Source organism: Aedes albopictus, chromosome 2 (assembly GCF_035046485.1).
Source record: "Aedes albopictus strain Foshan chromosome 2, AalbF5, whole genome shotgun sequence".
Lineage (NCBI taxonomy): Eukaryota > Metazoa > Arthropoda > Insecta > Diptera > Culicidae > Aedes > Aedes albopictus.
In genome coordinates, this window is record NC_085137.1 from 293810945 (window position 1) to 293955123 (window position 144179).

At 40.2% G+C, this 144179-nt stretch overlaps 3 protein-coding genes and 1 non-coding gene across 6 annotated transcripts; 3 read left to right on the forward strand and 1 right to left on the reverse strand.

Moving 5' to 3' along the window:
- The first annotated feature begins 12532 nt into the window (after positions 1–12532).
- Positions 12533–63286, forward strand: LOC109414250 (helicase domino-like). 3 transcript variants are annotated; one of them, XM_062852092.1, is made up of 20 exons: positions 12533–12735; positions 13421–13530; positions 30074–30792; positions 35475–35646; positions 35708–35855; positions 36375–36476; positions 37314–38329; positions 38390–38536; positions 38602–39434; positions 39660–39846; positions 40740–40876; positions 40942–41128; positions 41191–42450; positions 43365–44252; positions 44518–44739; positions 47903–47938; positions 56867–57901; positions 59816–61543; positions 61795–62250; positions 62617–63286. In XM_062852092.1, exons 2-20 carry the CDS (start codon positions 13432–13434, stop codon positions 62623–62625), a joined length of 9381 nt encoding a protein of 3126 aa, XP_062708076.1. In that variant the 5' UTR covers positions 12533–12735; positions 13421–13431; the 3' UTR covers positions 62626–63286. The 3 variants fall into 3 exon arrangements, with proteins under 3 accessions (XP_062708076.1, XP_062708075.1, XP_062708077.1); XM_062852091.1 differs by having other exon boundaries at positions 61795–63286; XM_062852093.1 differs by lacking the exon at positions 36375–36476 and having other exon boundaries at positions 61795–63286.
- Positions 37126–37228, forward strand: LOC115265113 (small nucleolar RNA Me28S-Am2589). The gene has a single exon (XR_003896525.1). It is a non-coding gene; the product is annotated as a small nucleolar RNA Me28S-Am2589 (small nucleolar RNA).
- An 871-nt stretch (positions 63287–64157) lies between the features above and the next one.
- Positions 64158–91148, reverse strand: LOC109423744 (protein PTHB1). The gene is made up of 8 exons (XM_029879701.2): positions 90051–91148; positions 89896–89993; positions 88912–89287; positions 88706–88839; positions 68692–69580; positions 68429–68627; positions 67069–67244; positions 64158–65186 (listed from the first exon to the last, which is right to left on the reverse strand). Exons 1-8 carry the CDS (start codon positions 90347–90349, stop codon positions 64760–64762), a joined length of 2598 nt encoding a protein of 865 aa, XP_029735561.2. The 5' UTR covers positions 90350–91148; the 3' UTR covers positions 64158–64759.
- A 1351-nt stretch (positions 91149–92499) lies between these two features.
- Positions 92500–102820, forward strand: LOC109414274 (odorant receptor 4). Its single transcript, XM_019688095.3, has 8 exons — positions 92500–92718; positions 92793–93076; positions 99809–100084; positions 100147–100325; positions 100566–100662; positions 100755–100856; positions 102428–102583; positions 102649–102820. The coding sequence occupies exons 1-8, from the start codon at positions 92664–92666 to the stop codon at positions 102703–102705; spliced, it is 1206 nt and encodes a 401-aa protein (XP_019543640.2). The 5' UTR covers positions 92500–92663; the 3' UTR covers positions 102706–102820.
- The last annotated feature ends 41359 nt before the right edge of the window (positions 102821–144179 follow it).

Here is a 144179-nt window from a genome sequence, read left to right on the forward strand (position 1 = left end):
CTAATGAAAATTCGATCGAGCCATACAAGATGTTTCAATTGGTTTCTTTTTGGACCAATATTTGACCCTGTGTACTAGTAGCTATACACTCAGAAATAAAAGTATACACGGAATTACTATTATTTATGCATTTTGTATCCGCATCTCTCTCACTCTCTTTCTGTTTTCATGCTATCCGCTGCTTCGTCTGGGTTGACAAATCACTTCGCTTCAACCCAGGCTAAACGGCAGATAGCATGAAAACAGAAAGAGAGTGAGAGAGATGCGGATACAAAATGCATAAATAATAGTAATTCCGTGTATACTTTTATTTCTGAGTGTACAAGTTTCAAAAATTTTATATGGACAAAAGTCTACGTTGGGGGGGGGGGGGATGTTAAAGGTTAAGCGAGGTGTTAAAGGTTAAACGCAAGAAAAACTTCATGTTGTCATCAGGGGGGTTGACACTTCCGTTTCTAACCGGGAAATCCGCATTTATCCTTTCCTAACCGTCGCTAACCACTGCTAACCGAGCAGCAGTTAGACGCGGTTAACCGTTATGTGTACGACAATTTTTTACTTTTTTCTACACCGTGCTTTTTAAATGGGCGCTGGGTACCCGGGACCCTGTCGGCCACATAAGTGTTAACTACGGTTAGCAACGGATAAATGCGGATATCCCGGTTAGAAAACGAAATGTCACTCCCCTTGGTTGTCATTTCAAAACTTGATACTTTTGTATCGAATTTTATATTCTACACATATTCTTCAATTCTGTTTGTACTCCTGAGCTTTCAATCTTAGAATAATTTGTGGATTATGTGACGTTCTTTAACAACATAAAACTAGAGAAAATACTGATGGGTACATGAAAAAATTTAGAGAAAGAATGGTAGATACTAATTAACAAGGTACTCCATTTTACGCTAGCTTAAAAACTTTTAAATGCAGGGGGGCAGCACAATTCGAAAAAGCCGAGAAATCCCACAAAAACTCGGCATTAGGGCTATTCCCATTACGCCGGGCCGGGACCGTGCCGGGCCTCGACCGTGCACCGGTCATCGATTTCTTTCTAACGATGTTTATGGAGTGAGCCAGGGGGCGGCACCAGTTTTGCCAAGCCGAAACATCGCAAAAGTTTTCCTCCTTCGTTGCGTTTGAGATCCGTTCCTCTTCGTGCTCACCTCTGCCCATCTTCTAAAACTACGAGTTGGTTCGGAAATATTATTTAACCTCGTCATGAACTTACCACCATCCAGCGTTGATCCGTCATCGCTTTCCAGTCTCGGTTCCAGTCAATGCCTTCCTGCATACTGCACAACCGAATGCACACCGTAAATCCGTTCGCCGTCGGATCTACCATCCTGCTGGCGCCACTGTACAAACGGCATCGTGTTTCATCACCGATTCCAGCAAATTCCATTGTGAGTGTGGTTCCCGGCGACACATCCGATTGCACCGGTAGAGACAGAATCACCTAGAATAATGTATTGCGACATTTGCACCCATTTAGACTCGCCCGAAATTCATTATCATCACAGTCGAATTTCGCACACGACTTCGCAGCGGCTGGCATACACAAGTTCGGTTGAGTTCATGACAGAGGCGTCGGATGCACGACAGGTAAACAAAAGAAGTTTGATTAGTGTGAAATTTCGCTGGGAAACGATGATTCAGTGGATTCTCAAATTATCACAGTAGTCTAAACTTTAATGAGAAACCCAATAATTTATTGATTTATTTCGAAAACGAAAGCCCACTACTTACTTTTAACACTCCTGAGATGTTAGGATTTTCGCTCCACGATGGCGTAGTGCACGTTCAGCGTGCCTGTCTGGGTCATTACTCAGGCACTTCGAGGTAGGGCAAACGACATCCAACGAAATGAACGGCATTCACTCACTTTTTTCGGGACCACCGCTTTCTTCCAAACGGAATTTGTTTATTTTTACACTGCGATCACTATTTCAACCAAACTGCATTTTCCATTTTGTATTTTTTCTGGAACAGCCGCACAGAAACAACAAAGGCGGTGAAAACAGTACACACTGAATTGACGGCAGTCAAAAGAGCAACATAAACAAAACACATACACGCTTAAAAGTGTTACAACAAAATGCAAATAAGTAACACATTTTTGAACAAAAGTAAAAACAATTGAATCTAATGTTAATCTATTGTATGCCAATAGAAAAAACTGTAACAAAAAAATCTATTGTAAATCTATTGTATTGAGTACAATTTTAAGAAGCATTCTACAATACATTTACAATAGAATTCATTGTTAACATAAGAATCTATTGATTTTCTATAGTTTTTCCAATAGATTCAATGGTTCCTTTTTATACGGGTAGCGAGGTGCCGCAGCCGCAGCAAACGCTAGCTTGGGCAGTAGAAGTGTAACCACATCGGAGAGCGGAGTGAATGAAAATCGCGGTTCGTTACTTGAGTGCGAGGTATTCGGAATTTCTGCAGCATCCGAAAGTGCACGTAGGGTCTGGGACCATTTAGGCAGGAGCACCTATTTTGGGCACTTGCTGCTATAACTCAGTCAATTTTTAACCGATTGTCTTGATTTTTGAGACAGGATCAGATACGCACAATATCTAGCCATGTACAAAAAATCAAGTCAATCGGTTTGAAATTGACTGAGTTATAGCAGCAAGTGCCCAAAATAGGTGCTCCTGCCCAAATGGTCCCAGACCCTAATCTGGAGTGAACTCGACAATTTGGCGCAGCCGGTACGTTTTTTTTCTACGGTAAGTTTCCTTAAAACTGCGGTTCCGGTTTGTTGCGAGGAGACTTAGAAGGTGAACGATCACAAATGGAAGCTTTCTTGTTACGTCAGTGATCATTGTGTGTATTTTGTTTGAGAGGATGTTTGTAAGATGTGGATTATTGGTTGTGGGGACGATTTGGAAATTCCATGGCATCGTGAGGGATGTCGAGAATTACAGAATGAAAATCGGTTTTTGGGAAAATAGAAGCTAAAAAAAGTGAAATAGCATTGAAGAAAAGATGCGGGTCCGGTTGATGACCGAAGCGCACACCGAGGAAATAAAAAAAAGATGCGAGTCCGGTTGGCGACCGGTTGGTGCACACCAAGAAAAGAAGAGGAATAAGAAAATTATGTGGAATCGTTGGGTACCACAAGAGAGAAGGAAAAAGATGCGAGTCCGGTTGATGACCGTAGCGCACACCGAGAATGTAACAAAGCAGAAAAGATGCGAGACCGGTTGAAGACCGTAGCGCCAAGAATAAAGGGAAAGATAAAGCATAGATGGGTAAGGTGGACAGGATGCACGTCTGCCCTCGTGTCTGTTTGATGACAGTAGCACGGGCTGAGAATCGAGATCAGGGAGAGGAGTAGTTTTGGTTGATAGTTGGTTGAAAAGGGAGGATATGGGACTGGTTAGTGAGCGATGCACGTGGTGCTCGGATGGGAGAAGGATGGAAATGTGTGATCGGAAATGATAGGATTTGACGATGGGGCTTTGTTTGAATGTGAGTTACACCACTACTGATTAAATGTTGGACCAATCAGCAGACTTGTTGTTTTTGAAGAGGATTTTGTTTGAAAGAATTTATATTGTACGAGGTTGTTGATTGTTTCAATCGTTCTTGCAGATGATGTTGCTGCCACAGAGAAACAGATGTAACTCTTGGAGAAAATTTTAGTTAAAAACATTGTCACGAAAATGTAACTGCCCATTTCTATTAAAGCTGTGCTTGGTCGGACAACCAATAGATGGCGGTAGTGAGCAAACGTCAAACAGGAACAAAAACGACGGGTCCGCCGCGTGTGGCCAATCGACCTGCTACCAAATATTTGAATTCACCGATAAAAATGTGATGGATGGAGTGTGAGTAGTGTGTGACGTCTGCTTCTCCGTGTTGCTGCTTTTGCAGTCATGAGTTGGAGGTTTCAGGTGTTTAGTTTTCACATTTTTAGGATAATTTCCAAAAACCATTTCCAGTTGCATCAGTTTAGTGTTGCTGCTGATGCTTCCAATCTTCGGCGGGAATGGTAGGAATGGAATCGAGCATGCGAGGTTGTATTTTGAACTGAAGAAAGTGGGTCGCGGTACGAAACGATTCTGTTTATGTTGCTGAACCTTTTTTTTGTGGGGGTGGATATCCGTTGCCATAGATGAGCGGAACAAGGGCCTTGAGAGCACGATAAATTTAGATGAGCTAGTTAACTATGCCGTGAATGGAGAAGTGTTGCTGAGGCGGGGGAGGAAGTACATTAATTCAGGACAGAGACTGGATCGGTGTCTATGGTCAAGCAGAACAGAGAGAAGAAGACTATTTCGAGAGATGGAAGTTCAGCTCAGCAGTTCAAGCGTGAGCGGAAGTGCGAAGGTATTGGTCGGTCTCAGGTCAAATGTAGCCGTTTTAGTCATACAAACACCAGAGGAACTTTAAGTACTGCATTGCTCGCAATTGAATATGCTACAAATGGGGGTAGTTGAGACACCTTGCGAGTGTTGAGTAGGACGGAACATTCTAACGTAGTATCGTCTTTCATGCAAGAGATGGATGGGTTCCTAATTCTTCGATGGAAATACTTGGCAGTGGACATGGTATCAGCCCTGCCGTCGACAAAGTAGGAGCAATCAGAAGCTTTAGGGAGCCGGGAAAAAAAGAAGTTTGAACCTTTTTAGGATTAATCAACTTCGTTGGACAGGTCATCCATGAACTTTCTTCAAAGACGGAAGCTTTGCGTCGTTTCATTAGGGGTGAGGTGTGTTTGGTTGGTACTGAGAAGAAAAAGAGTATTAACGTGTATTTGAACATATGAGCTAATTCTACACTACTATTCGTATTTGTTTGGTACACATTTCACAGTGATTGCTGATCATAAGATGGTTCAATACATTTTTCAACGGAAAACATCAGGAGGAGAAATGTGCATGCTACGACTGCTACTCAGACATCTTCTCGAGGCTATGACAGCAAGCACGTCGAATGAGATTTAAAAGACAACCAGTAATGAAGTCGTTCTCACAGAAGATGTGCAAGCTATCGAATCGTAAGTATGGCCATCACAGTTGTTTTCATATCAGGTTTTCTCGAAGGAACTGGAGACCATAGATGGGCTAACAGTGAGGAATGATATAATCATTCTTCCAACAAATCTGCAGCAAATGGCGTTAGATTTCGCACATAGGGGCCATCCTAGAGTAGTTTCAATGAAAAGAAATCTTCATGAGAATGTATGATGACCGTATATGGACCGTTCCGTGACAATTTGCAATTATGTGTATTCTTACAACACCACCCCACTTTCTGTCACCGGGAAGTCTCGGATGGAGCTGCTTACTGGAAGACCTGTGAAGGACCCGCTGCCTTCACTAAGGACTGATACATACTGGAAACGAGATGAAGAAACAAAGGACAAGGATGCAATTATGACAGATGCAAAAATAGCAAGCGAGAACGAGATAACTCGCAGCCCGATTTCTAAGGAACCGCTACCACCCAAATGCCCCAGAAGAATTGTAAAAATGTTAGCGCGTTATAACGAATGATTTGGTCATTTTCTTATGCGATGTCGGTATCAACAAAATTTCAAGCATTTTTAAATCCTCGGAGCAGGTGAGGAATGTAGAGTATATCTGGAGCTCGATTTGAATAGGTCGTATGTGCTTTTGTCGATATAAAATTCGATCAGTTTATTTTAGTCATTGTAGAAATATGGCAGATATTTTGCAAACTTTTAATGATGGAACAGAAAGCATGTTTTGTGAGGATTCTGCTGTATGTATCAACTTTGCTCAATTTCAACGGTTTTCGCTATAATAAGCGAATCCAACTGATCGAATTTTTAATCGACAAAAGCACATACGACCTATTCAAATCGAGCTCCAGATATAAACACTATGGATGCACCCCTTGATAAAAATGCCTTTAGAAGAGGTAGAACAATAAACATGAGAAAACGAGAGAGCTAGCGAGGTGCCGCAGCCGCAGCAAACGCTAGCTTGGGCAGTAGAAGTGTAACCACATCGGAGAGCGGAGTGAATGAAAATCGCGGTTCGTTACTTGAGTGCGAGGTATTCGGAATTTCTGCAGCATCCGAAAGTGCACGTAATCTGGAGTGAACTCGACAGCGTCGAGATCCGTCTTTGCCACTGCAAGTTTATCAGCTAAACACTGTGACTTATGGGCTCGCCTGCTCACCGTATCATGCAGCACGCGTGCTCACTAAGCTGGCTGAGGAAGATGGGCAGAAATATCCTCTTGGTGCGCAAGTTGTCATTAAACGCGTCTACGTCGACGACGCGTTAGCTGGAAGTGACAATTTGGAAGAAGCCAGCGAAACATGTCGCCAGCTGATGGAGTTGCTGCGTCTCGGAGGGTTTTCTTTACGGAAGTGGAGCAGCAACAACCCAGCAGTTCTGAAACACATTCCGACAGAATTATGGGAAAACGCGTCTAAAATGGAAATCTGTCGTTCAACTGTGACCGCCCTGGGACTTCTTTGGAATCCAGTGGGTGATTATTTCGACTTTAAAATACCATCGTTCCCAGAATTGACCAAAGTGACGAAACGTATTGTAGTGTCTGAAACTGCTCAGCTTTTTGACCCTCTGGGTCTGCTCGGACCGATTGTTATAAGCGCCAGAGCTTTCGTTCAACGACTATGGGCAAAAAACATTTCGTGGGACGAAGAGCTATCGGTAGAAGAGAGTGCCTGGTGGATGAACTTTCGAAGTGAGATAGCCTTACTACAGCAACTAGCTGTTCCTCGTCGAGTTCTCTCTAACTCGAATCGAAACTACGAACTGCATTGTTTTTGTGACGCGTCTGAGAGAGGTTACGGATGTTGTATCTTTGTAGTGAGTCCTAACATCGAAGGGCAAATCGTTAGCCACCTTTTGATTACGAAGTCACGAGTTGCTCCATTACGTGGATTGTCGATGCCACGACTTGAGTTGTGTGCAGCAGTGTTAGGTAGCCAGTTAGTGGACAAATTGCGTAGCGGGACAGACTTCACCGAATCCGTTACATTTTGGACAGACTCTACCGTGGTATTGTATTGGCTTCGTGCTCCACCGACGAACTGGAAAGTGTTTGTGTCCAACCGAATAGCCGAGGTACAAAGACTCACAAAGGGGTTCAAATGGAGACATGTTCCTACTGAACACAACCCTGCTGACAAAATCTCTCGTGGGATCCGTCCCTCTCAGAAAATTGACGATAAATTGTGGTGGCATGGGCCGCAATTTCTAACGCATCCAGAATCTTGTTGGCCCGATGTGTTACCCAACTCTTCACCGATACCAAGCGCAGAAATAGAGCCTGAGAAACGACAAGTTGTTGCTTTAAACAGTGTGGAGAATGACGACTTTCTTTTCGCTAGATTTTCTGACTTGGGGAAGTTGTTAAGGGTCGTTGCTTGGTGTCTGCGTTTCTACTACAACGTTAGAAGTCGAGCAGAAGAACGTGTCACCTGTAAACTGGCACCTGTCGAAATCGAAAGTGCTCTTAAGAGGGTCGTCCAAGTTGCACAAGCAACCACCTTCTCCAGCGAATATCACCAGCTAACCGTCAACAAGCTACACCCTGATCGGAACATTGCTGTCGATTCGAAGTCTCCTCTGAAAAATCTCAATGTTTTCTTGGACGACGACGGCTTGATTCGTCTCAACAGCCGGTTGAGCAACGTAGAAGGCCCGTATGACACGAAATACCCTTTAGTTCTTCCAGCAAAACACCGATTGAGCTGGTTGATAGCTCGGTCATTGCATCTGCGCACAGCACACGCAGGCCCGTCTCTTCTACTTTCAACGATGCGCCAACGCTATTGGCCAATACAAGGAAGGCAACTAGTTCGTCGAATCATGCGCAATTGTGTGACCTGTTTTCGCTGTTCACCGCCGAACATGAACCAACAAATGGCACCCCTACCTTCCGTGCGGGTAACACCTGCCCGCGTGTTCTCCAAGTCGGGGCTAGATTACTGCGGGCCATTCAGTGTCCGTCCGTTATACGGGAGGGGGGCTAGCGTCAAAATGTATATCGCCGTATTCGTGTGCCTGTCGGTGAAGGCCGTTCACGTCGAAATCGTTCCCGACCTGTCGTCCGGCGCGTGCATCAACGCGATCAAACGGTTCGTTGCTCGACGCGGTCGGTTAATCGAGCTCCGGTGCGATAACGCGACAGCTTTCGTCGGGGCTGATCGTGAGATGCGTGAACTTCGTCGTCGGTACAAGCAGCAGTTCCAGACAGATGAGTGGGACAACTACTGCCTTGACTCGGGGATCTCGTTTAAATTCATCCCGGCACGATCTCCACATTTTGGGGGGTTATGGGAGGCCGGGGTAAAGTCATTCAAACGCCACTTCCGAAGAATATTCGGGAACTCATCGTACACGATTGATGAACTGACAACGGCAGCTGCACACATTGAAAGCATCCTCAACTCTCGGCCTCTCACCCCTCTCACGGATCATCCGGACGATCTCTCCGTGCTCACGCCTGGGCATTTTCTTATCGGGGAACCGATGTTTTCGATACCTGAGCCTGATGTTTCTAATGCTCCGATATCTAGGCTTTCTCGTTTTCAGGAGATGCGTCGTGCGGTCCAAAACTTTTGGAAATGCTGGTCGAGAGATTATTTGTCTCTCTTACACCAGCGCTCAAAGTGGAGGAAGACTACCAAGAACATTGAGCCTGGAACGATCGTGTTGCTCAAGCAGGACAACTACCCACCATTCACATGGCCCCTAGGACGAGTGATGGAGACCTTCGCAGGACCTGATGGGTTAGTACGTGTCGTCCTGGTTCGAACTTGTCGAGGACTCTACAAAAGGGCGATAACTGAGGTCAGTCCATTGCCGATCGATGAGGAAGACGCGACCGGCAATATCCAGGTCGCTGAGGGCAACCAGTGCATCATCAATGAAGGTTGAACCATACCGGTTCAACGCGGCCCGGGATGTCTCGAGAAGCTGCAATTTCGTCGGACGCCTAACTGTTTATTTGAATCACCAAATTTAAATTACTATGATAGATTTTCGAACATTGTTCCCCTAATTAATTTTCGCAACGCAATGAACATTGCGTTCTTCAACTTCCCCTCTATTTTGTACCACTAACACTAGTATATAAGTTCCGCAATTGAAAATGTATCTACTAACCATCAGTATGAATACAGCAGTCAAACCGATCACACCGTTTTTTCTAAACTCGTCCGAAATCCGAAAAGAGGACCAGCCCGCCGCGTGAATCTACCTCCGAAGTAAGTCCGGTCACGTGTCCGGTCCGCCAGTCCGCCGTCGTAGTTCTGTGAACTTCTGGTGCACCGTCGTTAATAAAGTTCGCGAGTTTGGTGCGAACAGAGTACTTTTTGGAAAGAAATTTAATTATCTTCCAGATGCGCGTAGATCCGGTAGGTACTTACGAACAATTTCTGTGATTAATTTGAGGAGCTCTTGCTAAATATGCCTCCGGCGGGCGATCTTCCGGATTTTTTGTTTAGCTGGCCAATCCGGTATCTGTCGGCGCGGGCATCAAGAATGATGATAATGGAAGCCATTGCAAATGTAAAATAGCAACTTCTAGAGCAAAAAAATAGTAAATTTTGACGACAAAAAATTGACCTTTTCATGAAAACAAACGCTTTTTTCCTTATCTCACCAAGCGCCTCTACAATAAGGGGTAATTGGGTTCTTTAGGGGTATCCGAATTATTCCATAACCGGATTCTCCGCCCAAAAATTAGTCGAAATCTAAAATTTCATAATTTTTGGAGCCTGGAAACTATTTTTAAAATGCATTTAAAGTTTGTATGAGGAAAATTTTTTGTTCGGTCGAACTGTCACTTTAACGATTGAATTGTCATTCTATCCACGAAAATTAAAACTGTTGTGTTGATTTAACCATCAAAACAAAGGCACAGAGAAACAGACGTAACACTTAGAACAAATGTTCGGTCAAAACTACATTCACATGTTCATCTACACTCCCCTGTATAATGATGCATGCATTAGTTATAGTAAATATAAATAGATAATAAAGAAGATTGCAGTACATCTTGTGCCTCCGCCATGGCAGGACGGCGGTGTGAACGATCGTGTTTTATTTCAATTAAATCACAACGTCTAGGGTCCGTAAAGCCCGTTGCGCGATCATAATTTGGTGCCGTGACCAAACGCGTGATACCCGTGTCGCGGGCAACATTTTTCAACCGTTGGAAGTGTGACGAATTTGCGTAATTAAAACTCCCACAATACCAAAGATGTTACGTATTGCACCAGCTCTGAGGACTCCTTTTCATTCCCGGCTACGGTGGTGTGGCCCCTCGGTAGCCACCTAGCAGAATCGTGAACGTTCCTGGCTCACCGTGAACTTGGACAGTTCTGGCCAGGAATCATATTCAAGTGGCGAATGCATTTACCGGATCCCATGCAGCTATCGTGTCATCGACGCTATCATTTTTGGACGATATGGAGGAACAAAGCGCCCATAAAACAATAGATGTCTCCTAGCAGCAGCGGTTGCCGTGACCAGGATCAAATTATGATCGCGCAACGGGCTTTACGGACCCTAGACGTTGTGATTTAATTGAAATAAAACACGATCGTTCACACCGCCGTCCTGCCATGGCGGAGGCACAAGATGTACTGCAATCTTCTTTATTATCTATTTATATTTACTATAACTAATGCATGCATCATTATATTGTCTATCCGGTTGGAATCAAGACCGACATTCAATCAAAAATTTCCATTTTCTTGGTCCACATGTGTCGCAACTGTTTCGCATCTAGTGCGCTGTGTTGCTGACAACAACGGGAAGGATGCGCACTACTTTTGACATGATCAAAAAACGTCGCGAGTTGGGTCGCGTCGCGACTTGATTGTGCGAAGTCCGGTTTGGTGGCGGCCCGACAATACAGGGGAGTGTAGATGAACATGTGAATGTAGTTTTGACCGAACAACAAATTATATTAAAATTCATCGTCACGAAATCGTAATCGCCCAATGCTAATCATGCCGTGCTTGGTCAAGCCACCACTAGATGGCGGTAGTGAGCAAACGTCAAACAGAATCAAAAACGATGCCAGCGCTGCGACTGGTCAATTGACCAACTACCGCATATTTGAATCAACTGTTAAAAAGGTAATCGATGGGAAGCGAGTAGAGTGTGACGTCTGTTTCTCTGTGACAAAGGTGTTGGAATCCAATAAAATCACGTTATACTCAAGGTTATACTCAGAAAAATGAGCTCTTTCGATTAGGCTATAGAGAATAGCAATATTTTATTCACTAAACAACCCAATTCCTCGTGTCATATGACATATGTGTCATATGTCATGTCATATATATATCTAGATTGAGTTTAAATAAGGGCGAAAGTAACATGAGAGAGTTCTCTTCGTCGGCTCTCTCTTCTGCAAATTAAAGTGACAAGATGCAAATTCAATCGAACTTTTTTACACTTAGACGCTAGATTGCATCGCAACCTAGCGATTTATGACCAAAAAATGCAACCATACTTGTATCTTGTCACTTTAATTTGAAGAAGAGAGAGTCGATGAAGAGAACTCTCCCATGTTACTTTCTTTTATATATATATATATATATATATATATATATATATATATATATATATATTATGTTTCCAGTTCAAAACCGAATTAGCGACATTTTTTCTTTTACTTCCGCTGCTTTTGCCTTGCGTTAAACACAATGTCGGAAGTGGGGCGCTGTATTGTACACCTGGTACTCTATACAGCGCCCCACTTCCGACATAGTGTTTAACGCAAGGCAAAAGCAGCGGAAGTAAAAGAAAAAATGTCGCTAATTCGGTTTTGAACTGGAAACATAATATATATATATATATCATGTCATGTGTCATATATATTACCATTCTTCAATCAGCAGGGTTTCAACTGCTCTGTGGAGCAATAAAACTTGAAAGAACCGCCTATAAAATAAAGAAGGGTGTGATTCGGGGATATGGGTCATTCGGGGAAAAGTACCATTCGAATCAACGTTCGGGGAAACGACATTCGGGGAACCGACATTCGGGAAAAAGTAGCACACCCAAACGCTGTGTCCAAAATACGTTGGTTCCCCTAATCATCAAAATTTGAGCATCAAAATTTAATGCTCAATTTTAGAATTAAATGCTAAATCACAGACAAACAGACGTAACACTTGCGAAATTTCCATCGACCACGCTTTTTACGATCATTTTAAATTCTTATAGTTGTGGATTTCACGATCAGAGGCGCGCGCATCGTTTTTCTATGCGTTTGACGTTTCACACTAGCGCCTTCTGTTGACGATATGGCACAACACAGTGATTCGTGCAACTTTTCCACCAGGTGATGGTAGTGTGAACTGGGCGATGAATTTCCATGAATATCGTTCAAGCTGTTACGTCTGTTTGTCTGTGTTTTAATGCTTTCGTAGTCGTGAATGTTTGTCCAAAACCGTCATTTCAAATTTGTCGAATCACCCCTTTTTGCCAAGTTTACCAGCCAAAGCGGAAACCGGTTGGCTACCCTGATCTCAAAGCGGGTCCCGTTCACGGCTTTATTAGCAAATTTATCATTCTCTTTTCCGGCAGTCACGAAGTAGGAAGCATTCTTGTCGTTCGCGTCGAAAATCGGTGAATTAGTGACGAAAATCGTGCAAATTTCCCCGGATTATCGTTCCAGCCCGGGTGCAATCGGATCGCGCGTGTGGAATGAACGTTTTACATCCCGAGCCAGCGTCAAATTCGCTAGATAGCTGAGGTAAATTGTGAATTTTCTCCCGGTCCGTGCAGGGCGAGTCCCCAGCTCGAGGTTGCTTGTGTTGGGATTTTCAAGATGGCGGCGGCTGCTCGACACGGTGGGCCTGGCTGTGTGAAATTGTGAAAAGAAACATTTTTCGGATTGTTGATAGTTTTGAACAGTTTTAAATTATTTTTGACGGTGAAAGCACGGAGAATTATGACTCAAACTTTTGTTGATCATTTATGTGCGCAAAGTTAACTAGTGCAGTGTAATGTTGACTTTCAATGCTGTAAATGCGATTAACATATATGTAAATATACGTTAATTAGTAATTCAAACCAGTTTTTGAATGTACGGAATGTTCTGTTTATACTACCAAATTGTGTTATTTCTCGTTTAACAGCTTGGGATAAAAATTTCGCGGTAGTTTTTTTTTGTTTACCTTTGAATAACCTCTTCCAGTTGCTATGGAAGCATTGAACCAGCCATCGCCCGCCAAGCAGCCACCAGATGCTAGCTTTTCAATGATGATAACACTACTAAAAACAAAATGAATATTCCGCACCTCTATTTTTGAGGTGTAGAGTATCTTCGGATTACAATCGAGGCATTTGTCTGATCAATGTTTATTACAGTAGTAGATAATAAATTGGAATTTGGCTTTTGTAACTAATCATAATGTTTTTATCATATTCTATTGCAGATGATTAAAAAATGAATGAAGGTGATTCAGCGGGAGGGCAAAGAGGTCGAAACCTAGCCCTTCCTGCTGGGACAGACCGCATAATATCAAGCATCAGTAGTGCAGGCCATGTAAGTAGTATCAGAGTTTGTTAAGGGAGCATCCATTTAGTACGTCACGGCAAAATCGGGAATTTTCGACCCCCCCTCCCCCCTTCGTACGGGTTTTTCCTATACTTAATACATTGCTTGTCACATTTTCACAAACCCCCCCTCCCCCCTAGGACCGTGAGGTACTTAATGGATGGCCCCTAAATGCAAAAATATAAACTTTCAGTACGGTACGAGCACCGGGGTTGGCTATTCGAAGGGAAATATTTTTTTTTATAAAAATAACCAAGTCTGGAGCTCGATTTGAAAAGGTCGTATGTGCTTTTGTCGATTTAAAATTCGATCAGTTGGGTTCGCTTATTATAACAAAAACCGTTGAAATTGAACAAAGTTGATACATACAGCAGAATCATTGCAAAACAGGCTTTCCGTTCCATCATTAAAAGTCCCCAAAATTTCTTCCATATTGCTACAATAACTTAACCCTTTCCTTCCCACGACTTTGAACGACTATATTTATGCCAGAAAAGCGTTTCCGAAAAAAGTGGTAGAACAAAAGTTATTGCAAATTGGTTAAATTTTTCGAAATCAATGAAAAAAATTTTGGTTGTAAATCAATAGGTTTTTGATTGTTTATCAATAGTTCAACTATTGAAACAAGTAGGTAGTAGTTGGGTTAACCTTATGAGGTTATAACCATATTCTAAAAATTATTACATCATATTCATCTAATTCCGTTTGTCCGGAGTTCGTCGAAAATCGATGGTGCTCTAGAGCAACCATGGGAAGTAGAGGGTTAAATAAACTGATCGAATTTTATATAGACAAATGTACATACGACCTATTCAAATCGAGCTCCAGAAGTATCCTATGAAAACTACCAATGTGCCAAATGAAAGGATTCAATCTATATCCGCTCGTAGTTATTACTCCGTGATTGGGCGGAGCAATCGAAATTGCACGAAGAACCAATGAAGGGGAATTGGGAGTAGCACAGGTAGCACATCATTCTCATTGTACACAGTTCGTACACACCATCCGGTACTGCACACGCCGCTGCAGCTGCGCGCTGGGCTCGCAGTCGGCAACATAGCTGTCACTGGCTGATGATGGAGATGCTCATCAATGAATGCTTTTAATGTGGTTGTCGTATTGTTTGGACAGGACATAGTTTATATCAGTTCGTTCCGCATAGTTCGTTTTGTACCTTTTTGCTTTTAACGTGTCGCAATAAATTAGCTCTTTTAATTGTGATGTGTGCGTTTCGTTTTCTCTGATTTAGGGACGACCATCGGGGAGTTCCGCGGTGCAAAACTGTTCAAATTGTATCAGCTTCTGATCCCATGGTGATGCATTCATCAAAATAAGATATGTCCAAGTACAATATAATAAAACGGATCTAATTAACCCTCGAGCGATCGCGCTGTTGTATTTTGTACAACACGTTGAAAAAATCTCGCTTTTTGTACTCAGGATTAGCGTGGTCCTGACGGTGTTAGCCAACCGTGCGAGTTACGGAAGGTTAATTAACCCTAAAAGGGATACCTTCATGGCCTCAGCTTCGTCACCTCGTTGAGTGTGTTCCATCAAAGACGAGCTCTGACAGGCGCCTGGGGTCCAATGGACCCCAGGTATCCCTTTTAGGGTTAATACTGCTTATACTAGAGGTAGCGGTATCAAGGTTAAGGACGATGTACAATGGTCTGATGACACGTCGTATTAGTAATAATGCCCTTTGGAACCAATCATAAGCCACGTAGACCAAAATGAGGTATCAGATCTACCTCCGCTCTCACTCTAAAAGGTTCAGTGGTTTTTGAATAACTTACGTTACCTTTTCCTAGTCTGCCGTGAATCGCATATCAGTCCCATCTTTGCTGGATTTCCTATGCAAATGGGACAGATATGCGATTCACGGAAGTATCCACACTTTAAACTACCATTTTTAATTTGCGATAATTGCATTCCTTTTGTGGAATTTGCTTTTTGTTCGAATCTTATATGTATATTATTAGTTGTAAAAGAAATTTCTAATATAAATCCCTGGCCAAGTTCGCAGGGGTTGACGGTATTAAAGTGAAGGAGTTTCATTTTGATTATTGTAATGTAGTGTTCTTTAGTGAAACATATCACCTTTTTAACACTTTAATGCGCCTCCAACGGTTCATCACGAACCGGCTGCTGCAGATGGAGTATAGCTGATCATATGCATCAGACATGCTCGATAAACACGGAGGAACCGCCGGGACTCAGTAGAGTCTATTCCCAACTTCAGTTCAGTTCGTCAATCACAGTGGACGCATTTTTTATTGCTCCTACCCGCGCGCGGTTTCAATTTGTTATTTAATTATTATTTTTTTTTTCGCGTTCGTCATGTGCTGCGAAATTTGTGCATCCGATATTTGTGCCGACTCAGTACTGTGGACTTGTGCTGGGTGCCCGCGTAAGTTCCACGCCGCATGCGTTGGAGTCTCTACACTGCGAAGTACATTGCGAAGGAAGGACAGGAAAGTGGAAGACTCTACTTCATATATTCTACCATGCTGCTCATCTTGTCAGGAGCTTATCACCGCAAAATTGGAAGTTACGCAACTATACGATCAGCAAAAACTCTTAACAGAACAACTGCACCAAAATACGGAAATTGTTCATAAGCTAAACCTACATCAAAAAAAGCACATCGTCGATGAAGCTTTTGAAGGTTTGGAGATTTTGATGACTGCTATCAAAAATGAGCTTGCCGCCATAAACAAAACCAGCAGCTTAGCTGGAAGTGTCTCGGCAATAAAAAACCACATCACCACAGTTGTTGATGTCGCTGCCAAAAAAACGAACGAGTCCATAACAAATTCATTACAATCTGCAACGACGGGTATATCTACCGAGTTGCGTAGCATCAATAACGACTTATGCCAAATTAACCAAAGGCAGCTGGATATGGCGGCTTCAAGCGCCATGTCATCAAACCCCAATTTGTTCGTTGATGTTGTTGACGAATTAAAGACTTGGTCAGCACAAATTATTAATTCAAAGAACACTGAGTATTCACCGGCATCACTGGAATCATATTCCAGTTTAGAAGCAGAATTAAGTAACGTTTTATCCTCGAAGAAAACGGATTCATCAAAAATTACGCCCAAAACAAATGATGGGTGGCGTTATTTGGGTACCAGAAAAGTATGGAAAGCCGATTGGTCCCAATATGATGCAAAATTGTTAAGACGTGAGGAACAGGAAAAAAATGCCGAAAAAGCAAGAAAACGTAAAAAGCTTAATAAAAATAAGTTATCAACTCAGTCAAACAGAACCCGGAATAGTAACGCTGAAAAACGTCACAGTAATAAAAACTCGATTAATATCAACAACAACCGCAACAATAGTTCCAACAGGAACACTTTTTGTCGACCGGAGATGCAGTCGTCCAGCAGTCGAGGCTTCAACAACCAGCAATGCAAACGAGTCACGTGGGGCGCTAATGCCGGTCGCAACAGTCTTTCTCCAGATGGGAAGCTACTTGCTGCTGGTAAAGAGTTATTTTCGGGCCTATCATCAGCTTCGTATCGTCCGTCCATTCAGTTCCATAGAGGAGAAGTGCTGAATCCACTCACCACCAATGGCCGTTCAGTGCCCACGAGTCCGGCTACAGCATCGACGTCACGCATGGATGGATCATGTTGCTGTCAGTGTTTTTGCCGAAATTGACGCATTCCTTAGATGAAGGTAACGCTATTAATTCTACATGTAGTAAATGTATCTTTAATAATTTAAACTATGACGACGGCGGAATGCACATAGACAGCAGTGACAATAATATTAATACAAACTTTGAGTTTCAGGGGGAACAGAACGATAGTTTAAATCTCTCATATTCCTCAAATGTTAATCACCCAAAATCAAACTCCAGAACTGAGGTTTTGGTCTACTGCCAAAACTTTAATCGTATGAAGAGTGCAACAAAGATTAATAAAATTCACAAACAAATTTTGAGTTGCTCTTTTTCAATCATTTTGGGCACGGAAACTAGTTGGGATGAATCAGTCAGAAATGAGGAAATCTTTGGAAGCATTTACAATGTTTTTAGAGATGTCCGTGATTATCGCATTTCAGAGAAAAAATCAGGTGGTGGAGTTTTAATTGCAGTCTCTGCAAATTACAATGCTGAAATCATCCCAACCACAAAATACAAAGAGTTTGAGCATGTGTGGGTTAAAGTCTACATTGCTGGCGAAACGCATATTTTTGTTTCCGTTTATTTTCCTCCGGATAATGCTAGGACATCAACATATGAAAAGTTTTTCAATACTGCAGAAAATATTATCAGTAGCTTACCCCCGGAAGTAAAAGTACATATTTATGGCGATTTTAATCAGCGTGACATTGACTTTATTGCAGATATTGACAATGAGAGCATTTTGCTCCCAATTGTTGGTGAAAACGAAACGCTTCAGTTCATTTGTGATAAATCAGCAAGCCTTGGGCTTAATCATATTAATCATGTGAGAAATCAGCAAGATTGTTTTTTAGATTTATTAATGACAAATATTGATGGAGATTTTTGTGTGGCAGAATCACTGACCCCATTATGGAAAAATGAAGTTTTTCACACAGCTCTTGAGTTTTCTATATTCGTATATGCCAACAACAGACCTGATGATTGTGAATTTGAAGAAGTTTTTGACTATCGTTCTGCTAACTATGAAAGTTTGAGGAAAAAACTTAGTGATATTGATTGGCAAACACTATTGAGAAATGAAGACAATATCGATTTTGCAGTTGACATATTCTACGAGAAAATGTTTGAGATAATACAGACTGAAGTACCATTAAAAAAGAAAAGACGTCATGGCAACTCAAAACATCCTGTATGGTTCAATAAAGAAATAAAAAATTTAAGAAATCGTAAGCAGAAAGCTCACAAAATTTATAAGAAAAATAGCAACAATGAAAATTTATCAAACTATTTAAATATTTGCGATCAATTAAATCTGGCCATTAGTTTTGCGTTCGAAGAATACAATACAAAAACGGAGCTCGAAATAAAGTCATGCCCAAAAAATTTTTATCATCTCGTGAATAGCAAACTAAAATCAGACAACTTTCCTTCGGAAATGCAACTTGACGAAAAAACAGGTGACAACGCAGAAAAAATCTGCAAACTTTTTGCAACTTTTTTCCAAGAAGTTTATACCACTTTTTCGGAAGAAGATCGAGAGCGTGAATACTTTTCATTCATTCCAGAATATTCAAGAGACATTCGCGTTGATCAAGTTAAAGTACATGAAGTTACAGACGCTCTCAACAATTTAGATGCCTCTAAAGGACCTGGACCTGACGGGATCCCACCTTTATTTTTGAAGTCTTTGTCAATGGAATTGACGGCGCCATTATTTTGGCTTTTCAACACTTCACTTAAAACAGGTAATTTTCCATCAACATGGAAAAAGTCTTTCTTAATACCCATATTCAAAAGCGGCAAGAAATCTGACGTGCGTAACTACCGAGGTATCGCTATTATTTCATGCATTCCCAAATTGTTCGAAGCATTAATTAATGGAAATTTATTTCAGCAAATCAAAAACAGGATAACTCATAATCAACATGGCTTCTTCAAAGGGCGTTCTACCAGTACAAATCTGGTAGAATTCATTAACTACTCATTGAATGCCATGGATAATGGGAACTACGTAGAGGCTATCTATACAGATTTCAGTAAAGCTTTTGACCGTATCGATATACCCATGCTACTCTTTAAATTGGAAAAAATAGGGTTCGAACCAGGTCTTCTTAAATGGGTTGAATCATACCTCACGAATCGTCAACAAATAGTTAAATTCAAAAGTGCTAAATCAAGTCCAATACATCTAACTTCAGGAGTTCCTCAAGGATCTCATTTAGGCCCACTTTTGTTTATCTTGTATGTCAATGATGTTTCTTTTATACTTAGTAAGACTAATATTCTCATATATGCTGACGACATGAAACTGTGCTTCGAAATAAGAAACAATGAAGATTTTAGGTTATTCCAAAATGAAATAAATGTATTTTACACATGGTGTCAGAAAAGCCTATTGAAACTTAATGTAAAAAAATGTAACTCCATTTCCATTAGCAGGAAGTTAAACACGCCAAACACAACAGTTTTGTTGGGAGGTCAACCAGTACAAAAATGTGAAAGAATAAGAGACCTTGGTGTACTAGTAGATTCTAAAGTGACATTTATAGATCATTATAATACAATCATTAACAAGGCCAATAAGATGCTTGGGTTCATAAAACGTTTTAGTTACAATTTCCACGACCCATACACAATAAAAACATTATATATTTCCTATGTTCGTTCAATACTAGAATATTGTTGTATAGTATGGTCGCCATTTTCAGATAATCACGTCAGCCGAATAGAATCTGTTCAAAAACAGTTTTTATTATTCGCTCTTCGCAAACTAGGTTGGAGATGTGGGCAGCCTCTGCCACCTTATGAAGCACGGTGCAAGCTGTTGGATATCCAAACATTAAAAGAACGTCGAAAATTCGCCATGATTTCATTTATAAATGACGTCGTATCCAACCGAGTTGATTCACAGGAAATTTTATCAAAATTGAATTTTTATGCACCTACTCGTCAATTACGGAATCGCAGCATTTTTTCTACTAATCACTATCGTACTAATTATGCCATGTTTGGACCTATAAATCAAATGATGAGGTTATATAATGAACAATGTGAGTCCATTGACTTCGGTATGTCGAAAGCTAAGCTTAAGAGACAATTGAATGTAATTCGTTACTAAAAAAATAATATTAGGTTAAGAAAACATAGTTGTAACAAATGGTCTACATATGATTGACGACGAATAAATAAATCAAGACCAACAATTGAAAAGGCCACATCAACATTTTGTAAACAAACATGTTTCTATCGACTTGAGGCCTTTTGAACTCGACCCACACACTTCACCACCACTAACAGAAAGCGCAAACATCAAGCTTTCTGTTAATGGTGGTGAGGTGTGTGGGTGGAGGTCAAAAGGCCTCAAGTCGACAGAAACGTGTTTGTTTACGCAATGTTGATGCGGCCTTTTCAATTGTTGGTCTTGAAATAAATCAATAGTTTCAAGTCGGTTGGATTTGAGAAGGTTTTGATGATCGTTACAAATAATAATAAAATTATTATAGGATTTGTGACAGGTTTTGGAACCTTTTACAACCAGCTGACTTCAAAATGTTGTTTGGGCTCTATTTCCCACGTTTCTCGGTTGATTTTGATTAGTAATTTATTAATGTCATAGTCGCTTTTTAGAAGTTTTACAATGTTAGGTACTTGGTTATATTTTCTTTAAATAGAGCAATTAGAATCAACCGAAAAATTAAGAGTGGGAAGGAGATTTGCAGCACTTTATTGTGCTGATAGATTCGAAGCTAACGTGCGAACACTTAAACGCATTGTTGACATCAATGCGTTTGACGTGACATTTTGGACAAAAACTGACTGCTCTTTATTAACTGAACAACGTTACTTTTGTATGACTAGGTTGACATTTCTAGGCCACGCATGAGAAAATGACATGGTTTATCGAGGTAGGACCGACAGGACAATTGAACGAATTTGAATATGTTTCATAGTATTTGTAGGGAGATGAATACATAATAGCTGACAAGCAATTTTTGTTTTATTACAATCAACTGACCAACTTGGCGTATTTTTGTTTATCTCTTAGATGGTGTTATGACACCAACAGAAAAATATCAGAAGTTCAGTTACCAATTTAAAGACACAAGAGATGAACACAGCGAAGTAGAAAACGATTACCGAAATCAAGAAAACAATTTGACACAGAATCGACTATAATTTAACATACGGGTTCGACTCATTCGATGAATCTATCTGAAAGTATCTAGACGCTAAGATTGGAAAAAAAAACTTAAAGTTGGGACTAGACTAAAATAGTGGCCGATAGGAAACAATGCGCTAGACAGCATTATTATTTATTTTTTTAATTTTAATATTCACTTGTAGGCTTTTCGCCAGTTGACAGTATAGTATTTAGCTGTGTACTAAGTTACGGATTAGTTGGTGTATAGATGACAGGGTTCTCACGGGAAGTGCTTCAAGCGAGGCTTACATAACAACTGACCATAAAGAAACCTTTTTTCCTTGACTTTCTACGCAATGAACATCTGACCGAACACACGTGTTTTTTGTTAATCTCCTAGGCATTATTAAGACATGACGTATGTGCATGACGGAACAACTAGCAGGACACAGTTCCAGACGTCTCTTTTTAATAACGACATTCAGCATATTTCCAATGAAACTACACTTCAATAAAGCAAAGACTAAAGCTGCTATGATAGAGCAGATCAGAATGACTTAATTGACTATTACCTTGGAGATCTACTTCGAATAACTGACAAATTGACAAGAACCTAACTAAATACATGGACCATACAACAAAAAACCAATTGACAAAAAAAAAAAAAGGGGAAACTTTTATTAAAACTATTTTTGTTCAACGCAGGCCAAAACAGTGTCGACTTGGGCCACGATATGCCTACGTACTTCTGTGTGTTGAAACAAAAATAGAGGCTCCTAGAAGCAAATGTAGGGAAAGGGTGCGGTGTAGAACATAAGCACAGTGTTGCTACCGCCGTAATCACTTTGAAAAAAAAATAAAATAAAAGAAATTTCTAATATAAATGAAAATGAAATAAACACTTTACATTTGTAATATCTTTCGCTTCTTCATGCCATTCGTTACTTTCGGTAGCTCGTAGTAGTTTCGTTATTTTTTCACTCATATGAGATATGTACGTTTTTAGCATGAAAGTTGGCTATTTTCTATTACGTGCCCAAACATATTTCATTTTCATTTTCATTTTTCATTTTATTTATTCAAATAAGTAACTTAAGACCTAACGTCTTTTTTATGTTACAATGATTTTGTGTAGAATAAGTGCAACTATTAACATTCGACCTTACAGAATCATAGCTTAGTTAAGTTGTCTTGTATGATAAGGATCTGTTTGGACGAGATCTCCACCATCCGTATTGCCGGCTCTAAACTCTAGCCCTACATCATCTGCCTAGCATATCTGACCCATTGTTTCTAGTCAATAACACAACGTAGTCATGTCCAGTTGAGTGTACACTCCGTTAGTGAATAAAATGTGAAACGTACAAAATAGTTTAACTACATGGAAGAAATGTTGCCTGCCGAACTTATCCTACCACTTGCACGAACATAATGGTGCCGTGACCTGCTGTGCGACAAATCTACCATGGATAGTGAAATAATAAAACAACCTCTGCATTACCCGTCGACGACATCACATCAGTTACGAACAATGGCTAATCGCTCTACAGAGTCGTCATCGGATCGCCTTTGCGCAGACTATTCTCTCGCTTTACCTACCAGTCAGTAAATGGGATCACTTCGTTGTCCAGGAATGAGCTCGTTTCGATTGAAGGTGAATGTATGCAGTGCTTCTTACAGCGATTTTTTTCCGGGGTAATCCAAAGTGCCCTGGCGGGACTGCATGTCCCCCGTATCCTTCAATCTGTGCCGTGTTTGGAATGCAAGATAGCCATGTTGCTTGAAGTCTCGTCAGTAAAGTGGCCCCATGCGGAAATCTCTGACGACGAAAATCAACCCATCGGAAGCTTGCATTGGACCGAACACACCAGGATCAACGTCGAAGTGCATCAATTTTCGGTTGTTGAAGTGAATACTTCAAGGCGGGGAGTATGTTTGGACGAGATCTCCACCATCCGTATTGCCGGCTCTAAACTCTAGCCCTACATCATCTGCCTAGCATATCTGACCCATTGTTTCTAGTCAATAACACAACGTAGTCATGTCCAGTTGAGTGTACACTCCGTTAGTGAATAAAATGTGAAACGTACAAAATAGTTTAACTACATGGAAGAAATGTTGCCTGCCGAACTTATCCTACCACTTTATGTTTGGACGAGATCTCCACCATCCGTATTGCCGGCTCTAAACTCTAGCCCTACATCATCTGCCTAGCATATCTGACCCATTGTTTCTAGTCAATAACACAACGTAGTCATGTCCAGTTGAGTGTACACTCCGTTAGTGAATAAAATGTGAAACGTACAAAATAGTTTAACTACATGGAAGAAATGTTGCCTGCCGAACTTATCCTACCACTTGCACGAACATAATGGTGCCGTGACCTGCTGTGCGACAAATCTACCATGGATAGTGAAATAATAAAACAACCTCTGCATTACCCGTCGACGACATCACATCAGTTACGAACAATGGCTAATCGCTCTACAGAGTCGTCATCGGATCGCCTTTGCGCAGACTATTCTCTCGCTTTACCTACCAGTCAGTAAATGGGATCACTTCGTTGTCCAGGAATGAGCTCGTTTCGATTGAAGGTGAATGTATGCAGTGCTTCTTACAGCGATTTTTTTCCGGGGTAATCCAAAGTGCCCTGGCGGGACTGCATGTCCCCCGTATCCTTCAATCTGTGCCGTGTTTGGAATGCAAGATAGCCATGTTGCTTGAAGTCTCGTCAGTAAAGTGGCCCCATGCGGAAATCTCTGACGACGAAAATCAACCCATCGGAAGCTTGCATTGGACCGAACACACCAGGATCAACGTCGAAGTGCATCAATTTTCGGTTGTTGAAGTGAATACTTCAAGGCGGGGAGTATGTTTGGACGAGATCTCCACCATCCGTATTGCCGGCTCTAAACTCTAGCCCTACATCATCTGCCTAGCATATCTGACCCATTGTTTCTAGTCAATAACACAACGTAGTCATGTCCAGTTGAGTGTACACTCCGTTAGTGAATAAAATGTGAAACGTACAAAATAGTTTAACTACATGGAAGAAATGTTGCCTGCCGAACTTATCCTACCACTTGCACGAACAGGATCTTTTAACTAAAGTGCTCAAAACATTTCCGTCTAAATCCCATCCCTGATGATTCAACAGTTAGTTCATTTGGTAACGAGTTCCAATACGCAACACCTCTTACAAAAAAGGAATTTCCATACTTAGACGATAGGTGCCGAGGCAAGATAAATTTAATACATCTCCCACTTCTACTAAAAGTCAATTTACTGTGTAAATAACCAGGTTCTTTATGTGCTATAATGCTATGAATTATTAGACATGCTCGAAGTTGGTAAAAGTGACACTATACCAGTAGAATGGAACTCGGTGTTTCACATTTATGCCTACACTGAAATAATTCCAAGAGCCTATTTTATCAGACACTGCACATACATTGTACCCGTAGCCTAACACGTTCACATCAAATGAATCGTTATACGTATCATATTATAAACAGTTCCGATTGAAAAGCCTTCTAATAAAACTCAATGACACTTGCGCATATCGGAGTTATATGCACATAACACGATCGATACATTAGCTGTGCATATAACTTTGGCCGGGTGGAAAAGCAACATTGGAAGATAAAGTTGAATACGTTTTGCAGAATTTCGCTATTCGACTAAGTGAGCTACGTGGTCGTGTGGTTAGCGACGTCGGTCATTTAGGCGTTGTGAGTTCGATTCCCGCTTCAGCCTAAGGAGACTTTTTTTTCAAAATGTGAAGGATATTATCGGAGTTGCATATACATTGGCGCACCCAGTCGACATAATAGAAGCAAAATGCAAGGCATATAACAATATAATGGCGATTTGAGAGTCATACCACATGCGTCGCATATAACTATCACTTCCCATTTTCAACCCAAGATTAGATTGATATGATATTCCAATAGTGCAGTAATATAGGATTGGCACATAACGATGATCGCGTGAGTTGGCTCAGTGATACATAAATGTAATAGTAACAAGCCTCTCACCAAATTCATGGCTCACGGAAAACCTGTGTTTTGCTAACTAGCCGCATAGCTCCCATGGGAGGTCGTCTCATGCGCTGCGCGTATTGGTTTGAGCTAAGAAGAAAAACAACTTCTTGGTAACAAAGAATCGCAAAAACTTTCCGTATTCACAGTTGAAGTGCATAAGAATAGGATTCCTTTTAAAAATTCCTCAAGAATTAATCTTCTCGAGATTTTTTCAGACATTTCATTTGATAATATTGAAGCGCCCTGTACCGTCCAGGGGCTCAACTAAACACTACACGGAATGTGATATCTTTTAATTCATAACAGTCCGACGATATATTTTTAATAAACTATATTGAAGTATCACAAACCATCACTTAACTTATATTACAACGATTCACCTTTTCTTATATCACCTTTCTGTATTTCTACACCGAAGTTGAAAAAAAACTGAACCGAACTGGACTTTTACTCGTACGTTGAAAAACTGAACTTTTACAACTACTGTCTTTTCTGAACCAAGATTGAACACTCTAGCGTTGAAACTGACCCACTGTCTCACAGACTGCTTGAACTCAACAACTCCGTTCTTCAACAACCCTAACGTCGAACTCTCCTCGATTACTCTGTTCTTCAACAACTGCCCCGACTGAAGCCAAAGCCTCCGTATTTATAGCCTAAATTTCCTAGCAATACCCGAACCAGCTTGGGCGTGTCTAAAATTCCTACGATCATTCTCGTCTTGCCGAAGATGTCATGATAATTCCTAACAATGCCCGAACCAACTTGGGCGTATCCAAAACCCTACCAAATGAAAATACTAATAAGTCCAAAACCTAGACCTCTACCTATCCTACTTGTCCTCATCGTGATTAAAATCCTTCTCTTCTTGAAAACATCACGACTCTTCTATCTTGGGCGTATCCCAAGCCCTACCAAGAATATTAATACCAACGAAAAACTTAAATCTCCTAACCACGCCTGACTTGGGCGTGTTCGCACAAAACCTACTGAGAATCTTTACACCAAGGCCTACATCTTCTAGCCCCGCCTCACTTGAGCGTATACAAGGCTTGGGTGTGTGAAAGAATTGAACCAACCATCGACGTCATTATCATTCTCCCCATCATCATCATCGTCACCATCATCATCCTCATCGTCTTTGGAATTTGGCACCAAATTCTCCAAAACAAAGCACCTGCTTTGTTATTGAAGTGTACCTTACTTGGGCACAGTGAACCCTAGCCGGCCCCCGGCCGCGGATGTTGGTTGAAATTATACCCCCACATTCTTTTCTTTCAGTTTACTCGAAGTCAAAACAAATCGAGTGCAAAACAAGTCCGGCGCCGTATGCCGCCAATACGGTGTCTCAATTTCAGAACATTCCAGCTAAGGTTCACCTGAGTTCAGAACCTTACCCGGCCAATTCGGCGCCTTGATTTCGAGACAAAAATAAACAATCTTTGTTCCAGCGCGATCAATATGATGTCGCGGTTCTATATCATTCTTTCGGGTTTATTACCCATCGTTGTCCCAAGCGTAATTGAAATTGCATCACACCGACCGGACCTAACGCGGTGCAACACGATCGCACCTCGCCACCACCGGACGATGATGGGTTATAAAAACTAGGTCAGTAACGAATGGTGCGATTTTCGTTGCTTCCAATATGCCGCGCGTGAGGTAGGTAGACCCTACGATGAAAATTGAATCTAAAATCCCCCGGGCAGCTGTTGGGAATGTGGGGTGAAAATGCATTTTTGTTTCAGTTGAATTGACTTTGAATATCGGAAGGCGTGGGAATATTTAGGTCTTTGCAATATGACAGATCGGTGAAGTACTAGATTTGTAGTAAGGAGCTGAATTTTAGTATGGTGAGAAGGTCAATTCAGTAACAAATTTTGAGAACGACGTATAATCAATGCTACACCATTGATTATACGTCGTTTTCAAAATTTGTTAATGAATTCTCCGTTTCTGTAATGAAATGGAAAGTAAAAATTCAATGCAGGATTTTTGAACAACGCTCCAGAAGAAATTCTTGAAGGATATCCTGGATAAATCCTGGAAGGAAGCTAGCCGAAGCTCTTAATAGAATTTCGGAACGAATTTGTGGATCAATTTCACAAGGAACTCCTGCACGAATAAACAAAACAACTCTTGAACTATTCCTAAGAAAACTCCATCCTGGAGAAGTTCCTGGACGAATAGGAGGCAATCAGTGAAGTACTAGATTGAAAGTAGTGAGCTGGATTTTTGTATGGTGAGATGATCGATTCTCCATTTCTGCAATGAAATGGTGCAAACAGCGTTGGTTATATGATTTCTTGCCTAATTTGATGCTGTTTGAGCAAAAGTTTGGGTAACTGTGTTGTTGAAGTTGCAAGAAAAAATAATACAACAACAAAGATACCCAAACTTTTGCTCAACCAGCATCAAATTAGGCAAGAAATTATATAACCCACGCTGTTTGCACCATTTCATTGCAGAAACGGAGAATCGATCATCTCACCATACAAAAACCCAGCTCACTACTTTCAATCTAGTACTTCACTGATTGCCTCCTATTGCTTGATTTTTTGTCGGTCTTGCAGCAGTCTTTCGTGAATCCCAGAGATATTTTTGAGGAATTCCATGAAGGTGGAGAAGGTGGGGGGTTTTCATCAAACCCACTCGCATAACATTTTCATCTTTGCTGAGTTTCCTATTCATATGGAACAGTGGGGCAGTTAAGGTCCGCCTTAGTGCTCATGTCAAGGCTTATGTATTATGGTGACTTGGTGTTCTAGCTTTTTTCCAGAAAGCAAGAGCCTTAGCCATACCCCTTGGCATTCTACGTATCCACGGTGTCGACGACCGTTCATTGCTGGCAGATTAGGTCGGCCCACATTTGAATGACTAGAAATAAGTTGTCGAAATTCCTGGGGCACATCCTAGAATGGGGCACGTGCGGTGTAATACTAGATTTGTAGTAATGAGCTGAATTTTAGTATGGTGAGAAGATCAATAGCACATATCTGTGAAGTATTAGATTTGTAGTAATGAGCTGAATTTTTGTATAGTGAGAAGGTCAATAGGGTACGTTCGATGTAGTACTAGATTTGTAGTTGTTTACGGTGTGATGGAAACCGAGTTCAACTCTGCCGGAGAGGGTTGCAGGATAGTTGCGGCAAGAGAGGGATTCTCATGAAGATGAATTCAACCTATCATTCATATACCATGTCATTGATCCTTTGTTATAAGTATTCTTCCATTCCCAATAAAAGTTAGTTAGAGCAGACATTTTGGTTTGCAAGAGTTTTTATTTGATTTCGGTCGCGAATATTCGGAAAATCCCGGTTTCGCGGTACAAAACTTCGCGTTAGTTCTCGTTCGTCGTACTTTGTCCACTTCCGGATCAATTCCGGTCGAATACAGTAGCAATGAGCTGAATTTTAGTACCTATGGTGAGAAGGTCAGTTCTCTGTTTCTGCTATGAAATGGTACAAAAAGCGTGGGTATTATGATTCCTTGCCTAATTTGATGCTGTTTGAGCAAAACTTTGGATAACTATTTGGTTTATGTTGCAAGAAATTGAGAAAAAAACGACACTGTTGCCTAAAGTTTTGCTCAAGCAGCATCAAATTAGGCAAGGAATCATAATACCAGTGGCGTCGCGTAATCTCAATTTTCACCTGTGCACCAAGTATAAATTCTTGAAATTTTTGAACAAATTAGCTTGTAATAATTAGAAAATGACGAGAATAACTGCTTTCACTCATTTGTATTTCGATTTCGATCATAAATCCCCTGCAATTGCAAGTCTTAGGGTCGGTGCACAGGTAAAAAGTGAGGTTACGCGACGCCACTGCATAATACCCACGCATACTAAAAGTCAGCCCATTACTACAAATCTAGTACTTCACCGATCTGTCCTATCAGCGCAAATTGGAAAAAATAGTGTACGTTACATGGAAGCAAAAATTTACGTTACATTACATATCGAAGCACAAAAAACGAAATGACTTTTTTGTAAAACTCATGTTTTTAATTATTGTTTTTTTTGTGAATTCCACCGTAAACATTATTTGGGGTTAATTTCACGTCGAGTTCATCAACATTAGCATAAAAAATATTAATTTTTTTTCTGCTTCGATATAACATACAAAGGAAAAATTTATTTGTACGTTACTAAAGACACTATATGCAAAGACACGAAATGTTCCAATTGGAATTCCAAATTTGCTGTCAATGTCATTCCAATCGAGCAGGAGACCTGTCAAACGCACCTTAAAAGCATTGCTCGACAGCATCATCGTCATGATGCGACAATCATCATCAACAGCAACAATCATCAGATTTCGTGTCTTTAGCATACAGTGTCTTTAGTACGTTACATATATCGAAAAGTACCTGTACAGCTATTCAATGCAGAAGAACTATATTCTACAGTCATATAAGGGGCCGTACACAAATTACGTCTCTCTTGTAGAGGGAGGGGGGCTTTAGCAGAACGTGACAACCCATACAAATAATTTTGATGTCCCTTACAAAAAGTGTGACATGGGGGCGAGGGGGGGTTGAAAAAGGTCGATTTTTGCGTGACATATTTTGTGTATCATCCCTAACATTAGGTACGGCTATGGTAGCAAGATCTATCTAATGCCGTAATACACTAAACCAAGATGTTCTACGCACGTTTCGGAAATTTTAGCTATACATAATTGTTCCTTTTTTCTGTCATTGCAGTTGCCCGTAGGGCCTGTGGTTGCCGCATCACCAATGTCCCGTTCGCCTGCCGACGAAAAACAGCATAACTTTCAGCAGATCCAACAGCAAATGCAGAGCACTTCTTCTCCAGCGGCAGGACATTTGAGCAAACCACTTCATCATCATCAACAGCAACAACAGCAGCAGCAGCAATTTCCAAACAATACCATCAGTTTGATCCCGGCTGGCACAGTCGTCGTCGGAGCAGCTGGTGGGGCTGTGACCTACAAACAGCAACAATTCGTAGTGACATCAACAAACAGTGCGAATAATAACATTTTACTTGGTGGTGTGAGCAATATAGGCAATGAATCAAATAATACTGTCGTTATCGGTGCACAACAACCATTGGTCGGTAGTGGAGTGAGAACGCAGCAAATTATCGGTAGTGGAAATAACAATAATTCAAGTGCAAGTGGAATAATAATTGCCAATCAAATCGCAAACTCTTCTAACAGTGGGAATACGTCGTACATTCATCAGGCATCGGGTGTTTTAGTGACAGGTGTAGCAAGTGCGGGCCTAACAGTAGGCGGCCCCATCGGGTCCTCGGTTCCCGTTTCGCCTACGGCCCGGAAGCGTCTAAAGCTAGAACAAAGTCCTGTTGTCGTTACCGCTGAAGTGGAACATGACATTTCCGCTCTCAAGAAATTGATTCTGGAGCACAAGTATATGAGATTAAAGAGCATTAAGGAAAAGTAAGTAAACTAAATCTAAGAATTTACCCTTGAAATGGTGAACGATTAACTGTGAGAAAAATAAAACTGATCCTATGCAATTTGTTGGACAGTATGATTTAGTAACACCTAGTACTTTGCATAAATACGGAAGGTTAATAATCATACACTCCCATATTTATCCTGTTTGAAAACAAGCTATAGGCAAATCTGACGGAAGCTAACGATTCCTCCGCATCTGGTGGCAGAAAAACGTGACTCCGCCAAAAAGTGCCATGGCGCATCATAGGCAAAGTGCACTTTTTTCCATTTTTCGTATCGAATTCCGCATCGTAGAGAAACAAACGAGCATTTTTGGAAAGAATTTAATTCTCTTTGAGATAGTTTAATATTTTATTTAATCAATTACGCGAACCTGTTACATTAAATGTTTAGGAGAGGTCAGATGCGCTTAGGGCCGATTTCTTCACCTCGGCTTAACCGGTAAGCCAGGCTTACCCATACAGTTAAACCTGGCTTAACGCTTAAGCCAGGGTGAAGAAATCGCCCCTAGATTCGCTAGGTACTTACGAACAATTTATGTGATTAATTTGATGAGCTCTTGCTATGCGGCGGGAGATCTTCCGGATTTTTTTGTCAGCTGGCCAATCCGGTATCTGTCGGCATGGGCATCAAGAATGATGATAATGGAAGCTATTGCAAATGGAAAATATGCTGCGCCATGGCAAATTTTGGCGGAGTCACTTTTTTATAGGGTTCTCATTCCTGCCACCAGAGAAAAGAGTGATCGTTAGCTCCCGCCAAATTCGCCTATAGGGAAGTGATTTCCATACGCAACGATACGTGAACTTCCGAATGTTGTGCCGTGGCGAAAACGAGAGAACTATGGTACTATCTTACCTTACCTAATCTAAATCATGTTACATCAATGCGCTCAACCGGCTCAACTGAATGAGAAATGTTAGTATGTTAACTTTGCCGTCATTTGTTTAATCACATCGATTTTCCCGTAATCAACGTCAACGATCTTTACCAGCTGCTTTGTTGGTTTTGAGCTACTGAATGGCATTTTTAACTTCCCTTAGGGTCTGTCCATAAACTACGTAACAAATTTCGAAAATTTTATGTGGATAAAAGTCGATTGTATAACATTTCGCGGTAAACCACTTCGCGGTAACCTATTTCGCGGTGTGCCATTTCGCGGTATGACATTTCGCGGATAATACCATTTCGCGGTATGCCGTTTCGCGGTCTATACCGCTTCGCGGTGGACCACTTTGCGGTCTGCACCGTTTCGCGGTTTGTACCAATTCGAAAAGAATTGCTCATGGAACTAAGAAGAGTGAACTATTAGATCATTGTGTGTAAGGGGTTGTTTATAAACCACGAAAACCAAATTTTGAACAACTCAGATCCCCCTTCTCTCTCTTGTAATCTTTTGACCATACAAAATTTCGAAAATTGTATGGAGCGTGGACTTTGACCAGACCTCCCTCTTCCAAAATGTCTAAGTGGTTTATGAGCGACCCGAATTTGTTTGTGCATGTGCATGTATGCGATAGAACGGAAACATTAACCAACAGGCAAACATCAGTTTCAACATCGGCTTAACACCTAAAATATAAAGTGGATATTTATTTGAGTGCTGCTTTATTTCTGTGGAAAAATCAGCACACTTATCAAAGTGTGTACTGATAGCTTAAGGCTCGAAGTGCTGAATGCATTACTTAAGGTTGCAATAACAAAAGGCTGAAGATAGAAAATGATGAACATTCTAGAATGCATACGTCGTTGAAAATATTCTCATAAGAGAGTTTTCATAGTTTTTAGCATAGTCTATTCTTTTGAGACATACTATCACGACTATGTGTCACCTGTGAACCACTGTATATTGCGTAGAAAAATCGAATGATATTATGCTTATGAGCGTAGCACAGACAAACAGACGTAACACTCTGATAATTCACATCGTACACCGATTTAACAGTCTTTTTCAAAATTTGATAGTTGGCCAACTGCCCAACCGTGGCGCTCGCATCGTTTTTGTTCGAGTTTGACGTTTGTTCACTACCGCCACCTAGTTGGTGGTCGGCCAAACATAGGCCTTTTAGCATTGGGTGAATATGTTTCCGTGACTATGATTTGAATCGAAAAATGTTCGAAGTGTTACGTCTGTTTGTCTGTGAGCGTAGCAAGAGCGGTTTTGTAAGCGACTGCTTTTGTATTAACGACACCAATTGAAAACTAGCCGTATCACTATTTCAATTTTCAACTACAGGCTTTTGATATTTTCGAGATTCAGCCTTATGTATCCAAACATTTGTGATTTCAGCCTCTCGTGTTTCGGCCTTTCTCGAACTAACTCGAAAGAACAGTTCATGAAAATAAGAAGGGTGAACTATTAGAAGATTGTGTGTGAGTTTGTAAAGAACAGTTAGTACATTTGTGCGTGCGTCTATGCCTGTGCTGGCCCATATAGCCGAAGTCACTAACGCGCGGGTATTCAACAAGACCATACTACTGAGGGTACTGGGTTCGATTCCCGGTCGGCCCAAGATCTTTTCGTAATGCAAATTATCTTGTCTTGTCTCAGTCTAAACCAGAAATGTTTAAAAGAAGGGAAAATATTCGATGAAAAAGTTAGCAGCTTAACAATAAACTTAAAAGAACGACATATTAATAAAAGAAGGTAACATATCCTATGATGATATTACTAGTTGAATGCCAACAACTATCCTTGTGTAACTAGAAAGAACAGCCTATGTTTAAAAGAAGGGCAATTATTAGATGAAAACGTTGGCAGGTTGATGCCGAAAATTATTTTAAAAGATAACTCGAAAGAACAGCCTATGTAAAAAGAAGGAGGAATTTACTATTTGTGAACATTTGCTTCAATGCAAAAATTGCGACCCGCCTATGTAGGGCCGGGACCATTTGGGCTCAGTCAATTTGAAACCAATTGACTTGATTTCGAAAATTCAAGTCAATTGGTTCAACATTGACTGAATTATAGCAGCAAGTGCCCAAAAAAGGCCCTCCTACCCAAATGGTCCCAAACCCTATTATACAACAAATGATTTAGCATTTTTTCCAATCAAGGAATATTCTTTGAATATCAATGCAACCAAATTTGTATTATTTAAATACAACAATCTACCATTTTATGTACAACACATACGGTAGATTAAAAAAAAATAGTATGGCACTATTTTCCGGGAAACGTCTTTTTGGTAAATAGGTTTCCGGGAATTGATTTTCCGGGAAATGGCGTACAACCGCGTAAGTATACATATATGTATGAGCGTCTTTTTATGTATGTAGTACTAGAAAGAACAGTTCATGGAACTAGCAAAACAATGAATTATTTAACCCTCTACTTCCCATGGTTGCTCTAGAGCACCATCGATTTTCGACGAACTCGAGACAAACGAAATCAGATGAATATGATGCAACAGTTTTTGGAATATGATTGTAATCCCATTAGACAAACCCAACTCCCAACTACTTGTTTCAATAGTTGAACTATTGATAAACAATCAAAATACTATTGATTTACAACTAAAATTTTTTTCGTTGATTTCGAAAAATTAGACCAATTTGCAATAACTTTTGTTCAAGCACTTTTTTCGGAAACGCTTTCTTGACATAGAAATAGTCGTTCAAAGTCATGGGAAGGAAAGGGTTAATAATTGTATGTATGCAGGTGTGCGCGTTGGCGTGCGTGCGTATCTTGAAAGACTTGCTCACAATGTGTGAATGTGCTTAAGAGATAAACTAAAATTAGGAACCGATTAATACCGCGAAACGGTGTACCGCCAAATGGTAAACCGCGAAATGGTAAACCGCGAAATGGTAAACCGCGAAATGGTAAACCGCGAAAATGTATAGACCGCGAAACAGAAAACCGCGAAATGGTTCAAACCGCGAAATGGTCCACCGCGAATTGGTTGACCGCGAAATGGTTTACCGCGAAATGTCGGACAACCGTAGTCAGCACGCTAAGGCCACTCAGCACTAAATTGCATAAATTCCAGACTACACCAAAAATGTGTAACACTTACACAATCACAAAATCAGCTCCTGCGTCCGCAAAATCGTGTAATTCGCAAAATATTTTGTATGGCAATCTAGCTAGGTTTACTAGTGACCTTGGTAAACAAAAAAAAAAAATATCGAAATTTTACATCTAGAAGAGTGTACGAGCTGTTTTTTAGAATGTGTAACTGTTACACATTTTTTTGTGTGGTCTGGAAATTATGCACTTATGAGTAGGCCTTACACATTTTAGGTACTGAGCGGTTTTAGCGTGAGAGCCGATGTTAGCGTCAAGATTGGTCTTTGCGAATGAGTTCTTGCCTTTGGTGACTCTAATACCTACCCACAATTATAATCTGCTTACGTAATTCTTCCATAACGCAATTTAGATCAGTTTCATAATGAAACAAGTTGAATGAAATAGAATTCATGAAACTAAATTTTATAAAGTTAATAGTCAAATAAATCTACACTATTTTTTTTGCTTCAGTGATGACTCAATTACAAACGTCTGAAAATTGATCAATTCCATTCTGGAAGAGGTTGATTTTTTCCAGATGACAATCGAGGCATTTGTCTGATCGAAGCTCCATAAAAGATTATTCAAGTGTTTGTCTCATTTTTACCAACAGCATACTTATCACTTTATCAATCTCGTTCTCATACAGGTACTCTGAACATGTAGCGGAACTGTTTTTTCTTCAGTCCGGTGGTACTATGATGGATTATCCTGCATGGAAAAAGAAGCCACATACGCCAGCGTTTTTGAACTTTATGAGAACGTACAAGCTAGAACCGTTATCATCCAATCTGGAAGAAGCAGGAGAAATACTTAAACAGGTTGGTGGCGAAACTGGCGCTGTCGGTTCAATTGAAATTTGACATGGATTTGTATTTTCAGCAATCATCAAATCGATCGCTGTCAGCAGCAGCAAGCAGCTCATCAACTTTACCGCAAGGAGCAGAAATTAAAATTCCCGGCGTAGGAGCGACCCCCGTAGCCGTGTCGACGCAACTACCGGCCGCAGTGGCTCAACTGAGTCAGCAGGGTAATTTTATTCCGTTTGATCACTATTCCTGTTTACTGAAGGCTTTCAAGATTTGTTTTTTCAACTCTTGATTTGATTTTTCTACCCATAATCCATTATCTATCACCCATAACACATTCATTTGATTATTTGGTTTGCAAACGACCACCATTATTAACATTGTATGTCTTTAGTTAATACCTTCACCTCTCTTCATATGTTTATCCTGTAAATGCATACTAATATCATCATCACCAAGCCTTGTGTACGCAATCGAGCTAGGCATCAGTGCTCAAAAGTGTCAAAGTAGGATTTTCAATTGGACTTCAATTTACAAGATAAACATTGAATTAGAAAACAGAGTTCGCTTTTTTGTACATCTCAACCGGTTCCCACAAAAAATGCTGGGATTGGCTGAGAATCAGTACCATCGCCGTCGAATCTAAACTATCTGGCCACGTACCTACCTTTGTTCTTTCCGCAACTTTATTCTTTTTCTCTTGGCTTTCGTCTCTTTTTCTCCCTCTTGTGTACTTGTAGGTCACATACCCGGAAGGCCTCAGGGAGGTCGCCACGGGATGGTCTTTGGTCAGATTAGCGTACCACCTGTGGTAGGAAACCCCTCTGTACCTCTGGTGCCAGGTTCGCACCGTTCCACTCTCTTAACATTACAAGAAAATACCAAACTAGCCAAAACATAATGTTTAGCTTTCATTGTTTCCTTTCTGAGTTTCTCTACCAACTTACCTACTTGTTCGTACTAGTTTCTTGAGAAGCGCGTATTGGTTTGAGTTTCAATTGCTTTCCATAATGAATGTTTAAAGCGAATTTCATTTTTCCATTTTGGTTTTGTGCCATGTTTTTTTTTGACACATTTCTTTTTTATTTGGAAATGTCCATCAACAAATTCAGCATTTCTGTATCGAGTACCAAAAAACGTCAAATTTTTTGTGAAAAAAAAAACATTCTAGATCATTGCATTCCGACGATATTGAGAGATTCCTAGATTCGAATATAAATCGTATGAAACGAGCGGTGAATGGAGCATAAGCGATGAATGGCGGTAATAAGATTAGCGCAAGAATTTATAAGATTGTACTGGGGAATTTGGCTCATCAAGAATCGAGTATTTTCAAACGAGATAAAAGTAGGTACCCAGTGAGGTTTTCGGAAGATTTGTCAATTTGGTACTCCAGTATACGAAATCTTGAAGCATGTCAAAGTAGCATAAATCACATCAATCCAAATATCATGATGCTTTTAGTTTGCTTAATTCTGTGTAGAGTAGTATCTCAATATGATGACTTAAATACTGATTGTTTCCGTTTGTCTCGTTTTGGGACAATAGAAGCTTATTTATAAGATGACTATCGAGGCATTTGTCTGATTATTTATTTATAAAATCAGTGTTTCACCGCGTTTGCTAATACTGTATGACTAATTCCACAATTTTACTCATCTTTCGTTACATCTGTGAAGGCGGCACCCCCATCATTCCGGATCCAATCGGAATCGGAGCGACGCCGACCATCGAGAAGCGGAAGCAAGTTCCAACGGTCCCTATCCCATCGACGGGTTCATCGACTCTGGGAATTTCTGCATACGCTTCTGCATCGACCAGTGGAACGGTGCAAGTAGCAAGCGGTGGATCGACAACCGGGAGTGGAAACAGTGGGAACTCTAATGCACAGCATAATGGAACTTCCTCGAATGCCACAACCGGAGGCAACGGTCAGGAACAGTACACTAACAAAGCCAAGCAAGAGGTGTACGTAATGCAGCGAATACAGGAGCTTCAAAAAGAGGGGCTATGGAGCGAAAGGCGGCTTCCAAAACTCCAGGAACCCCAGCGGCCCAAAGCCCATTGGGATTACCTGTTGGAGGAAATGGTTTGGCTGGCGGCCGACTTCGCTCAGGAGAGGAAATGGAAAAAGGCTGCGGCAAAGAAATGCGCTCGCATGGTTCAGAAGCATTTCCTCGACAAAGCCATGGCAGCTCAACGAGCCGAGAAAGCCCAAGAGCAACAGCTAAAACGGATAGCCGCTTTTGTTGCGAAGGAGATTAAAATCTTCTGGGGCAATGTGGAGAAACTGGTCGAATACAAACAGCAAACTAAACTGGATGAAAAGCGAAAGAAGGCTCTCGATCAGCAACTCAGTTTCATTGTAGATCAGACTGAAAAATACTCCCAACAGCTAGTGGAAGGCATGAACAAACCCAAAGCAGTTCAAGATGCGAACACCAGTAAGGCCAACAGCTTGAACTCAAGTCGTGTACCTTCGCCTCAGCCGAAACACGCGTCCGATGATGAATTTCGTCCGGATAGTGAGATCTCGGATGACGACGAGGAAACGATTGCTAAGGCGGAAGCGGAAGCAACCGGAACGAACGAAGAAGTGGCAGCACTGCAAAAAGAATCGGAAATGGATCTCGATGACTTTCTAAAGAACTTGCCAAAGGATTATTTGGAAAACCGGGATAAAATTGTATTGTCTGTAAGTATTATCGACCGTATTTGTTCGTGATGAATGTAATGACTGTTTATGTTTATATAGGAGCCGGATGATAGTGAAAAAGAAGGCGAGGAGAATGACAAAGATTTTTCCGCTGCTGAGAACAGCACTGATGATGAGGACACCATTATGGAGCAAGAGAAAAAGGAAAAGAATCAGGATCACAAGAAAGAAATTGATGAACTGAATGTAATGTCAATTTGTTGCGGCGTGTTGTTTCTGAGCGATGTTAATTTATATTTAATCCTCTTTAGGCGGAAAACGAAATGAGCATAGAGGAGTTAATGGCAAAGTACAATCGGCCACCGCCGCCAGGACGGGCAGCTGAAAAAATGGATGTTGATTCGGACGATGAGAAAAGTGACTCAGAAGCGGAATCGGATTCATCCGAGGAAGAAGATGATGAGGTCCCATCGTCCGATGAAGATATGAACGGCGAAGATGATGATAAAGATGAAGAGGACGTTGGTCTGAAGAACTTGTTAGACGATGAAATGGCCGGTAAAAGTCAAAGTGAAAAGGATGAAATTCTGAATGATGCTGCAGCAATCGCCGAAAGTATTCAGCCAAAAGGAAATACCCTCTCTTCCACCAGTGTCGTAACGCCAATTCCTTTCCTGCTGAAGCACACTCTTCGAGAGTATCAGCACATCGGTTTGGACTGGTTGGTGACGATGCATGATCGTAAGCTCAATGGAATTTTGGCAGATGAAATGGGTCTAGGTAAAACCATTCAGACCATTTCGCTGTTGGCCCACTTGGCATGCGTTAAAGGAAATTGGGGACCTCACTTAATCATCGTGCCCTCTTCAGTTATGCTGAACTGGGAAATGGAATTCAAAAAATGGTGCCCAGGGTTCAAAATACTGACCTATTACGGCTCCCAGAAGGAACGCAAGCTGAAAAGAACGGGCTGGACCAAAGTGAATGCGTTTCACGTGTGCATAACATCGTACAAACTGGTAATTCAGGACCATCAGAGTTTCAGACGGAAAAAGTGGAAATATCTCATCCTGGACGAGGCACAAAACATCAAAAATTTCAAATCACAACGGTGGCAGCTGCTGTTAAACTTTCAAACGGAACAGTGAGTATGACACGATTAGGAAACGTTTTAGTTTACCAATCATAATTTTAATGATGATACCATTACTAAAACTTCTGATCGGTTTCGAAAATCTGTTTTAGAGGTTCGAAACTGTTCGTCAGATGACAATCGAGGCATTTGTCTGATATCTTGTGTTACATGCCTTGCTAACGATTCTGTGCTAACTTGAAAAGATACCTAATCCAATTTACGTATCTTCCACAGACGGCTGCTTCTGACAGGAACACCTCTCCAGAACAATCTGATGGAGCTCTGGTCGCTGATGCACTTCCTGATGCCGCATGTGTTCCAATCCCATCGGGAGTTCAAGGAATGGTTCTCGAATCCGATGACGGGGATGATTGAAGGCAACTCGGAGTACAACGAAAACATAATCAAACGCCTTCATAAGGTCTGTAACCTGTACGTAATGTAGTATTATGATTATTATTTCCACGTTTCCGGGTATGGGCATTGTTTTTTTTTTGTGGATTTCATATCATTATTGAAGGTTTTCATTTTTATATCAATCATATTCGTTTCAGGCAAAATGCCAATTCAAGACCAACAATTAGCATAACGCCGGTTCGCATGATGCCCATTAGGCGTAATGGTCATTATAACCAGAATAATTATTATGCTCCCATTCAAATTTGCTATGTTTCATGTTATGCTAAACGACCATTACACCAAATGGTATGATGATATTTGGCATACTGTCGTTTTGTGACAGTCGTTTGGCATAACGGTCTAAATTGAAACAAAAGTATGGGAAAGAATATGGCCGATCGTCCTAAACAATATACCAAATGCCAACTACCTACGTCAAATGACCGTTATGCCAAATAACACGCTCACGTAAAATGGGAAAACACGTTAAGGCCATGGGTTTTTATTTTTGTTCCTTTTTATGTAGTGTCGTGATGAGAGTGGGATATTTGACTTAAGGCCGTTTGGCATAAAGCCATTTGTCATAACAGCCATTTAGCATAACGGACTGCAAACTTCTTATTACGCTATTTGTACATTACGCCAACTATCATTTATGCCAAGTGGCTTCATGCCAAATAAAATGGGCCATGATGAGCTTAACTTTAATTACCTTGGTGAATTGTCTGTCTTAATTGACGTTTTCTGTTCGAAACAAACGGCTTAAAAGGTAATTTCAGTTCGGTCTCATCACGACATGTGTTAGTCGTTTAATATTATTTGTTTTAATATTTCATCATTGGATAAATAATCATAATTTAGACGAATCGAAAAAAAAATCATGAATAATTTATCCAATTTTTGCTTTGGTTTTAGGTTTTACGCCCATTCTTGCTGCGCCGGTTGAAATCGGAAGTGGAAAAACAAATGCCAAAGAAATACGAACACGTTGTTATGTGCAGGTTGTCCAAGAGGCAGCGGTTTCTGTACGACGACTTTATGAGTCGAGCAAAGTATGCAGCTTAATGTCCATGTCGGCTCACTTCGTTGTGTATGACGAATATTTTCTTCTTTTCAGAACAAGAGAAACGCTTGCTTCGGGCAATTTGTTGAGCGTAATCAATGTGCTGATGCAGCTCCGAAAAGTATGCAATCACCCCAACATGTTCGAGGAACGTCCCACGATTTCGCCATTCCGAATGGAAGGAATCAACTTCCGGACAGCTTCCCTGGTGTACAACATGTTGAATTACGATCCCTTCACGGTATGGTGTTTTAGTAGTGAAAGTTGTCGAGTTCTTATAACATTACATTTGTATATTTATAGCAAATTGATTTGTCTTCCCTAAACCTCGTGTTGGTGAAGTTGGAATTGGTATTGTCCGCATATGTGGCGTACCGTTCGCAACGGTTATGCATGCCGAAGCGATTGATTGAGGAGATAGATTCCACTCCTGAGCTCCCACCACGATGTCCAACAGGCAAACTACGGTTGCACGTGCGGGTGCCAAACTTGCGTGTTCAGGAAACGATCAGCAACAGTACTGGAGTCCGAGTTGGAACCAGTCCAGCCATGAAGACTGAAGGAACGCGCTATGTTCCGCTTGTAAATTCTTCGCTAGTAGATAGGAAACCATTGATCGAAGAGATCAGTTCGCAACCAGCCACAACCGCAGGAGCGATTCCTCTCGACGATCCTCAATCGTCGAATGTAAATCTACGTAAACGATGTGATATGATTAGTGGTATCAGCAGTAGTGTTAGTAATATAAGTACTCCTAGTAATAGATTCAGTGCTGGGCACGTAGCGCAAATTGTGCAAACTTCCGCTGGAAGGCAGTTAATTTTAACGCCAAGCAGTAGCACCTCATCTACGCTTATGACACCGAGTGGACAACGTCTAACAGTGGTCAATAGAATAAGTACTCCCCCATCTACAGCGAATGTTCCCAGTAGCATAACTCAACCTCCGGCAACAAATGCCCAAAACGTTCCTTCAACTGCTGCGAGCCCTATTTCATCGTCACTTGCTACTTCGATAGTTCAACAGCTAAAGCATCATTCCTATTCATGTGCTGCCACTAATTTGACCCCTGAAGAGCTGGAACAGAAAATCCGTACCGAGTTCTACTTGGCTAGCGTAGAAGAGTCACGAAAAGAACGAAGAAGCCAGATCCTGGAGCTTCTGGGACGAATGAACCTAAAACGATGCGATACCTGTCCAATATATGGCAGTGATCTGCGTGAATCTGTTGAGAAGGTATTCAGTGAAGGTTTCTGTGACGTTGACGAGGTTCCAATGATCTCGGTCGGACCCCACTACTGCCAACAGGCGTGGCAAAATGCCAATTGGAGTCTAGGCAAGGCCATCAAATCCATCGAGCAGCGAACGGAAGAATTCCGATCGGTGCTGAATAATTTTGTCATTTATGTACCTGCTGTATGTGCTCCGGCACCTAGTATTCATGTATCACATCCCCATCCTTCTCGAATGAACGAGGAACAGGACACAGATGAGGCAATCCGGGACGGGCTGAGACCAGCTTTAAGGATAGTGCACCCGATTGTATCGGCGATGAGTACCCAGGTAGGTGACCTGAAGTTCTTGTTTTTTTTTTTGCATAAGCTTTTGTTACGTCAAGTTCTGATTTCCGTTTTTTCCAATTGATTTCGATGAACAAAAACTACGAATCGCGATTTGCCATTCACGTCGTATAAAATTTAATGCATTTTCGGAGGTTTCAACAAACGCTAGTTGCAATTGGTGAGCTATAAAATTCTAAACAATGATAATCGGTACCCACATTCTGAACTGTTAAGAGAATCTCACAATAAAAACTAAAATAAATGAAAGTTCTTGCTTGTAGGGAAACTGCCCCACGTTACTATCGCGTTGGTTTGTTGTCTAGCTGAATGTATGAAATAAATTAAATCTCATAATAATTTGTAGTCCATGAACTAGACATATTTTTGTTAGTGGACGACGTGTTCCTAATAATGGATACCATAAGATGTCGTGGTCCTAATTCTGATCACACAGTGTATCTTACTATGAACAAACACATTCTGTACATTCACAATCGATCCAAAAACAATATGTTCTGTAATTCGCCATTCAGTATATTGCTTCATAAGAGATTTTTCTTTTAATTTCTCGACTGAATATGGAGCTTGCCCGGTATACAAAATCAATTCAATTGGAAAATAACTGTCATTTGGAGCCGGAACCGTCATAAAACTAGGCTCTTAAAATCGATTGTTTCAAAGCGCATCTTTGTTACGATTTTTGCAATAGAGCCAGAGTAAACTGTTCAAGCATTGACCATCCAGCGGACTCTTGCGTTCATCGCAACTGGCCTCTAGAACCTTGCTACAATCTAATAATGCATCATATCAGTGGCTATTTCCACAATCACTGTCCGAAATTAGCTTTTGTCGTGGTGCAACAAATTTCTCTGAACTTTTGGGTAATGAATTTAACGTCTTGATTCTTTTTTACAGTTCCCGGATCCACGTCTCATTCAGTACGACTGTGGAAAGTTACAAACGTTGGACCGACTTTTGAAACAGCTCAAGTCCGGTGCCCATAGGGTGTTGATATTCACACAAATGACCCGCATGCTGGATGTGCTGGAAGCATTCCTCAACTACCATGGTCACATCTACTTACGGCTGGATGGAACTACCAAAGTTGAGCAGCGACAACTGCTGATGGAGCGGTTTAACGGAGACAAGCGAGTGTTCGTTTTCATTCTGTCCACGCGATCCGGTGGCGTTGGCATCAATCTTACTGGTGCGGACACTGTGATATTCTATGATTCCGACTGGAATCCGACCATGGATGCCCAGGCACAGGATCGATGCCATCGGATAGGCCAGACCAGAGACGTCCACATATACAGGCTAGTTAGTGAAAAAACCATCGAAGAGAATATTCTCAAGAAAGCCAACCAAAAGCGGATGCTCGGAGACCTTGCTATCGAGGGTGGCAATTTCACAACGGCATATTTCAAGAGTTCGACCATTCAAGACCTCTTTACTGTTGATACCGTGGAGGAAGATGCATCTATGCGGCTCGCCGAAGTCATAGATCGAGATCGAGAGCGAAAAGAGAGACTTCAGCAGAGTATGACCGCTGGGACAAGTGTTGCACCGAGCACCAGCAGTGGCACGCCTGAGGAATCAGCTAAATCTGCGATTAATGTCTTCGAATCAGCTCTGGCAGCTGCCGAGGACGACCAAGATGTACAGGCTGCCAAGTTTGCCAAGGCTGAAGCATCGGCGGATTTGGAAGAATTTGATGAAAATATTCCGATCGATCAAGAACCCAAAGAGAAGGAACCCGAAATGAGCAAGGCCGAAAAGGAGGTGCAGAATCTCATCAAGCAGGTTTGTATTTTTTAAGATCTATTTGTTCTTCACAAACTTACCCCAGATGATATACATATTTTGTTTGTGCTGAATTGCTTCGTCACAAACAATGTCAACGGTATTTGGGAATATTATTTTGACGATCCAGACCGCTTTTTGTTTGCCATTGGTATATCTAAAAGCTATCAAAGTTCTCGGACATACTTTATTAAACATCAATGTAACACTATTTTACGCAGCATGCTAATTGATACTAATCACTGTTTTATCCTTTGCTTCGCAGCTAAGTCCCATCGAGCGTTACGCTATGCGGTTTGTCGAAGACACGGAAGGTACCTGGACAGCGATACAATTGAAAGCCGTTGAAGCGGAGATCGAACAACAGAAACGTGATTGGGAGGCAAATCGTCTAGCCCAGTTGAAACGCGAAGAGGAGGCCGCACGACAATTGGAGGCAGAGGAGAACGATCTTCTTACGTTCTCCCGGGAGGATGCAAGCAATCAGGTTAATAAAACTAGCTCTAATCGTAGTTCTAGTGGTGGTAAAGTAAATAATAACAACGTTACCAGTAAAGAAGGGAAAAAGCTAATCCATAGAAGGGTCGCGATTGTCAAAAATGCCCACAAGGGAATTCTCGGTAAGCGCAAGGGATCAGTATCTGGGGAGGAAGGTAATAAGGACATAAGTAGGGCTAGAAGCAGAGCAGCTATGGCTGCGTTGGCCAGCAGGAAAGCTAAAAAGATGAAGCTTGTGCGAAAGAGTGAGTCATCACCGGCGAACACTACAACAATCAGAACCAGAAGAGATAGTGTAAGAAACATCAACACGAGGCCGATCAACCCACGTAGAAAGCGATTGAAGAGAAGTCCATCGAAGAGAACGACACGCACAAGTGAAAGTAAAGAAGATAAGGAAGGTGGTAGCAACGCAACGGATAAAAGTGAAGAAGTCAAAGAAGTAAGACCAACCGAAGAGTTCGACAGTGAATGCAGTTTAGACGTTATGATAGACTCGAATGATGCACCAGACTCGGATTCAAATCAAATGAATAACTATTATTCATCCCAGGACGACGAATCCGGTAGTCAAAGCCAAGATGATGGCAACAACCATAAGGCCATGGAAGAGTCAAAGCAGACTGATTCTGGAGCAATTGACGGCGTCAATAGTACACCCCGAACGAGATCTCGCGGTTCTGTTAAGATAAATCTGTGGACATTAGACGACAGTCCAATACCCGCCGTCAAAAGGCATAAGACCGGAGACAGTTTTAACAAAGGCAAAAAGAATACCTCTGGTGAACAGCGGGATAATAAGAGTGACGTTCAATCGCATGACGAATCGTCGGTTGTGGAAGATGAGTCTACTAGCATGGTCAACGACACTTCGATTGCCCATGAAAGTTCGCTTGCTTCAGAATTATCAACTACGAATCCGGTTAATAACGAAGCCTTGGTTGTTGATCCCGAAGTGTTGGAAACAGTAAAAGAGCTTAAAATTTTAGTTACTGATGTAAAACAAATGAAACGTGCCAAGGTGTTGGACGGTTTTGCCAGTCCTCAGAGGACGCCGTCGCCAAAATCAAGAAAGCTTAAAAAATTCCCGCCGAAATCGGCCAACAATCGCACCCTAGACAGCTGGGTGTCCAAAACGCCTAAATCTGCCATGAATAACAGTGAACATTCAGATTCGAACACGAACGATAAATCATCAACACCACTGCATCATAGCGGTCGGACAACTCGAGCATCCGTAAAAGTAGATGGTGCCGCAGCACATGAAAATGGAGAAACGTGAGCAGAATCTCTTAGCCAGGGTTGTTACAAGTGTAAATACAAATAGTCTTCGTTTGGTTCTATGAAAAGATTGTACTATGCTACTTTCAACAAAGGGAAGGCTATCATCTATTTATTTGCAATTTATTGCTATATCTCATCACTCAGTTTATTTAATTGTTCATAGGCAAGTTTTAAAAGGAGTAGCTAGATCATTTCTTTTACCTTCATTGTACATAAATAGTTAGTTTCGCCGAATAATCAATTCATGGATGAGCAAGTCAGCTACATCTACTTAGGTATATTTATTGTCATATGTCCACAGTACCCAAAATTTTGTGAGTCTATTTCTGTTTTTGAGTTAACGTTTAAGTTTAATACATTTTTATCGATTGTTTTTTCTTTGAATCAACACTACAGAGTTCTTGCTCTGTTCTATAGATCAAATGAAAGCCCTTTTTGGAAGTTCGAACTCCTAGGTATTACTCTGATCAAAAGACTACCAGACGTGTTATTTTCGTCTGTCGAAAGATAGTGAACAAATTTTTGAAACTGGCCGGATTCAAAATATAGATTTTTGTTCAAATTTGTTTGGCATTTTCTCTTTAGTTCCTTTTACACAGCATTCTATGACTATAGGCATAATTCAGAGAAACTAATTATGGATATTTAAAAAACAACGTTAATCACGTACAGGAACCAAATAAGAAGTACATTTAAAAACATTCACTGTTCAATATCGATCAAAATCTAAGAGATCATTCTAGCCTTCTCAACCATCTCTGTGCTAAACTTTATCCAACTAAACTGAATTCTAGGATAGTAGGCAAAAAAGCAACAGAAAACTATGAAAAATTGATAGAATAAACAATTCCTTGCTGGACACTATGAAAACATAATTAAGTGGACTTTTGATTTGAACTGTCAGTCTGTCTTTCGACGAGCATGGCCTCAATTTATCCGTTAGAGTATCTCAATTGGCACAATACTTATCAACATCCAAACTATGTTATTTAACTTTCAAACATTAGTTTCTTTTGTTCAACACCATCTCAAGTAATCAATAAACCGAATATTGTGATGATTTGGGACTGCGAAGCTCTAAATTCCGCAAAAGGCCGACTTAATGCTGTTAACTGGTTTGGTGATTACTTGGCATGTGTCAAAAGATCTTTACGACAGTTGAACGTTGTGTCATATGGGATACTCTATTGTCCTTGGCATATTGGGGAGGTAAGGTCTGTATGTCGGTGTTTTGGTGTCATACAAAGAAAAGCTGAAGAAAAAAAATCACGATATCCAAATCTAACACTGAGAAAAAAGTATTATATTTTCTTTAGAGAAAAAGAGAAAAGACGGAGAGCGCTGTTTTTCGTAGAATGCTAATTTGTACCGACTATGAAAACTGAAATGCAGTGGACCAGTGCTCGGTCTGGCAATGGCAGTTGTTATATGAACTACACTTCTCAAGACGCCTTTTAAAAAAGCAACGACTTTTCTTGTTGGCACCAAAATATTGAGGTAAGCGATAGGCAATCAACCGATCTCGTGCGATACACAGCCTTGCCATTCCGAATTGCCTCGGGAAAAAAATGAATGAATTGAAGCTGCTGCCGGACGGAGCCAAAGTCAGACAGTTTTTCGAGGGTCGCAAATTAGCAGAGCCACAAAACAGCAAGGCGATAATTTATTTTGTTAATTTTTCTGTTCTCTGATGCCCATTCTGAAATGATGTTTTTTTTTGTTGGCGATGAATATAAGCTTCATAAAGAATAGGCATCAGATAGTCAAAAAGGCAATTAATGATAGCTATGGAATATTTTTGATAAAAATTAACAAAATATAGTTATCAAAGCTCTTTTCTCTTATTCTCTTTTTTTCTCTACTTGTAGATTTGGATATCGGATAACACAATGGAAAAAATGCCGGTAAGTAGAAACATGATTTTTATTTCAAATTTAACAGTCAATCCCCCTTCTAGTTATGATGGTCTGAATGCAAGTTGTCAATTGTAGCCTCAATCCAGCATGGGAAACACTCATTCAATTATTGCGTTTCCCTCACTCATTACCACGCACAATTAAAAGCGAGTATTTCTCTTAGTCAAACGAATTATTTCGACATAGGGTGGGGCGGGGCAAGATGGGTCAGTGCCATTTTCGGGCGCATTACTCATGTTTTGATTATGTTAATAATTTTGTTAGATGACCAGCATGAATATACAAAAGTTTGGGGCATTGATTGAAAAATTATTCACTCTCATTGGAAATACAAAATAAAATGTTTTTTTGCCATTTTTCTTATGCGATACATTCCATATATTCTCCATATAAACGGCCGCGGGGCAAGATGGGTCACCTTCAATTTTGAACGTATTTTTGGAGCATTGAAAAGTTATTTATTTTTTATTACAAGACTATCTCATAAATGACTTCAATTAAGCGGAATAAACGCTCAAAATTATAACATAAAATTATGATAATTTCTGGAGCAACATTTGAAAAGGGCATACAAGCATTGGTAAACAATGACTTCACACGTCGCTCCTGAGCCACCCTCAGCTTATTCACAAAAACTAAGACCATTATCAGATAGAGCAAACATCGATCTTTCGTATAACGGTGTTCATTTTCGTGGGCGGGCTGCTGTTATGCCCTACGAAGCGTTTTAGAAAAAAGACACAAGACCTCTTGGGCCCTTTTCAAATGTTGCTCCAGCTTTTTAGTAAAAACATCGATTTTCAAGTCGCCTGAGGACCACTCAAATCGTAAAGTTTTTTATATTCCAAATAAATTTATAAAATGTTTACTAGTAGCTCTTGTTTACTCAGTATTGATATGGAGCATATTTGAATGCGGAACAAATCTTATATTTTGACGTTTTTCGTTGAGAAAATGTTAATTACTCAAAAGGTGACCCATCTTGCCCCGCACTTTTTTCACGGCACAAAATCGATCACTTTTTAAAACTGCTTGTTTAACATCATATTTTGTATTTAATGAACTTTTTATCGACTTTTAGCATAGCTAACTAGTGTATTAAAGAGTAGCGGACGAATGCAAACCAATCCGATTTGTATTTAGGGGCTGTTCATAAACCACGTAGACCAAAATTTGGCCATCTCAGACCCCCCCCCCCTCGTAGACTTTTGTTCATACAAAAATTTTGGAATTTGTATGGAGCGTAGACTTTGGCCAGACCCCCCCTCCCCCTCAAAAAGTCTACGTGGTTTATGAACGGCCCCTTACGAAGTTATGGTGATCCATCCTTATGCGACCCATCTTGCCCCGCCCGACCCTACATTTACACCCGATTCTCGATTTGCACGGCCGTGAAACAAAAAAAAAACTCATACACATTTTTTTTCAAATTCTTATTTTTTTCATTATTTGTTGAGAAAGCATGTTAGTTATTTTGCACGGTTTTTTCGAATTTTCCCGTGTAAAAAAAAGTATCGGATGTACAGTAAGGACCCGATTTTGTCAGCCCCTGGTAGCATTTTGGGCTGACAAAATCGGGTACCTGACAAAATCGGGACATTTTTTAAAATTATTTTTTTTATTCATGAAAAGCTGTTCTGAGCACGTCAGAGACGGAGATAGGTGTGGAGGGTCTGCTTTGGGTTCATTCAAGTATTCTTCTTCTTCTTTATGGCCCGACGTCCCCACTGGGACTTGGTCTGCCTCGCTTCAACTTAGTGTTCTTCGAGCACTTCCACAGTTATTAATTGAAGGGCTATTAGCATTCAAGTATTACGTAACGCCAATGAGGGGGGGGGGTGTCCAGCACTGTGTTACGCTTCATACAAAATTTTAAAATTTCTCTTTCAAAAATAGTTACGCGGTGGAGGGATAGCGGATAGGGTCTAAAATCGCCAAATTTTGCGTTACGTAATATTTGAACGAACTTTTTGTGATAAAAAAATCGAAAGGGTGTTAAAAGCACAGAAAAAATGGTATTTGGCAAAGTTAACATTCAGTGCTTGTTTACAGCAGAACTATTAAATCTTTAATTTCTTTTCCTTCTTGTCATAACATCCCTACTGGAACACAGCCTTCTCCTAGCTTATAGCAATTGTGGTCTATAGAAGACAGTTGACATTGGTTAGAGCAGTTTAAATCATAACATCTAACTTTAGCTGTCAACGAATGAAAATGAACCAACATCTGATTGACAAGTATGAACATTCAAACTGTTTGAAATGGCTACGTTTTCGCTGCCTTTCCACTTTAATTTCCAAAGATTAGGCTCTTTGAAATCTTTGAAGAAATGATCGGGGAAGTTTATAGAGAAACTACCCGAGGATATACGGAACGTATAACCCTCAAGACATTCCGGAAGGGATCCCGTCAGTAGTTTCTGAAAAAACCTTTACAGGAGCTCCGGATAAATCCCTTAAGTAATTTCTTAAAGAATCCTTACAGCAATCTCCGTAGATATCTCTAGAGGTATTTCGTTAGCATTTTCTGAAAAATCATTGCAATCTTTGAAGAAATCTCCTTGAGAAATCCATGGAGGAATTCCTGCAAAAAAGTACTGGGGAAATATCAGGAGCAGTTTAAGGAGAAAACATAGCAAAAATGAATTGTTAAAGTCTAGCATGAATTCCAAAAGAATTTAAAACAAAATTTTCTAAAGCAATTTCAGAAGCAATACCAAGGGATTTTCGTAAAGAAATACCAAGAGGTAACCCAGCAAAAATCTCAAGCGGGACCTCCGAGAAATCCATAGAGGATACCCAATTGGGAAATTTAATAGAGGAATCATAGTGAAAACTCTAGAGGAATTCTTGTAAGAGTAATAACTGAAAGTATTAATAGAGGAACATTTTACCAAATTCATAGATGGATTCCTGTAGGAAAATTTTACCTGTTGACTTTATATGTATAAATAAACAAATAAATAAATATAAATAAATAAATAAGAGGAATTCTTGGAAAATACCTAGGAAATTCGCTAGATTTATTCATCACTAGGTTGGCTCCAGGGGCACGTTCTCTTCCATTTGGAAAATTTGTGCCTTCCGTAGATTTATTCATGGACTAATGCACGCAGTAATTCATATAGGAATTATTTCAGAAGTATCTACAGAATACTCTGAATACAATACATCACTAGTGAAGAATTTCTGAAGGAATCTCAACAGGAGTTCGTCAACCTGGGGGTATCATAGGAAGAATGCATGAACAATTCTTAGGGAAATATCTGAAAAGGTTCTTATAGACATTTCCAGAAAATTTCTTGGAGGAACTCCAGCAGAAGTTCCTGGACTATCAAAACAGATATGTATGGAGAAATGCCAGCAGGATGTCTTGAAAGAATCGCTAGGAAAATCCCTGGATAAATCCACGTAGCAAATGTAGGAGGAATTCTTGGAGAAACGCTTAGATACATAGCTGTAGGAAGAGTTCATATAGAAAATTTTTGAAAAAAATTTCTGTAAGAATATCAGCAAAACTTTTGGAGAAATCCTAGCAGGAGCTCCAGAACAAGTCTCAAGAAAAGCTTCAGGAGCAATCACAGGAGGAATGCCTGAAAAAAATCTTAAAGAGACACACCTTAATGAATCGTTGAAAAATTCCCGGAAGAATTCCTTTAAAAACTTCCGGTTCCGGCGGAATTCTTGGAGAAATACCAGCAAAAATTGTTACAAGAAACCACGCAAAAGTTCTTGAAGGAATCGCAGCAAGAACTTTTTGGGGAATCCCATCTCGAATTCCTAAAGAATTTCTAATGAATACAATTCTGACAGCAATTTTTGAAGGGAATCTACAATACAACTCTCATAAAAAATCTAGACCAACATGTAAAAAAGGGCGGAACAACCATTGCATGTCTCAACTTCTTCCTTTCCGTCTAGGTGCATTTCAATTTATTCATGCAAACTTATCCCGTTATCAGATAGAGGGGAGTCTGCTCTATCTGTTACTGGTCAGAGATTACATGAAAAATGGGCCATGTGCTCAGAAGGAAGAGAGAAGCAAAAATTCGAAATGGTTGTTGCGCCAAATGTTAGTCTATCTGGATCAATCCAAACAAGGAATCCCAGAGATGCCGGAAAGAAGTAAATGGATTGACTTGTAATCACAACAACTCTCTCTCTCTTCTTGGCGTAACGTCCTCATTGGGACAAAGCCTGCTTCTCAGCTTAGTGTTCTATGAGCACTTCCACAGTTATTGACTGAGAGCTTCCTCTGCCAATGACCATTTTGCATGTGTATATCGTGTGGCAGGCACGAAGATACTCTATGCCCAAGGAAGTCAAGGAAATTTCCTTTACGAAAAGATCCTGAACCGACCGGGAATCGAACCCGTCACCATCAGCATGGTCATGCTGAATAACCGTGCGTTTACCGCCTCGGCTAAATGGGCCCTAAATACAACAACAGACAGCGTTTATTGTTTGTTCTGTTCCTGAAGAAATTCAGAAGAATAGTCTTTAAGCCCATATAGCCGATGTGGTAAGCGCACGTGCAATCACCAAAACCATGCTGAGGGTGAGGAGTTTTATTCCCGGTTATCTCAGAATCCATTTCATAATCGACATTTACTTAACTACCTTGTGTATAAAATATCTTCATGACTACCACACGATATATGTACAAATGCAAAATAAACATTGGCTGTGGGGGATCTCAGCTAAAAATTGTAAAAGTTCTCATAAAATACTAAGCTGAGGAGCAGGCTGTGTCCCAGTTGGAACGTTACGCCAAGAAGAGAGAGAGCTGGAATCTTTTAGCAATTCAAAACAATATTGGTTTAAAACATTGGCGAGGGTTGGGTGCTAAAATTGCCTCAATGTGTTGATTTGCAAAGTTTGGTCGTTTTCAAAAATTACACGAGTTTTGTACATTTCGTCAATTTTCGATGACGCCTAAAGACATCAACTGCATTAATAATGATTAAGAAATTGAAATTCTAAATTAAATACAAATTTATTTTTTTACTTCAAAAAAGGCTGACAAAATCGGGTCAAAAAGCTGACAAAATCGGGGGTAGATAAAATCGGGGGTAGACAAAATCGGGGGCTGACAAAATCGGGTCCTCACTGTATATAAAAAACATGAAATTTGAAAAAATATCTTTTACCTCTCGAATCAGTTGTTTTGGACTCCCAGTAACTACGTTCAAAATTTGAGCGAAATCGACGATTAAATCTAAGGGGCGCTCAACGAGCTTGGAGTTAGTAAGAAAAATCTTGACCAAATATGCAGAAATCTTAAGTTTTCGGTTTTGCCGCTAGGTGGCGCTGTAAATATTCAATAAATAAACCTTTAGTATTATTGTAGGCGATCATATGCCTAATAACTTTATCGAAGACAAAGTTAACCGACATCTGTGGAAAAAGTTACACCCTAGGCAAAGTCAGGCGAAACATTGGAATTTCATTACATATTGATATTATTCCTGTACATGCACTGGATAAACAACAATAATGTTGGGCCACCCTAAAGAAGAGTCACCTCATTCGAGTATATTGAGATTTCTCCTACCTTACCTTACCGATCAGGCTAAGGCCGGGGTGGCCTCTGCTGTTTGTCTCCAGTTCCGCACTCTGCGTATGGTCCGCAGATCGTCCTCCACTTCTCCACTTCTTTAGAGTGCGGGAATAATCTATTTTCCGGAACTGAAGGTACATTTTCTTTGGGGTGGCTGGTAAATCGGAGAGGGTAGGAGTGTCCGTTTGTTATGTCTGACAAACAATCGGACTCTCTTTTTTCTATGACTTGCTTGACATTCTGTAGATTATTGTTTTTTTTTTTTTTGGTTTTGGAAGGTATGCGATTCACTATTGAGCCTTAAAATTATGTTGCATCTGAATAGCATTGATATTGTCAAGTCTGTACCACGGCATAAAGATCACAAGGCAGACTAGTATGTAACCTATCAGAGAAAATAGGTAGAGAAGCGAAGAGTGAATAGCCGCTTGAACGGCAACACTTTTTCTGTTTTGATTTCATCGCTCGGATACTGGCAACTGCAGCAAAGCAGATTAATCCACCCATCGAAGGTAGTGCCTATCTCGCACACCGCATTTGAAAACTTTTTATACTGTTGTGTTAACCAGGAATTATCAAACTGATGTTATAATTCAATTCAATTTATTTATTCGATTTCAACTTAAACAATGGTGTACAATTATACAATTACATTTGCAGAGATTTGGTTCACTTTTCAAGATGGAATATATTTTCATTAATTCAAGGAATCAATGTTGTTTGCACTGTCATCCGTGATATTTGAAAACTTTGGTAAAAATATGTTTGAAATCGATGGCCCAAAGTTTTGCTCAAACAGCATGAAATTAGGCAAGGAAACATAAAACCCACGCTTTTTGAACCATTTCATTGCAGAAACGGAGAACTGACCTTCTCATCATACAAAAATTCTGCTCATTAGTTCAATTCTAGTACTTCACCGATTATGTCCTATTAGAAGATGACGGTCAGACACCGTGTCAACGATGCGATTTATTCCAGACATCAAGATGGCTTCGTGGTAACATTTTCGGCTGATGCAGATGTGGTCGATCTGGTTTTTCAATATGTCCATCACGAGAGACCTACGTGTCTTTATGCATTTGTCAATAGTGAAAAAGTGAGCCCACAAGCATCAGATTGTTGTTGTCACAAAACTCTGCAAGCAGGACCGTTTTCGCGTACCAATCTCCGCGATGTAGATCCTGATACCCTCCCTTTCGAATTTTATCCATGACGACATTCAATTTATTGAAGTTCTCGGCAGCATCGGTCGGTAGTCGACTCTGTACGTGACTTTGAAGTTTGAATTATCGTGAAGTTACGAATCTGTTTTCTGAATCTGGCAGTGATTATTCTTTGATTGATTGGCTCCCTCCAAACCAACTCCTTGGTGTCGGGGAGCGTTGTTGCCTCTACGAATACAACAATACCTGTTCCGACGGTGGCTTTTGTTCCCCTAAGTAAGGCTACCGGATTTCACTTAGTCCCAGGATGGTGAGGCTCATATACCGCGCCGAGTTTTGCCAACTTGCCTTGCTTGGTTTAACTTTTTGCACAGGCATCGGATCAACTTGCGGTTTCCAACAAAGTTGTTTAGCATATACCTGTTTACCTACAAGAATACCACTGATGGTATTATTTGAACGCTTACTAAAACCCAGCGGAAAAAATCGAATTGTGATTGCTGCATACATTTGACCAACTTTTCCCATACTAACTTCAAACTTGTTGAGCGCCCATTATACTTAAGGTGTCATGATGCATCACTCAGCTTTCAAACGAATCATTGACTTTTTGATTTTCAATGATTGTTTGCCTCGCGTTTTTGAAGTGATAAAAAACTGTTAATTCTGCAGTTACGCAGCTGAAAAAGTATCATCACAATCACCACGAGTGAGCATATAGGATGATACTTTTTCATACGAATATTCGCTTTCTTGGCTGGGAATTATCACTTTGAAATTTCGAGCCACATATCCAACATGGCTGCCGATGCTGATGATGCCGTAAAAAGCCTTAATCTATTTTGCTCAAATTTTGTCCATAGCTTCTGGAAATTCAAAACAACTGGTTCAGTAGATAAGACTGCATTTTTCGTAGGCTTTTTATGTTTTTCATGTGGACCACGCTACCTATCTCATGCCTGATTAAAAGCAAACTTACGACCTATTCAAATCGAAGCATCGCACTCAAATTTTGTAAATGACTTTGGATACCAGGTCTGGTCTAGGTATTAGGGTAAGAAATCAAACTTTGAACTAGTCAAATTGTAATCTTAATTTGAACCATTTCGAAATTCATTAAAACGACGTACTTTTTAGGCAAATATTGTCCCGAAAAAGATGTTAAACAGCTTTCCGTAATATAACCTGATAACATGGACTTTAAAAGCAGTGAAAAAAGCGTTTTTGTCATGGAAAACAGGCAATTGAAAAATCACTGTGATTTCACCTATTTTCCCCCAGAGAAAGCCCATTTTCGGTGCACCCGTACAGCTCATGCATTGCATCACAAGCAATAAGTGAATACGTCAAATGAAAGCTTATTTATCGTAGAATCGACCAACCAAATAATATTCCGCATTATTTGTCATAAAATTATCAAATTTAAATGATTCTTACTTGGAGAATGTTATCTTAAGTTGAACCATTTGTAATCTAAATTTGAACTAGTAAACGGGGGTGAGCTTCTAGTGTTGGCCTGTAGATTGCGCTAGTGGTTGCTTTGTTTACTCTTGGGGGATGAAAAATTCCAAATTTAGTTTCCAAATTCCTAAAGAATTTCGAACATTCTGAGGTGAGATTCCACTGCCTAATGAAAAATAGGTATGCGAATTAGCAGATTCATGTGATTTTTAATTGTTTAGCATGGAATTGGCTGTTTTGTGAGTTGCTCGAGCTGCTGCCGCCAGTAGTTCAAATTAAGATTAAAATTGGTTCAAATTATGATTACGATGGTTCAAATTAAGATTAAAATCATTGTTGATGAAAAATCGAATATTTCAATGAAATTCGGTGCAAATACAAACTTTTTACCATTTAACAGAAAGCTTATACCCGTGGCTTTCATGTACATACGATTTTGCCGTAGTAAATTATTTCCATGTGGGAGAAAAAATCACTTAAAATTTGCACTGCTTCAGAAAGCCGCAATATGGTTCAAAGTTTGATTACCTACCCTAAATGTTTGAGATTTCGATCAAACTACCGAAACAATTCGCATATAGGTACCAACATTTTTTTTCCACGACTTATATTTTTGGGCCATAGAAACAGACCACCATAAATGGATAGAGATGAACTGAACAAAAATGCATAAAATTGAAATATTAAGCTTATGTATTCAATTCGTTTCTTTGTTTTTTTTTCGATGTAGATGTGGTGTCCACCAACACCTCCGCAAGATGACAATGACATCTACGTAGATCATGCCTTAGGATTTTTGTACGAGACGGAAATTATTCCTGAATCACAGTTACCAGCGGTGTATGTGAAAAAAGAATACAAACGAAGTCGATCGGAGGCTGGTTTCTACTCGGATGGTCGTCGTCCGGTCAAGATACGGAAGGAAGATACCTACTATGCGCCACGATCACTTTTTGATCGTCCTTCGCCACAAATAGCAAAACTTCGCAAGGATTACAAACTACAGCGCTATAAGGGCATTATCAAGCCCTTCCCCATGGTGGGCTTGAAGCAGACACCGGTCATCAAACAGCAAATCGAACCGGAAGGCATGCCAGAATGGATGATCCATGAAGATATGGCAATGTTGAACGTAATTCAAAATCTACAAGGATTGCCCTTGAATCTGATGCTAGTGTCGCCCGGTCACACCCCTAATTGGGACTTGGTCGCCGACATTGTGAATCAGACCTCGCGAACTTATAGGCTACCAAAACAGTGCCGCTACAGGTATGAAGCCGTCATCATCCCTCGCGAGGAAGGGAAGCTGCTTGAAAGTCCAAAGAAACAAAAGAAGAGTAAGAACCCATTGAAACAGCCTCCTTCCAAGGGAATGAGAGCGATGCGAACTGCACAACTGTTCACTGGGGATGGAAACAGCTCTTTCATCAAACTTGCAAGGCTAAAGTTTGACAACATCAAGTTGGCCTTCAGCAAGAAAGCTCCGCATGCCAAACAGGTGACTGCCAACCCACAAATGAAAAACCCGAAGCATGCAGCAGTGCTGGCAGAATACGGTATCACTAACTACGATGCTCCGCTGACACCGGTGGAAATTGCGACTCGCCGAGCAGAACGGATATCGAAAGAGAAGCAAAAGACTGCCGTCATGATGCAGGGTCAAGAACAACAGCAACAACTGGCTCAACAGCAGCAGCAGCAACTCCAACAACAACAGATTCAACAACAGCAGCAAAGCCAGGTGCAATCTGTTCAGCAAGTGCAGGTTTGAATTGTTAAATCAACTATTATACTAAACAATGCGTTGAACATAATTTTCCAAAATTCTCTCCATAATCGGCCATAAAGTTTTACTAATAAAATTACATACAGCTACCGCTTTGTTACAAGCATTGTGTTGGTAATGCTCTCCGCAACGACTCTCAGAAACACTGATTGTGCGTATTCAAACACCAATTCTGTTGTTTCTTAAGCTGTTCGAGTTGTATAACGACCAAAGACCAACGACAGCTATGTAAAAAATAATTATTTATGTAACGAGTTGCAAAAAGTTGCATAATGAACCAGTTCGGAAAAATTAGCCATTATGATACCAAAATGAGTTATATAAAATACAGGGTGTTAGGTTCCTGAGTGCAAACTTTCTAAAGAGTGATAGAGGACCATAAATGGTGAAAAAAATTGTTCTACGCATATGGTCAAATCTCAACCGTTACGTAGTTTTTTAACTCCCCATGTTTTTGACTCTTATTGCCTTAACTGGCTATAACTTTAAAATGGTCAAACTTATCGCAGTTTGTTTACCCTTATTCGAAAGATTATTGAATTTTCTATCAAATGGCATCTTTCAATCGATTGGTTTAGTTAAATAACTATGTTTTCTAGAGCAAATAGCTCAAAAGTTGTGTGTTTTATTTTGTTTTTGTCAATTATCTTTGAAAAATGCGAAATAAATTAAAATTCTTTCTTTGGCAAAGTTGTGGCCCCTGTTTCACTCTACAATTTGTTCTTTGACATCAAACTTCTATCTTTTATCGTTTTCTTGCAATTTCGATTTAAACGTCGCATTTCAGATCATAAATTTACAATCGTTATGGTAAGCACCTTTTTGGTCACTGTGCCGCACATTTAAATCAAAATTACAAGAAAACGATAAGAGTTAGAAGTTTGGCGTTAAAGAACGAATTGTAGAGTGGAACAGGGGCCACAACTTTGCCAAAGAAAGAATTTTAATTTATTACGCATGTTTCAAAAATAATTGACAAAAACAAATTGAAACACACTGCTTTTGAGCTATTTGCTCTAGAAAACTTAGTTATTTAGCTAAACCAATCGATTCATAGATGCCCTTTGATAGAAAGTTTAATAATCTTTCGAATAAGGGTAAAAAAACTGCAATGAGTTTGACCATTTTCAAGTTATAGCCAGTTAAGGCAATAAGAGTAAAAAACATGGGAAGTTCAATAACTACGTAACGGTTGAGATTTGACCATACGCGTAGAACAATTTTTTTTCACCATTTATGGTCCTCTATCACCCTTTAAAAAGTTTGCACTCACGAACCTAACACCCTGTATAAATTATGATACTGAATTGCATAAAAGATGTTTTCTCAAACCCGTGGGCCCAAAACATCAATTGCGACACGAATGCGCTCTCTAGAGTCAAGTGTCGAAAATAATCAAACATGCAAACAAAATCATCCATATACCGTGACATCACCTATAATTCCAATCACTTTTTTTCGGTTCTTAATTCCGTACACTCCATGGAAAACAAATGGGATGAACGGAATTAAAAATCATAGGCATTTCTAGAATTGTGAACAAGCTCTCTATACAGAAATTCTTGAAGCAAATAATGATAAGAAACATATTTGAATGAAGTTGTTGGAACTATTTTTTTTAGGTGAGTATGCTATAACTTGCTTTTGTCTTCAGTAATAAATTCAAATATCCACAGTGGTAATTTAGTTTTACTGGTATAGGAGAATGGAAGAATTAAATTCAAGAAAGAAGTAAAAAACACATGTACCAGGAATCAATCAAGAATCTCAAGCATTCTAAATATTTTGTTTTACAAGAACTCATGATGGCTCACATAATAGTAATTGGAAAATATGTTCAAGCTATTCTTCTATTTTATCGGCATTTCAATATGTAACTCTTTACCATTATAGCAAGTCGCTCAGTCACAGACACACGTCATTCAGCAGCAAGTGCAGCAGCAGATTCAAATTCAAGCACACCCTCAGCAGCATATAGCGGCTGGCAGTCAAGTTCAACAGGCAACGATAGTCGTTTGTGGCGTTGGAACAAACTCAGCTCCTGCCGTGGCAACACTGGTTCAGGCTCCCTCCATTCAGGCAGGTCGAGCTCAACCTGTGGTGAACATTTGCCCCAGTCCGAATCAACAGCAAATAGTGAAAGCAATAGTTGCTAGCCCTTCGAATCAAAACATTTTAACACAGCAGTTAGCTGTAGCGCAAAACAATCCTCAACAGCAAGTCTCGGTTGTACTTACAACTCCAGTAACGACTATGTCGGCTAACCAAGTTCAACTTTCGCAGCCACAGATTGTGTCGATCCATCAGTCAACGCCTCAAATCATTCAGAGTAGCCCCGCTGTTACGCAGGCTACAAACTCCATTGTCCAAACATTGGCTACTCAGTCTCTGCCTCAAGTGGTATCCGTAGCTCAGCTGGCTACAGTTGGTACGGTTATGACAACGGGCAGTGCTGCGTTACAACAATCGCAGGTTGCCACGCTGACAACCTCTGCTTTGAGGGCACAGAGAATCGTTGCACCTCCAGGAACGCTTCAAGAAGTGGTTCTCCATCAAAGGTCGGGTTCACAAAGTCCCACGGTTGTCAGCGTCAGTGGGTTGGGCCAAGGTCTAACGCAAGCTCAGTTGCAGACAGCACAGCTTCGCTTATCGATGGCTGGAGGCCAGCAGGTTTCCGGTGTAGTTGCAAAGGGAATCTCCGTGGGAACAGTTACAAGTGCGGGCAAACCCATCAATACATCTCAAATACAATTTTACCGTCAACAGCCAATCAGACAACAACTAAAGGTTCTGCATCCGAGCGCAGCTCAAGGAGGAACAACCGTGCTCCAACAAGCCACAGGACAACCAACCCTCGTAAGCCCCGCTATCATCCAGGGCAACATAATTCAAACGGGTACGGTAGGTCAGACTGTTCAAGTGCAGTCCGCTGGTCAGAAAGTATCAGTTGCCACAGTTACTAGTTCGGCAGGCGCAGTCACTACAACACAAGCAGGTACTATCGCTACAGTTCAGGTTGCCCCTGGACAACAGAGAACCCAGTTCATCAAACAGGTTGGAACGAAACAGATGATCACTCGGCCTGTCACCGAGGGCGAGATGCAAATGATGATGAAACGACAGATTATAAGTCAACAGCACAAGCAGCAGCTTATGCCTCAGACACAGATTTTTGCTCCGGCCAATTTACAAGTTCAGCAGGCAGGAACCTCCGGCCAACAAATTGCTACACTTGTGAAGACTTCCTCCGGGACGGTAGCGGCTACGGGGATGACACTCTCCCAGGTGAAACCCGGTCAACTCAAAACAATCAGCAATCAGAGCCAGGTTCGACAGCTGCAACTGCAACAGCAAATCATTGCTGCCCAAAGAAAAAGCGGCAAAATGACCCAAATTACCCAGGTTGCTGGCAAAGCTGGTCAACCAACGCAGCTTTTCGTACAGGGTCCTAAGAATCTTCCCGCAGGAACGGTAACCGTTCAGCAAATACAGCAAGTCATCCGACATGCTCAGCCAGCTTCAATTGCCACCGGTGGACAAATCGTGCTGGGTAAAACCAGTGTTGGAAGGGTCATTCCGGTTTCGGTGTCGCAGCAGGCAAACCAAAGGCAAACTATTCAGGTAAGCTATCTCTTTGGTATCAGCTTGTAAATTGATCCTAATCTATAAAAAAAGTTAAATTCCGTGGTAGGGTACAATTTTGTTTGGAAAAAGTGAAAGTCTGAAATTTCAAACAATACCATTTGAAATAATAGTTTGAAACATTTGGCCGAATTCCAATCTGTAAACTAATCTCTGTTGCAGCACCAAGATGCAGCTAAGCATATCTACCATTTGCTTTTATTAAAACTCATGTATCATCAACATTATAGGTTGTAACCGCGACGTCTGCTGGTAACATTCGAGCTCATGTTCCCACTCAGAACATTGGCACCATCAAGGTAGCAGCCGGAGCCACTCCAGCTCAACAGCAGCAGGCAATTTTGACGGCGTTGCAAAATCAGCAACGGCAAAATGCAAGCCCAGTGCGGCTGCAAACTTCCAGCGGATCTCTGGTGGCCGTTACGGTTCAGCAACCACAAGCCGTGGCATCTGCTGCCAGTGCAGCAGATTTGCAACAGCAAACACAACAGGTTGTAACTGCTGGACCAGGCCAGTCACAGCAGCAACAACAAACCCAAACCACCACACAGGTGTTGCAAATTCAAGCCCAGCCGCAACAGATTATTTCAACAGCAACTGCATCTGCCGATGGAACAGGTGCAACCGTTGTTCAAACGCAACAAACAGTACAGCAAGTGCAATCATCTGTCACAGCACAGCAACAGGTGAGTATGATTAAGAAGAAGCATTCCCCAAGCGGGAAATAGAGGAAAGTTAGATTTGTTCGACTTTTGTGTGAATTGGTTGTTGTATTGAGGAACTTGTGAACAAAATCTTTCGATTGGTTTTTTAAGTGCAATGTTTTTAAAATACTAAAAAAAAATGAATTTTTAAATGAAATCTTGGAATTTTCAAAATTTTCTACATCAAAGTTCCTCAACACCAGGTTGAAATGAAACGATACGTAGATATTTCTCAATAATTTTGTTTGTAAAAATTGTACTGTGTCCTTGTGTGAGTTTTGCGAGTTTTGTTTCACTTATTTTCCAGTGAACCTAATGTTTGTTCTTGATTTAATATTTTCGTTCTAGCCTAAGTAAATCGTCTCACAGCTGATGACGGATTACCTACTCTAAGCAACGGTTGCACTTTGGCATTGCTTGTCAATATTGAATTTCAATGAAAGATATTGGTCGTTTTAACACATTTTTCAAGTTCCACTACAATTCTCTTTGTTATAAGTTTGAAAATATCTTATAAAGCAAAAAAATAGACATGAATCAATACACAATACGAATTTCTCACACAATGCACCTGTGTCCAGTCCATGTCATAGCATAAGATATCATCGAAAACTCAAACCCGAAGAGTTTGTGGGATACCAAATCCTACACATATTTCAATAACTTTTGAATTAATTGAATTTGACATACACCTATGTGTCGTCGAATGGAGTAGATACAGAATAGCGGTCCGGAACGTTCGAAGTTGATCGTTAATAGACTGTCGTAATTTCAAGCAATTATCCACTGTATTAGTTTGAATCTGCGAATAAATATTGTTTCTTTCTGTGAAACTTGGAAGTTAGCTTAAAATAATCTTAGCATTAGATATAGGCAACAGAGAAATCAATAGTGAGCTCATTGATCTTGTAAATGTTTTATTTAACTATTTAAATGAATCCCGTATGATGTAGTACATAACAAAGTATTATTAGATGCTAACCATTACACAATATAAATCAAATCTATCCAACTCAGACATACATTGAGATTTAATTGTCCCAGCAGTCCGAAAGTCCAGAGTCTTGGTCCTTAGATTATCCGAGAACTCACGACCTCTCACCCACGTTCCAATAGATGAAGACGCGGCTCCAGCCTTAACGCCGAACCACTTTTTACTTGGTTGATCCAACGGATCGAAGCCACTAACCAACCTCGATGAAAGCAGCGCAGCATTAAGGCAGAACTGGCTAACGTCGCAGATACTTTCAAATCAATATTGCAAGCGTTGGGTGTCAGACTACTTGCCAGAGATAACCCGGAGATCGAAATGGTTTCAGCGACAAAAACCGATTGCTGTTGGAGATATTGTGATCATCGCAGACTCAAAAATGCCACGCAACTGTTGGCCGAAAGGCAAGATCATCGGTGTCTAAGTCAGCTCTGATGGTCAAGTTAGATCTGCGACAGTGAGGACAGCGAGCTGCGTTTACGATCGTCCTGCGACGAAGTTGGCAATTTTGGACGTCCGGTACGACAAGAAGTAAGCCAAACTACAGTTCGTTTACCTGGGGAGGAATGTTAGCCAATGCGAGGCTAGCGCACCATACGATATTGCTATAATCGAGTATCATATGACAACGGTGAGTGCAGTGTGTACAGCGATCGAGTGAGTACTGATATCTATGATAAGAAGGTAAACAAGATCATAAACGTAACCGAAGATGTGAATGTTTCACGATTGTGTATCTCATCAAAATTTAGATAATTACGGTAAATTAAGTGACATTATAGGGGTAGTAGGTGAAATTATTATATTTCTTGTGAAATTCCTATAACCGATGGCCGCCAGCCAAAGCAAAAAAAAAAAAACGATCGTCATCACTGACTCCTAGACCAGAACCCCAGAACCGATCATACCAAGGCTATTAGGTCCTACCAGTAATCTTATGCTGGGAACGAAAACACAAAACGTAAGTGTAAATTAAAAATGTTATGTACTTGTACATCCATATCCAAATATCAGAAACCGCTACAGCATGCCAGGAGTTCTCATAAACCGAGCATACATAGCAAGTTAATTGATTTGAAATAGAATAGTTTAGTTTAAGTAGTTGCTTCGATGCACTTGTACTTGCAAATTATGAATTCCATGTAACTTGAAATGTATTTTAATTGCCTCCGGTAGGAAAATTATATTCTCCTTTCAACTCGGATTACGTGTTCATTCATTTCCTGAGCGGAGAATAATAATTTCGGAACAGCGGTTGGATCGAAGTCCAATAAAATTGCATCATAACTTTTTTCCCATTTCCCACATTCACTTGCAATTAGAAGGTCATCTACACGTTCACATTGCAGAAACCTGTCAGTTCGGAGCAGTCATCTTATACCGTGAGGTCGCCATTCACCGCTCATTTAACGGCATTTTCGTAAAGTTTATTACATTAAAATATGATTTTAAACTTTTTTCTTCTAATTCGTATAATTATTATTGAGGATTTCTCAGTGTTTACAATGGCATGTCACTTTGCTTTTCATAACTGATCCATTCACTGGCTGCTACTTGATCGTCAGTGAGTTCTTCCAATTCCTCCTCGAAATCAGCACTAGATCTCCCTGTTTTTGAACGTTTCTCTCCAATTCGAGCAAACAGTGCCGTCAATTGTTTCTTGAACTGCTCAAAGTGGAACTTTTCGTCCGTGGCAAAAACGTACTTCTCGTCGAACGATGATATGCCTGTCGCTGCTCGAAGGGGTCCGTTTTGCGATAGGAACCGAACCATGGGGTGCACCATTTCTTCCCAACAGTAATCCGAACAGTCAAATACGGGGGTCGCAAAAATGCTACGCACCGTGTCCAAATACTTGACCGGGATATCCGAGTGGACGAAGCAGGCTTCGAACAAATTTAGTAGAGCCGAAAGATGTATTTGAGATCTAGAATGATGTTGTTATTTTTAGAATCTATGCTTTGCGTATACAGGGGGTGGCCAAAATGTTTGGGATAGGCAACTTTTTTTCTCCCACACAAAAAATTCAACATGCTGTAACTTTTCATAGGGTTCATCAAACAATCTCAAATTTTGACTGTTTGTCAACCTGTTATATGTGCATCATTGGTACCGTCGTGCGGGGCTTCTTTATACACTTTTTAATGGTTTTTCAACTTTATGACATTATAACTCCCAGAATAGTGAATGTATTTCCACAATTTTTACACATAATAATTGTGAGTATGTATGTAGGATGCATGCAAAATTTGAACTAAATCCATCCATAAACAAAAAAGTTGTCCATACATCAATCGGAGACATATCATATAGAACCAGAGGGGGGCTACTTTGGACATTCATAATTAAAACAAAACTGCAGTTAAAATTCCGGGTTTATTTAGAATACTACTTTGTACCAATACTGTTGTATACTATATCATACATTATTTCAATAAATATATGCGTTTTTAGGTGGTTCTGTGCTACCTTTGGTTTTATGAGCAGCGTGATATTTTAATATAGACTAAAAGGCTGTCTGGGGGCCATCATTCCATTATTTAGGTGAAACGGTCATTTATATTGTGTATCCATACAAATATTCGGTTGTATATGCTACGTCGATACTTCTTGCACGAATTGAGCAACCCTTTGAAATTTATGAACTGCAGAAACAATGCTTACAGAGCAAATGTTCTGATACGTTATGTATATTTTTATGATTCATTCGATGTTTTTTCGCCTCCTGACAAGCAATAAAGAGTTTGTTTGAAAAACAATTTCAACCAAATGAAGGGGAAAATATTGCGTCATAATAGTCCCAAAGACATCAAACAGATTTGAACGATATTTCAAATTCAAAAAATCCATATTCAAAAGTGTCCAAAGTAGCCCCGTATTTCAAAAGTAGCCCCGCACGACGGTACAAATTTGGGCTCGATTGATAAATTTTTCGAAAAGTTAGAACCGTTCAAGTAAAACACTATTTTTTAGACAACTCATTTTTGAGCTGTCATATCTTGGAAACCAGTGAACCGAATTGTATTATTTTTTTAACGTTTATCAGCAATATATTGATACTTGATACAAAGTTATAAAATGTACTATTTTCTCACGGCGAATTAAGTTACACCGGGTTGAAATTTTTACCCATATAGAGAAAAATAAGTCAAATTTACAATACCACACAAAAATTTAATCTTATTTTTTAATCAAAAAGACTCTAATATATCTGATTAAAGATAATTTGAGAACAGACGTGGAGAATCTTTGGACATCAACACTAAAATTTATTGACATTGATGTAAAAAAAATACATTTTTTCAAGAAAAATCCAAAAAGTGTCAATCCATGATAACTTTTTTCAACGTTCAAAAAGTATCTATGTTTTAATAGTTTGTGAAGCATTTGTATATTGTTAGTGTACGTTCTATATTTCATTCAATTCGGTTCACTGGTTTCCGAGATATGACAGCTCAAAAATGAGTTGTCTAAAAAATAGTGTTTTACCCGAACGGTTCTAACTGTTCTAACCTTGCGAAAGATTAATCAATCGAGCCAAAATTTGTACCAATGATGCACATATACTGCCTATGATCGCATAATTGTCCCATATGAATAGGAAACCCAGCAAATATGGGACTGATATGCGATCATGGGCAGTATAACAGGTTGACAAACAGTCAAAATTTGAGATTTTTTGATGCATTCTATGAAAAGTTATAGATAGCATGTTGAACTTTTTTGTGAGAGAAGAAAAAGTTGCCTATTCCAAACATTTTGGCCATCCCCTGTATGTATTATAGAAATGATTTTTTGTTTGATCTTACAAGTGAAGCTGAAATTGAATCTTCCTTAATTCACCATGTGTTTTGGCGATTCCTGCGTGGTTCTTCTTCAACAGCATGAGAATTCCATCCAAAGCACGAAGCGATCGTTCCTGAAGCTTGACCACGAACCTTCGCTCAAAGAGCCGCATTTGACCTGCGCGAACCTCAAGTTCTTCCTGAAAGATGTGTTAATAACTGTTTAAGAGCCTGTCTTTTTAACCTCCGCTTTTAAGAGCCGTTTATTCAGCTCCGCTTTAACCCTTTATAAGGCAGTGGCATCTATATTGCCACCTACTGTTTCTATTTTTTTTTGTTTTATAACAATTTATTTTGAACTTTTTTTTTGTTTACGCAAAATTGGGATTACTAACAACTCCTGTTTTTTGTACCTAAAGCTTTAATAACAATTTGGGAGCCATTTGTAGTCTTAAAAATGGCTAAATTTGACCGCGTGAAGAAAATTAGCTCAAATTTATTGCAAAATTATAGATTTGGTAAATATTTTAAGAAATAATCAAATTATGGATTGACATGATAATCTCTTTTCCGGCTTTTTGTCGAAGTCAAAAGAAGAAAAGTATCCTAAACGGGCAGTGGCAAGAATATTGCCACCAGCGCTGGTGACCTAAACGGGCAGCGGCAACTATATTGCCACCTCAAAAGTTCGTTTTTGGGGTAAACGGGCAGTGGCAACTATATTGCCACCTAGGTTTTTGAGAGTTTCTTTCAAACAAAAATTGTGTTGTACATGTAATCATGTACACTCCCGATCAAAAGTTTGGGGTCACCCCCTCAAAAACATGCAATTTTTTGGGCCTATACCTCCGCCAATTTGCGTCCGATTTCAAAACCCTAGGTCGCATTCGAAAGATAATAAGTCAAAGTAACTTTGAACATGATTTCAGTGAAAGTTTTTCAAAAATATTTGTATGTAAACTCAACCCAAAGTTGCCAAATTTTCTAAAATATGAATATAAACTTACGGCAGTGTCGCTGGAAATTGGGTCGACCAAATTTTAAGATGAGAGCGGCAATATAACCTATTTTCTATTGTCTTTCACTCCATTTTACCGAACTTGGCTAAAAATTCTAGAAAATAAAACGGCAAGCCTCGTTGGATAAATGTACGACTCGTGCTGAAAAAATCATCATTTTTCAACTTTCAACTAGGAACTATTTTAAAAAGTGCCGTTACGGTGACCACGATATCTTAAAAACTATTTTTTTTTAAATTGTTCGTATTTAAAATCTTGAGGTACTGAACGGTTCTGAGTTTTAAACAAAAAAAAAATGCGATAGTGAAGCAACGCAGTTACCACGGATAAAATTAATAGAGAAAGCAAATGCATTACAAACCTACCGTAATCTTTTTGTGTTGCAACCGGAGATTATAGTGTTTATCAATCTCCTGCAGTAATCCTTCGATCGGAGGACTTGACGATATTGAAACCTTCAGCGTAGATTTTTTGCCATCCTGACTGGTTGCGCTGCGTTGATTGATTCGTTCGACAAGCGACATCACCACTAATGGTATTCCCAGCAGGTCTTCTGATTGTACTCTGGAATTAATGAAAAATATATATGTATTATAATTCTAGATGTCTACGACAGCTGTGAACTTACCTGTAGCGATTTGTATTCTTAGCTGCCACAATGGTGACTTTTGTTCCAGATATCAATGACAGCAATCCTAAGGCATGTGGGTTCCCATCGCTTATAAATTCTGGGAAAAGGTTCGCGAGACTTTCGTCGGATCCGTGACTTGTTAGTGTAACTTTATGAGCCGCTTCTTTGGAAGCTTGTGTGGGTTTCACAAACATCTCTAGTGGTAATATTGAAGCTTTTTGAAGTACTCTAGTGATGCCTTGTTTGTTCGTGTACGAGCATAATATACAAACGGTAAAATCTGATGGAATTGCTGGCTCATAAGGATAAATCCAGGATTCCATCTTTTGCATCTGATCAGCTGCGATATCGCGGAACATGAACACTTGTTTGCTGCATTTCAGCGATGGATCTACCGAAATGCATAGTTGGAGTAGTTCTAGTTTAATATGAGTTGTTACCGTCACTATAATTTGACACATGCTGAGTTCACCGCCGTTAATATTAGTGGAATGCGTACAACGTTCAAGTTTCGTATCCAGTACGACGAGTAAGGCTATATCACGTTCTGTGGCAGCATTGATCAAAGCTATGTCACTAAAATCGACACCAGCCCGTATTTCCTTTTCCAACTCCATCATTTCCTTTTGGCATTTCTCTACCTCAAATGGGACGAGATTCAATGGTGGTACTTTGAAGAGGTGCGGTTCGGAACCCAAAAATCCAACACTGAGCACGCCGGAGTTATCCAGCGTCACTAATGCTCCTGGCAACCCGGAAACGTTGGCACGTGATATCGCTACGGGTATTTCCGGCAACTCGGCAGACCACACTATCTGGGAGTCTTCGTATAGTAGTAGTGATCCACTTTCGGATACTACCGCAATCATCAGACGAGTATCTGGTTCTGAAATGGTTAGTGAGTTTTAACAGAGTGAAAAACTTGAGACACCTTTACTAGTTGGTGGTTAACAAAGGAATGATTTAATTTATTTTCTAAAACTCATACATCGAATAATCTATGATTGCTATGATCTATTGTACTCTTAACATCCCGCCTCAATTGATCAATCCCAGCATCGTCCGAAGTTTTCCAAATCGTGGAGCAGCAAGGCCTTTCGTCATCAAGTCCGCTATTTGAACCTCGGTTGGCTGGTACTGAAGTTTGATCTGCTTCTGTTGGATCAGGTCTCGCAGGAAAAAGTACTGTATATCAATGTGCTTCATTCTTCTATGCTTTCTTGGTTCTTCACAGATGGCAATGCACGGCTGATTGTCTTCATATACAGTCACCGGTAAGGCAACTGACACGTCGAGCATCTTCAAGAGGTTCACCACCCACATCGCTTCGCAGCTGGCATGACAAAGAGCCATGAACTCCGCTTCAGTGGTCGACAATGCCACCAACGTCTGCTTCCTGGTTGCCCACGAAATCGTTGCGCCATGTAGCTTCACTACGTACCCAGAGACGGATCGCCGGTCATTTGGATTGTTGCCCCAGTCCGCATCGGCAAACACGGAGAGTGTTTCCGAATCCGTCGATCGCCGGAAAGCCAAGTGATAATCGGCAGTAGCTCGCAGGTACATCAGTATCCTCTTCAGGTGTGCCCAATGTTCGTCCGTCGCGCAACACTGGAAACTGGCGAAGTAACTTACCGCTGCGCAGATGTCCGGCCTCGACGTAACCATCAAGTACATCAAGCAACCGATCAGCTCCTTGTACGGCTTCTTCGTGAACCGTTTCGGATCTTCACACTTGAGTAGCTTCAGATGAGGATCCATCGGTATAGCAGAAGGTCGACAATCTGCCATCCCGAACCGCTGCAGAATCTTCATCATGTACTGCTTCTGACCAACCGTCATAACGCCCTTCGTTCTATTCCGGTTGATGTTCAGTCCAAGGAAACATTTCAGGTCATCCAGATCCATCATCTCGAACTCTCGGGACAATCTTTTCTTCAATCCGTTGATCGCCGCAATCGAGTTCCCAGTAATCAGGATGTCGTCAACATATATAACGAGGTAAATGGTCACCTCTCCTTCCGACCAGTGGTACAGACAGTGGTCGTGCTGACTACGCTTGAATCCGATGCTGGTGATGAAATTATGGAACCGCATGTTCCAACTCCGGGATGCCTGCTTCAGTCCATAAATCGCCTTGTTGAGCTTGCAGACCAGATCGTTTCCCGCCTCAAAGCCTGCTGGTTGCCGCATGAAAATTTCTTCCGTCAATTCGCCATTCAAGAACGCGGTTTTTACGTCCATTTGATGCACGTACAGGTCCCGCTGGTTCGCCAATGCTAGCAGAATCCTCAAGGTCGTCATCTTTGCCACTGGCGAATACGTCTCCGAGTAGTCGAAACCTTTTGTTTGCGTAAAACCCTTCGCAACTAGTCGGGCTTTGTAACGATCGATCTTACCTTCACCGTCACGCTTGATAGTGAACACCCATTTGTTGCCTACAGGCTTGGTCAGTACCCACGTGTGGTTCTTTTCCAGAGATGCCATTTCAGCTTCGATTGCGTCCTTCCATAGGGGCCAGTCATCGCGCTTCTTCAATTCCTCCATATCGCTTGGAATGTTGTCCACATACTCTTCGGCGTTCAGCGCGAAAGCCGAAATGTTGTAGTCCTCATGCCAGATAGAAGGTGCACGATTTCTACAGCTTCTACGCACCTCAGTTTCATTCAGATCACCTCCGGCAGCTTCGTCCATCAACGTATCATCCAGGTCATCTTCAGCGATAGCTTCAGGCTCGTCATGGATCACTGGCTCATTTTCGTCCTCTTCTGCGACACGAGCCGGTCGGTGCACATAGTCTTGAATCACGATCAACTGCTCTTCGTCATTTTTGCTATCGCCCAGTGGAGCCGGACTCATCTTGCATTCGTTGAACACGATGTCACGAGCAACGAAGACCTTCTTTCCATTCCAAATACGGTACCCGTTTGGTGCGTATCCGACGAACGTCGCCTTCTCGGATTTCGTATCCAGCTTCTTCCGCTTTTGTTTCGGGATGTGGACGAAACATTCTGACCCAAAAACTCGACGATTACTCACGTTTGGCTTTCTTCCATTCCAGACTTCATACGGAGTGCGGTTTCCATCCACAGCAACGGTCGAGCTACGGTTGATTAGGTACACCGCCGCATATACAGCTTCGCCCCACAAGCGCTTCGAAACTTTGCTTCCAGCCAGCATGGCCCGTACCTTCTCGATGATGGTTCGATTCATCCGTTCGCTCAAGCCATTTTGTTCCGGTGTGTACGGAACCGTCATCTCCAACCGGATACCTTTTTGCCGACAGAACGTTTTCACTAGCTTACCGCTGTATTCGCCATCATTATCGCAGCGAAGACGAGACATCCTGGTTTGGAAATGTGCTGTCGCCATGGCCTCGTACGTCTTCAAACACTCCAGCGCTTCATCTTTCGACCTCATCAAATAGACGACCGTCAGGTGGGTGTAGTCATCCGTGAAGGTGATGAAATACCGGTATCCGTCCCAGGACACAGGCGAGATGGGACCACAGACGTCGCTATGGACTAGCTCCAACGGACGGGTTGTCCGTTTCGCATCACGACTGACAAACGGATCTCGTGTTTGTTTGCCAGCCAGGCACGGCTCACACACCACTGGTGGCGAGCATCCAGGTTTCACGCTGCTGTCCAGATCAAGGTCCAGATCCAGTCCTTCCACCATTTTCTTGTCGATGAGCTTCATCAGGTTTCCGCTGCCTAGGTGACCAAATCGTTGATGCCACAACTCCATTTCCTTGGTTATTTTTCCCGTTACCATGGCATGTTTTGGCGTTGCTAGGTAATGGAAATCCATCGCGTACAGAACACCAACTTGCTTGCCGGTTGCTACAACATCCTCGTCTTCGTCCTGAACGACAACCTTCCCTTTGTGGAAAATTACCTTCTTTCCAGCACTTTCCAGAGACATCAGATTCAGCGTCAGCTCCGGGACATAGAGCACATTCTCCATGCGGATGCGGATCTGCTTACCGTCGACAATCGAGTACACGTTGATTTCGCCACGTCGCCTAGCGACCAGTTTGACACCTTTCTTCGCTGTTGCTATCCATACAGGCCCTTCTAGCACTTCCAGATTTTCAAACAGCTCCCGTTGATTTGCCATGTGGTCGGATGTCCCGCTATCCAGGTACCAGCGCCGCGATTCTTCATCCGAAAGTGCCCCAGAACCGGCAACAAACGACACAGTTTTCGCAGCAGCGCCAGCGCCGACTTTTGTAGGCTTCTTCCTCTCGTGGTTCCGGACCTGCTCTTGACGCAGTCCAGATTCCGGGCATTCGGCTCGTTTGTGGCCAAATTTTCCGCAGCCGAAGCACTTCAGTCGACACTTTCCACCGGACTTACCAGCAAACGCGACGTCTTAAGGTTCTTGATTCGATGAGCTTCTTCCCTTGCGCTTCGATTCGACGTCCAGGTACTTTCCCTTCACGAATTCCAGGGTCAATTTCTCCGAAACCGCCTCCATTGCCGTGTTCACCGACTCATACGACGACGGCATGGTCAGCATCAGGTGGCACACGATGTCCTCCTCGTCCATTTTCGCACCGGTTGACTTCAGTTCTCGTACCAACTGGTCGAAACGAAGAAAGTGGGACTCCAGACTTGAACGCTCGTCGTGCTTCATCTCCAGCAGCTTCCGTTTCAGCATGAACCGGTTCGTCAAGCTCTTCCGCTCGAAAACTTCATGCAGTCCGTCCCAGATTTCCTTCGGACTCCTTTTGTCTTTAATGTATTCCAGGTGACTATCCGCTACCGCACCGATCAGGACCGAGCGACACTTGTTGTCCTGCCTCTTCCGGCACGCTTTCTTCTCCTCTTTTTCTTTCTTGACAGCCGCCGAATCCGTTTCCAGGATTTCCCAGAAAATTTCCTCTTCCGCTTCCTCTTTGACACAGTGCGCGATTTCCAGCTGTTCCAGGAATGCCAGCATCCTGAACCGCCAGTTGTTGAAACCCGTCCCGTCGAAAGGCTTGATCTTGAGGAACTTCTCGTCGTCTCCCATCGTGGCGGATTTTTTCAATCGGCTTCCAGAATCTTCTCGGTTTCGGTTCACTGGGCCCACAACCTTTTAACAGAGTGAAAAACTTGAGACACCTTTACTGCCCCTATTCGCATAACAGTCCCATGTTTGCTGGGTTTCCAATTCACATGGGACTGTTGTGCCAATGGGGCAGTTTACTGGTTGGTGGTTAACAAAGGAATGATTTAATTTATTTTCTAAAACTCATACATCGAATAATCTATGATTGCTATGATCTATTGTACTCTTAACAGTGAGAGGGAGTGATAATTTTTATTTCCATTGTTTGTTAGCATTTTTACAAAGCTTTTATATGTATGAGCATGAGCATAGATTGTCGTACAATTTGTAGTTGCTACGCCGTGATTGACTAGAACAATCAAGATTGCACAAGCAATCAACAAACGGATTAGCTACTAACTATATTTGTTATATTAAAATATTAAAACATATTTCTATATTATACGTTGAATATTTTAATAGTATAGAACAGTGATCCTCAGGCCCATTTTTTTAATTGCTTGTATTGCAACATCTGGATAGATTTGTGAATCATTCAACACGTTATTCTTGATTTTTAAGGGAGTAGAACAACTTCCATAAGAAGCATTTCAAGGAGTTCTACGACAACATAGAAAACTGGACCAGGGATGGCAAAAATATTTTTTTCTTTTTTCCGTTCATCGATACTGGCAGTAAAATAAAAACAAAACAACGGCAGCAGCAATACCATCAGACGTCGCACCGACGGCAGTCAAGCAGACGCTTGATGGTTTTCGCTTCCCCACGAAAATATTTATGAGCAGTCATGCTGAGGCGGGTGATTGCGAAAAATGTCAAATATTTTCAACTGCTAATAACTCACTTGTTTTAATAAATCATTTAAATCGATTTGCACAAATAGCTAGAGCACACTCCTAGCTTTGTGATGCATGTAAAGAAGTTGGTCCAGAAATTCTACACCAACTTCTTTACCTAGAGGCGGTTTGAAACGCAGAAAAATGCGAAAACGGGAGAGACTGAATTTTTTGTCGTCGTTGTGCTCGAGTACTGGCGCTCTCGCGCTTGGAAACCGTTTCGAGAAAGAAGGCTGCAGGAAAAAAAAAATGTCATGACATTTATTTTTCGAATAGTTCGAGTTTGGCTGGGCCTATGATGTTCGTGTGGAAAAATGTCAAATGTACAGACGGTAACCGTTTTTTACAGTACATTTCTCATCCCTGAACTGGACATCACGTGCGGCCCGCGGGCCGCACTTTGGTGACCGCGGGTATAGAACGATCTCACTGATGAATACAGTTTCTTACCGATTTTGGCAACACGAGGTGAATTTTATGTTGCCAAATTGGGGTGTTGCCAAAATCGGTAAATTTTTTTTGTGGATTATTTTCAACTTTTATGCGTCAATTTGGCTTATATTTTAAATCTGGACTATTCACAAGCTATTAAACGATCCCTGTAGGTGACGTTCATAAATTACGTCATGATTTGTAAAAATGTTGATTTTGGAAAATTTAATGAATTTTGATTTTTTGAAGGCTAAAATATAAATACATTCACAAATACAAACAATTTTTCGGTAAAAATTTTAGGTCAAAAATTTGTGTTGCCAAAATCCCCTCCCCCTGGATATTCGATCTTGACGCGATGGGAGGGCTTAACCCATTAGCACTTTAGCGCCAGTTCATTCACCACCGCTTGGACTTTGAGAGTTAGATATATCTAGTTTACGAGTTGAGCGCAAGTGTACACGGAAAAAAATCCATTCCCAAGACCATGAATATGACTCATAGTTTCCCGATATTTTTATGATTTTATGTTATAAATATACACCATGATTAAATTTTATGATCTTATGATTGATTTCACCATAACGCTATGCACCCGTTATTGTTTTGGCTTTCGACGACCAAAAATGGAAAATATAATCATGAAGCTATGATTAAATAAGCTGGGATCATGAGTAGCATTCATGAAGCCAAGAATAATTTTCATAAACCTGGATGCAGATCCTGATGCTTTACCACCAGATTCATAAAATTATGGTTTGGTGAGGTAGAACCATGCATAGAATTCATGGAATCAAAAAATACTTTTATGATTCCGTCGTCGTCGGACCTATATGCTTCTCAGTCAAATTCATAAAATCATGGTTGAGGGAAATGGAACCATGCATAGAATTCATGGAATTAAGAATTACTTTTATGATTCCGTCGTCGTCGGACCTCAATGTTTTTCAGTCAAATTCATAAAATCATGGTTGAGGGAGATGGAACCATGCATAGAATTCATGGAATTAAGAATTACTTTTATGATTCCGTCGTCGTCGGACCTATATGCTTCTCAGTCAAATTCATAAAATCATGGTTGAGGGAGATGGAACCATGCATAGAATTCATGGAATTAAGAATTACTTTTATGATTCCGTCGTCGTCGGTCCCAAATGCTTTTAATTAGATTAATAAAGCGATGCAAGCTAAAATCATAAGAAAATAAAATACGTGATATCAGAGCCCATTTCTATGATTTTGGGACCTATCCATCATCCTTTTTACTATGAGCAAGCAGCACTTTTTAGTTGGCCTCTTGTTAGTGAAGATATGTAATGTTCAAATATAAAAGAGAACAACAATGATCGAACTCACCGGATAATCATATTTAGCTGGTTTATTATTTTTGTCTTTGGCACCTATATCCAACAGGCTAAGGATGCCCTCCAAACCACATCAATTGTTCACTAGTTCACATCACTTGCTGAGTCTCCGAACTCGTCGAACGATGGATAAACCGGAAAAATAGAGAGAATTACCGAAAATTAACGCGCGATTCTCACTTTGCTTCACCCTCCGTACATAAACTCGGAACTACGACGGATGGCACAACCAGGGTTGTTACAACAGCGCGGATTTCGCGAATTCCGCGGATTTCGCGATTTTCGCGGATTTGGCACGGATTTACCCATGGAATTTGGCCCTCGCGCGGATTTGGCGCGGAAATGATTTTTGTAGTGTGTACAGCGAAATCCTTCAAATGATTATCGACACTTAAATTAAAAATTATAAAAAGTAAATATTTGTTAAGCCCTCCCTAAGATGTTAGAATTTTCGCACCACGATAGCGTAGTGTACGTACGTTCAGCGTAAGTCATATGTATTGTCCCCAACATCACACTAGTGAAGAATTTGGAGCAAGTTTTCGGTTTGGTTTACGACAATCGTTTACGAATTTCATCAGTTCTTCAAAATATTTCTCTAAAAAAATTGTGCAACGATTCCTCCAATATTTCCATTGCGGCTATGATGTGCATCTTTATTCAACTTTCAAGTTCTCTCAAGTTCAAGTTTCTAAAAAAAAAAATCAGATTTGTTTTTAACAATTTTCGAATTTTCGAATTTGTTGGTTATGTTGGAAGGTATGGCCAAATGACGTTCAGTCTTAGGAGGAATAACTCAAAAACGGATTCTTAAGCTTTCTTTCAACGTTTCGGTCGCTATATCGTGCCTTCTTCTGGGAATTAACTAAGCTCCGTTTAGCCCACTGTGTAGTCCACATTCGCCCCAGACGTAACGCATCATCCGCCGCCGGCGGCGGCGTTCCTTTGGATGTAATATTCGAAAGATATCCGTTCATCGGAAGCTGGAAGGGTAATAGTAATTTGCCTAAACTTCTGGTACAATTTTGAAAGGCATCAGCTATATATTTTGAAAAGAGATTTCTAGATAAATCCCCAGATTATTTCGGGAAAAAATCTCTTGAAGGGAATCCTAGAGAAAACTGCTAGTAAAAACTTTGGCGAAAAATTCTGGGGGATCTCTGCAGGCATTCCTGGATATATTACTGCAGGAATTCTTGCAGAAACTCCTAAAAAATCCAGAAACACCCTGTAGGAATTTCAAAGGACTCCAGCAAGTCAATCTTGAAAATGGTCAACATTGTCCTTCTAGGATTTTTCCAGTGATTACTCATTTTAAGGGACGTTTTCTCAGGTATTGTCAGGTATTCTCCTTGGAAAATTCCTCAGTGAAGACATTACTCTACTACTAAGACATTACTACATTACATTACATTAAAAAAAAGTTCGAAGTGATCTTAAGAGCATTTTTCATGAGTATCCTTCTCAAATTCATACAGGATTCCAAAATTCTCTTAAAAAATGTTCGGGTTACTGTCTCCAAAAATATTCAGCAATACTTAAAGAAAGCCAAGAAAGTTCCATTCTCTTTATTTCAAAGATTTTTTTTAGTTTCTTATAAAATTTCTCCAGTTTTTTTTTTAATATTTTTCCCACGAATATACTACCTAGTTCTTGGGATGTTTTTCCTGAGATTTTGTCTAGAAAATTCTTTTCAAAAATCGCCCAATGAATCTTTAAGAAATGTTTTCGTAAAAAAAATAACGAGAGTTTTGCCGAAATGTCTTCAAACTCACTTTCAGAAAGCATGAATTGCGTTGATTTACGAATCAAAAGTTTATTCTTCATCCAGCACTTAACTAGTCCATTCCAGTTTAATGGATTTAATGGATTCTTTCAATAACGTGAAGAAAAAAAAAACTTCACGCTCTCGCGGATTTGGCGCGAATTTATTTCCAGTATCGCGCGGATTTGGCGCGGATTCAAATTTAACTCGCGCGGATTTGGGGCGGATTTTTTTCCACCCTTCTCGTAACAACCCTGCACAACGAAAACGCGAACTAGGCACTGTTTACTTTTTGCGCGTTAACTTTTTAGTCAATCAACTCCCAACAACCTGCCGAATCTTACGGGCACACTGTTTCGATGTTCCATTTCCTCATATATGCACATTTATTACTCTAACCAAATAAAAACTTTGCAAAAATAGCAGGTTCAACTTTTTCCACATGTCTGTGCTGGACGACCGCGCGATTTATATAATTGCATATGGCAGATAAGTGTAACGCTAGGAAGCGACCATGAATATAATTTATGAAAATGCTTGTTTCTATTCATATTTCTGGTCAACTCAATCATGATATTATGAATTTTAATTATGATATTATGAGTTGGCAGACATCATAAGAACATGATTTTTTATTCATGATTAGGGGAATGGATTTTTTTCCGTGTAGGAATCGCCGTAAGTGCTAATGGGAACCAAAGGAGTATCCGTTGTGCATTTATCACAAGTCAAAAACAAATTATAATTCAGCTTGCATAGACCTAATCTTTGCATTCTTTGAATTTTCTCAAATTTAACAATAATTGTTAAATTTAACGTAACGTAAGAGTGGGTAGGGGAGGTCTCTGCGTTACACTCATCATTCATTACTTGAATTCGTTAGTACACAGTACAGGGGACGCTAGGATAAGTTGACTTACAGCCTTACAGATTAGATTCATTACAATTAGAAAATTATGGACTGACTAGGTAAAGATAAAACTGTTGGTTTTAGGAGTTATATTTGTATTTCTTATTTTTATAGGTTTTGTAGGAAGGAATAGATAAAAGTTGACAAATAACCATTATCATTTTTATTTTTGACAAAAATCAGTTAACTGAACTTTTTTGTTTTTATATCTTAGACGGTATTATTTCACTGACCAAAAACATACATACATACAGAGTTACATATTTCTTTAGGACTTAGGACGGGTGACAATGTAACGGGTTACGGTGGATATAATATGACTAGCGAAATTAGGAACACAATTTGATACATTATAGACTATATTTTGACATAAAGGGTTTGACTAATTTCTTTACAACATCGAATGGAAGCTCAAAAAGTGTTATCTAACACTAATATGAGAGTTATTTGGGGATGATGCTGGTGCTGTCAATGACTAACATCGGTTATTGACACTATTGGTAATCAGCTTGAAATAATTTTCAGAATGTATTATAAAATAACTGAGGATATTATCTGATTATTGTTTGGGGAAGCTGTCAGAAAAACTAGTTGCCCATATTGGCTAAAAACGCTAGCTCTGGTAGCTGTCTTCGAATAATTTTCAGAAATATCAAATCTTTAAAAATTTGCTACGACACATTTTTTTTTTTTGCTCTTTGTATATTTCTTATGAATAGTACTCTGAAGGCGTTAACATAGACAGCCTTTTTTCTCACTGAATGTTGTCCAGTGACCTCGGAGATTTTCGATTACTGAAATATTGTTCAATTATCAAATCATCTTTGAAGCTTCCATTCGATCAAAACACTAGTGCGATGGGAAAAGTTAAAAACAGTGTTTTTAAAAACTACTACGACCCAATGCTAATTACTACACACTTTGCCCAAGTTGACGACATCGTCTAGTCCATCGTGAGTATTGGTATAGGGGGAAAGTTGGGAAAGGGTCCAGGCTTTGCTATTAGCTATCCTGCAGCTCCACCTAGTCACTCTTCAAAAAAAAAAAAAAAAAAAAAAAAAAAAAAAAAAAAAAAAAAAAAAAAAAAAAAAAAAAAAAAAATTGTGTTGCCAAAATCGGTAAAAAAAATCGGGTGTTGCCAAAATCGGTAAGAAACTGTATCCTTCCAAGTGTTAATCATTTTGAACTCTTAATCAGAGCTGATAAAAGTGTCATCTTGCCACTAACAGACACTGGTAGAGCGAAACGGACTGAACTGCTTCGGTTATACACTGGAAACAACGACGCGGACAAACAAACCGACGACGATAGCGTGGCCAAACCCTTTGCCAAACCTGAGTGAAAAACGAACGGTGTCTTGGTGATGAGCGTATCTCAGCGGTGTAAATCAATAACTTTGCAAATGATTAGCATAGAAAAGAAAAAATGAATTTTGGAAGGATGAAAAGTTAAATTAGTAATTTATGAAGTGTTTTATTATTTCTTGCGAGTATATCGCTCCTGTGTCACGAAATGCCGAATGACATGAAAGGCTTCAACATGCAGAGCTATGGCCGTTTATAAGTCGAATTTTGGGGAAAATTTGGTATTATATTTCATTTGTAACATGATCTACACACTTAAAACATATTCTCGAGCTCGGCAACAAAAAATGCCGAGTACGAACGGCAACTCAAAGAATTCCTGATTTCCCAGCAATTGAAAATACTTTTGCTGAGATTCGTTAAAAATATTTACCGAAATTCCGGAAAATAACAACTGTATACCGAACTTCGGCAAAATAATTTACTGAACTGTTCGGCTAACAATAAATTTGCCGAAATCAGCAAATGCTTTTGACGAGATTTCGGTAAAGGCGCTTCATTTTGCGTACATTCAGCAACGCAGCTGTCACTTTTTTAGCCGCTTCATTCCCTTCAGCATCACCATTTTCTTCCGAGTGTCCGAAGTCCAAGTGCAAAATTTGTATTACTTTTTGTGATAGGCAAATCCTAAATTCAGAAGACGGTAAGCAAATATTCGGTGCTTCAAAAAGCCTTTTGTGGGATGATATATTGGTTGTGAGTATTTAACTTTTGCTTTTTTTCTCTTTTTAAGTTGTAGACGCCTCGATGAACGTACATTTTGCCATGAAGTTAATGTTGATTTTTTCGACCAGCTGAAGCGGCTTACAAACCAACCAAAACTGTATTATTTATTTGTTACCATTGGTTTTAACACGAAATACATGAATAAAACAAAACAGAATAGATTGGATGATTTATTTGTGGAAATAACTACCAATAATCTGGGTGGATCTCGACAAAATTGCTGATAGCTCGGCATTTCATTACATGCTCAAATTTGCTGATTATTCGGCAATTATTTTATTTTATGCTTTAATACATGTAGAGTAAGGAATTCTCCTTTTTAATTCTACAATTAGATATTTCATCGGTTAATTAAATTCTGACCATTCTTACTTAAATATTCTTTACTCTTTTTAAATTATCTAATTCCTTGTCTCAATCCATGCCGTGACCTCTCTACGAAACGAATGCAAATTACTAAGTGATTTGATAGCTGATGGAAGTTGGTTCCAATAAACAATGCCACGTATAAAGAAGGTTCCTCCATAGTGCGAAGTGTTGAACTGAGGCAATCTATAGTTTCTGTTACGCGTTCCTCGGAATGCTTGAAATTTATCAAACAAGTAAGTTGGTTTTTCATTGCTTATTATTTTAAATATTGCAAGACAAGAGCGTAATTTAAGAAAATTATAAAATGAGCATCCCAATAGTTGCTGATGATGGCGTGTTACATTAGAATACCATGTAAGGTTAAAGACCCATCGGACGCAACAGTTCAAAGCTACTCGTAATCTATGCATTGCTGTAGCTGAAGCATTTAATAGAAGTTCACATCCATAGGAAAAATGTGGAAGTAGAAGCGTTTTAAACAGTCTAAGTTTCACTTCACAGGGTAGCATATTTGCAGTAATTCTAAGAGTACGAAGCCCATTGTAAACCTTGCTACATTGTGAACTGACATGGCCATCCCATTCTAAGTCAGTTTGGAAAGTTATACCTAAAATAGAAAACTTATTAACATATTCAAGTACATCATCCCCAAGTATGATCGAAGGTAAGTTATATGTGCATCGAGAACGAGAAATAAACATAACACGTGATTTAGAGGCGTTCAGAGGTAATAGGTTGCACATGGACCATTCGAATATTTTCAAGGGAACGGCAACCTATTTTTTTACTATGGAGTTTGACAGGTTGGATTGTGCCTCCTTACGTAGAGCATAAATTTATGCTCCAGCCAAAATATTCACCAACACAGTCGTGAAATTTGAATGTTTACCTTTTTACGAGAGATATCGGTGTAAAACGCGTACATCACATTAGACCTCATAAAAGTGTTGATCATGAAAAAGCGACATCAACTGATAATTTTCAATTTCAGAGTTTAGATGTTTGGGTAAAGTTCCTACAGAAAGTGGGAATCGCTTGTGAAAAGACACACAACACCTCTTTTTGCAAACTTTGTTCGCCAATGTGCGTTTTTGCTTATTTTCTCCAGCTGCGGTGTTGAGTGAATGTTGGTATTAGTGAGCACTGGTTGCGCATGATAAGCGGCAACAAAATCAGATCGCCGTAGCACCCCCGTGAATATTTTGGATAAATCGATATTGATGAATTCGGCCATCTCTTGTACAGAAAGATCAATGGAATGAAAATAAATCTGAACATCATCCGCGAACAAATGTATTTTGCAATGGCGAAGAACTGACGGAAGATCATTAATAAACAGAGTAAACAGAATCGGTCCCAGAACCGAACCTTGTGGTACTCCAGAAACAATATTGATAAAATCGGAGTTTACTCCATTGATGCACACACTTTGTTTACGGTCAACCAAATAAGATCTTATTAAATTTAGGGCTTCATTTGAAAAATTGAACTGCCTTGATAATTTCATTAGTAGCTTACTATGAGATACTCGATCAAACGCTTTAGAGAAATCGAGCAACATCAGGAAAGCGATACCTTTTTTATCTATGCAAGAATGCAAATCATCGTGAACTTTTAATAACGCGCTAGTTGTACTATGATTTGCCCGAAAACCTGATTGAAATGGACTCAAAAGTTGGAATCGGTCTAAGAATGACCTCAATTGGTATTTCACTATTTTTTCAAATGCTTTGGACATGGCACATAGAATACTAATCGGTCGCAAATTATTTAAATCAGTTTTACCTGCTCTCTTCGAAATAGGAATTACTTTGACAACTTTCCAAGCACGAGGGTATTTTGAGTATTTAATAATGAGATTAAAGACACACGTTATATGGGTAATTACTAAAGGAAGTACATACTTGATAAATTTTATGGGAATCCCATCCAATCCTAATGCATTGGATTTTATCGAATCTATTGCATTGATCACCTCATATTCAGTCGTTGGGCAGAACCTAAAACCATTTAAATTATTGGCAACTAACGGAACATGAACAGAATCATTTGAAAAATTACTGGCGAAGTATTCATTAATTTCCTCTTTAGTATTTGAATATTGTGGCTCTGTCTCAGTCGATTTAGTGATATTCAAACTTTTTAATTTGGACCACAGTTGTTTACTAGTATTACTACCGCTTACCGTTCTGGAAATATAATTCGCCTTAGCAACATTTATCAGATGTGTTACACGGTTACGTAGCCGCTTATATTGGCCGTGATTTTGTTCATTTTTATTGGCTAGCCAGCACCTATAAGCCAAATCTCTTTCGACCATAGCATGCATAATATCAGAATTAAACCATTCTTTTTGGTTTGATTTTTTGAATAAACGAACCGGCACAAATGATTCATACAAGTTACGCAAATGCATATTCAAAAAATCTAGTGCAATATCAGGGTCATCAATCGAATACAAAAACTCCCAGTTTATATTGTTCATGGCGTTCTGTAATGATATGTTGTTGATTCGATTGTAATCTCTGAAGTACGTCGAAGTATTACAATTATGACGAGGTATATTTATGGCAGCAAATATCATGTCGTGTTTTGAGAAACCTGAAGCACTTACTTGGTTAAAATTGTATACGAAATCAAAATTATTTGTAATTAATAGATCAATTTGAGAACAACCTCCTGAGTAAAAGTGTGTAGGTTCTCTGTTTACACACACGAAACCAAAGCTATCCAACACAGCCTGCATTCTATTTCGTTTAGAACTAGATTTGCTGAAATCAGTATTAAAGTCGCCAATTATCACCACATTTTGAAATTGTAAAGACAGCTCGACTAATTTTTGCTCTAATTTGTCTGCACAGTCGGTTCTGGGAGGATTATAGAATAATCCTAGAAGAAATTTGTCAGAATTGTAACAAATTTCTGCAAATGAACACTCCGTCTTGTCAACGTCGTCAATTTCATCAAACAATACGGTATCTGATAGTACCCTGCAAGTCAAATCATTTTTGCAATAAATAGCTACTCCGCCACAGGGCCCATATAGCCGAGGCGGTAAACGCACGGGTATTCAGCATGACCATGCTGAGGATGACGGGTTCGATTCCCGGTCGGTCCAGGATCTTTTCGTAAAGGAAATTTCCTTGACTTCCTTGGGCATAGAGTATCTTCGTGCCTGCCACACGATATACACATGCAAAATGGTCATTGGCAGAGGAAGCTCTCAGTTAATAACTGTGGAAGTGCTCATAGAACACTAAGCTGAGAAGCAGGCTTTGTCCCAGGAGGACGTTACGCCAAGAAGAGGAGAGGAGCTACTCCGCCACCTCTGCTATGTTGACGGTCGTTTCTGTACAGTGTATAGCCATCAACAGCAATCAACTCATTCGATATATCTTCTGTCAACCACGTTTCTGTCAAGCATATTAGATCGATCTTACTATTAATGAAACACATTTTAAATTCATCAAATTTGCTCATTTGCCGAGCACACAAGCTTTGAATATTAACGTGACAAATATTTATGTTACTGGCAGATAAAGCAGAGTGCATCACAGCGCGAGGAATATGTGAAGAACCTTCGTGCGTACGGGCATTGTCATACACCAAGTCAGCCAACATCAATGGAAAACCGCAAAGAAATCACGACAGGAACAAACGACAAGGAATCAGACTTACCTACTACAGAGTAACCGGCTATCAAATACATTACTACAATCATCTAAAAAAAATGAAATCTAAACGTGAAAAAAATGCAACGTTCAGTTGAGGTAGAGTTTCAATCGAGTAGTAGCAGCAATAATATCATCGCATCGCCTTAGCAGATTAGCAACAACAGCAGCATAGCATCAGCAACACCAGCAGCACCAGCAGCAGCAACATAATGTACAACCTCCACATCAGCAACAGCAATCAGGGATTGGCGGCATGCACCGTGCGGTGCGAAAAAAGGGTGTGCTTCACACAATCGCAAGTGCTCGTCTCCCGTTTTGCCGAGAGACAAGAGACGTATGAGTGAGAGCTTTCGTAATTGTGCGAGAGACAATCGCAGCACTAGCTCCACGGCGCAGGGAGTAATGCACGGTGCTTGGGACTGCGCTTGTCTCCAAACAGAAAAAATCAATTAATAAATTAATTGAAGAGTTTGTGTTTTCGGCAAAGTTGTTCAGTTTGTCAAGGGTTGACAAGTGATGGGTCGTTTGATTCGAAATTTTTGCAATCGTGCGTAGTATCAAGCCAAGTGCAAAGTACGGAGACAAGCACCGAGAGAGTGCAGCGTGAGAGACAGGAGAGCTCCAGCGCGCGGCAAAGTAAGCGAGCAACACACAACCGATTGCGCGTACTCGTCTCCTTCTAGTTTGTTGTGCTGTCTCGTAGCAGAGTGTGCAGCACGCAAAGAGTTTTGAGTCGCACCCTATCCCTGACAGCAATTTGATTGACTACACCATCCCCTGATAGTGACACCCCCCACATGACTTTCAGGATGGATGGTAACATGGATAGCTTCAGGAATGGAAACATGGAAATTTCGAAAAAGGAAGTGATCAATAGCAATGTAGGAAAGGTTAAACTTTCAGGAGGGGAATAGTCATGGATGTTTCAGGATAGGATGCACGGAAACATACTAAAGGTAGGAAGATGAGAATCTTTTAGGAAGGGTAAATAGAATCCACATGATGAATGAAAACACGGACTCCAAGTCTCTCCGTTTCCTTAGAAACAGCACGCAACCCGTATTTACGTCGACGTAATAGAGCCCTCGAAAAGTTCCAGTTTCGATGTTGATAGCCCTTTTAGATCCTTGATGCGAACACGACGATGCAGTTGCACCAAAACGTCTTGGAAGGACACGACTGCTCCAAGTTATTTGATCTGATGGTACCCGTCGAAATAGAGCTAGAGAAGACATCTTGATCCAGCTTGTATTGATATTGTATAAATGCACAGCATTATCGATTGCATTGCACAATGGTCCACGAACCAGATTTACGAGGAAAGATGCATGCACCGCCTTCACATGATTTTTTAGACAAATATGGTCTTCTACAAAGTTGTTGCCAATAATAAGGCCCTCTTTCCAATGTACATGAAAATTAGGGTGGTCCATATTTTCTCAGAAATTGGAAACCAAACTTTTTTATTTGCAAGAATAACTATATACATTCTTCGGAAAAGTTTGAGACCTTTCAATTATGAGCAAGTTTGCTGAAGACAGTTTTTTTGTAGCTTCAAAATTGACCGATCTAGAGATATATTTCTGAATTAGCTTAGGGTGATTCAAGAAAAACAGGTTTTCTGGCTTTAACTTTTTCAGTTTCAATTTCTCATCAAAGTCGCCCAAGAAACACTTGTAGAGCATTTGAAAACGCGTCGTTTCGTGCGCTGAGACGGTCGTTATCTCTTTTGGTTCAAAAGTTATGAGTGTTTTTCTTCAAAAATCATAGTTTATTCAAAAGGCGATATTGCGGGTTGGGGCAAAGATAAAAAATATATTTTATCAGCATTCAAAAGAAGAAATATTGTTATGAAACATATCAAAAAAATAGAGAGGTGTTATTTTTGTAACTCAAGTAAAAATTACTTGAAAAGTGTCTATTTTTTTAAGAAAATCATCAATATCTTTTGAACGGAATGACGTAGCAACATTCTCAGCGCACGAAAATGTGCGTTTTTAGAAGCTCTAAAAGTGGTTCTTTGACTACTTTGATGAGAAAATTGAAACAAAAAAGTTAGAGCGATAAAACGATTTGTTCTAGCGTCACCCTATGAAAACTATGGGAAAATGCTCAAAATTTGGGCAAAACAGTTTTTTCGCTTTATCTTTTTCATTTCAATTTTCTCATCAAAGTCGTCAAAGAACCACTTTTAGAGCTTCTAAAAACGCACATTTTCGTGCGCTGAGAATGTTGCTACGTCATTCCGTTCAAAAGATATTGATGATTTTCTTGAAAAAATAGACACTTTTCAAGTAATTTTTACTTGAGTTACAAAAATAACACCTCTCTATTTTTTTGATATGTTTCGTAACAATATTTTTTCTTTTGAATGCTGGAAAAAGATATTTTTTATCTTTGCCCCAACCCGCAATATCGCCTTTTGAATAAACTATGATTTTTGAAGAAAAACACTCATAACTTTTGAACCAAAAGAGATAACGACCGTCTCAGCGCACGAAACGACGCGTTTTCAAATGCTCTACAAGTGTTTCTTGGGCGACTTTGATGAGAAATTGAAACTGAAAAAGTTAAAGCCAGAAAACCTGTTTTTCTTGAATCACCCTAAGCTAATTCAGAAATATATCTCTAGATCGGTCAATTTTGAAGCTACAAAAAAACTGTCTTCAGCAAACTAGCTCAAAATTGAAAGGTCTCAAACTTTTCCGAAGAATGTATATAGTTATTCTTGCAAATAAAAAAGTTTGGTTTCCAATTTCTGAGAAAATATGGACCACCCTAATTTTCATGTACATTGAAAAGAGGGCCTTATTATTAGAAACAACTTTGTAGAAGACCATATTTGTCTAAACAATCATTTGAAGGCGCTGCATGCATCTTTCCTCGTAAATCTGGTTCGTGGACCACTGTGCATTGGCTTCGAGATCGTTGTTGTTTGTACCATCTTCAGTATACGTCGTCGTTGAAACAGCATCCATAGAAGGGTCAATCATTTTACCGTCCACATCTTCAATGGTTAGCTCATTAATGTTTTGTTTTGATTATTTTTGCCGAGCTGACAGCAAAATTTATGCCGAGATTTTCGGCAATTTTTGACATTATGTCAAATTTTGGATTGCCGAAACGCTCAGCAATATGAACTTTTGCCGAGATGATTGCTGAGCGCTCGGCTGTGCAAATCTCGGCAATTATTTTGCTGAGCTTCGGCAGAAAAATCTAAGTGTGTACACGACTTCTCAAATTATGTTTGTGCTCGATAGATTTGAATCTGTGAATAATGTGCGAATTTTAATGTGTTTGTCAGGGCACTAAAATGAAAATATAACTAGCTCACATGAAAAATCATGGGTCACCCAAAAAAACGAACTAGTTGAATATCGAATTGCAATTGATAACTGAGACCTAAGTTTTTGTTTAAAATATTAAATCGTAAATAATACTATTACATGAAAGAATATTGACAAAATCTGTTGAAAACCTATCAAAATTATCCCGTTTTGTGCAAATACTTACCCCAATACCAGCCAATGATGAACGAATGGAAACAAATGGGAGAGTAATCCAGTTTTTTGATGAATTTCAATTTCCCGGTGTCCGTTATACACAGCAAATTATTTTCTCCTAAAACTATTATTACGGATTCGACGCTGAAACATAAGATTTTCTTCCTCACTTACTCCGCCTGTGCCCTGTACGCAGGAAATACTTATAAATCTTACTTTGAAATTTGATGAACATTCAAATCCAACGCATATTCTCCGACGCATATTGACCATATTGGATCGCTTTTTCGCAGGGAAACATTCGTTTCCGAGAGGTCTTGATAGCGGTAGCACTCGAGATCCCATCCGGGCGATACCGTAACGAAACAATCGGTTCGAGATACATAATGAATCGGGGAGGGGATGTTTCGTTCGCCGGGCAATTCGCACTCGTATGATATACCATCCTGCTCGAAAAATTTCAACGATCCATCCATGTGTTGCACGCAGAGGAAGTCGCGTCCCTTTACACCGCCAAAGTTGCCTCGGCACATGGAGAATGCCGCTTTACCGAGCGGATGCTCGTACAGAAGCAGTAGTTTTGTGTGGTCGCCTGTTTGAGGAACATTGAGAAAAATAATACTGCGAGTATTCTACATGAGTTTTATAAGGAACAGAACTACAGCGTGCGAGGGAAATTGGGACCTAGAAAACAGACGTTACTAAGGAGGCTCTTAATACCAGGGATCCTGAGAACAGCAGTGAGTACCCAAGTAACAATGAGAGCTGAATAACAGCTTATTCAGCTAAAATTTTCAAAATCAAGCTTAAGAGTGGCCTATTCAACTATTGTACAGCAATAATGTTAATGACGTCCATCATTTTTCAGAATTTTTAGACCCCCCTCCCCCCTCTGTCACGCTTTTTTGTATACTTAATACATGGAGTTTCACACTTTCTCAGACCCCCCTCCTTCCTAAAACATGGACATCATATTTGAACGACCCCCTGTATGTAGCCCTATTTTGAGAGTGCGATTAAGCCTATTTAAGTAAATGCAACAGGATAGAATCCGATTTGAATAATTTGCCGTATGATTCGTAGAAGCTGGCCACAACGGAAACTAGGACTAAAGCACTGATTTAGTTTCGCCAGAGGTGGTGTTCTTTATTAGGTGCTCTGCCAATTTTCAGTGTAACCTCAAAAAAAAAATTAACTTACCATGATCTGCAATTCCGTCTAGAGTTAATATTTGATAAATGCATACTTTCATCGGGTGTAATACAGCTATATGCAATTTGGTCTCTGTTTTGGATGCCCTAAAATACAATACATATTAGCGTAAGCTGTTTTAAGCAAAGTCACAAATCGTTTACGTAGTGAATTTTCCACTGGTTATTCCAATCACGGGCAGGGTTAGTTTCGTTTCCAGTATCACATCAGAGTGCTGAAAAACGTTTTCAAAGAATTGATCCTCTTCTATTTCTCCATCCAATGAAGCTTTATTCGATGGCTGATAAATCGACAGATGGCCCGCATGGGAACCAACAATAATGCTATCCTTTTCGCCTTCCTCCAAACAGAGTCGCGTGCAGTGGATAGAAAACGAATCATAGTTAGAATCCACGTCTGGACATTGATTCTTCCACCAATTGCAAACTTTGAACAGCGACATGTTTTAGAATCCGACCCGTGAAAAATAAATCTCGAACTGTGCAAAATAATTAATACTGAAAGTTGACCCTTTCCTTAGTTACATGCAATGTTTGGAGTAATCAGGTGCCATAGTAACTACTAGCTTCCCCTTAGTGAAGTCACTCCTGGTGTACACCAGGTGTCCACCTGTTGAGCACTGTTGATGAAAGGAACAACAAGAGTATTCGATTCGATTCCACAAACGTGTCGCAGTAACGAAGCTTTGAGTTTCTTACATGTCAATCCAAAAGTACTTCTCAAAAATTTTAAGCAATATTTTATAGAAACGGTATAAGGCATAGATAAACTACAAAGTATCAGCTTGCTGTCGGACAACAACCAAAGCTGGTATTATCAATAACGTCATTTCACACAGACATTCGAACAGTTCTGAGAACCCATTTTTAGGTCCCGTTGAAACAGAAATCTACTAAATGACTCTATAGTCAAGCTATAGGCGCCTTTTCGGTAGTAAATATTTCTCTCATTTAGCCCTGCATTTAGCAAAGCACGTGATGTGTGAAGTTGGCGGATGTTATGCGCTAAAATTTCTCGAAACCTACGCAAAGAGACTGTGTGATTTATGTGATGCATCTTAAACATTTCTAGTAGGATAATTTAGTGTTTGTCTGTCGTACTGACTGTCCTAGTCATGATGAATAAATTATATCAGTATGAAATCGTGTCGCCTGTTTCGCATTGTACAGTTGCATACATATACGCGTACATAATTTTGAAAAATACCTTTAAGTGATTTTGTCTGGTGCATATTTTGCGCCATGGTTAAATTTAGGTGATTTATTTTAGTATGCGCATGACTTGAATTACTTCTGTAAAGCTGTACTAAGATGGCTAAAATGTAAACTAAGAAAGTTATGAGATATTACCTATATGTAGTGACAGTCACCACTAAAATACTGCCCACGTTTATGTGTGAACTTTTGCTTGAGTTTTAAGACATAAAATAATGATTGCAAATTTTGTATAGCAGGTACTACAGTGACCGGCACAAAAAAAAAATCCATCTTAGGATGGTTACAGTTTCTAATGAGAACTTCATGCAAAAATGATAAAATATACCTTTCAATGAATGCACTTCATCCATTTTACATTGTTTTAGTAATCTGCATTGAAAAATTTTTGGTTTTTGAGGAATAAAGTGAATTCTGATAAGAATAGGGAAAATTGCTTAAAAATTGAGTATGACAGAAAAAAAAAGATCCACTTAGCAATTAATTCTGAAACTTAAGAAGGTTAAGAAAACATATAATTGACGATGAATAAATAATTAAATAAGTTAATCATTGAAACCAAACTAGCCATGAGGCACTGGACGAGGTGCAAGGGCGGGAGGACCAACTTGATCGTTATTGGTCGGTGCTTAGTATGACGAGAATCAGATAATAACCCTATAATGATTTTGGGCGGGTAGGTCCAATAGAATCGAATTTAGTTGAAAGCATTATTCTTCAGAGTTAATGATGATAGTTTGATATAAATGATACATATATCATGACTATTCTAGGAAAACGTACAACGCATTTAAACTAGAGTGGCCCATTGAAACAAATAGAACATACTTTGTTTGTTCTTGTTTGTAAGAGGAGTTCTTTTTGGTAGTTTTGACTGTGCAACACGTTGGTATGATTGAAGGCTGGATAACGCTTAATGCATGCCCCGCATTGATGTCATTGGCATCTTCGCCGTAACTCCTATCCCTGCCTCCACGTGACACCGGCCGGACCTTGAGCAACCTTAAGGAAAATCGGGTAACCAACCCCGGTGGGAACTTTGTTCATAAACTGACATGGAAGAAGGGAGCGGGTAGTCCTACCAATTCCTGAGCGTCTGTTCTCCACGGGCTACCAACAACGTATGTTCCCCATGTTTGAAAACTATAGCATTTTTCCAACCTATACATGTCTCAAAATCAATGACTCATTTGTTTCTCTATACTGAATTGGTCGCATTTAGTAGCCTCTATTTTCTTCCAAATCGTTTTTGTGTTTTGCATATAGAATTTGGGAGTTGGCAATGGGCGCATTTGGATCGCCCTGTCGCAATAGATACATATAGCTAAGCTTATTCAAGAGCAGTAAACTCATAACTGTTAATGATTCACTAGAAAAAAAAGTGAAACGTCCTGGGTAGCGTATTTCTACTATATAATCAACTATAAATGGAATTATATGACGACCGTAATTGAATCGAACTTATTATATTAAGGCCGATGTCATTTGCTTTAAGTCATTATTTGCATTGATTGGGATCAACGATAAACAACAAAGTCCAGGATGGTGAAGTTTGAGCAAACTTTCAAAGCTGTGGATCTGATACTCATAACGTCTGGTACGACGAGACCATTCTGCTGTTTCTGAATCATGTGAACCTGTAAAACTGATTCAATTGTGCAATATTTGCAGGGATTCCGTCGTGTAGTTCTTTTTACCCCGCCAGTATCAAATCGGCATTGAAAAGAAATGCCGTCTTCTTGATTGCATTTACTTTATTGCTTTACACCGCGTTCGGGGAATTAGTTTACCTCGTGCAAATGCTACAGAGAGAGTTCACATTCCTGGAGATAACGTTTCAAGCACCGTGCCTAGGATATTGCTCAATCGGATTGATGAAGATGTTGATTTTGGCCGTGAAGAGAAACTCGATTGCGGGGCTGGTACAAACGCTTCAAAAGTATTGGTATACATCGGTAAGATATAGTGCACATAATTAAGAGAGAAGAAGCTAGATAATGCTAATGGATGAATTCATTGTTGCTTTTCGATCTACCTTCTTTTACGTCCACGCCTCGTGACCATAGTATCAATGTTTTATACAAAGCGAGTTACTTCAAGTGCAATGTTGATCAGTAAATTTGAACCCGGCTTCAACCTATTCAAGATCACAAACGAGGTAGACACTTCGTTTGCGATCCGAACTTGATTTATCCAGTGTTCAGCTTGAGCGTATCAGCCTATCAGGTATCAGAAGGCCGGCTCCAGAGGCACGTTATCCTTCATTTGAGACATTTGTGCCATCGCCAAAATAATAGCCTATTTCATCATCTACCTGAGGGAAAAGGAAGGAAATAAGGATAAGGATGGGGATAAGGACTTGTAGGGAAATAGGAAAAGTACCCTGGAAGAGGATACTAATGTCGAATTCGTTTTTGATTCAGTTCCAACCTGGGTTGGAACTGGATGAGATCACAGTTTCAACCCCAACCCGACTTCGGTTTCGCTTGTACTAAAGTTTGTTTGAGTTTGTTTGACGTTTGTTTGTTTACACATTTTCCGCCAATCCAGTTCCAACCCAGGTTTAAAAAAGAATTCAACATAACGCATAAGCAAGCTTGCTATTTGGAGAAAACATTCGCGAAATGATGCGATTCGCTTTCGACAATGAATACGTTTTCACCCTACCTCGCTATATCAAACCAACCTCCTGTACGAATAGCACACGAACAGACTCGACGCTGATCAGCATTGTTGGCTGCTCCTTTTCGCCGTTGAGCTGTTGCGTTCCAGCCAAGCCTGTATTTTCATCGTTTTCGATGCTTTTCGATCACCTTTTCACGAAGCATCGTAGGCTGGGAGCGTTATTGGTGTGGTGTCGGTACATGCGAATGTTGCTTCTATGTGTGTGTCGAGCGTTCGTACCGTAGCTTCTAAAACCAACCCATTCGGTGTTGTTCGGATGTTCGAGTGAGCATGTGGCGGCACTGACAGATGTGTGCAAAATCGTTTGTGAGTTACATCATGTTCGTTTTGCCACCTCTTTGCCTCTGGTCATCGCTGAGCAGTGTACACTGTACAGTGTACAGTTCCATCACCAGCGATAAAAATACAATTGATAAGTTGATTGAGCATTCGTGAGATGATATTTGCAACATTGCGTATAAGCGTACCACAGTGGGTTCAAACAGCGACCTGAAAAGGGCACTTTAATAACGCGTAAAGCGAAAGAGAGCCTATAGCTCTTAATCACAGCGGGTTAAGAACAACAAAATATCCTGAATATTCAGGTCTCTGGAGACAGTTTCACTTAATAAGTGTTTACCGAATATTCGGAAACGCAGTTGCGCAAAAACTGGACAGTTACATATCAAATGATACGAAGTTCCATAATCGGATTAACAGCTATCACATGCAAATGAATCAGCTTGCTGAATATTCGCCATGTGTTAGCTGAGTCGCCAGTGGCCACTGGCCAGTCAATGCTTTGACCAGAATGCTGCAATTCTGCTTTGACAGATTTGTAAGATATTTCGCCACCCTTGGAGATGGCTCAGTACAATACAATTTGGTTTGACAACATGACTCCAAACTATTCCAGTATTGTCTGTGTTGAGTATCAGCCCAGGTGTGAATATGAAGCTTTACCCAACACTTCGATATCGGAATAGCTGGCTCAGGGCCAATGAAGTCATGTGATGCTCCAGTGCGAGCTAACTCATCAGCCAATTTCATTTCCAGCGATGGAAGAATGACCAGGCACCCATACAAGGTGAACAGCGTTTGCTGAATTCAGCTCCTCGATTTGAGTTCGACAAGCGATAACTATCTTCGACCTGGAGTTGGCCGAAGCAAGTGCTTCAATAGCAGCCTGACTATCTGAATGCCCATTACGTGCTGCTGAAGTGCTGATTGCACTCCGCACATAAGATTTCGGCTTGAAAAACGGTACAGTGTCTACCAAGTGAGTAAGACTGATACAGCCTGAGTTCACGAGAATAAACACCAGCACCTGCTCGACCTTCGAGAAGGGAGCCATCAGTGTAACATACGATGCCGTCTGAAATACTTCTTTCCAGATATCCAGATGTCCACTCTTCCCGGGAAGGGAATTCCGTGGAAAATGTCCTATATGGAAAATTACAAGCAATTGTAAGATCACTTGGAGCAAGGACAATTTTGTCCCAATTCACCGAAAGTGGAAACAACGAGGTGTGTGTTGATGTGCGGTTCACAGGAGTTTCCTCTAGTAGACCGAGTACCCGTAGATGGTAAGTGCAAGAAAGTGCTTCTTGTTTGAGATGAATGTGCAGTGGAGCAACGTCAAAGAGAACTTTGAGCGCTGCCGTAGGAGTTGAAGAGAACGCCCCAGATATCGCCATTAAGCACATCCTTTGGAGATGGCCTAACTTTGGCCTAACATCCATAGGCCAATATTGGCCGAACAACAGTTGTGTAGATCCATTTGATATACTTGGGTTTTAGACCCCAAGTTGTACCAAAGGTTCGCCGGCATTGCCCGAAGGCCATACAAGCTTTCTTGATTCTGAACTCAATGTGAGGTGTCCAGGAAAGCTTGGAATCAAGAATGACTCCAACGTACTTTACCTGTTCAGTCACATCGATTTCAGAATCAAAGAGACGCAAAGGTCGAACGCCATTACGGTTTCGCCTTTCCGTAAAAAGAACAATAGATGTTTTACTCGGATTAACCGAAAGGCCATATTGGCGACACCAACCCTCAATCACCTGAAGGGCGCTTTGCATCAGGCCGAAAAGGGTGGTGATACACATACCAACTAACAATGCTAGGTAGTCGTCGGCAAAACCATAAGTAGGAAAACCGCTATTATTGAGTTGCCTCAATAGCGTATCTGCTACGAGATTCCACAAAAGCGGCGATAAGACTCTCCCTTGGGGGCATCCACAAACACTCAATTTCCTAATCCCTGCAAGACGCAATGTCAAGAAGAGATATCGGTTTTTGAGCATTTGATGAATCCAATTGGAAATCATTGGAGATATACCATGACTCCGTGCGGCTTCCAATATGGCATCGAAAGGCACATTGTCAAAGGCACCCTCGCTATCTAAGAAAACACCCAAACAAGATTGCTTTTGAGCGAATGCTTTCTCGATATCGATTGTAAAAGAGTCACAGTGGACTTACCAGATTGGTAGGCATGTTGGTTTACATGAATAGGCACTAGGCCTGTCCAGCTTTTCAAAAATGTTCTCTGATTCTCAAGTCCACCCCCATATTTTGATTGGCATCCTAAAAGAAGTAACTGGTCAAAATTTCAGCCAAATCCGTTGAAATTAAGAGGTGCATCAAATCAATTTTGTGTTTTTCGACTATTTTTGAACTTCAAAAAATCATAACTACACTAAAATATGTCAAAACTTAATTCTTTCGGCAGAAATTGAAAGCTATACTTGTCTGCTACAACTTCTCCGAACAACGTGTGCCAATAAAATTGAAGGAAACATGTGTAATTATCACATTTGTAATCATAAAAACCTTAAAAAGTTGATTTTTTGATAGATTTCGTTCTGGAACACCCTAATATACTTAATAAGTTGGATTTTTCAAAACGGCATCATATTCTCCAATGTTTTTTGGTTATTTGCTTCTTTGACACCAATGCTGTAGGAGTTGAGCAAAAATTACTAAAATTCGTGAAAGTCAAATGTGGCCTAAAAACTAGCTTTTTGGAGGCAATCACGTTGTAGCGCGAAATTGTACTGAACGTAGTAGCTTTGCTTCCTAGTAGTTTGCCTTGGCTACCCCCTACCACGGGTGATAACAAACAAGCGCGATGACAGGTGTTGGCTATCATATCAGTGCTGACGCGATGCCACTTTTTGCGCGCCAAAGCGTGATTGCACCCGAAAAGCTAGTTTTTAGGCCACATTTGGCTTTCACGAATTTTAGTAATTTTTGCTCAACTCCTACAGCAGTGGTGCCAAAGAAGCAAATAACTAAAAAAACATTGGAGAATATGATGCCGTTTTGAAAAATCCAACTTATTAAGTATATTAGGGTGTTCCAGAACAAAATCTGGACAAAAATCCACTTTTTAAAGTTTTTCTGATTACAAATGTGATAATTACACATGTTTCCTTCAATTTTATTGGCACACGTTGTTCGGAGAAGTTGTAGCAAACAAGTATAGCTTTCAATTTCTGCCGAAAGAATTAAGTTTTGACATATTTTAGTGTAGTTATGATTTTTTGAAGTTCAAAAATAGTCGAAAAACACAAAATTGATTTGATGCACCTCTTAATTTTAATGGATTTAGCTGAAATTTTGACCAGTTACTTCTTTTAGGATGCCAATCAAAATATGGGGGTGGACTTGAGAATCAGAGAACATTTTTGAAAAGCTGGACAGGCCTAATAGGCACGTTGGCCAGATGAACATCACGGATGTGATGATCCACAATGTGTTCTAAGCATTTCAGAAGAAAAGAGGTCAAACTGATAGGTCTGAAACTCTTTGCTTCTTCATACGACGCACGACCCACTTTCGGAATAAACTTCACAGTAAAATCCCGCCAGGATTTGGGAATATACCCTGTAACAAAACTGCAAATAAGTATTTTTTTCAAAAGATGTTTGAAATGATCAAATCCCTTCTGAAGCAAAATAGGATAATTCCCATCTGCCCCAGGAGATTTGAAAGGAGCAAAGCTATTAAGTGCCCACTCAATCGATTCTATAGTTACAATACTACGAGCCGAAGCCAGGGAATCGTAACTACAAGAAAATACATCAGGTTCATCCGAAGATGTAATATCCACACATCCAGGGAAGTGTGTGCTGAATAAGCATTCCAGAAATTTCTCATCAGAGTAAGTCAGATCGCCATTTGGTAAACGAAGTTCGTTCACTTGGAAATCCTTAGATTTCGCAAGGATTTTATTTAACCGACTGACTTCACTCAAACTGGAAACATTTGTACAAAGGTTTTTCCAGCCGGATCGTTCAGCAGACCGGAGAGCTTTCCTGTAGGCCTTGCGAGCCGACCTGAAAGCCTTCGAACCAGCCGAACGTCGTCTTTCTACATTGTTTCCTGAGTTTCGCCAGATCAGAGTTCCACCAAGGGATTCCTCTTGTGATCTTCACAGACCGTAGAGGGCATGCTTCTTCAAACGCTTCCTTGATGAAGGTCGTTGTAGTATCAACGGCATCATCTAAATCACTTGGGAGTGTCAATGGATGGTGAGTATCCATGAAATTTGGTCGCAACCAAATCAGTAAAAAGATCCCAGTTTGTTGACCGGGGATTTCTGAAACGCAATGTTTGCGAAGTAACATTTAAATGTTCAAAAAACATGTAGAAATGATCAGATAAAGATTCTTCATCTGACACATGCCAATTAGTCAGCTCGTGACTAATTCTACTAGAGCAAAGCGTTATGTCTAACACTTCCTCTCTAGAAGATACCATGAAGGTTGGGCGGTTGCCTATGTTAAGTAATGCAAGATCTGTATTTACTACTTAAGCACTCCATCAAACTGGAGCCTCTCAAGTTAATGTCTGAGCTGCCCCAGATGATATGGTTTGCGATCCGAACTTGATTTATCCAGTGTTGAGCTTGAGCGTATCAGCCTGGCAGCGTAGCCTAGTAGGTATTTGCAGAAGAAGGACTCCTCAAGAGGTCTGCACATAGCGGGCATTGGCGCAGTCTTGTGCTAATGTAGAAGAATCTTTCAAACTATTTCTAACTCGCATGTGATGTCGTAGCTCTCGTAGATGGTATTGTCGATTTTGTATCACCGAATGCGATGATACGAATCAGTAGCGGGTGAAACCATCACCAGAGTCGTGACCTACCAATCAACAAACGGAAGTCTGTCATTTCTCCGATTTCACTAACATAGGCACCAGTAGAGGTGGTGCCTGATTCGTTGCGATGATTCTGAGATGTCCATTGGAAGTTGGTGCCGTGTTTTGTTCTGAAAGCAACATACAATATGATTTGGATCATGTATCGTGTCCAATACGCCACCTACAGCGCTACGATGGCGAACCCGCGGATGGACGATTATGTGGGTGCTCCCGATGAAGTTAACAAGTCTTTTTTCATCGCAGAGATCGTAGTCATCGGTGTTCTCATTCCTTTTATGTATTTATATTGCTGGAGTTTCTGGAAGATCATACGATGATCAGCCACTTCTAATGTTGGGTGCAGATGCTTTAGTGAGTCGTTTCTCCAAGTCAAATACTGGAGAACAGCTAGATCATCAGGCAGCCGCAAACCCATATTTTGATGTTAGCCTCCGATCAAAGTTCCCATCGGGGTTACCCGACAAGGTTGTACGTAGCGCGGCCTGTTCCTCATGAAGTTGCTGGGTTCGGGTACTCAACACTTATCAACCAAAATAACATCTTTTACTTGTTAATTTTTGCATACTCTTTCTTATTTACTCGCTTTCTTGTTACTTCTATAGTAGGGTCTTGTACCATTTGGGCAGGTGTACCTATTTTGGGCACTTGCCACTATAACTAAGTCAATTTCAAACCGATTGATTTGATTTTTTGTTCAGAGTTAGATAATGTACGTGCCTAGCTCTATACAAAATTTCAAATCAATCGGTTTGAAATTGACTTAGTTATAGCGGCAAGTGCCCAAAATAGGTACACCTGCCCAAATGGTACAAGACCCTACCTATTGTAAACGCACATGTGTATTTATTTCTAGGTACGCAGTATCGAACACCAATCGATTTGCGATGAAGTTATGAAGCCGGCCATCCGATTCACTACAATAGTAGCAGTCGTCAATATCGTGATGGGTATGGCTTTTACTTTGCTGCCGATTCCGGAGATGATTTATCACTATACCATAACCGGCCAATGGGTTCGCCAATTGCCGTTTCTTATTTGGTGGAGCTTCGATGTGTACGCCGGTTTTGTGTACTATTTTATATATCCACTGTACATTGTGATAGGATTCTCCGGTATTATTATCCACATGGTAAACAACATGATTTGTTCGAACAAGAATTTCCGGTACCTGTAACTTTTTTGCAATTTTAGGGATTTGACTGCTTGTTTTGCATTCTAGCTGCACACATATGTGTGCATTTTCGAATTTTGAAGCATGATTTGGGGAACCTGACTGACTTGCTTGACGGCACGGAAAACATCATTGAGAACAGGAAAAAAGTCAATCCAAAACTGTATGGTATTGTTGAAAAACATCAGATTATCGAAGAGTATGTATTACTATTCCTAAGTAACAATTTGATTTTTTTTTAGTTTTGAGGAGGTTAAAAAATCATCCTTAAACCTATTTTTTTAAATTTTCTATTTGATGATGATTTTAAGGACATCCTCGAATCTTTTTACTCAACTAGATTGTGGTACGGTTTGTACTAACAAGAAAGTTTATGTGGCGGCGGAATAAACTGTCTGAGTTTAGGCTTTAAGAAAACTAACGTTCGATCTTGTTTTAGGTGTCACAATAGGATGAATACGATTTTTAATTTTGCGCTGTTCTACAACTTCTTTGTGAGCTCATTCATAATTTGTATTCAAGGATTTATGGTAACCGTAAGTACATTACAGTTTTGCCTTCATTATTGTTTTAAAGTGTTTTGTCAAAATTATCGAGTCTTATGCAAAATATTTCTTTTTATTTACAGGCGGCTTCTGGATATACCCTTATAAAATTTGCTCTCTTTTTGGCAAGTTTTCTCGTGGAACTGTTCCTGTTGTGTTTCTATGGGCATCATATTGTAGAAAGCGTAAGTTATTCAGTGTAAAAAAAAAACAACGAATCATTTTACGCAGCTGACTGCACATTAGGGTGGAACTTATTTTGCAAGATCGTAGGATGAAAATAGGAGCATTTTGATAAAGGGGCTCATTTTGCCACAAAGGGCTGTAAATTTGAACAAAGTGAAAATTTTTGAAAACCTCATAATTTTTCTATATCAAATCAATGATTCTAATTTCCTTAAGGACGAATCATTGCGATATCTTAATTAATGAAGAAAAAGCATAAATCATTTGTTCAGTTGTCAGCCAACGCGCGATCGGATCGGTCGACTCTTTGCGGCAGAGCAAACTATCGTATCGGTTTCGACTTTTGCAATAGAATTACCATTGTTCATTTTACTGACAATGGCTTCTATACGCAAAAATACATTGGTCGTCGATTTCAATGTACTCCCTGTGCGACCAAGTGCAGGAGACATCGAGAAATTTCTGTGTAAATCACTAGAGATTGAGATGGCATCCGTCAAAAATCTCCAACTACATACCATTCGGAACTGCGCCCTCATTGAGATGCGCACCTTAGAAGCTGCAGAACGGTTGGCTTCTGCACACCACCTAAAACACTCCATGCAAGCAGGGAAGAAATTGTTCAACATCCCGGTGTACGTGGAGGATACAGCCATCAACGTCCGTGTACACGATCTCCCGCCAAGTGTACCCAATGCAGCCGTCGCCGAGCACATGAAACAGTATGGGAAGGTAATATCAGTTGCCCGCGAGTTGTGGAAAAAGTTTTTTCGTGGAATCCCGAACGGCGTACGAGTAGTTCGCATTGAACTGACCAAACATATACCATCCTTCGTCCGAGTACAAGATCAGCTCACCGCTGTATCGTATCGATCGCAGGTACCCACTTGCATGCGATGCGAACAAAAATCACATCCCAAGCTTAAGTGCTCGGAAGCAGCAATCAAAAATAAAGCGCGCCATATAACGTTGGCACCAAATACAAGCGATACCCAACCAACAAACGAATACAGTGAGGCTGACAACCCCGTACCGATGGACGTCGCAGTGGAGAATAATAACGTCGAAGCGAACGCAACAGCTGAACGTAGTCACCGGCAGCAGTCAAAACGAGACATTCGTCAAACGAGCCCAACGGATAGCAACGCACCACCATGTAAAAAAGCAGAAGTCACAATGGAAACAATGGACCCGATCACCGCGGCTCGTTCGATCGATGATGATGAAAATGGATTAGGAAGATCTGAGTATGAAGACACAGACACAGATGATTCAGGTCCGGATCCCGCAAAGGATGACGTCGAAGGATGGCTTGTTAAGTTTAAAAAGCAATCAAAACGGCACAAAAAATTAATAGCTGCTCTAGACCGTAATTCAGCAACCAAAGTTTAGAATTTATTGTAATTTTATTGTGGATTATCTCGACATGAATGCACCACGGTGTAAAATGTCGTTAATAAAATCAAAAAAAAAAAAAAAAATCATTTGTTTCCTCACGATGCTTCAAACGCGCATTAATAAATTTGTATAAATCTTTTCCAATTCACACCACATTCTGCATGGAACTCAGAGCATTCTGGCAGCGGAAGCAGCCTATCATTGCTCGTGGTACAACACGAATCACCAATTTCGAACAATTGTCCTTCAGATGATCAACAAGGGCCAAAACCCTCTAACGTTGATGGCGTGGAAAATATGGCCTGTGGATATGAGCACATTCGCAAGTGTAAGTATTTAGTTGCTCTGGTTTCCAAATATTACTAATTAACCTACTGTTGGTTTCGGTTTCAGATATTAAGCGCATCGTGGTCGTACTTCACACTGCTTCGTACTGTTTACGCTGATTAATTATTTCCAAGCTTTTTTCGATTGTTGGAATATGAGTTGAACCAAAAATTGATCAATTTTGTTTTTCTCATTGTTATAGTTTCGATGAAAATAAATCAATGTGGAAACAAGGTTACTCATTAAGTTTGTTGAATACGAAAAGAAATTCGTGCTTATTGGTGTTAAATTTACAAATCATGATACACAGTTTTTCATTGATATCTCGAGTCCATCATTATCAGTGTAACTCTGAATTTCCTAACAGAAATTAAACGAATTACTATCTAACTATGTTCGTTTTACAGGCATTTTGAATATGTACATATTTTGATACATCTGGCAAACTGTGAGTTTATTAATCTTCGTTACTTTTATCCAATTTATGCCAACGCAGTTGCGATCTGATGCACTTCTTTAATAAACGAATCATTTACATTCTTGCGTGTTGGATATGAAAACTCTTGCGTTTTTAATTTGTTTTGTTCACACCGGTAGCACGTGAACCTGTTAGCACTCGCAGTGGGGGAGGCACAAATGTGCATTTTAAATGAAGACATTATCGTGGAATCGAATTAAGATAACGATAAATCATAGCCTGTAGTAATTGAAATCGTCGGATACAGATGAAATAAAAGACAGCATTCCTAGTTTTAGTGCTTCAACTGAAAGATATCCAGAAAAATAGAGTACTCTATATGTATGTATGTCAGAGGTGGCATTTAGTTGCAACCAACTGTGATTTGATTGTAAATCCTCGTTTATTAGAATAATTTACGCCCTCGTTATAATAACCAGTCAGAATTGTACGAATAAATTGAATATTGTTTTTCATCCAGCTAGTAATCTAATTAGTGAGATTAAAAGCAATCATGTGGTAGATAAGCCTATACGTAGCCTGCTCGTGATAAAATCTGGCCACCAAGAAGGGTCCGGTATTCACTTAGTAAAGTGCTTCCATCTTCGTCCTATCGAAAACAAAGCTAATAAGCGCCATTTGTATTGTTTTTTTTATTATATTAGGGGTACTCACTAAACAGATTAAATTGTTGCGTAAGCCATGATTTTCTGCTTATTTGAAATGTTTCATGATTTTGCGAATGAAAAAATCGAAGATTGCCTTGGTGATCGCGACGTTTAATCAGTTTAACCCTTTATGGTTCACTGCACGAATCTACACTGGCCTGCTTACTCTCACACGAAATTTGATGTTTGAGAGGTGTCGGCACCGCTCAAACGTCAAATTTTCTTTGAGAGTAAGCAGGCCAGCAAAAATTCGTGCAGTGGATAAGGCCGTAATACTAGTGTAACAAAAAAAAAAGTTTTGCGAAACACTACAAATGCATTGTGCTCCCGATGGGTACCACAATGTAGACAACTGCTAAAAGAACCCTACAAATGCGCATTTTATTTTCCGCATCGAGCCCCACATTTTGAAGCTAGTGGGATACGAAAAGTAAAATATAACGAATACATTGGAACCTTACAAATGCACATTTTATTTTCCGTATCGGGCCCCACGTCTGGGAACTTAGATACGCAAAATAAAATGGAACATTACAAATGCACAAAACACAAACATGCAACACATAACATAAATTCAGTAACAAATTTTGAAAACGACGTATAATCAATGCTACACCATTGATTATAATTATAATTATACGTCGTTTTCAAAATTTGTTACTGAATTGTGCCCAGTTATCCAAATGGATAACGAAGTCCGAACCCAGGATGACGAGGTTTCATTATTGTTCTTGGTCCATCAGTCACCCTAGAAATGTATTTTGTTTGGCAGTTCGCCTTCTAGTTCGCAGCATCTGTTGCTGCATTCATAGCTTGTTTTGGTCTAGGAATTTCTAATCCTAAGGGGCATCCTGATTTGAGCAACAACACAAGACCGTCTACAATTTGATGTCCGTGTTAGGGGACGGCTTGTGTGTTTTGTACTGGATCACTCCTAAAATGTTTGGAGCACTACAAATGCACATTCAAATTCAGGGACAGATGTACAAACCTTAGTATAAAATGGAAAATCAACTGACAAAATAGTTGTGAAATTTACAAACGTAACGCGTTGTCAACGCGTACTATTATGGAAATGATTATACCTATACATAATTACATGTACAAAACAATTTTTGTTTGAAAGAAACTCTCAAAAATATAAGGTGGAAATATAGTTGCCACTGCCCGTTTAGGCCACCAGCGCGCGCTGGTGGCAATATTCTTGCCACTGCCCGTTTAGGCTGCTTTTCTTCTTTTGACTTCGACAAAAAGTCGGAAAAGAGATTTTTGAGTGGATTAGGGCTTAACCCATAATATAAACTGTGTAGTTTAGCTCATGTCAACCCATAATTTGATTATTTCTTAAAATATTTACCAAATCTATAATATTACAAGGGAATGTTCATAAATTACGTAACGCTTTGTGGGGGGAGGGGGGGTTTCAGCAAAGTGTTACGACCCATACAAAAATTTCAGTGGTCTCATACAAAATGTGTGACATAGGGGGGAGGGGGGGTTGAAAATGCGCAATTTTTGCGTGACGTAATTTGTGGACGTTCTCCAATTGAGCTTTGTTTGTTTGAGCTAATTTTCTTGACGCGGTCAAATTAAGCCATTTTTGAGACTACAAATGGCTCCCAAATTGTTGTTAAAGCTTTGTTTAGTACTAAACAATACCAGGCGTTGTTAGTAATCCCAATTTTGTGTAAACAAAAAAAAAAATGAAATAAATTGTTATAAAACAGAAAAAAATACAAACAGTAGGTGGCAATATAGTTGCCACTGCCTTATAAAGGGTTAATCAGTTTACGCTGCTAAGTGTATCCCCCTAGTATTTTTGTTAGGAGTGATGAAGATAGGAGCATATGCTGAAGAAGGGCACTCATACCCTTATATAATGCAGTAAAAATGTGCGGCAAATTAGGCTGCCGAATAGTTAAATGACAACCTCAAGGACCGCCGAATATTCTCCTGACTTCTTCCTGACATTGAGTTAGACGTTAATGATTGATCAAACATTTAGTGATTAGTGATTAATAGTTGCGTGACGTAATTTACATACATTTACATTTTTTACCAAGTCTGTCTGTCAACTGAATTTGGTTATCTTAGCACCAAGTAAAAGCTACAACATCCTAGTAGAACGCTCTGAAATTTTATTTCGATTGGACATTTGGTTACTGAGATATCTTTCGGAGAGGGGAGTACATAATACAGCAAAACTATTTGAGAGATTTTTGATAAAGTTTATCATAATAAATTTCTCAGCCGTATGCCAACCAATTTGAGTTCTTCTACAACCAAATGAAAACTACAACATCCTTGTAGAACGCTCTTGAATCTTATTTGGATTGGGTATCTTTCGAATAGTAGGGGAACCAACATATTTTGGACACAGCAACGCATCAATATTTTTTGGACACGGCAAAAACAAATGGAATTGTCCAAAATATATTGGCGTAACGCTGTGTCCAAAATACGTGTTTCCCCTACTTGGCAGTAATTTCAATAAATTCCTTTTTACCCTTCTTACACCCATAAGAAGGGTATAAATATCGCTCGAAAAACCGACTTTCGATCCGACTCAGCCGTCTGTCAACCGATTTGAGTTCTCTTGGAAGCAAATGAAAGCTATTACATCCTAATAGAACGCTATTGATTTTTTTTTCGATTGGACGTTTGGTTACCGAGATATCTCTCGAAGAGTACTTATGAGTCATACATCTAAACTTTTTAAGACTTTTGACCAAGTGTATCATAATAACTATCTCGGCTGTTTGTCATCCGATTTGGGTTCTCTTGACACCAAATGAAAGCAACAGCATCCTAGTAGATCGCCCAGAAATTTTATTTCGATTGGACATTTGGTTACAGAGATATCTTTCGAAGTATACTTAGTATTTATACAACTAAACTTTGAGATTTTTGACCAAGTGTATCATAATTAATATCTCAGCCGTCTGTCAACCGATTTCGGCTCTCCTGCATGAAATGAAAGCTACAACAATCTAGTAGAACCCTGTACAATTTCATTAGGATTGGACATTGGGTTACCGAGATATCTTCCAAAGAGTACTTGGGACTAATACAGGTTAACTTTTAGAGAGATTTTTGACCAAGGGTACCATAATAAATATCGCAGCCTTTTGTCAATCAATTTGGGTTCTCTTAGCACCAAATGAAAGCTACAATATCCTTGTGGAAGGCCCTGAAATTTTATGTCGATTCGACATTTGAGTACTGAGATATCTTACGAAGAGTATTTCAATAAATACTTTTTTATTAGTATATTCACTTGTTATCTTGCATGAGTTTTTGACCAGTCTATGGGAAATTATTTTTCAATAAATAATGCTGACCTCATATAAGGACTGTATCGGAAATTAACTATAAACATTCAAAATGCTCTATCTCGAAGCACGGTTGGTCTTTTTATTCCGGTTCTTCTATGAAATCTTCACAATATAGTTAAGTTTAGAACAGCTTGAAGAAATATGGAAAATGTTTAGTATTATTGAAAATATGGTTCTATGAGTATACCACACAAAATAACAATCTGTACAAACTGCATTTTTTTTAAATTTTTTCTAACGTTTCAATAATTTGTAGCGAAAAAAATTGTACAGGAAAAAATCTGGAAAATAATGATTATTACTAGCAGTTATGCACACATAACATATTACTCAATACCAACTTTAAAAATTCTTATTTTGGATAGAAAAACCTCCAACATTAAGAATATGGTCTATCCCAAAAGAATATCTACTTTTTGGTCGAACTTTGACGCTCTGTTTTAAATATTTTCAGAGGTTATAAAATTCCGTTCCCTGGTAAAACTACCTCTTCAATAGATTTAAATACATACCCAATCGAAAAAAAAAATCAAATTTATAATTTCATGTATTTTTTATTTACGTAATCGTTCTTTGAAGACGCATAAAAAAAAGAGTTCCTCGAAAAATGGCCTATTTTTTATTTTTAAGAATTGCCCTAAACTGCGGAGGGAATTTTTCTTAATAAAATAGTTATTTATGCAACAAGTTGCAAAATGATGATTTTTTTAGCACGAGTCGTACATTTATCTAACGAGGCTTGCCGAGTTGGATAAATACGACGAGTGCTGAAAAAATCGAGTTTTGCAACGAGTTGCATACAAAGTTTTTTGTAATTGCAAAAAAAAAACGTTAAGTTTAATCTCTTCTTATAACACAAACATGTAACAAGAGAAATCACGTGCGCGCCTCCAAGCACGCTTGCGCGTGTATTACTTTTCAGCACTCTTAAGAGTGCCGAGAAGTAGTGCTTTTCGGCACTTTTGTTTTAGTGAAGAAAAGTAGGCCGTTATATTGCCCTTGCCGCGAGTGAAAAGTAGGGGAATATGCAACGCAATTACAAAAAATAATTTTCCTATATCATGAGCATTCTGGAAAAGAATATAGGGGAAATTGTGTAATTTCGGCAGTTTTGTTCTCTTCGTCATGAGGAGTTTTTTGAAAGCTGTTGAACTCAGAGTTGGCCTCAAATCCTTCCCAATCAAACTGAATTATACGACCGAGTTTCAGGAAATTTGCTCGACAAAAAACCCTCATGACGAAGAGAACAAACCTGCCGATAATATCCATTGTCACCCTATTTGCGCAAAAAAAAGAGAAAAAATTGAGTATTTTTCCACCGTTTTCGCAATTTAAAATTTTTAGGAGGTGTCCAAAATTTTAAAAACATAGGGTAAACAGGTATAATATGCCCCCCCCCCCTAAGCAGGGAATGAAATTATCGATCATGATCGCGATCATAGAAAACTCGCTCGCACGCTTTATCAGCGAAAACAGACGTGCGATAAACTCGGACCCGGTTTTCTCCCGAGAATGCGTTCTCGCTCGTCCCGCAGCGCCGAAAATGGATTATCACCAGCAATGAAAAGTCGACTGGTTTGCTTTCTGCTCTTTGTTCGCCTTTCCGTCTTGCCGTCGTCACCGAAGGTAGCTTTTATGCATCAAATTTCTTCTTCCTCTCGAGCAGCTTGTGTGGTCGCATGGTTATGGTGCGTGCCAGAACACATTTTTGTGGAGGGTCTAGGTTCGAATCCCGTTGGTGGCAAAATTTTTGTTATTTGCCTTCTGATAATTATCGCGATAATTGGCAAGGCGATAAAGTTGGATAACGAAAATGGCAAGAGCGATTTTCAGTTCTCGACTATCTTTGGTCGTGGACAACAGCAGCGACCGATAAGCATTTCTCGCTGGAAAAAGAATCGTTGAATTATTCGGTTGCTCGGAAAACGCCAACTTTCGTCTCAATTTACTGATAATTTCATTCCCTGCCCCTAAGCAGAAATGGCAATTGGGTTTGTAAATCAAGAAAAATGTATCGACTTTTTTATTTTATACAAAAGAGCATTTTTTTCTGAGCCACTATGTTTTTTTTCAGGATTTTAGAACTTTATTTTGGTACCGAAAATCTATTTCAAAGAGATTTTTTAAAATCACCTTTTGACAGATGGGTAACTATTTGACAGCTCCACCCAGTACAAAATGCGACGAGGGGTGATTCGAAAAATCGCTCCCATACAAACTTCAAATTGATTTTTAAATAGGTTCCCGGTCACCAAAATTCATGAAATTTTTTATTTCGGCTCAGTTTCGCATGCAGATTCAGAATATGGAATTATCTCAACACCGCTAAAAAATCCAATATATCTGAAACTGGCACCTTATTCCATCTATTGTTCACTGCAAATCGTTGTTACTAAAGTTATTGAAGTGTTACATGCGAACTTTGCCTTTGGAGTAGACCTGTGCGCCGCCGCGCCACGCCGCCGCCGCCGACACTTTTTGCCCCACGCCGACGCCGACCGTGATATCGGCGGCGCGCCATACGCCGATGTTCGTCACGCCGCCGATTTTCATTTTTCACGCCGGTGATCAGTGCACGAACGAAATTTTGTTTACATTAAGTTGAGATAAAATACTAAAACTCTTTCGAAGATTTCTCTAATATTCCAATCAAAGAATTCTTCAGAAGTTCCTTTAGAGATCTCTTCAGGAGTTTCTTCAAAGATGTCTCCAGTGGTTCCTTCAGAGATTCAGGGATGCCTCTAGGAGTTTTAACATGCTTTTTTTTCAGAAGTTTCGTCAGAGATTCCTCTAGGAGATCTCCCAGGAATTCCTCTAGAATTCCAACAATGGGTTTCTCCTGGCGTTCTGTGTTCTTCAGAAATCACTCCAGGAGTTCCATCAAGGGTTCCTTCAGGAAATCTTTCCTGAAATTTGTTCAACAATCCCTCCTGAAATTCCTTCAGGGATTCCTCTCGGTATGCCTCATGGAAATTTTTCAGAAATTCTTTCAGGAGTTCTTTTGGGGATTTATCTAGGAGTTCCTTCAGATATTCCTACAGAAGTTCCTCCATAGATTAATTCATGAGCATTTTCAAGGATTCATGCATTCCTTGCATTCCTTCAGGGATCTCCTCAACAATTCCAGGAGGGTTCAGGAATGCCTCCAGGTGTTCATTAGGAATTCCTCCAGAGGTTCTTTGTTATTTCAACAGAAATTCGCTCGGGTATTCTTTCAGAAGTCCCTTCAAAGATTCTTTCAGGAGGATTCATAGATCCCTCCTGGAGATCCATCAAGAGTTCCGTTAGAAGTTCTTTCAGGAAGAAGGTCCTAGACATTAGTCTAGGAGTTCCTGCAGGGATTCCTTTTGAAGTTCCTTTAGAAACTTTACGTTGTAATGCCTTTTCCAGTCTTGATAAATTTCAAATACAGCTATTATTATATCTTGGCCCATATAGCCGAGGCGGTAAACGCACGGGTATTCAGCATGACCATGCTGAGGGTGACGGGTTCGATTCCCGGTCGGTCCAGGATCTTTTCGTAAAGGAAATTTCCTTGACTTCCTTGGGCATAGAGTATCTTCGTGCCTGCCACACGATATACACATGCAAAATGGTCATTGGCAGAGAAAGCTCTCAGTTAAAAACTGTGGAAGTGCTCATAGAACACTAAGCTGAGAAGCAGGCTTTGTCCCAGTGAGGACGTTACGCCAACAAGAGAGAGAGAGAGATATCTTGTCCGACGTTTCGGTTACATTTGGTACCTTCCTCAGGGACTCAAATATTGCTGATTTTTCGTCCAGTGTTGTTCTGTCGAACAGCAATTAACGATTTTTGGATTCGACTGCGATATAATTAAACTTTGAAATGGCTTATCTAGTCTTGACAAAATTCGAATACGGCTATTTAATTAAGTTCTTTTAGACATTCATACAGGAGTTCTTACAGAAATAAGTCCAAGAGTTTCTTCATAGATTCCTGCAGGAGTTTCAGGGATTCATGAAGATGTTTCTTCAGAGGTTTCTCCTGAATTTCTTCAGGGATTCCTTCGGAAGTTCATTCAGAATCCTACAAGATAACAATAGGAGATTCCTCGAGAAGTTCATTTAGGAATTCATCCATGAGTTCTTCAAGGGATCGCTCTTGGGATCCTTTCTGAGATTTTTCCAGGAGGACTTACGAATGCACCAGGAATTATATCGGAGATTTCTTACAGGAGTTCTTTCAGGGAATCTTGTTAAAGTTCCTTCAAAAATTACCTTAGGAATATAATCAGGCATATCTCCAGGATATTAATTAGGGATCTCTCATGGAGTTTCTACAAGAATTCCTCAAGTATTTCCTTCTGGAATTCCTCCAGGAATTCTTTCGGGGACTCCTCCTGACAATCTTTCGGGAATTCCTCTTACAAATCCTGCAGGGATCCCTCTACCCAGAAAGATTCCCTCGGGAGGTTCCGCTGAAAATCCTTCAAGAATTTCACCTGCAAATGCTTCGGAGATTGCTACCGGAATTCTTTGGGGTATTTCCCTGGCATTCCTGCAGCAATTTGCCCTGTAATTTCTTCGGGGATTCCTCTTGGATTTACTTCAGGGGTTCCTCATGAACTACCTACGAGCATTCCTCCTGAAATTCCTACGGGAATTCGTCCTGGAATTTATTTGGGAATTCTTCAAAGAAATCATTCGGAAATTTCTCCTGGAATTATTTCGAAGATTCCTCTTGGAATTCATACGGGGATTCTTCCTAGATTTTCTTCAGGGTTTCTTCCTCGACTTACTTCAAGGATACCTTCTGAAATTCTTTCAAGGATTCCTCCTGATATTCCGTCGTGGATTCCTCCTGAACTGCCTTTGCGGATTCCTCCTGGATTTCCTTCGAAGATACAACTTAAACCTCCTTCTTGGAATTCTTCCGGGGATTTCTCGTACAACTTCTTTGGGGTCTCTCCTAGAGTTCCTTCAGGAAATCTTCCTGAAATTTCTTTGGAGATTTCTTCTGGAATTCCTTCGAGGATTTGTCCTAGACTTAAATCATGGATTCCACCAGAATTTCTTTCAGAGTTTTCATTTGATACTCCGTCGTGGAGTTCCCTTGAAATTTCTCCAGGGTTTCCTCCTGGAATATCTTAGATAATTTCTCTTAGAACTTCTTTGGAAATTCCTCCTATATTTACTCATGGAATTCCTCCAGCAGTCCTCCTGGAATTCCTTCGATAATTTCTTCTAAAATTCATTCGGGATTTCTCCTGGAATTAATTGGGAGATTCCTTCTAAAGTTCCTTCGGGAATTTCTTCAGAAATTACTCCTGGAGTTCTTTGGGGATTCCTCTTGGAAATCCAACGAGGATTTCGGTTTGAAATCCTTCGGGGATTCCTCCTGGAATTCCTCTAGAGATTCCTGCTAGAGTTCCTTCGGAAATTCCTCCTGGACTTCTTTCAGGGATTCCTCCTTGAATTCCTCCAGGGATTTCTCCTGAAGTTCCTTCGGAGATTATTTCTAGAATTCCTTCGGAGATTTCTCCTAGAATTCTTCCTTGAATTCCTTCGGATATTCCTCCTAGTATTTCTTCAGAGATTCTTCCTAGAGTTGCTTCTGGGATTCCTCCTGTAATTTCTTCAAAGTTTCCTCTTGGAATTTCTTTGGAGCTTTCACTTCCAAATTCTTCGGAGATTCCTCATGGAATTCCTCCTAGAATTTCTCCGGGGTTTCCTTCGGTGAGTCCTCCTAGAATTCCTTCGGGAATTCCTCCTTTCTGAGTTCTCCTGGATTTTTTTTGGAGATTCATCTTGGAATTCCTTCGGTCCTCATAGATTTTTTTAGGAATTTCTCCCGGAATTTATTCAGAGATTCCTCTTGGGTATATTTCGTTGGTTCGTCCTCACAATTCTTCGGGAATTATTTCTTGAATCATCCTTGAAATTCCCACTGAAATTATTTTAAGGATTTTTGCTGGAATTTCTTTGATGTACTGCTTGAACTCCTTTGAGATACGCGCAGGTATTCTTTCTGGATTTTCTCTTGGAATTCCTGCGGGAATTCTTCACAGAGTTCTTTCGGGGATTTCTTCAGGGATGTACTTCCTGTACTCCCTTCGGGGTTTCCTCTTGAAACTCCTTCGAGGATTCCGCTTGAAGTTCCTTCGGAGATTCCTCCCGGAATTCTTTAAAGGGGTTCCCCCTGGGATTCCTGTAGGATTTTTTTCTGGAATTCTGTCGGGTATACCTTCTGGACTTCGTTTGAGGATTTCTCCTGGCATTCCTTCTGGAATTTCTTCGAGGATTTCTCCTGAACTTCCTTCGAGGATTCCTCCTAAAATTTCTCCGGGGATTCCTCCTGCACTTTTTTCAGGGATTCCTCCTGCACCTTTTTCAGGGATTCCTCCTAGATTTTAACGAGGATTCCTCCTGAGTTTTGTGACCAACCACTTTGTTTGTCCACTCTGATCATAGAGCTCGAACCCTTTCTCAGCATTAAAATTAAATAACTAAGATGAAATGTTGAAAGAAGAACACTTAGAAAGCTAGTAGGGACAATCACAAACAATAATTAAAAATCAAATATGAATAAAACCCTAAAAATATACAATAAATTAAGTAAAACTATCATGCAAATAAATTAAGTTCATGCGAAATACCAGCTAGAAGGCAGAAGGCGGCAAACGGTTAATTTAAATTACACACCTAGGAATTGTAGACAGCCTACCCACACACAACACCCACAATAACACCCGCAGTTTTGGTAGCAATTTTGGGTTGGCTGGAAGTTGCGATAGCAGCCCTGGCGACGGCTTATCGGGCAACCTGCTGGACCACGGTCTACGGAAAAAAGCCTTTTCACCGGTTCCTGGGAGGCGAACGAGCCATCGCTCGAGCACTTGGTTTTTAGCCTCAAAAGCGACCACACCTCGAAGAAAGTTTAATCTAGAAAAGTACAGTGTTAGCGAATGTGCCACAGCCGACAGTTTAGGCAGTATTGTGGAGTAGTGAACCACCGATTTTCCCACTTTTGGGTACATTTTTCTGCCCGGCGGCACCACGCAATACCCTGCAACAAGGATCGGTCCCATCGGACCAAGAGCAGGAGTTCACCGGGACTTGGTGAGTGGATATTTCCAAGTCGCGAAGGCTGAGATACACCGTCGGACCCGGAGTGCCGGCCACCGGCGGCTGAAGTTGAACCCCCCCTTGCCGTTGACAGCACAGCGGACAGCGAAAGGATCGTGTGTGCGCGATCCAACGACACGGACCCCCCCCCCCCCCCTTTTACGGGAACCGGAGGACAGCAGGACCGACAGAAGCGATCCGGCATAGAGGACCGTGCAGCAGCCGGCATCGTGAGGACCGAAAGGAGCGAGCCGGCTTTACGGACCCCAGTGACCCAGCGGGCCACGTGTAGGTCGCGTGGCTACGATCCGCTACCTCAGGACTCCACCAGCCAGCTTCCAGCGACGGGCCCAACACTGACACCCACACAAATCCGTGAGTAGAGTGTATTTGGTAGGAATCAGCTAGGGACGTTAGGGACGTTAGGGCCTTTTTAATAAACCGCCGTAAAAAGTAATTATTTCTTCTTTCAATCCTTCCTTCTTTCCTTGAGTTTGCCTCGGCGTGGATGAGCCGACCCTGAGAATTGGGTAAGGGTTTTATGGGCTGAGCGGGCGTAACAGAGACTAGTTACATTTTGGCGACCAACAAAAAAATATTCCATATTTTTTTCGAGGTAAGCGAGGGAGGAAGACGATAGTGGTAATCGTTTACGCCGGTGATACTGGTAAATGATCCAGTTTCGGCCACTGTGAAATAATAGCTTGCATAGCAAGAGTGACGAAAGTATTACACCCTAGGATTCAGAACAAATTACCAGATTTACTTTTCGCGTGGTTTTATGGTGAAGGTCATTCTCAACCATAACCAATATCTCATGAAAAATCAGTTCTCGTACAAGCGAAAGATACCAAAAAGTCTGCTTAGAAAAGCGCGTGAATTTATAGGTTATCAAATTTGACGGAATTTGCTTGTCAGCATTAGCTCTATCGAGCGTTATTCTTGCCTAGGTACTTTTCAATTTTCGAACCACATTCCAACATGGATCATTTCATCACTCAATATTTTTCAATGAATGTTGCCCATCTGCACGATGAGGAGTTAGCACACGAATTATACGTCCGCGATGTAGAGGTTGGTAACGAGCAACGAACGGTTCTAGACCGCAAATGTAGAGCAGAACTCAAAAGGGAATCCGCGTCCAAATTATCCGATATTGAGTACAGACCATTCGCCCACACAATGATCGAAGAGTTGGAACTGTGCGACCAGAAAGTGCGCGAAATCAAACAAGCGATTGAATCCAGACCAGCTAGAAAAGTGCCTGATCAAAACCACAAATCTCGATTACTACATTATCTCTTTCGTTTGTCACGAGCAAAGGCTCTCACAAATGACGAGTCTGAGTTGAACACGATCAGTGAAATCGCTGGTGAGTGTGTGAAACTCTTGAACACTTTTTACTCCATCGCATCTCCGTTCCCTGAAATACGAAGGGCAGAGATCGACATTGTAAACGATAGTTTGCAGAAACTCCGTCACACTGTGCCGGAGGACAAAGGCGCAAAACCTAAACAGAGACCTGAGCAACCCTCCGATTCCGATAAACAAAAGGAAGCTGAGGACGAACAGGCTCTGCGGGAAATCGGAGACTTATTTTCTCAGCATGAAGATAATGATCCAAATGACGAGTTAGGTGCTGTTGGTGGAACTCCTACTGACGAAGTTGAGGTTCTAAAACTAGAAAACACTCAACTGAAGTCCCTTGTTGATCAGTTGCTAACGAGAATGGAGTCTATGGAAGCTCAGCTCCAAAACTCGAAAACACTGCATCACGAAACGAGGAACAGCACAACTGTCGATAAACCTGATGAGTCAAATTCAGAACGACTTACTTCTGAAGAACCGACAAAGAATAAGTGTTCGTACAAAGATTTTATGGACTGGTTGGTTAACGACCAGAACATCTCGCCAAAAGTTCCGAAAATCACTAAACGCGTTTCCTCCGCAAGTGATCCTGACATTCCAGTCACCTTGCCTGATCGTGTTAACACAGTTCAGGACAGTAGTAGCAATCGTCTTCCCATCCATAAGTGGAAGATTCGTTACGATGGGTCAGATAGCGGCCGGCACTTGATGGAATTTCTGCGAGAAATCGAATTCAATGCCCGTTCCGAAGGTTTCACAAAACGCGAGCTGTATAACGCAGCGTATCACTTGTTTGGTGGTAAAGCGCGGTCCTGGTTCATGGAGGTCAACGCCCAGAATGAGCTCGGAACCTGGGACAACCTTGTCTGGGAGTTGAAACGAGAGTTTCTACCTCCCGACATAGATTACCAGTACGAACGTCAAGCTCACTTGCGAAAGCAAGGCGCGAGAGAACGTTTCCAGGATTACTACCTGGAAATGACCCGAATTTTCAGAAATATGACGGTTTCTCTCGACGAGACAAAGAAGTTCCAAATACTCTTTCGAAACTTGCGCTCTGAGTACAAGAGTGCCATGTTGGCTGCGAATATCACCACTATCCCAAAAATGCGAGAGTTCGGAAAAAGCTTCGACTCCATAAATTGGCAGTGGTTCACCCGAACCGACAGAGATACTGGTCGAACTCAGCGATATGAGAGGCAGGTTAATGAGATAGGTGAGGGGAAAAATCGTCCTGCGGATGCTGAGAAACCGTGGAACAAGGGAGATAGGTTCAAACGTGAGTTCACTAACTCGAATCGGCCAGCCAGCTTCAAGAGCAATCAGCAAAATCATAATTCGAAACCGAACCCCCCATCGGCTGCTAACAAGACTGCCGATCAGAAGCAGGAACCTCACGTGAGCAAGCCAGATTATCAAAAACCTGGACCTAGTCGGAATTTGAACACTATGGAGAAGATTCTAAAATCGTATGTTCCGATAAAGAAAGGCACTTGCTTTAATTGTCACCATTTTGGGCATAACTTCAGCCAGTGCCAGCAAGAAAAGCAAATTTTCTGTGAAATCTGTGGCTTTCCCGGATTTTCACTGAAAGAATGTCCGTATTGTTTGTCAAAAAACACGGACAAGACTGCTCAATGAGGCAGAGTAGTCTCGATTCTAATTCGCAAAGCCCTCCAACAGACGAATGTAATGCTATAAGTTCAATTCTCACACAGCTCGGTTATCGGACGGTGGTTGTCAATCCCAAGTGCGAGGAGGTAAATACGATATTTCTCCACCCACATGGCGACAACCGACCATTTGTAAGAATTGAGATGTTGGGCATGAAACTGATAGCACTCCTTGACAGCGGAACAAACCGCAACATCTTAGGAAAAGGTTCAGAACGCATCGTTGCGAATCTGAATCTTTCCTATACGCCTTCGGATTTGACTTTGATTACTGCTGAAGGTCATCCAGTGCAAGTGCTAGGAGAAGTCGAGGTACCTGTTGAGTTCAACGGGGTCACAAAATTAGTGCCCTTCGTTGTCGCACCGACATTGAAGCGGCAATGCTACCTAGGGATGACATTCTGGGATCAGTTCGGGATATATCCCTCTCTGAGAGACTCATTTATTGAGACGATCGAGGACCCAGAAGAGTCGTTGGAGAGTGAGCTTTCGTTGACACCCGAAGAACAACAGGAACTCGATGATGTTAAAAAGCTTTTCTTAGTCCCGGAGCCTGGCAACATTGGATGCACCGAACTTCTCTCTCACACGATTGAAATCAGGGACGAATGTCGTGAGCTCCCTCCGATTCGAAAGAACCCATATCCATGGAGCCCTGAGGTGCAGCGGCGCATTCACACCGCGGTTGATAACATGATCCAGGATGATATCATCGAACGATCACGTTCCGATTGGTCTCAACCTGTGATACCGGTCGCAAAGCGAGACAGCGATGCCGTTCGTCTTTGCCTTGACGCGAGAAAATTAAATGAACGCACGAGGCGTGATGCGTACCCGCTCCCGCACCAAACCCGAATACTTAGCCGTTTGGGATCTTTCAAGTACCTAACGACAATCGATCTAAGTCAAGCTTTCTTACAGATTCCCCTTAGCCCCGAGTCTCGTCCATACACGGCATTTTCCATCCCCGGAAGAGGCCTTTTTCAATTTAAACGTTTGCCTTTCGGGCTTGCAAACAGTCCCGCGACGCTTAGCAAGCTAATGGATCGGGTGCTAGGATTCGGAGAGCTGGAGCCCAACATATTTGTCTACTTGGACGATATTGTTGTGGCGTCCAAGACCTTCAGAGAGCACATTGCTCACTTGAAGGAACTTGCAAAAAGATTGAGGGAGGCCAACTTACGGATTAACTTAACAAAATCCAAATTTTGCGTGCCGGAATTGCCTTACCTGGGGTATATTTTGTCTAAAGATGGTTTGAGGCCCAATCCTGATCGCGTGCATGCGATTGTTGCGTATGAGGTGCCGAAATCGGTGCGCGCTTTACGCAGATTTCTCGGTATGGTAAATTATTACCGACGATTTATAGATCAGTTTAGCGCATTAACAGTACCGTTGACAAATTTGCTCAAAAACAAACCAAAGAAAGTTGATTGGACTCCAGAAGCTGAGCAGGCATTCCGTGCAATAAAAGAAAAATTGATTAGTGCACCCGTAATGGCCAACCCCGATTTTAACTTACCTTTCACTGTGCAAACCGATGCAAGTGATCATGCAATTGCAGGGATCCTAACACAAGTTCAGCACGGCCAGGAAAAGGTGATCGCTTATCACTCAGAAAAACTGAAGGGCGCTGAACTAAATTATCACGCCGCTGAAAAGGAAGGCTTGGCAGCTTTGAGGTGCATCGACAAATTTCGTTGCTATGTTGAGGGGACCCAGTTCAGCTTAGTAACCGACTCATCTGCACTCACTTTCATTATGCGCTCAAAATGGCGGACATCTTCCCGGTTATCGCGATGGAGTATTGAGCTCCAGCAGTACGATATGTTACTCAAGCATCGCAAGGGCCGAGAAAATGTCGTGCCGGATGCCCTTTCGAGATCTATGGAAGTTTCAGAGGTGGGATTGAGAGATGAGTGGTACTCGCAGTTGTTTGCCTCAGTACAAGATGACCCTGAGAGCTATATTGATTTTAAAATCGAGGGCAATGACCTCTACAAATATGTCTCTTCACAGTCTGATGTGCTCGATTATGCATTTGACTGGAAGCTGTGCGTTCCCGAGTCAATGCGAGCTGAAATATTGACCAAGGAACATGACAATGCTTTCCATATCGGTTTCGAGAAAACCATAGATAAAATTAAGAAACGTTATTACTGGCCACGAATGTCAGCAGACGTTAAACGCTATGTTTCAAACTGCGAAACCTGTAAAAGGATTAAACCTTCAACTACGTCCGTTGTCCCAGAAATGGGCAATCAACGCGTAACCACTAGGCCGTTCCAGATTCTCACAATGGACTACATACAATCACTTCCGCGAAGCTCGCGAGGTAATGCTCACCTGCTCGTCCTTATGGATGTTTTTTCGAAGTACTGCCTTTTAGTTCCTGTGCGGAAGATTTCCTCGAGTAGTGTTTGTGAGATTCTGGAACAGCAGTGGTTCCGTCGTTTATCAGTACCTCAGTACATTATATCGGATAATGCGACCACGTTCCATTCCAAAGAGTTCCAAAACCTTTTGGCGAAGTACGGAGTGCAACATTGGGCCAGCGCCAGGCATCGTAGTCAGGCTAACCCTACGGAGCGACTAAACCGTACAATAAATGCCATGATTCGTAGCTATGTCCGCGAGAACCAAAAGTTGTGGGATACCAGAATCTCAGAAGTGGAGTTCATTCTGAACAATACAGTTCATGCTACCACCAAGTTTACACCTTTCAAGGTGATCTTCGGTCACGAAATCGTGACGAAGGGATCCGAACATCGCTTTGAGAATGAGAACCTTTCAGAGGAGGAGAGGATGGGCCGGATGAAATCGATTAGCAAATCGGTTTACGAGATTGTAACGAACAATCTCCGAAAAGCTCATGAGAGTACCAAAACGAGGTATGATTTGCGACACAAACGATATTCTCCGACGTTTGATATCGGACAAAGAGTCTACAAACGAACCTTCCGTCAGTCTGTTGCTGGCGACCACTTCAATGCCAAGCTCGGCGAAGTATATGAGCCGTGCATTGTGCTGGCGAAAAAGGACTCATGTTCATACGAGGTGGCTGACCTCAATGGAAAGAGCCTAGGTGTTTTTTCAGCAGGTGATTTGAAGGCCTGATTTTATGTGTTTCAGTGTTGTTGGAGTGTACAATGTATGTGGAGTGAATAGTATGCCTGTGCGATCATCGTTAATCGTCCTTTGAAGATCCATGTGAGCTGTTACTCCAAGGAAGTATGTAGGCTACCAACCTTAGCCGTGGGATGTATCCAAGTTGGAACTGAGGAATTTTGTGTAGAGGTTAGTGAAATGTTTATGTTCACAGTGTTTTGGGTACCCAGAAAGTCTAACGTTACTGTTGTAATGATTGTCTGAATTGTGCAGCCCATTGTACTACTTGTATTGCGAATCGTCAATAAGGTTTTGATTCGTACAAGCCGATTGATTAAGCTGCACAAATTGAGTTTTTATTAGAGAAACGTTTCTATTATGCGTCGAACGCAAATTTCTTCAAATTTGATAATGTTCTGGTTAGAAATCATGCAAATTGACAAAGATGAAGTCACTATGAATGATCTTGGCCAATCAATTCAAAAATCGATACTTCTCATCATTGTCGCCGCGGCAAAAGTTTAAGCATTTTATCTAAGCAGCACTGTATCAAAATTGGTCAGAAAATTTGACCGTGAATGAATTGCAATTGCAAGCTTGTAAAATATTTATTCCGGAACTGTATATATTTGGTTATTGGTGTTAATTTTTACCTGAGAATCTTTATTTGTTATTTCGTTTGTTTGAATCAAGTAATTTGTTATTGGTTCTAGAAAATATACAATTAGTTACTGTTATACAACGTTTATTTTACTTTTGCCATAAATTGGTACAGGTGCGGTATGGCGAGAGTTGCTATTTAGTGTTTCTAAAATTATTAACTCTGTTAATAATTTTTTCCTGAGCGGTGCGGTAGTGTGACCAACCACTTTGTTTGTCCACTCTGATCATAGAGCTCGAACCCTTTCTCAGCATTAAAATTAAATAACTAAGATGAAATGTTGAAAGAAGAACACTTAGAAAGCTAGTAGGGACAATCACAAACAATAATTAAAAATCAAATATGAATAAAACCCTAAAAATATACAATAAATTAAGTAAAACTATCATGCAAATAAATTAAGTTCATGCGAAATACCAGCTAGAAGGCAGAAGGCGGCAAACGGTTAATTTAAATTACACACCTAGGAATTGTAGACAGCCTACCCACACACAACACCCACAATAACACCCGCAGTTTTGGTAGCAATTTTGGGTTGGCTGGAAGTTGCGATAGCAGCCCTGGCGACGGCTTATCGGGCAACCTGCTGGACCACGGTCTACGGAAAAAAGCCTTTTCACCGGTTCCTGGGAGGCGAACGAGCCATCGCTCGAGCACTTGGTTTTTAGCCTCAAAAGCGACCACACCTCGAAGAAAGTTTAATCTAGAAAAGTACAGTGTTAGCGAATGTGCCACAGCCGACAGTTTAGGCAGTATTGTGGAGTAGTGAACCACCGATTTTCCCACTTTTGGGTACATTTTTCTGCCCGGCGGCACCACGCAATACCCTGCAACAAGGATCGGTCCCATCGGACCAAGAGCAGGAGTTCACCGGGACTTGGTGAGTGGATATTTCCAAGTCGCGAAGGCTGAGATACACCGTCGGACCCGGAGTGCCGGCCACCGGCGGCTGAAGTTGAACCCCCCCTTGCCGTTGACAGCACAGCGGACAGCGAAAGGATCGTGTGTGCGCGATCCAACGACACGGACCCCCCCCCCCCTTTTACGGGAACCGGAGGACAGCAGGACCGACAGAAGCGATCCGGCATAGAGGACCGTGCAGCAGCCGGCATCGTGAGGACCGAAAGGAGCGAGCCGGCTTTACGGACCCCAGTGACCCAGCGGGCCACGTGTAGGTCGCGTGGCTACGATCCGCTACCTCAGGACTCCACCAGCCAGCTTCCAGCGACGGGCCCAACACTGACACCCACACAAATCCGTGAGTAGAGTGTATTTGGTAGGAATCAGCTAGGGACGTTAGGGACGTTAGGGCCTTTTTAATAAACCGCCGTAAAAAGTAATTATTTCTTCTTTCAATCCTTCCTTCTTTCCTTGAGTTTGCCTCGGCGTGGATGAGCCGACCCTGAGAATTGGGTAAGGGTTTTATGGGCTGAGCGGGCGTAACAGAGACTAGTTACAGTTTTTTTCCAAAGATTTCTCCTGGAATTCCTTTGAGGTTTCCTCCTAGAATTCCTTCTGGGGTTTCACTTCAAATTTCTTCGGAGATTTCTCTTAGAATTCCTTCGAGGTTTCCTCTTGAAATACTTTCGGCAATTTCTCCTAGAAATCCCTCAGGGATTTCTCCTTCAGAGATTCCTCTTGGATATTTTTCGTTGATTCCTCTTAGAAATCCTAAAGGGATTCTTTTTCGAATTCACTTTGAAATTCCCACTGGAATACTTCCGAGGATTCTTTCTGGAAATCCTTTGGGAATTCTTGTTGGGATTTCTTTGCGGATTATTTGCTTGGATTCGTGCTGGAATTCTTTCGGGATTTCCTTATGCAAATTCTGCGGGAATTTCTTCTGGAATTCTTTCAGGGCTCCCTCATGGAATTCCTACGGGTATTCCTCCTGGAACTCCTTCCAGGATTACTCCTAAAATTCCATTGGAGATTCCTTCTGAAATTCCTCCGGGATTCCTTCTTTAATTCTTTTGGGGAATCCTCTAGGAATTCCTTCGAGAATTCTTCATAAGTTTTTTTTCAGTGATCTCTCTAAGAGAGATTCTTGAACTACATATCAGTGATTTCAGCAGAAGTTCCTTAAAGGGTTTCATACAGCAGTTCTTGCAGGGATTGTTCCAGCAGTTTCTTCATGGATTCTTCCAGGAGATTCTTCAAGGCTTCTTGAAAATAGTGCGACCTTATTATCAAATGTGATAGCTTCTGAAGGTTCTAAGAAAACAAAACGAAAACTGTAGCAAAATCTATATTTTTGCACTTAATTTGCAATGGAGTAATGCAATACGGATACGGGTAATTTCACAATAGGTCTTATTACTGGCCACAGTGATGGACCCGAACAGGAATAAAAAAGGTGTTTATTCAAACGTAAGGGTATAATTACTCAGGGTCAAATATTTGACAAATGAACTCAAGAAAAAAAACATCTGTTTGACACTAATGAATCAAACAAGATGTTAGAGCATTGTTTTCTTTTTGGCCAAATACATACTTCATCGTGTGTTCCGGCATAATAATAATTCATGTCATAAATGGTCATGAAAAAGCAAAGACTGAACTACAAATTCTACAGCGTAGAGACAACTTCTTTGTTTCGCCAATGTTGACATTACGGTCAAATTTTGGTCACGCCGATTCACGCCGCCGCCGCCGCCGCCGAAAGCTGCCACCGGCGTGACGCCGATGACGCCGCCGCCGCCGGCCAAAAATGGCCCTCACGCCGCCGCCGAGCAAAATAAAGTCGGCGCACAGGTCTACTTTGGAGAGGTGGCTATGGGAGCTTTGAAACGTTTTTCGAAAACGTTCCAAAATTTGCCTTTTCAAAACAAACGGGGCAATACGCCCCATCAAAAGAAAAACGCCCAGCCTCGTGATAAAACTGTCCCAGAGGAAAATTCCACCACATGCTTATCCTAGGAGGGTCTTTCAACAAGTGTTTAACTGCATAAAAGTTGCAAAGTAACATAAGCGAACAGAACTAGCTTCGTTTACAATGAAGTCAGCTTACAAGAGGTAAAATATTACGCCAAAAGCCTCGATTTCAGACTTCTTGATATTTTCATTGCTCTTCTGTACCAAACCGCTAACGGACCAGCTTGATGGCAATTATTTTTCAATATTTGAGATTTCTAATAGATCACGCATGCAAAAAGCGCTTGAATTGCTAGAAAATGAAGGGGGGCGTTTTGCCTCGGTGGGGCGCATTATACCCTTTTACCCTATGTGCAATCTTTGAGATAAACGTTCAAGTTAAATGATTATTGTTTGAAAATCAGAACTGCCATTATTTATTTAAGAGATTTATATAGTATCTCCAAAAATAAAGTTATGTTTATTTTGAACAGATTATTTTTCAGGCAATTGTGAACGTTTATAGTTAATTTCCGATACAGTCCTTAAAGTGTATACTAGCAAGTTATTGTTTTCAACAAAATTATAAATAACAAATTATAAACAAACAGGAATTCAATGAAAACTAACAATATGTTAAATGAAAGCTTTGAATTTACATATTGTGGGAAAAATGCAAGAACCGGAGAGCCAAAATAACAAGCTAATGCCAAAACTGATTAACTTAGTAGATATATCATTTTTGTCCTTTCTCCACCATAACCATGAATACCAAGTACTTCGGTGCTAATTTAATAGACTGATTAAGAGATATTAGGCAAAGTGTATTCCGCTGATTTTCTCTCCCATTTGTCAATCGATTCAAGATCTTTTGGCAGTTAACAAAAGATATAATATTCCAGAATATGTAAGCTATTTTTTAAACATTTCATACAAGATTCTAGGAGGTGTCTGGCATTTCTGGTAGTTTAGTCGATGGTCCACGATGCTATTTTGGAAACCAATCCACTAGATGCTAAATCCACAATATTTTCTAGAACTTTTGGTCAATTACACAAAATAAATATGTTAAATACAAATAATACAATAATAGTTTTAATAAGTGTAAGAAGGGTTCTGTTCACCATAGGTGGATTAAATCGGGTTTTTAATATGTAATTGCAAAAATGATGCAAATGGTTCTAGGTTAGGTTAGGTGTTAAGTACTGTTCCTTTAAATTTCACTAAGAATTTGCATCCTTTGACAGATATACATAAACGATATGAAGAAAGCTATAAAATATTGTGATGTCAACTTGTTTGCAGATGACACCGTTTTGTTTATTGGTGAAAAAGAACCTCTACTAGCGATAAGAAAAATGAGGGCAGATATTGTCACACTGGCCAAATGGTTAAAATTCAAAAAATTAAAATTTAATGTGCAAAAGACTAAATCGATGATTATTACGAACAAAAAACATGTGAATTTTGACGAAATGAAACTAGAGATTGACGGATCTGAAATAGAAAGAGTTGAAATTTTTAAATATCTAGGGGTATACATAGATCATAAATTGATATTCAAGAAACACATTGATAATATTGTTAAAAAGTTGCTAGAAAATATGGTATGTTAGTACGTCTGAAAAGTCAGCTCACATTTTGGAGTAAAGTGTTTTTGTATAAGTCGTTAATTGCACCTCAGTTAGATTATTGTTCATCTGTTTTATTTCTGGCGAGTGATACACATTTAAGAAGACTACAGAAGCTTCAAAACAAATTTATGAGGTTCATTTTAAATTGTAGTAAATATACCCCCATCCGGACAATGTTGGACACACTGCAGTGGCAGTCTGTTAAACAGCGTATAATTTTCAATGTTCTTTTGCTTATATATAAATTGACGAACAACAGACTACCAGAATACCTAAGTTATATTATTGTTAGAGCTAGTAGTGTACATCAACATAGAACGAGACAAATTGATGATTTGCGCGTTGTACCATTTACAATGTCTACAAACCAAAAGTCAATATACTACAACGGAATAAGAATTTTTAATATGTTACCCGTGGACTGTAAAAACGCCAGAACGATTGAAGAATTTAGACGAAAATGTTCTGTGTTGGTAAAGGATAAGTATAGTGTAAGATGAAGATTGTATTGTATAACATGAATTTTGTATTATTGAACTTTGTAACTTTGTAAATTATCAGATGATAAATAAATGAACTATTATTATTATTATTTCGACCTCAAGTGTAAGGTCGTCATCAGTGTCATGCACTTGACTCGACTCAAGTGCAAGACACTGAAGACGACCTTACAGTTGAGGTCGAAATACGTATCTGTCAAAGGATGCAAATTCTTAGTGGAATTCAAAGGAACAGTACTTAACACGATTTTCTTTTTACCTACTGATATTCCCCTAACAAGCCCAGGTTCACCATCATCAAGCCTCGATGGGTAAACATACGAATCGACAAAATCAACTTTTTGCAACTCGTTACATAAATATCTATATTTTTATTACAATTTGAGCAAATGTTGATGTTTGAATGACGCAATTCTGGCTTTCGATTTGTATAGGTCGATTCTTTGTAGAATAATCTTATGCGAACGTAAACTTTAATTCACATAATGTTTCATTGCGATTAGCATAGTTAAATGTTAAAAAATCTACTATTGCCTATTTGAGGTAGGGTCTGGGACCATTTGGGCAGGAGCATCTATTTTGGACACTTGCTGCTATAACTCATTTCAAACCAATTGACTTGAATTGTTGCACATGGCTAGATATTGCGCGTATCTGATCTGGTCTCAGAAATCAAGTCAATCGGTTCAAAATTGACTGAGTTATAGCAGCAAGTGCTCAAAATAGGTGCTCCTGTCCAAATGTCCCAGATCCTACTATAGCTTAAAATGAAACAGTTAGCCTTTATAATTTACTTTCGAATAGGGGGCCTCTACCACAATAAATTACATACTCATCAAAAGTTTAAACCTTTCAAACTGAGCAATGCGCAGAATAGCTAATTACTAGAAAATTCAAAAAAAATAAATAAATGATAGGCTAACTTTTTCTAAAACCTGAAAAGTCTACATCTCTAGACAGTTATGAACTAGACGAGGTATATAGTTACAATTTAGTCCTCAGTTGATCAAATTCTACCTTGGATTGCGGTACTATCATTATATGCATTTTAGTGAATAAATCTACGCTGAGTACTGATTTTATCCCCATGGCCCCTACATGAAAACCAACAAAAATCCGAGAAATCAAATGTGCATACAACAACCCCGCTGAGTTATGGTCATGTAATTTTAGACAGATCAAAGCTTTGCATCTGCAACCTAGCTAGTGGCGAAACAGAGTTTCTCGAAGCTGGTGACCAACCGACCGCAAGGTAGGAGTGGAATATCAATTAAATAAAACAGAATTATGAACATAGTAAATTAGATATTCTCCCATTGATTATGCATTCAAATGTCAATTAAATGGAATTACATGGCCGAGTAAATTCGCGTTACTGCCAGTGTGGAGTGCGATTGTATAATCTATGGGCAAATTAACTATACTGATACCATTGGGGGTGAGTTGATAGAACTCTGTGAAGTTTATTATTCGTAGGTTCGATATATGGTTGTCAGTTCTTGTAAATATTTTTGCTATATCAGACGTGAATAAGAATCAAAAACTTCTTCTGTTTGCATCTGTAAAAAAAACGTCAGTAAGAAAGTTCTCTCGTTTCCGGTCTGCGTATCAATATGACGTCAGGCGTTTAACAAATATTTCGTTCGTCACTGTGGTTTCTTTTATTGCTGTCTATTTTTTTGTGGAACATAAGTACTCGGGGTCGGCCACATCAAAAATGCAATTGAGCAGCGATGGCGATGTCTGATTGCGGGTCAACAATGTACATATGCTATTCATTGCGTACCGATAAGCAGTGACCAACCTTTTCTCAAATGACGTCTGGTCAATGATTAGAAAACTCGTGACTCTCACAACGTATCAGATATGTTAACAGAAGGTGATAAATTCTTGAAGCGTGACTTAGCTCCGCTGCACTGATAACCGGGGCTTTACCTGTAAATACATGTCTGTCTATCTCTCACCTGCCGCCGCCGTCGAGCCACTACAGTCACTTTATTCACAGTCTGGTGAATAGAACTATCGAGACCAATTGAATCGAAATGCTCAGCTCAAGCGAGTCTGATATTGCGAACATTATTGAAAATTGTCCTGATAGTAAAACTTAACAGATGCATTAAAGTCTACTTAAAACTTGGGAATATTTTAGAATATGCATATTGACATTGTTAAAAAAATAAATGTTATATATTCTCAGTTGCCAGTCCTCATAACTATCTATTCGCCAGGCTGTAGATACAGTGACTGTACAGCAAACGTGCTGCTGATTGTAGCCCGAGCGGAGATCAATCAGCGTGGTTGAGTTGAAAAACGGTGATGTTTGTTTAACCGAATGTGATGAAATGCATGTAATGATGTGTTTTGGCAACGTTGCTTTTAGATACGCGTAGTTATTCAGTTGGGCCATATCGAAAGAGTTTGGGCTCGGTTCTTAGTACCAAATCGGCCTGAATGTTTTCATTACGATAATTGCTTTTTATATATTTTTTTTAGTTTTTTTTTTGTGTATTTTAACTTAGATGCTAATTCTACACTATGCTTTTTATAGTTTTAATGAATGTATGCCTGTAATTTCAATTGATTAAGATTGTTTGTACATGAATGAACAAATATCATGCTATTATATCTACAAAATTGAATGACGACGACATCATGCTATGCTTAGTCCAAGAAGTGGCGTATTTTACTCCATTTCACCCTATATTAGTAGTATTGGTGAATATAACGTCTACAGCTTCAAATGCGGCAATAATTTAAGCTTATTCTTGGACAAGTTATATGTTATCAGCTCAACAGCACTGAATGATGATAGATTCATGCTGTGACATGTTTAAGTAATGGCCCATTTTACCCCATATCACCCTATATAAGTTATTTTGAAACAGATCTCTATAAATTAGTTTTATAGATTTTTTTTACAAAGTAATCTACCAATTTAATGTTATCTGAATTGGATGGCAGTGATGAGATGGGGTGCTGAGTCAGGGGCCAGGGCCTCGGGCCCCCACATTTTAGGGGCCCCCACATTTTAGGGGCCCCCACATTTTAGGGGCCCCCACAAAAACCGTTTAGCTTGCTAAACATTAACTTTATTGTTAATTTTGCTCAAGTTCTGTTCAAAAACAAAGAGAAACTTTTTTGCTCATTGCATGCAGGGACACTCACTTTTAACGAGTTACACTCACTTGCTATTTTCCCAGATCAGAAGCGTGCAATCAAGAAACGATGTATGGACGACTTTTGCATTATGGTTCTCTCTAAAACTTTGCTGAATAGAGTAGGGGTCGCACACGCATGCCAAAGTCGTACCAGAGTTGTAAAAGCGACTCTCCACGAGGTGAGTGTAATTTACATTCACCTCGTGGAGAGTTACTTTCGCAGCTCCCTCACGACTTCGGTATGCGTGTGCGACCCCTACTGTATTCGAAAAAGTTTTAGACAAAACCACAATGCAAAAGTCGTCCATACATCGTTTCTTGATTGCACGCTTCTGAGTTGAAAAAATATCAAGTGAGTGTAACTCTTTGCAAGTGAGTGTTCCCATCCTTGATTGCATGTGTATCTCCGAAGGGCCTCTATATCCACTCCGGCCCTGGGCCCCACAATCCTTAATCCGGGCCTAAGTGGAAATCATGATCAGTGGAAATCCTGATAAGGATTCCAGTTTAAATTCTGACAGGGATGCCAGTAGGAATCCGGTCAGCATTTTCCTGGCATTCTTGTCGGGATTCCCCCGGAATCCCTGTCGAGACTCCCTCGGAATCCCTATCGGCACTCCTCTGAGAACTCTGTCGGGACTCCCTCGGAATCCCAGCAGGATTTTCTTCTGGATTCCTCTGGACCCCTGTTAGGATTACGCTAGATTTACTGCCTGAATTTTGGTAGAATTCCCGTCAGGATACCGCTAGAATTCACGTCAGGATTCCCATAGAAATTCAGGATTCTACTGGAATTATTGCCAAGATTCCCGTGGAATTCCTGCCAGAAACTCTCAGGATTACACCGGATTTCCTGTTGGGAACTCTTATTAGAATTCCTCCAGAGTTCCTATTAGGATTCCTCTGGAATGCTCGTTAGGATCCCTCTGAAATTTCTGTTAGGATGCCTTCTGAATTCATTTATTTAGGATCCCTCCAGATTCCCTATAAAATAAATTCCACAACTCTTGTCAGGATTCCTCTGAAATTCCTGTCAGGATTTCTCTGGGATACCTGTCATAATTCCTTGTATCCCAGGATTCTTCTGGAGTTCCTCTGCAAGCATCCGATTCTGTAAAGTTGAAAACGTCAAATTTAAACCCTACTCTACAAAAATATCAGTGTCGGATTTAGAGCAATATTCACTAAAATTATAAATATAGGGTGGAATAGGGTAAAATGGGCCACTTCTTGAACTCAGCACCGCATACCATCACTGCCTTCCAATTATGTAGAGATAAAACATCAAGTTTGTACATTTACTGTACAAAAAATCATCAACATGGGATTTAGGGGATTATTTTTAATAAAATTATAAATATAGGGCAACATAGGGTAAAATGGATCATTTCTTGAACTCAGTACCCCATCTCATCACTGCCATCCAATTCAGATAACATTAAATTGGTCGATTACTTTGTAAAAAAATCTATATAACTAATTTATAGAGATCTGTTTAAAAAAAAACTTATATAGGGTGATATGGGGTAAAATGGGCCATTACTTAGACATGTCACAGCATGACCCTATCATCATTCAGTGCTGTTGAGCTGATAATATATTACTTGTCCAATCATAAGCTTAAATTACACGGTCCGACAAAAAATCAACTTTTGTTCTGCCCAGCTCTAAATTTCACCTTTTCTGATTGCTCCCGACTAGAAACTCATAAATCTGAAGTTCTGGGAGAGGGGAGGGGCATTGATTTAAAATTTTGAAAAATCGAAAAATTCCGAGGTTTTTCGATCGCCATTTCGGCTAAATGCACAATATCAAAAAAAGGAAAAGGTTGACCACGGAGCTTTAGGTGTTGTGCAACTACCAACAAAATTTCACAAAGATCCGTCAAATCATTCTTGAGAAACGGTGTTTTTACGAAATGATGTTTTAAAGATTTCTTATATTGAACGCAAAGAATTCAACTACTATATGGTATACAATTGCTGATTTAACCATGTCGTTTAGCATCATGGTGTCTTCGAGGAAGTTTTTCACTACAATAACGTGCTTCTTTTAAGCTGTTGGTAAAAATGATCAATCCCCCTAAAAGTGAGAGAGAAAATTTACTTCTTGAATTTTTCAAGATACAAGGTTGATGTCTTTACAAGAGTTGTAGCAAATGCCGTTCTGAATAACTTTGTCAAAGACGCCAAATACGTAGCTCCGTTAGTTTTCAAGATACGTTACGTTTTTATTACCCCCAGGAGGGGGAGGGTCAAATTTGGAGCTGGGCAAAAAAATTGTCGGACCGTGTAATGTATAGCATGTCCTTGGTGGTGTTTGCGAACTCCTAACCACGTCTGTGTTTGGATTATATACCGTGATTTCGGGTGAAATCGGTCACTTTTACCAGTTTTTGGCGCTTATTTTTTTAAATTTTTATCGATATGGCTAAACTCAATGCTTTAAAACAAGTACGACCACGGTTTTCATCAGTCAACGAGTTTGAAACTTTTACTGCAAATCGTGTTTATTATACATAATATAAATATAATTTGAAGTAAAAAAAAAATACTTCCTAATAAATCGTGTTTATTATACATAATATAAATATAATTTGAAGTAAAAAAAAATACTTCCGGGGTGATATTGATCAGTCAGTGAAATGCCTTTGTAAGTGCTGAAAATATTTTTCCATTTCAATTAATCACTCTTGAATACGAAAAACTATGCAAAACTTTTACAAGTTTACTAAATCTTTAGTTATTTAACATTGAAGTTTAATAAATGTTAAGAAAACGCCTGACAGTAGGCAATTTTTTTGTTAAATATGTGATTACTTCCGAAAAGTATGATTTTATGCATAAATTTGAATATTCAATGGATTTTTGATGACGAAATCTGGTTTAGCGAATACTTGGCAGCTAGAAACATGGATTCGAATATTCATTACATGTGCGATACAGCTACGGTAACAAAAGTTTGAAGCACATTTTGTATTTTGTACCAGAAAGCTGCTTTCTCCAAAATTAATTTGATTGAATACTTCCAGTTGTTAGCATCAGGTTTACAATGCACACAGTAAAACAGCAAAAGATTGGTTCGGTAAATAGACAACCGAACAAATATTTAACAGTGCTGTAAAGTCCCTTACGAAGAAAAAGAAGTGCCCACCAGCAGCTGTGTTTCGTTCATTAAACAATCAGAACACGCTGATATAAACTGATCGAGCGCCTTATAAGTACAATCGGGCATCAAAATGCAAGCACACGTTTCATCTCTCACAGCGATCAAACCGTCGAACAGCGAACTCGTGCGCGCACCGCAGTTGATGATCCAGTTTTTATGTGTGGTTCATTGCTATTTGATGCCTCTCGTTGTCGCGTGTCACCTGTAGAGAGACGGCCGATTTTCATTGCAGCCCATCGAATTCCGCCGGATCCAGCCAGTCAGCGCAGCGCAGCCCGGTCAGTTGACGGTGCGGCGTCAAGCCTTTCCTTATTTGAACTCACATGGAACATGGAGTGGAGGTAGTTGTTGATACCTGCTAGATTGCAGACGTTCCGATCTGCACGGAATACTACATGGGCAAAGTGGTCAACAACGGTAACAAGGGTGCCGCATATTATTAGCAGCAGTGCGTGCCCGGATGGTGTCGCTATATTATGATACGAAGAATATGTACCGTATGCCTCATTCAATAGTGTATTGCCCTTATCGTATCATCAGCGATTGACAATTGATAAAAACGAAAAACGTTTGAGTATATGATTTATTGCGTTATGCTTATTTTGATGCATGTACGTACAGTTATCGTTGTATGCGATTGTGAAAAAAATCTTATTTTTCTTCTGAGGATCAACCACGAATTGAATTCAGCAATTTAGCATGATTTTGTTGAATACATGTGCTTAAGCTATATTGGGTCGTCATGGCACGGTAAAGGCTGGGTAATGTATAGTACAGACCCTATTGAGGCTATTAGCTACTTCCCAGTAACTCCCATCTTTACCTCCCCGGCACCACTCGGGCTGCGAGCAACTACACTGCAATAAATTTTGTTGTAGAAACTACCGATTCCATAGTTAAATTAATAACCGTACCTATAATTCTCAACCGACAACAATTTCCAGTTAATTCCACTGAAACACTGTCAGTTTAACTAGCAGTGCAGTTAACATTACCAAAAGTAATTTTAATTCAACAGCTGGGCTTTTGTTTTAACTATACTGTATTGTGAGATGCGTTGAGGTGACTACGCTTTTAGTCAAATTTACTGCAATGCATTGTAACTTCAATCATATTTCAGTTAACTTCACAGATTTTGTTGTCGGTTGAGAATCATTAGTACACGCAACCTGAGATTGGCAGATTCTAATACATTTGGGTATGAAACATATACAAATATTGTATTAGGGCCTTGCAAATACAAAAATTGGTAGGTGGCAGTATACCAAAAATTGTATTGGCTTCCTAGAACCTGGAAAAGGAAAATTTCGCATGTGTGCGTGTGCTCTGTCGCGCTGGTTTCTCATTATTTGTTCTATTTTTAGACTGATTATGGCAGCAGCGGCGGCATCAAATACCAATACATGTTTAAAAAATATACGGGCGGCGGCGAGAATCGAACCGAGACACTGTCATGGTGATACACGGTATCCTGCGCTCTAACCAGCACGGCTATAACTGCACATGAATAGACAAGAGGCTGAAAGCCATCATGATCAACACAAACGTGGCTTGGTGATGGAAGTGATACAGCCGCCACACTGCACAATGGGTCCAGAGCCGTATTTGCGATGACAAAACTGTTTAAGCTTCAGCTTTAAGTTTTTAGACACATATTGTGTTTTAGAAAGTTTATTTTCAATTGTTGACCCTATTCCTTATTATTGTTATGATAGGGTGGTTCGTCTGGTTAAACTGATTCAAAAATCTGCTTTCTAATAATTTTATTTGCGATGCCATGATGGATGGTGATGGATCGTTTAATTACAAATTCCACCAATAAACGGCAAATTTTAAATTTCATATATCTCAGGGCTCTCACCACTTAGAAAGTTGGTGTCTTCGACAACGTTGTTAAGTGAGTCAAGGGCTTACAGTGATTGGTCCACTAGGCGGCGCTAGTTCCACATTTGCAAAATCATTCAAATGATTGATATTTTTTCGTGAAGTAATCAACAAGCTGTAAGTTTGTTTTCTTTGAACGTGTCTAAGTCAAGTCAAAGGTTTTTCAAAGAGCTATGTATTAGTCATAATTGTGCAATGTTGCATTTCATTCGGTCCCCTTGATCCAGAGATATAGCAATTAAACGAAGAACACTCAAATATGAACTACTTTATTAGAGTTGCTCCAATTTTATGTAAAGTTATCCAATCGAGCCCAAATTTGTACCGTTTATAGCTTACTAGTTGTGCAACTGGCAGGAAACATTTGAGAATATTTGGTGCGTTATTGAAAAAGTTACAGCTTGCTGAATATATTTGAAATAATAAATTAAAGTTGCATGCTTCAATTAATTCGTAACTAGCGCCGCCTACTGACAGAACCTTGAACCAATCAGCTAATCAACTGAGCGGCCGTAACCAACCTAACAACATCGTCGAAGACATCAACTTTCTAAGTGATCTGAGTCCTGAGATATATGGAATATAATATTTGTTTGCTCACTAGCGCTGCCTTGTGGTGGAATTTTGAATCAAACGGCTCATCATTTGTTAGTTCTTGACCAGCCAAATAATATTGCCGAAGACACCAACTCTCTAAGTAATCAGGATGATAAGATATTTGGTATAAACATTTTATCAGTGTTACGTCTGTTTGTCTCTGGTATGACAGATATCACAGACAGCAAAACGTAGCACTGGCGAAATTTCCATACCGTACATCTTAGCACCATGATTACTTAAATATTCGGTATACTTGGCAAAGTTGTTAGGCCAGCCAAGGTTTTACTGGTGATGGGCCGTTTGATTTAAAATTCCACCACTAGGTAGCGCTGACGATAAATTAATTATTATATTCCATATATCTCAGAGCTCTGATTACTTAGAATGTTGGTTTCTTCGGCAATGTTGTTTGGTTTATTAAGGCGTTTCAGTTGATTAGCTGATTGGTTCAGGATTCTGCCAGTAGACGGCGCTAGTTGCAAATTAGTAGAAGCTTGTATCTTTTACTTATTATCTCGAATATATTCAGCAACCTGTAACTTTCTATAATGTGTAGGGAATATTCTCAAATTTTATCTGCTAGTTGCACAACTAATTAGCTATAAATGGTACAAATTTGAGCTCGATTGGATAATTTTACATGAAGTTGGAGCGACTCTAGTAAAATGTTTCATATTTGAGTGTTCTTCGTTAAACTGCTATATCTCTGGATTAAGTGAACCAAATGAAATGAAATTTTGCACATTAATGACTAATATATAGCTCTTTGAAAAAACTTTGACTTGACTAAAATATGTTCAAAGAAAACTAAATTACAGCTTTTTGATTGCTTTACGAAAAAAAAAACATTCATTTCCATAATTTTGCAAATGTGCAACTTGCGCTTCCTTGTGGCAAAATTTCGAAACAAGTGGACCATTAACTGTAAGCCCTTGACCTACCAAACAACATTGTCAAAGACACCAACTTTGTAAATGACCACAATTCTGAGATATATTAACCCTTTATAAGGCAGTGGCAACTATATTGCCACCTACTGTTTGTATTTTTATCTGTGTTGTAACAATTTATTTCGAACTTTTTTTTTGGTTTACGCAAAATTGGGATTACCAGCAACGCCTGGTAATTTTTTGGTGCTAAACAAAGCTTTCACAACAATGTGGGAGCCATTTGTATTCTCAAAAATGGCTAAATTTGACCGCGTGAATAAAATAAGCTCAAACTTATTGAAAAATTTTAGATTCGGTAAATATTTTAAGAAATAATCAAATTATGGGTTGACATGAGCTGAACAACACAGTTTATATTATGGGTAAAGCCCTAATCCACTCTAAAATCTCTTTTCCGGCTTTTTGTCGAAGTCAAAAGAAGAAAAGTACCCTAAACGGGCAGTGGCAAGAATATTGCCAACAGCGCTGGTGGCCTAAACGGGCAGTGGCAACTATATTGTCACCTCAAAAGCTCGTTTTTGGGGTTAACGGGCAGTGGCAACTATATTGCCACCAGCGTTTTTGGGCTAAAAGGGCAGTGGCAACTATATTGAGAGTTTCTTTCAAACAAAAATTGTTTTGTACACGTAATCATGTATATCAGGGGTTCTCAAACTTTTTCAGCTTGCGACCCACTTTTGATTGTTATTGAATTCGGCGACCCACCAGCACATATTTTCAAAATATACGTCATTTTAGAAAATTTTGGGTTGACTTTTTTGATAAACCTACGTTACATAGCCTTAAATCTTTAAAATTTTAAGTTTTTTTAAATCTGCTGTGTACTTTTTTGGAAACGTCAAAATAAAGTAAACGTGATCAGTTTCAGTATGTTCCTTGTTTTAAGAATTTAAAATGTTTGCAAGTTTCTGTTACAAACTCAACTAGTCTGGTTCATTTTAACATAAACATCACTTTTTTTTGGAATTTCAATAAAGAACACATAAAAATTACACAGAGTCGTTGAAAATATAATGCCAGTGAAACGCATTGGGGAACTTCAAATGTGGCCTTTAAATGAAAAGCATTTTGTATCGTGGTTAATAGGGCAAAAAATAAATCCTTCAAACAGATCGAGTTGAAAGTACTTTTCTATACATACGGTGTTTATTTAAACCACTTTTTTCAAACCTGTTCAGCTGTTTTGATTTCTGTAAAAAATATCAGATTATCAAAATTCATCCAATCAGAATTTTACAGAAGTTAAACCCTATCAAAAAAAAACAAAAAAAAAAACAGTGAAGATTAACAAACGTTCGTTGGTTTCTTGTCGAAATTTGTTGAACTTTTGGTATTTCAAAAATTTTCTGGAATTTTTACTGCTGAACTTGATGTGTAAATTTAACGGAAAATGCTAACTGTAAACAACATCTTTAACCCATTTTTAGAGAACGCATAAAAGTTTGAATATTATTAGGGAAACCTTATTTCTAGAAATAACTCAGGCGATTCTACAAGAGAGTATATGCAAATTTGAAAATGGCCAAAAAAGGTTTTGGGATAAGTTAATTTATACATTTTTATTATGCTATCGACAAAGGTTTCGCGACCCACCAAAAATCAGCCCGCGACCCACCAGTGGGTCGCGACCCATAGTTTGAGAAACGCTGATGTATATAATCATTTCCATGATAGTATGCGTTGACAACTCTTCTAGTTTTCTCGGCCTTATAAAGGGTTAAATTTAAAATTTGCTTGACCTCTAGCACCGCCTAGTGGTATACACAAAAGCATGCTAAGTTTTAAAAATTGCCTAAAACATTTTTAGCAAGTTGTATCCTTTTATAAAGTCCACCAAAACTATTCAAATTTTGATTACTTGTTCCTCAACAAGTTTGATTTAATTGGTGCAAATTTAGGCTTGATTGATTATTCAACTTTACACGAAATTAGAGCCCTTCTATTTATATCTAGTTTTTGACTTCCGTTTATCAAATTACTGTACCTTAGGACTAAGCGAACCGAATTAAATTAAATTTTGAAAGTTTGTGACTAATGTATTGGTCTTCATGTATCGTTGGACTCGACTAAAATATGACCAAAGGCAAAAAAGTTGCAATTTATTGAAAACTTTTCGAAAAGTTCTAATGATTCGAATGTTTTATCCAAGGGATGAAAGTCTCTTTAATAAAGACAAATCAATCAAATCAATCGAATTTTCATTTTTGTAAATTTGCTATGACTTTGTAAAACATTCTGATATTGTATAGAGAATAATTAATCAGCAGATTTTTGGATAAGCCACACTTGATTAACCGTAATCATTTCACAATAATGAAAAAAAAGAAATGACAGAACTTGGCAGAAACATTTTTGTCTTCGTAAATACGACTCTAGACCCATTGTGCACTGAAAAGCCCGCATCCAGCAGGTTGCTGTTTGCAAGTGGAAAATTCCATGTAGACAATAGGACGCGAAGCTCAGCAGCGAAGCGAAAGTTATTTTTAGACGCAACCCGGTTCAACTTCTCGGGTTTGAATGGAGGTGTTTGTGTGTAAGGGTATGGAAGCTATGGAACCGTGTAGCGCATCTTAATACAACGAATGGATTATGATTTATCACATTTTCTGTACGTTTTTAATACATAAATTGGTAGAAAAGGCATATCGCAATTTTTGGTAGCTTTTCTTGTTTTGCGTGTACGGTCCATTACAATACATCATTAGCCTGAAGATCTGCATGCAAAATTTTTAGGTGGTAAGACATCTGGAGAAACTTAAGAAAGTGTAGATCGAGAAGTTGAGAGTTGGGGTATAAGAAAAACGTTGTGAAGGATTAGGAGAAAAGAAAGTGTGAAGGAGAAACTGGACATGAAAACCCCGAACACAGATCGTTCATCCGTACAGTGCCTAAAACCTGCCATTGTGAATCTCCTATTATGTCTTCACGGACCTCACGGTTTTCATTTTAAACCCGAACTCGTTGGGAACCACACCGCCGCGTAGACCCTGCACAGCATTTTGTAGTGTGTCCGCATCCCTGTATCCCGATACAACCACCAAGTGCGCCGACGAATCCAGGTTTTTCCAGTGAGTCCACGGATCACTGAAGCCTCGAGTCCGCCACCATACTCGAGGGGCGCACGGAACAGGTGGAAGGTCCGCGAGAGGCTGCAGCCAACGCAAGAGAGGGGAAGAAGAAGAATCGGCCGCCCCCTGGTCAGGAAGGAGAACAAAAATACACGATATTGAATATTATTGGGTACCGGACTGGACACACAAAATTTAATGGTTTTCTTTGGTACATCGAGGTCTTGAAATTAGTCTATGGTAACACGGTCCTTGCTCAGTTATACCTCTGTGAATACAAAGGAGTGGCGATTGGAAGCTCGGTACGTGGAATTGCCGTTGTCTCAATTTCATTGGGAGCATGCGTATACTCGCCGATCTAATGAAGGAGGTACGATGGACAGGATCATCAGTGCGAACGTTAAGTTTAGAAGTAATAAATTTACCATGGCTCTGGTTGAGGATCAAGGTGCGATTCTTCAACAATATCTTAGTCAAAGCGCATAGCCCTCACCCCAGAAGCACTGATGATGTCAGGACACATTCTATGCGCAGCTCAAACGCGAGTACGATCATTGTCCAAAAGCCACAACGTCAAGATCATCATAGGAGACCTAAATGCTCGGGTAGGCCAAGCTAGAACATATCGATTTCACCACAATGGCCATTCGCAACACCTTCTTCCAGTACACCTGGAGATCATCATAGCAGACAGAATTGCAAATCGATCACATCCTGATTGATGGATGATACTTTTCTGACCTTATCGACGTCAGGATCTATCGTGGTGGTATCACGACTTTGACCACTACATGGTGATGGTCAAACTGCCCCCATACACATCCCGTCATCAAAAATGTACGGTACCGGCGACTGCCATGGTATACCATGAGCAACCAACGACACGGCCAACAGAGCACCATCGGGTGCATGGGACGGAATCGAAGGAACGATCTATTTTGTAGGAAAAGAACAAGGCGCAGGCGGTAATGCTACAGGATTGAACCCGGGAGAACGTGGAATGATGCAAACAGAAGCGGAAACAGCAAACTTGCCTCTTTCGGGTGAAAACCGCCGCCAGGAGGAAGTGGAGTGCGAGGAAATGGAACTACTGTGCTGTATTCAAGAAACATAAAAGTTGAAGCACCTGGGCATGTTAACTGTAAGGTCGTCTTTAGTCGAGTCGACGAGACACTGAAGACGACCTTACAGTTGAGGTCGAAATACGTATCTCACTATGTGGAGTTTATGTCACCGTCGAATGTTATATATTACGATTGTTGATTATTTTCGGTGAAAACACACACTAAAACTCGATTATACATAACGTTTCGGCCTACTCAACTTCAGCCATCATCAGATCTGTAAAATTTATTGCGGTTTCATTAGTATTTTTACAAACATTTCTTACATTCACAATTTTCTTTGATACCCACATTTACTGCATCAATCGATCACCACCAGTGTGGTTGCAATACTACCCCCCTTTCGCTGCTATGTGTTGTGTTCTGTTACTTCGTGTTGATCGTTTTCGGGGTCGTTCGTTTGTTGTTGGTGTGTGCGTGTGGTTCGGCTCCGAAGTTTGCACACTAGGCCGTTGTAAGCCGAGTCGATCCCTCCACATTCGCGCTGCATGTTCACTGTTCGTGCTTCGCCTAGCAGCTTGATGTGGAAGGCCTCTGCTATCGTTCTGCTCGCCTGGTTTTCGATTTTTTCCAAAATCTCCGTTTTGTTGAAATTGAAATTGTGTCCTTCGTCGATATGGTGTTGCGTTAATCCCGTCTTGGCTTCCTTTTTCCTTATGTTCGTCCTGTGTTCGTTGATTCTGGTTTCGAGCATTCTTCCGGTTTGTCCCACGTAGACCTTTCCGTCATTTGTGCCGCAAGGGACGGCATGGTATTTGGACTTCAACTCGGAAAGCCCGTTCCAACATAAGCGCAATACGGCAATAGCGCTAATAGACAGAGCAATCAAATTAACGGATGCAGAGGAAAGACACAACACGATTAACATAGTAAAACAAATTCTCCGGAAGAACCACTACCCAACTTGGTTTGTTGCGAAAATGCTAAAATACAGAACAGATCGACACTACAACAGCCTACAAGAAAGGGAGGAGAAAAAGGAGACAAAGTACGTGTCAACGCCGTATATCCCGGGTCTAAGCGAGAAGTTGTCAAAGCTTCTCAACAAACACGGCATAAGTTTGGCATACCAGACCCGAGACAAAATAAAAAACACCGTCTTCAGCCGACTAAAGGATCCCATCCCGAAACAAAAAACGAAAAATGTTGTGTATGCCGTCCCTTGCGGCACAAATGACGGAAAGGTCTACGTGGGACAAACCGGAAGAATGCTCGAAACCAGAATCAACGAACACAGGACGAACATAAGGAAAAAGGAAGCCAAGACGGGATTAACGCAACACCATATCGACGAAGGACACAATTTCAATTTCAACAAAACGGAGATTTTGGAAAAAATCGAAAACCAGGCGAGCAGAACGATAGCAGAGGCCTTCCACATCAAGCTGCTAGGCGAAGCACGAACAGTGAACATGCAGCGCGAATGTGGAGGGATCGACTCGGCTTACAACGGCCTAGTGTGCAAACTTCGGAGCCGAACCACACGCACACACCAACAACAAACGAACGACCCCGAAAACGATCAACACGAAGTAACAGAACACAACACATAGCAGCGAAAGGGGGGTTAGTATTGCAACCACACTGGTGGTGATCGATTGATGCAGTAAATGTGGGTATCAAAGAAAATTGTGAATGTAAGAAATGTTTGTAAAAATACTAATGAAACCGCAATAAATTTTACAGATCTGATGATGGCTGAAGTTGAGTAGGCCGAAACGTTATGTATAATCGAGTTTTAGTGTGTGTTTTCACCGAAAATAATCAACAATCGTAATATATAGAAATACGTATCTGTTAAAAGATGCAAATACTTAGTGGAATTAAAACGAACAGAACTGAACAGTCTGGTCGACAAATTATAGTAACTATAGTTTGGAAAGCTTTAACCAGACTGATCAAAGCAACAACGACGGACAAATCTTGATGATATGGATATTATCGCCAGAACATTTGAAACGATGGCAGAGAATAAAATGACGATGAGGTGCAATCGATATGAAGACCAATTTTCTTACTTACTTACCGATCAGGCTAAGGCCGGGGTGGCCTCTGCTGTACATAGTAGCCGCCTCCATTCCACTCGGTCCATGGCTGTTTGTCTCCAGTTCCGCACTCTGCGTAGGGTCCGCAGACCGTCCTCCACTTGTTCGACCCACCTAGCTCGCTGCGTTCCACGTCTTCTTGTTTCGGTCGGATGACTCTCGAGAACCATTTTAGTCGGGTTGCTATCCGACATCCTGATGACGTGACCCGCCCACCGTAGCCTCCCGATTTTCGCGGTATGGACGATGGTTGGTTCTCCCAGCAGCTGATGCAGTTCGTGGTTCATTCGCCTTCTCCAAGTCCCGTCTTCCATCTGCACTCCGCCGTAGATGGTATGCAACACCTTCCGTTCGAAAACTCCAAGGGCGCGTTGGTCCCCTGCACGTGGGGTCCATGTTTCGTGCCCATAGAAGACTACCGGTCTAATCAGCGTTTTGTAGATGGTTAACTTCGTGTTACGGCGAACTTCATTCGATCGTAGAGTTCTGCGGAGTCCAAAGTATTTAGGCACGATTTCCTGCCACAATGCGCCTCGGAATTTCTCTCCTAATTACACCCTTTAAAACAATGTTGAACAGTAAGCACGAAAGACCATCACCAGATTCGAAGGGACTCGAGAGTGTCCCTGATACTCGAACTACGCACATCACTTGATCCATCGTCGCCTTGATCAATCGTATCAGTTTATCCGGGAATCCATATTCGTGCATAATCTGCCATAGCTGTTCTATGACCTATTTTCAGCGTCTTACTAATTAACCAGATGATAAATATGCCTGTTTTATTTTCTACTACTAAGTTTCCCTGCCCTAAGCCGGAAAATGATTTATGCTGTCAAAAATGAGAAATCAATCAACTCAGTCATCCGACGGTTTCTGAATCGGCGATGGCAGACTCGTGGGCATCAGTTTATCAGGCGCGAAGCATCAATCCAAGTCAAAGAGCGCTTAACCGTTGCGTTGTTGGCTCTTATCTACTCAATCGGTACTCCTTCGGGTTATTTGCCAAATTGAGACAATTTATATGGAACGTGAATATAATAGAAAAAGTGCGCGGCTCGAACGTGACGTTGGTATTGATATTTCTGGTTCTTTGGCGTAAATTGTAAGCAATCAGAGTCGCGATATTGAGTTCATTCAAATTCAGCATGTCGCTCGTCGTGTCGGCCGACTGTGGTGTATAGCTGTGCAGGTGGAAGCAGTCACCCTGCTGAACGTCCGGGAGTACCTTCTGAGCGTGATTGAGCAATACTGGAATTATTTATTTTTTAATGTCGTAAATTTGATTGATTTGAATATAAAGACGTATACTAATCACTGGGCAAGTGTCATTCGTTGAATACTAATAATATCGATCTTTTTCGCACCGTCGTTGTCCACCGCCGCTGTCGTCGTCGTCGTTTTCCAATGCGTCCGTTAGGTACGAACTGATATTATTCCATGTAAAAGGAGAAGTAGGAGGGTAGTACGTATGGTAACTTCATGCCTGGAAGGCTTGAAGGCCTTCCCGCACTGCTTTCGTCGTCGTGTCTGGCTCTGACCATTTTTACTCCAACACAGGCGCTCGCGTAGCCTATCGAATTACATTTATAATTAATTAACTTTATGGATTGTGCATTTCAATGTCGTTTGGCGTTTTAAATAGCATTGTTCTTTTAAGGGCAGCACCAGGGCATCCATTAGGCGAGTGGTTCTCAATCTACCGAACGGAAAAACCAGTACATTAGAACTATGTTCGCGATTATTTTACTTCAGTTTCAGTATCAACGGGAACGAACATGCTTGAGCATGGGCATGGCATATATGTAGAGGATCGTATAATTCGCGAATGATATTTTTTTCTAAATTTCAGCATTTCAGAGAGAATCAATAAATGGAACTACATATCGCATCAGTTAGAGAGTTGTGTGAAAGATCCGACAGAGTTTTGGTATGTGGTGACTACAACCAACCAAGGTTGGATAGGTTGGCTGCTGATTGTTCGGTGAGCGTAGCCGAATCATTATCACTCAATGCTGCTAGTACGGTTCTTCTGGATGGAATGGATTTCCTCAATCTCTCTCAACGTAACGCAGTTCGGAACGAACTCGGCCGCACGCTGGATTTGGTATTCCACAGCGTGGAAAACGACATGGAAATCGACGAGTCTGCGGTTTCACTCTTGCCTATCGACAGTCACCATCCTCCTTTGGTTTTGTCACTGTCCTCGACTCTTGCACAACCAGCATAAATTGAGCGGAACTTCGAAGTCCGGCCTC

Excerpts from the sequence above, each read along its gene's own strand:
- LOC109414250 (XM_062852091.1), top strand. The coding sequence starts at position 13,432 with ATGAATGAAGGTGATTCAGCGGGAGGGCAAAGAGGTCGAAACCTAGCC. Across the intron at positions 38,537-38,601 it reads AAGAAATTGATGAACTGAAT|GCGGAAAACGAAATGAGCAT; the intron begins GTAATGTCAATT and ends AATCCTCTTTAG. Across the intron at positions 44,253-44,517 it reads TGCAGAATCTCATCAAGCAG|CTAAGTCCCATCGAGCGTTA; the intron begins GTTTGTATTTTT and ends TTTGCTTCGCAG.
- LOC109414274 (XM_019688095.3), top strand. The coding sequence starts at position 92,664 with ATGGTGAAGTTTGAGCAAACTTTCAAAGCTGTGGATCTGATACTCATA. Across the intron at positions 93,077-99,808 it reads AAAAGTATTGGTATACATCG|GTACGCAGTATCGAACACCA; the intron begins GTAAGATATAGT and ends ATTTATTTCTAG. Across the intron at positions 102,584-102,648 it reads ATATGAGCACATTCGCAAGT|ATATTAAGCGCATCGTGGTC; the intron begins GTAAGTATTTAG and ends TTTCGGTTTCAG.
- LOC109423744 (XM_029879701.2), bottom strand. The coding sequence starts at position 90,349 with ATGTCGCTGTTCAAAGTTTGCAATTGGTGGAAGAATCAATGTCCAGAC. Across the intron at positions 88,840-88,911 it reads AATGTTCATCAAATTTCAAA|CGTCGAATCCGTAATAATAG; the intron begins GTAAGATTTATA and ends CTTATGTTTCAG. Across the intron at positions 65,187-67,068 it reads ATTCAATTTCAGCTTCACTT|ATCTCAAATACATCTTTCGG; the intron begins GTAAGATCAAAC and ends ACATCATTCTAG.